The sequence below is a fragment of the Oncorhynchus kisutch genome, linkage group LG15 (assembly GCF_002021735.2).
Source record: "Oncorhynchus kisutch isolate 150728-3 linkage group LG15, Okis_V2, whole genome shotgun sequence".
NCBI classification, from domain to species: Eukaryota; Metazoa; Chordata; class Actinopteri; order Salmoniformes; family Salmonidae; genus Oncorhynchus; species Oncorhynchus kisutch.
The window spans coordinates 58,058,846-58,203,024 of NC_034188.2; the positions used below are offsets into that span (position 1 = coordinate 58,058,846).

Below are 144,179 nucleotides of genomic sequence, written 5' to 3' on the forward strand. Positions count from 1 at the left end.
AGACTGGTGTTAATCTGCAGGGGAAGGGTAGACTGCAGGTGGGAATTGTGAAGTCTCACCCTATGTGGTCGACATCGAAGTAACACATCAAAGCAATGTGCGATGACAGGGACAAAACAAATGCAGAAAACAGCCAACATATGTTCTGACTTAGTCAATCAGTTACAACTTTGTTGTGTAAAGAGAACAGCCTTTGTCTTCACACAGATGAATGTATTAAGATGTACTTTTTGGTCACGGAAGTTATCAAAAGTGACAGTCCAATATGTGCCTTCAGCAGAATGCAGCTGGTGCTTGAAAAGTGTACCAGGGCTAAAGAGTAACTTATGTTGTTGTGCACATGGGCAGTCTTTGGTTAGGACAGGGGAGGCGGGCTATCACACTATTCCTCGTCTTTCCCTCTTTATCTACAGCAGGGCCATCCAAAGTGGGGCCTGCGGGCCAAACATGGCCCCCAACAAAATTAGATTGGGCTTGCCAGTCTTCCAGAATGATCTTATATATTGATAAACCATGTTTAAGGGGTTTCCAAGTCCAAAAGTTTGGGAACCCCTGATCTACATTACAGCATATCTACAGTACTTCCAAAAGCTAGAGAACATCTGGGGGAAGAGACTTAAATCCAAACATGCCACAGACGTTCTTCAAGTCATTCTTATTGAGACGAGTCCACTGAAGTGACAGAGGCAATTACTGGGAAGGTTTGCAGATGATTAGTTGTTCCATGTGAAGTGCTGCCAATAGTAAACCCATTTCCCAAACTGAAAACAACTTCTACATCGCAGAGTTCAGTATACACTGTTGGCTAGTTGACTGTACAGCTCTCTAATGGTCTCATGAAAAGGATAGAAGGTTAGCATTGCATCATGAATCTAGTTCTGCAGGTAGCTCTGCAGTGGTCACTAGCAGTCAGCCAAAGTCATACAATCAGATTTTAAACCTAACCTTAACCACACTGCTAATCCTAACCTAAAACTCTGACCAATAAGCTCATTTATTTTTACAATAGACAATTCTGACTACGCAGCCAGCCCATCTAGCAGAAATCGCTCAGTTCTGCCTCCAGAACAAAACTCATCTCAATAAAACAGCAACCTGCTACATAATATTGCCCCTTCTTGTGTTCTCCCCCCAATGTCTTTATAGCTTGGTTCCATATCTGTTTGTGCCAACTCCAATGACCATAGAAGATGGCAAAGTGTTACAAACAGATCTGGGTCCAGGCTAATGTTTCTACTCTACTCCGCCTCCCCTAGAGCTGACATTTAATAAAGACCACACACGAAGTGAAAGGGTTGGCAACATGTTTATTGTAAATTATTTCAAATGAACAAATAAAAAAAACAGGAGATATGATTTGACTTTCTGGTTGTGGAAAATAAAATAAAAAGTTTAAATAACAAAAATAGGTACTCCAGTCCTGTATGCAATGGTAGGTTTACAGGGGTGAAATATGAAAATAACCGATTCTCTTTGCAATGATTGAATTTAACATTCAAAAGACTGCTGATTATGTCATGGCGATGAATTCACAGATACTGTTCACATGAAGGCCTGTCGAGGGATCGACTGTTAACCATCACTCGACTTCCCATGTTTTGTTAAATGGGCTACACACACAGAGATAATGTAAGACATGTTTCTGATAATCCTTGTTCCCTTGGGGGGGGGGGGGGAGGGGTTAGTCAAGGCCTGTTTCTCATGGCTTGAAAAAAAGAAAAAAAAGGTTCTCAACGTTAAAGATACATCATGATAAAACACCTGACTGTCAAAGTTAAGGTGAGGAGATGAGGCGGTGATTGAAAATTCCCTTATGATTGAAAACCGTTTGAGATTGGTGAAAGACAACCAATGAACCAACAAGCTCACTCATGATGACATCTTTACCTACACATTAGAATAGGCTGACAAAGGACAAGAACCATGAGGCCAAGAGCCTTCAGCAACACCGCTGACAAACAAAGTCAGGTGGGACCTAACCTAGGTTGTGTTCATTTAGGCACCAAACGCAAGAAAACAGACAAAACAGGTAGATGCTCATTTTCTTTATCCATTGCAAAAAGTTTTCCACTGTGTGCTGTGATGAACACGACCCTGGTGTTCCAGACAACGTTACATTCTGTAACGTTGCATAAGCTATAGATGTAGACTCCGCAGCAAGCTACCAAACATTAGACTCTGACATGAAAAGCAGCCAGCTTCCTAGTACCACTGAAGACAAAGAACAAGGTGCCGTAACACACCAACACAGATTTTTTTGCAGTGTTAAAAAAACAACATACATACAAAATGTACTCATAAAAAAATACAGTTAAATATACAGGACATGCATGTCGGGAATATATGACGGACCAAAGACAAAACTTCTGACAGCAAATAGTTCCACAAGCCAAACGAAAATATATCTGAAACATGGTTAACCCTGTACTAACGGTGATACACGTTCCCTTCTTGTTGTTGATCCAAGATCAAGTTTCTAGGCAACTGTTTACACACTGTCGTTCCTACGGGTTGACTGATAAAATGATAAAAGAACGGTGCGACTATGTGGACTAATGTTGTGTTCATAACAAAGTGGGAAGGTGGTAGAATTAGGTAGTATTATTTCCTACAACCAAAAACAACTTTGGGACATTAAATCGGTGGTCCCTCACCAGAAATTAGACTTATCTGACCTGCATCCTTTATAAGCATTTCACTGGACCTGCTTTAACATCTGCGAATCTGTCTGTGCGACAAATAAAAACTTTGATTTGACATTTACCACATACGACTGGGGGGGGGGGGGGGGGGGGACACCCACTTGAACGCCCCTCCAACTCGTAATTACACTGAACAAAAATATAAACGCAACATGTAAAGTATTGGTCCCATGTTTCATGAGCTGAAATAAAAGATCCCAGATATTTCCCATATGCACAAAAAGCTTGTCTCTAAAATGTTGTTTATACTTTTCTTTACATCCCTGTTAGTGAGTGTTTCTCCTTTGCCAAGATAATCCATTCACCTGACAGGTGTGGCATTTCAAGAAGCGGATTAAACAGCATGATGATTACACAATGCCACAGAGCGTGCAATCTGCATGCTGACTGCAGGAATGACCCCTAGAGCTGTTGCCAGATAATTTAATGTTAATTTCTCTACCAAAATGTTGTTGCGAGAATTTGGCAGTACATCCAATCGGCCTCACAACCGCAGACCACGTGTAACGTCGCAAGCTCAGGACCTCCACACCCGGCTTCTTCACCTGCGGGATGGTCTGAGACAAGACACCCAGACAGTTGATGAAACAGTGGGTTTGCACAACTAAGACTTTCTGCACAAACTGTCAGAAATCATCTCATGGAAGCTCATCTGCGTGCTCTTCATTCTCACCAGGGTCTTGACTTGACTGCAGTTTGACATCAAATGCTCATCTTCCAATGCCACTGGCACACTGGAGAAGTGTGCTTTTCATGGATTGAATCCTGGTTTTCAACTGTACCGGGAAGATGGTAGACCATGTGTATGGTGTCGTGTGAGTGGTTTGCTGATATAAATGTGTGCCACATGTGGGGGTGGGGTTTTGGTATGGGCAGGCATAAGCTACGGACAACGAACACAATTGCATTTTATCGATGGGAATTTTAATGCAGAGGTACTGTGACGAGATCCTGAGGCCAATTGTCGTGCCATTCATCCACTGCCATCACCTTATGTTTCAGCATCATAATGCACGGCCCCATGTCGCAAGGATCTGTACACACTTCCTGGAAGCTGAAAATGTCCCAGTTCTTCCATGGCCTGCATACTCACCAGACATGTCACCCATTGAGCATGTTTGCAAAGCTCTGGAACGACATGTACAACAGCGTGTTCCAGTTCCCGCCAATATCCAGAAACTTTGCACAGCCATTGAAGAGAAGTGGGACAACATTCACAGGCCACAATCAACAGCCTGATAAACTATATGTGAAGTAGAATTGTCGCACTGCATGAGGCAAATGGTGGTCCCACCAGATACTGACTGGTTTTCTGATCCACGCAACTACCTTTTTTTTTTTTTAAAGGTATCTGTGATCAACAGATGCATATCTGTATTCCCAGTCATGTGAAATCCATAGATTAGGGCCTAATGAATTCATTTCAATTGACTGATTTCCTTATATGACCTGTAACCCAGGAAAATCTTTGAAATTGTTGCATCTTGCATTTATGTTTTTGTTCAGTGTACTAGTGGGAAACTCGTCTATCATCCCTGAGCTTTGACTACCAGTTAATGTGGGCCAGTGATGCAGTGATGACTATCTAAGGGGCTAGATTGGCAAGTGAAGGGGATTGTCTATCTTGTTGTGATTTATGGTGATTGATATGCAGTGACATCACTACATGGTGAAGCGGTTGTCACAGACTACCGACCACGGTCCCTCTGCATTTCCAAAGAACATTAGAACGTTACTCAATCAAATCGTCTACATCGTTAAAAGGAGGAACAATGCATTTACCAAAATGTACATGAACTAAATATATCCTGCATTTCTCTCCATTTTCAAAAAGTCTGTATTCAAAATACATTTATACCCTTTTTTCCCAAGTCGATCCTACGAAATTTTCATCTTTGGTGTAAGAAAAATAGCTATTAAAATCTACAGGCTATAAACGTCATCGTACAGGAATGGAAACGAGAACGTAAACGAGATCATTTAACTGATCAATGTGGGGGGGGGGGGGGGTTTACTGATACCACGTATCTAAAATGATGCCATCTGGAATATTCCAAATGTGTAAAGTGCTTGGGCATTATTCCCTAACCCGAGGATGGATGTGAGAGAGACTTTTACACATACATCCATTAAGAAAAATAAGGCAGATCGGTTTCATCCACTTCACTGTACTCTGAAACACCTGCATTTGTTCAAAGCACAAAATATAGAGGTGGGTAGAGGAGGAGGAAGGAGAGAAAAATTCCCTTTTATAGAAAATGAGATAAACAAAATCAGCTTGCTGTTTAGTTGTAAACAGACGTCAAACAGTGAAGCCCCAAGAGATTGAGAGCTTCATCTTGATGGTTGATGATCGAAAACATTGAGTGTATAAAAGGGATTATTTTAGCAGCCTATTCACACACACGCACACACCAACTAATGGTGTTGTCTGGTCTTCACCGAACTGTAGAAAAAGGAGAGATTTCAATGAAATGATTGAGTTTTGTTGTGCAAATCAAGTAGAAGACGAGAGCAAGCACATTCTCCTCTGATCAGGGGAGTGGTGTGTGAGAACGAGAGAGGGATGGAGACAGGCGGGGAAAGATAATTAAAAAAAAACAACTAAGGGTCTCCTCTTCTGAACCAATGAGAGCTTCTGGTCAGGGTCAGGTGACAATTCTAACTTCCTCTATTGGACGGTCCGTCCAGTCACACGGTGGTGGACGGGGAAGGGGGTGCAGAGCACGACCTTGGGGGAATGCGTTCTTGGTATTCGTGGAGGCAGGCAGCGTTCTCAGTACCAATCCCGACGGTGCCACCCTGGGGCTCCAGTGTTGAACTCGGGCCAGACAGACCCACCTAGACTGGTTAGGATGTCTTCCCAACTATCGGATTCTCTCTAGAAAGACACAGAAAAGCAAAGAGGATAAATATTTACGTGGCTGTCTACGCATGTGTGTATCCATGTGTGCATGTGAAAAAGTGTCCGTGTATACACATATGTATGTGTGTATTTGAGAGTGCGTGCGTGTACTTACTGGCTGCCGTACTGCGCGGTGCCGCTGCGAGTGTCGTGCTCTCTCTGCAGCTCCTCCAGGATGTGTGTGATCTGCTGCACTGTGTGGAATGTCTCCTTGGGGTCCTGGATGGTGAACAGGGAGTAGTCGTCCTGCTCCCTCGGAGGTCCCTGGTACACAGCGATGCTGGCACACGCATCTGATCACAGGAGACAGATACATGAGGTCATCATCACAGGCTATCACACCAAGCTACTGTTGCCAGATTCCCACTAAAGGGCCAAACTGAGCCAAGCCAATCCAAGCTGTACTAGCCTGGTTAGTCATACACAATAGTTGCAGGAACCGAGCTGGAAAGGACAATGTGAAAATAAAATATCTGAACCAGCAGGGTACATACGGTTCAAGAGAAAATGACTCATGCAATAAGCCACTATAGAAATAATCTATTGTGATAAGAATATTTTTTATATTCATTTGTGTGAGAGTTGGGCGATTGACTGGTAGAATCCCACTTGCCTTCCATCTTCTGCAGCTTGGAGTAGCTGGAGGTGAGGAGGGAGAAGATTCTCTCTGTCTCACGGTCACAGTCGATGTCCAGCTGCAGGTTAGCCAGCAAGGTACTGGGAGAGAAGACAGGGTCATGTTCATTAGGCACCAAATGTAAGAAAACAGAAAACCTGGAATTATCCAATAACGCGTGCTGGAATTGTCCGGGTGTCTGATACGAGTAGGCAGTGATTCTGATACGGTCAATTTCTTTGAGGAAGCAGCCTCTACCTTCAAGGAACTTGTGTTGATCTGAGAGGGAAGGATAGCATCAGTACACAAAATATGGCAAATTCCAAGATATAAAAATGTTCTATGGTTCATAATTCTATGCTCAACTCTTTTTTAAGTTCTATAAACTAATATTTGGATGCTGTAGCCCAGGAGTAATCAGACTTACAAGATGTATTTTTAGCCATCACAATGAATTGACTGAAAATAAATCAAATGAACCATACAGCCATCTATACAAACCTACCCGATCTACACAAGCACCTAGGGTAGAGGTCACCAACATAGTTATAAAATCATTTGTATTACGTGTCCCAAGAATCATTTCAAACATTGATTAAATTCAGAAACGTTCACATACAGTGAGCTCCAAAAGTATTGGGACAGTGACAATTGTGTTGTTGTTTTTGTTCTCCAACACTTTGGAATTATTTACAGACTGTCAGCTTTCATTTGAGGGTATTTTCATCAATATTGGGTGAACCGTTTAGAAATTACAACACTTTCTGTACATAGTTTCCCCCCCCCCCCCATTTCAGGGGACCAAACGTACTGGGACAAATTCACTTATACATTTATTAAAGAAGCCAAAAGTTTAGTATTTGGTCCCAAATTCCTAGCACACAATGGCCACATCAAGCTTGTGACTCTACAAACTTGTTGGATGCATTTGCTGCTTGTTTTGGTTGTGTTTCAGATTATTTTGTGCCCAATAGAAATAAATAATTGCTGTCATTTTAGAGTCACTATTATTGTAAATAAGAATGCAATATGTTTCTAAACACATATACATTAATGTGGATGCTAGCATTACTACGGATACCCCTGAATGAATTGTGCATATTGAGGAGTGAGAAAGTTACACAAATATCATACCCCCAAAACATGCTAACCTCTCACCATTACAATAACTTGGGAGGTTAGCATTTTATATCATAGTCCCAAAACATGCTAACCTCTCACCATTACAATAACTTGGGAGGTTAGCATTTTATATCATAGTCCCAAAACATGCTAACCTCTCACCATTACAATAACTTGGGAGGTTAGCATTTTATATCATAGTCCCAAAACATGCTAAACTCTCACCATTACAATAACTTGGGAGGTTAGCATTTTATATCATAGTCCCAAAATATGCTAACCTCTCACCATTACAATAACAGGGGAGGTTACAATAACAGGGGGGTATGATATTTATGCCTCCAACTTTCTCACTCATCATTATTCACAATTCATACAGGATTATCCATAATCATGGTAGCATCCACATTAATGCATGATGTTCTTATTTACAATAAAACAGCAAATGCATCCAACAAAATGTTTACAGTCACAAGCTTGATGTAGTCATTGTGTGCTATGACTATGGGACCAAAGACTTACATTTTTACTACTTTAATACACATAAGGGAATTTGGCCCAATACTTTTTGTTTCCCTAAAAATGGGGAGAATATATACACAAAGTGCTGTAATTTCTAAACTGTTCACCAACTATGGATGAAAATACACTCAAATGAAAGCCGACAGTCTAACCTCATATAGCCATTGTATCATTTCAAATCCAAAGCGCTGGAGTACGGAGACAAAACAACAAAAATGTGTCACTGTCTCAGTACGTTTGGAGCTCACTGTATGTCCCTCTATTTATGTGTGGTGATACTTGGCGATACATTAAAAATCACGAGGTCATTTCCTGGTGATTTTTATAAAATGCTATTGGGGAACACTGATCTAGGGACTAGTAGAGGTTGGTTTGAGATTCAGGGGTGAGTACTCACGGTGTGCAGGGTTTGCAGCCCGGCTGGCTGTCGCTCAGGCTCCTGCAGCAGAGCCAGGCCCCCGCCACGTAGGCCGAGGGGTGGAAGGTGCCCAGGCGGTCCGGGTTACAGCGGCTCACTTGGCTCAGCACCTCCACCCACTCACTGGCCTCCACGCAGTTCCCCGCCTGCACGTACAGTGGCTTCTCACTGTGGAGCACCTGGAACATCTAAAAAGGGGAGAGGAGAGAGGGGTTGTCAATAACACACACAATAAACAAAATATCTGACAGACTGTCAATATGGTGCAAATTAATTGCCCTTTGCGGACAATTACGATTTTCTTTTGAGTAACAGACACTCATAGTCCTCATGTTTCTGTTCAAATTCAATGCGGAAACTCAAAGGACTTCCCTCACAACTTACACAGAACCAAAGGAGTTTTTCCTGATATTTTGACCTGACCAGGAAATACTATAGGCTAATGCAAGGAGCCAGAGGTTAACTGTGCTTGAACGTTTACTGGTCAGGTAGGTGGCCAGGGTAAACTCCTGGCTCTAAACAGACCACATCAGACAAAGACAGTCCTGCTTACATTTTTGCGGTTAAAGGCACTTTCGTACAGTTTCTCCACAGCCCGGATATTCTTCACTGGGATAATGCAGAGTGCTTCTTTCCCTTGGAAAACAGAAAGAAAAAGAAATGTTCAATATACTCACACACACAAAATGTCTACATTGGACTCTTACCCTTATGTGCACCCTTAGCACTCATGTCTTGGTCAAGCTGCATCACTAGGAGGGTACATTGAGGTCTTACACCATCTGACCCTTGACTACGAGAAGACGTGCAGCATTACATTTCACACCAACTCTTCCAACAAAAATAGAGAACAGTCTTTAAACTCGATAGACAACCATTTCCGTCACTGTGTCTGACAATAGCCGGGCCAAAACACACAAACCATATACAGTTATAAAAGCAGTCTCAGTATCAGCTCCTGCCATTGGTCTCTCTTCAGTCTCCACCTATCAGCTCACACTCCTTCCCTTTATCTAGCTGATAGAGTGAAGTGTCTGATCCACTGATGATACTTCACTGCACACACACACATTCCCTCCCCCGTCCTTCTCTCTCCCTTGCATACGTGAATCCAGGTGCATTAGGTATGTGATGAATGTTGCCATCCCAATCTCTCATTTAAGAGGGAGCTCCTTTCTCTGCCTGCCACCTTCCTCCTCTGCATTTCCAGGCCGAGGCACCCCCTGGCCCCACCTCTCATACCTCCAGCGCCATCTGATTCTGTGCATATCTTCTGCCTTCCAGTTCAGTCTCACACACACACACACTTAGCACAGTTAAATAAAAAATATATGTCTAGCCAACCAGATGCAGATCTTAACATTCTGATCGATGGTTCTCATCACAATTTTACTGAAACCTCCTGCCAATATTATGAGAAAAATATGGGAGAATAATCAGACGCACTACTAGTCTGAAAGTGAACCCAGACACACACTTTAGCCTAGGGGGACACACAGATAGGGTGCGCCCCAAATGGCACCCTCATCCCTACATAGTGCACACTACTTTTGACCAGAGCCCTCTGGAATTGGTTGCCATTTGAGAAGTAGTCCTAGTGGTTAGTTCCATCTGCAGGGATCATAATGATAAATGTGCATACTAAACCATCATAATCCCTTGACACCGACCCCCGTCCTTCTCCATTCCATTAGAAATTGAAACCCATACTCAAGTTATGAGTCACATTAAACACTTACAGCAACAGGAGACTTCGTTCACAACCTCCAAAAAGCCTTTCAAACCTTTTTGGCACCGACTATTACAAAGCCCTGAAAACAGCACCACCAGAGCCCAAGTGCATCCTGATGTCATGGTGGTTCAGCTGCACCTCCCAAACCCTGTTTTTGTCACTGTCTAACATTCTTGGTAGCCGACGTGAGCAAGATCTTTATACAACATTCACAAAGCCGCGGGGCCAGCTGGATTACCAGGACGTGTACTCAACACATGCACGGACCAACTGGTAAGTGCCTTCACTGACATTTTCAACCTATCCCAGACGGAGTCTGTAATATCCACATTTCAAGCAGACCACCATAGTCCCTGTGCCCAAGGAAGCAAAGGTAACCTGCCTAAATGATTACCGCCCCGTAGCACTCACGTAGCCATGAAGTGCTTTGAAAAGCTGGTCATGTCTGACATCATCAGCATCCTCCTGGATACCCTAGACCCACTCCAATTCGCATACCGCCCCAACAGGTCCACAAAACGTCTGTCACGCTGGTCCTCAACACTGGGCCCCTCAGGGGTGTGCATTTCGGCCCTCCCTGTTCACTCACGACTGCGTGGCCAAACACGACTCCAACAACATCATTAAGTATGCTGACGACACAACAGTGGTAGGCCTGATTACCGACAACGATGAGACAGCCTATAGGGAGGAGGTCAGAGACCTGGCAGTGTGGTGCCAGGACAACAACCTCTCCCTTAATGTGAGCAAGACAAAGGAGCTGAGCATGGACTACAGAACTGACCCCCATTAACAGCTTCAAGTTCATTGGCGTCCACATCACCAACAAACTAACATGGTCCAAGCACACCAAGATCGTTGTGAAGAAGGCACGACAAAACCTATTCCCCCTCAGGAGATTGAAAAGATTTGGCATGGGTCCCCAGATCCTCAAGAATTTCTACAGCTGCACCATCGAGAGCATCCTGATCAGTTGCATTACCGCCAGGTATGGCAACTGCTGGGCATCTGACCGTAAGGCCCTTCAGAGGGTAGTGCGTACAGCCCAGTACATCACTGGGGCCAAGCTTCCTGCAATCCAGGACCTATATAATAGGCAGTGTCAGAGGAAAGCCCATAAAATTGTCAGACTCTAGTCACCCAAGTCATAGACTGTTCGCTCTGCCTCCGCACGGAAAGTGGTACCGGAGCGTCTAGGACCAATAGGCTCCTTAACAGCTTCTACCCCCAAGCCATAAGACTGCTGAACAATTAATAAAATGGACATTGGACTATTTCCATTGACACCCACCCCTACATTTGTTCTGTACACTGCTGCTACTCACTGTTTATGATCTATGCATAGTCACTTCACCTCTACCTACATGAACAAATTACCTCTAACCTGTACCCCTTCTATATAGCCTCGTTATTGTAATTGTCTTACTTTATTTTGAAAACTCTTCTTGAACTGCACTGTTGTATTTGTTGTATTCATCGCATGTGACTAATAAAGTTTGATTCAATTTAGAGTGAACAACAGATTTTTACCTTGTCAGCTTGCTGGATCGAATCCCCAAGCTGAAAAGGTACAAATCTGTCGTTCTGCCCCTGAACAAGGCAGTTGGCCTACCGGGGAACAGTAGGTTGTCATTGTAAATAAGAATTTGTTCTTAACTGACTTTCCTAGTTAAATAAAAGGTTTAAAAAAGTGTGACACCAACCAAGAGGCCCCATCTGTCTGCCTGTTCTGCTGTAGGAGAGCCAGCACTTTAGTGGCAGAGCATAGCTCCAGAGACCACTCAAAACACAAAAAAATACCCAAATGTAATGTGCATGCATGTTCATGTTTAACATCTAAGTCATGTGATTGTGGAGGAATGAGTGAGAAGTATGTTGTGGGAGTATAGAATACAAATCTACAATCTCCCAAACCTACACACCCAATGCTAAATATGATAAATTAACATCAGGAAGTTGGCTCCTTCACCAAATATGTACTTTGATATGATTAAATACATGTTTAAATTGCAGTTGTTCGCATGCCCTGTGTTTCTTATCAAACCATGGGTTTCAAGTGCATCCCGGTTCAATGAAAAACAGCTACCTCCCTATGGAATTCAAGATGGATGCACACGCTGACAGCGGGTTTTCCCACTTTCCAATAAAAACAAAATAAATTGATAATTAAATGTGTCCAGACTGACTGTTGACATGGCGGTGAAGGAGTTGGTAGCTTGTAAGCAGTTGGGAGCACACTCAGGAGACCAGGACCCGACTAAAAAGATTGGATCTAGAGCGGTTTCTTTCTTCAAAGAATTCATGTGAGTTTACATAGCTCCAATACTTGAGAAAGAGTGAGACAAGGAGTAGAAGGAGTGGCTGGAGCTTTAGGGCCCATTGCCCTGAGTTCGAGGCCGGGATTTACATAAACAATGTTTCAAAGAACACCGACAGAAACACAAACAAGCAAGCAAACAGTACCGTTCACAAACATACAGTTGCAAGCACAGATACACACATCAAACCACCTCTGCTTAGTCTAATACAGTGACAACTAAAAGATACCAAAAACAATTTAGCGGTCAACGGTTTTGATTTCTGTGTGCGTTCATGCAAGTAGAAAAACATGTTAACTCATTACCTGTAGAGACACGCCAAATGTTATCCTCCTCCGTTTCAAGTTGACGAAACGGTCTACTATCACTCTGTGATCCAGTACAAGATTTTATTTTTTTTGTCCTAGGTTACCTGGCTAAAATGCTTGCTCGCTAGCCTAAATTCCATGCATGGTCAATGTTAGCTAGTTAACATTAGCTAGGATCTAGCTACATATTGAACTTCCATCCTCTTAGGCCAGGGGCACAACAATGTATGAATTAATGGTTGGATCAGAATCCCTGTTATACAGAGAATTAAGTATGGTACAAGTCCAAATCCCCATCTCCATCCAAGGCTAATTTAGGAAAGGGTACAATTTTAGCTAGCTAGCCACTATTTTTAATCATGTGAGGCCAAATGCTTGCTGGCTCCCCTTGGATTCAATGATACGGACAGCAACAATGCCATACTCATTTGGACCAGACAGCATCAGATAGATGGCCTACACGTAGAGAGGGGCATGGTTTCGCTCGCTTGGATGCGTTCTCTTGTGAGATACATTCAGTCTCTTGCGAATTGATGGGAAATTATGAAACCGAGACCAAGGGTACATTATTATTAATTTAAAAAAATATATTGGTAAATTTCTCTTGGTCAAAAGCCTGGCTTTGCAACCATTAATACATGCCACTGCTTTTATCAACATGAAACAGGCAGGGAGCAGGTCTCTAACCCTCAACCTTCTAGCCCGAAATCGACTGTGCCGCATGCTCATGTAACAGAGTCAATATCCGCACTTATAAACCCAGGGTTGTTACACTACTCCCTCCTTTGAAAGAGCGCGTTGTTGCGCTAGCTTGCAACTCTACGTCTTATAGGAACGTGCTCATTGACCAAGCACACGCACTGTCGTGGATGCAAGGTCTGATCACTTCTGACACCAATGTAATGAAACAGCAGGGAGTAGGTCTCAAACCTTCGACCTTCTAGCCCGAATTCACTATGTAAAAGGTTGTCTTCTCACGAATCTCCAGCCTCCTTGTACTTTTTGGAGAAATGTCCTCTGGTCTGATGAAACAAAAATTTTACTGTTTGGCCATAATGACCATCGTTATGTTTGGAGGAAAAAGGAGGCGGCTTGTAAGCCGAAGAACATCATCCCAACCGTGAAGCATGGGGGTGGAAGCATCATGTTGTGGGGGTGCTTTGCTGCAGGAGGGACTGGTGCACTTCACAAAATAGATGGGAGAAAATGATGTGAATATGTTGAAGCAACAGCTCAAGACATCAGTCAGGAAGATAAAGCTTGGTCGATCAGTCTTCCAAAATGGACAATGACCCCAAGCATACTTCCAAAGTTGTGGCAAAATGGCTTACGGCCAACAAAGTCAAGGTTTTGGAGTGGCCATCACAAAGCCCTGACCTCAATCCTATAGAAAATTTGTGGGCAAAACTGAAAAACCGTGCGTGAGCAAGGAGGCCTACAAACCTGACTCAGTTACACCAGCTCTATCTCTCTACTATTATTCTGACATTTCACATTCTTAAAATAAAGTGGTGATCCTAACTGACCTAAGACACGGAATTTTTATTAGGATTAAATGTCAGGAATTGTGAAAAACTGAGTTGAAATGTATTTGGCTCAGTTGTCTGTAAACTTCCGACTTCAACTGTAGTCATTTATGGTGAGGTAGAAGGGGCGTTGTACAAAACAAAGTAATCAGGGATTGGATCTAACCAATTTGAGTATCAAAGCCAATGACGAATTTTGAAACTGTCGCTTTACCCACGTGTTCTGGCTCAACACATCGGTTTCTGGACCAATCAGACGGCCCAAATGTGACTCTGTAGGTGCTGTTGTGGTGACGTCATGTAGTACGATGATGTGATTGGAAGTTAACGCAACAGTCAGATTCTGTTATATAGATATCTATATGGGAGTTTATAAAATGGTGGGTTTGAGAGCCAGGTATGTCCTTGGTGGACTCTCAATAGCAAGGCTATGCTCACTGAGTCTATACATAGTCAAGCTTTTCTTCATTTTGGGTTTGTCACAGTGGTCAGGTAAGGACAAATCGCATTCTAGTTCCTAGCATTCTACTTGACACGTTGGAAATAATTATCTTTTAATTTTTTCATGATTTGGTTGAGTCTAATTGTGTTGCTGTCCTGAAGCTCTGTGCGGTCTGTTTGTGTTTGTGAAAAGAGCACCAGGACCATCTTGCTTAGGGGACTCTTCTTCAGGTTCATCGCTCTGTAGGTGATGGCTTTGTTAGTGCAGGTGATAACTTGTAACCTAAGCTTTAGCCTTGTATCTGAATCAATCATTTTCCAATATCATTCAAACTTGCATTTATTACTCAACTTTGTTATTGAATCATTTCAACCACAACAGTGCTAATTTGCCAAGACCAACTAACTAGATGTTGCTAAATGTCCATGAGTGTTGTCTATTTCGACCTACATCAGTGTGTTTTGAGTCACCTCTTCACTGTTGAGACTGGTGTTTTGCAGGTACTATTTAATGAAGCTGCCAGTTGAGGACTTGTGAGGCGTTCGTTTCTCAAACTAGACACTAATGTACTTGTCCTCTTGCTCAGTTGTGCACCGGGGCCTCCCACTCCTATTTCTATTCTGGCTAGAGCCAGTTTGCGCTGTTATGTGAGTAGTACACAGCGTTGTACGAGATCTTCAGTTTCTTGGCAATTTCTCCCATGGAATAGCCTTCATTTCTCAGAACAAGAATAGACTGACAAGTTTCAGAAGAAAGTGCTTTGTTCCTGGCCATTTTGAGCCTGTAATCAAAGTCAAATGCTGATGCTCCAGAACCTCAACTAGTCTAAAGGAGGCCAGTTTTATTGCTTCTTTAAATCAGCACAACAGTTTTTAGCTGTGTTAACATAATTGCAAAAGGGTTTTCTAATGACCTATTAGCCTTTTAAAATTATAAACTTGGATTAGCTAACACAACGTGCCATTGGAACACAGGAGTGATGGTTGCTGATAATAGGCCTCTGTACACCAATGTAGATATTCCATTAAAAAAAATCTGCCATTTCCAGCTACAATAGTCATTTACAACATTAACAATGTCTACACTGTATTTTTGATCAATTTGATGTTATTTTAAAATGGTAAAAAAAAATGTTTCTTTCAAAAAAGGACATTTCTAAGTGACTCCAAAATATGTATGTATGTATGTATGTATGTATGTATGTATGTATGTATGTATGTATGTATGTATGTATGTATGTATGTATGTATGTATGTATGTATGTATGTATGTATGTATGTATGTATGTATGTATGTATGTATGTATGTATGTAGTGGGGCAAAAAAGTATTTAGTCAGCCACCAATTGTGCAAGTTCTCCCACTTAAAAAGATGAGAGGCCTGTAATTTATCATCATAGGTACACTTCAACTATGACAGACAAAATGACAAAAATAAATCCAGAAAATCACATTGTAGGATTTTTTATGAATGTATTTGTAAATTATGGTGGAAAATAAGTATTTGGTCAATAACAAAAGTTTCTCAATACTTTGTTATATACACTTTGTTGGCAATGACAGAGGTCAAACGTTTTCTGTAAGTCTTCACAAGGTTTTCACACACTGTTGCTGGTATTTTGGCCCATTCCTCCATGCAGATCTCCTCTAGAGCAGTGATGTTTTGGGGCTGTTGCTGGACAACACGGACTTTCAACTCCCTCCAAAGATTTTCTATGGGGTTGACATCTGGAGACTGGCTAGGCCACTCCAGGACCTTGAAATGCTTCTTACGAAGCCACTCCTTCGTTGCCCGGGTGGTGTGTTTGGGATCATTGTCATGCTGAAAGACCCAGCCACGTTTCATCTTCAATGCCCTTGCTGATGGAAGGAGGTTTTCACTCAAAATACATGGCCCCATTCATTCTTTCCTTTACACGGATCAGTCGTCCTGGTCCCTTTGCAGAAAAACAGCCCCAAAGCATGATGTTTCCACCCCCATGCTTCACAGTAGGTATGGTGTTCTTTGGATGCAACTCAGCATTCTTTGTCCTCCAAACACGACGAGTTGAGTTTTTACCAAAAAGTTATATTTTGGTTTCATCTGACCATATGACCTTCTTCTGGATCATCCAAATGCTCTCTAGCAAACTTCAGACGGGCCTGGACGTACTGGCTTAAGCAGGGGGACATGTCTGGCACTGCAGGATTTGAGTCCCTGGCGGCGTAGTGTGTTACTGATGGTAGGCTGTTATTTTGGTCCCAGCTCTCTGCAGGTCATTCACTAGGTCCCCCCGTGTGGTTCTGGGATTTTTGCTCACCGTTCTTGTGATCATTTTGACCCCACGGGGTGAGATCTTGCGTGGAGCCCCAGATCGAGGGAGATTATCAGTGGTCTTGTATGTCTTCCATTTCCTAATAATTGCTCCCACAGTTGATTTCTTCAAACCAAGCTGCTTATCTATTGCAGATTCAGTCTTCCCAGCCTGGTGCAGGTCTACAATTTTGTTTCTGGTGTCCTTTGACAGCTCTTTGGTCTTGGCCATAGTAGAGTTTGGAGTGTGAGTGTTTGAGGTTGTGGACAGGTGTCTTTTATACTGATAACAAGTTCAAACAGGTGCCATTAATACAGGTAACGAGTGGAGGACAGAGGAGCCTCTTAAAGAAGAAGTTACAGGTCTGTGAGAGCCAGAAATCTTGCTTGTTTGTAGGTGACCAAATACTTATTTTCCACCCTAATTTGCAAATAAATTCATTAAAAATCCTACAATGTCATTTTCTGGATATTTTTTTTCTCATTTTGTCTGTCATAGTTGAAGTGTACCTATGATGAAAATTACAGGCCTCTCTCATCTTTTTAAGTGGGAGAACTTGCACAATTTGTGGCTGACTAAATACTTATTTTCCCCACTGTAGCTGGATCTACACAACCTGAAAATATCTGAGAAACTTTGAATTTGAAGTGTAATTTCCCTAAAATGTCCCTATAATGAATAACAAAGTATACCCTTGATTCAATCCGTAGAGCTGAAGACCAAATACTTATTTTCCACCATAATTTGCTAATAAATTCATAAAAAATCCTACAATGTGATTTTCTGGATTTCTTTTCTCATTTCTTCTGTCATAGTTAAATACAAGTAAAAGTAAATGCATGCTCTTCAACCGATCGCTACCTGCCCACCTGTCCAACATCACTACTCTGGACGGCTCTGACTTAGAATACGTGGACAACTACAAATACTTAGGTGTCTGGTTAGACTGTAAACTCTCCTTCCAGACCCATATCAAACATCTCCAATCCAAAGTTAAATCTAGAATTGGCTTCCTATTTCACAACAAAGCATCCTTCACTCATGCTGCCAAACATACCCTTGTAAAACTGACCATCCTACCAATCCTCGACTTTGGCGATGTCATTTACAAAATAGCCTCCAATACCCTACTCAACAAATTGGATGCAGTCTATCATAGTGCAATCCATTTTGTCACCAAAGCCCCATATACTACCCACCATTGCGACCTGTACGCTCTCGTTGGCTGGCCCTCGCTTCATACTCGTCGCCAAACCCACTGGCTCCATGTCACACACGTAAAAATGTCTAAACCTGTTTTTGCTTTGCCATTATGGGGTATGGTGTGTAGATTCATGAGGAAATATTTTTTGTATACATTTTAGAATAAGGCTGTAACGTAACAAAATGTGGAAGAAGTCAAGGGGTCTAAATACTTTCCGAATGCACTGTATATAAAATCCATTCTGAATATTACCTCACCACACACACCTCCTCAGCCCTCTGACACACACACCCAAATCGACAGAGCAGAGTGGATGAGGGAACAGTTTTGGTAGAGTGTGCCGGGGAACTGGGAGCAGCAGTAACTGAACGAAAAGGTTGGATTTGGCTGGGGCCCGTTCCAAGCAATTTACGTAACGGATTGAAAAATCATTTGACATCTACACAATAATTAGAGGGGGGAAAAACAGTGTTACACAAGACCTTCGGCTCATTGCATTATGCAACGTCCAGGCTATCATACCATGTAAAGTATGGCCTGAACCATTTGGCTGCTATTCGCTTTCAGAGATCAGAAATGTATGACAAAGTCCAAGCAGATCACAAGACTCGACTTGAACATGGTTTGGCTTTGCAGTCCCAACTTGATAGATCCAAAGGAGGCAAGCTGTACTTGACTTGGACTGGAGGTATACTACTCAAATCATAGGCAAATGCTAATTATTTAGCCTAATAATGATATTGGCAGAAGAATCTCTCAGAAGGAACGCAAAATAATGTCGAATTCAAAACTTTGAATGTTATATATATGGGGGTACAATCTTCCCAGCTCTGCAGATTTTGCTGTGAGGAGGCAGTCATTAGATCATTTATTTTGGTATTCTCCATATGTAGCTCGTTTTTGGTCACAGGTCCAGGGATGGCTGAAGAATTGCAACATTTCCCTAGAACTAAATGCTGCAGATAGCAATACAGGGTGATTTGAAAAGCCATAGTCAATCAATCAATAATATATTAATTTGAGCAAAACATTTTATTTTTTAAATTACAATCTGTAAAAGCTATGAGAATAGAAAGGTTCAGTACTTTTGTGAAGCATCACAGCACAGTTAAAAAATATATGGCAAATAGAATTCCAAAATGGTTGGTGTTAAGAGATGGATAGGAGGGGTTAAATGGAGCTGAAGGGTGGGACTAATTACACGATAACCAATGTAAAACATATGGGGTCTGTAAAATGTATATAGGTTTGGAAATCTTGTGAAATAGCACAGTTACAAATCAAACTGGATGGACATCAGAAATAGAGGAAGGACTAAAAACAAACTAAATATAACTATTGTAAAATAGATTGTGTCTGTAAAATGTGTATAAGATGTATAAACTGAAGGTAGAAGCCTAAGTGTTTATTGGTTTACTCCAATTGGGGTAAGGGTGGTAGGGTCTGTGGGGAATAATAAGGTATATTCTTAATGAAGTATGTATATCTACATAGGTATGTATACATGTATGCATACGTGTATGTATATAGATATATATTTACCCCCAAAAATATATGGGGAACTGGAAATGATGCAGACATTTACATTGATGGAAGCAACAATCTTTCAGCAAAATTAAGCTGATCCACCGCTTAAATACGTACTTTTATTTTTAAATGAATTAAATCAAAATTGAGGTGGTCTCAATGACTCGCCTTTTTATGGTTACATTAGGGGTAATGATTATTCTAATAAATAGATATATTTATGTGGATAGTCTAGTGAAAATGTAAACTGGCTTATTCATTTTGTTTAGGGATTTACTGGATACAATGTTGTAGTGTAGCTGATTGTAGACTATTTGGAATATGAAACTAGACTAGGCCTATTACATTTATTGCAGATCTCCATCCCTGACCTAATCCATCAAGTTAGGTCTGATTACTAGGCTTTATTGCAACATTGCTTTGTCACCAATGACAACAAGACGAGACCTAGATATTTGTTTCATCCTCACTCAAGTCCTCTGATTGGCTCAGCTCCAACTTCAGACGGTCGGGTCAAAAACCACAATGTGCCAACTAGAAGACTATTTTTGGATAGTTTTTCAAACCAGTATACTTTGACCTCAAATTGTGTTCATGGTACTCAAAATGCGTGCAGGTTGTTAGGTCTGGTGTGTGTGTGTGATACTGCTATGGCAGCAGCCCCCAGCGTCTCATAGCCCCCCTCTCTTCAAGAACTACAGGAGCCTGGCAGAGGAACCAGGAGCCTAGCCTATATATATTGCTGTGCTCCACTGAGGCAAGGAGTAGAATACTGGACGCTGCCAAGTGGGCCTCACTATAATGACCAGGGTTCTCCCCTCTCCCTCCTCTTCTGCCCCTCTCTGGCTCTCTCCCTCATTATAATGAACAGGGCTCCTTCTACATTCCTCCCCCTCTCTGTGGGAGGCCAGTGGCCCGTGGATAGACACCTGTGGATAGCTCCATATATTCACCATCTCCCCTGGGAGATTAAAGCTAAGAGCCTTGTCCCACACGCCCACAGTGTTACATGTCTGGAAAATCCACTGTTTTACAACACCTGGCTAACCTGGCCCATAGAGAGATCTGGTCCAACACTGCCCCCTATGGGGGGGCTCAGTAGTTGTGGTGTATGTGTGGGAGTGTGTGTGCGCATGTCTCACCTCTGTGCTTGTGGTAGGAGAGCTCCCTGTTGGTCACTCTGAGCCACCTCTTCTTGAAGTTCCTCTTGCCGATGCGTTTCCTTCCCTGGGCCCGCTTCTGTATCTCCCTGTAGCAAAATAAATAGTGACTTGATATTGGTACAGTAAGTATAACTTCACAGCTATCAACCAATATTTATGTGTAGCTTTCTTTATGAACCAGAAAAATCAACCAATCAATATACAGGACTGTTTATTAGAGTTAGTTAGCTAGCTAAGTTAATGATCCCGCTTAACGACAAACCCCTCTGGTCAGGACAAAGTCCTGGTCCTAGTTATGACACCAAACTTTTAAAATTAAGTTTCAAGATTTAGTCCTGGACTAAAAATTACTTTCAGTCCAGGAAAAGGACACATTATCTTTACTCCACTAGCTATAATCAATAACTGGATGTGAGCCACTCACCCCTCTTTGAGAACCACAGAGTCTTCCACCCCGCTGGACTCCTTACTGACGTTGGAGGAGATCTCATCTAGGAACTACACACACATCAGATGGAAACACCATGCTAAATCAGCAATACATACAAAATTAACATGGAAAAGAGATTTACCTACATGAGGTTGGTAAAAGCTTGAGTTTGACACATGGCCTACAAAATCAAAATGTAATAGGAAGGTCGCTTCACAACCAAAAACTCACCTTTTTTACTTTTTCAATACATTTGTCTTCTTGGAATGATTTGAAGAAATCATACATGTAGGATTCTTTAAAACTAGACTAAAGACAAAACAGTCACAAAGTGTTAGTTTTGCTCAGAGCGGACCAGACAGACACAACCCACTGGGCAAAAACATGTAAAATCAACGTTGTGTCCACGTTACTTCAACCCCCAAAAATCTGATGATGATGTTGAATCAACATGGAAAACTAATTGGATTTGCAAAGTCATCAACGTAAAAGGCAATGTCTTTTTTTCACCCAACTTTTAAACCTAAATCCAATCACTTAGTGAAATGTTTTGTTGATTTCATGTTGAATTCATGTTAGTTGACAACTCAACCAAATGTAAATCAAATTTAGACGTTGAACTGACGTCTGTGCCCAGTGGGAATTAAATGATTGATCGACATGTTGACTGACTGATATACACAAGGGAAGATTGATAAGCATGTTGGAGGCTGATAAGAGACATTCATACATACATACCAGTTTGTTTTTGGACAGGCTCCCCCAGCTCCCCAGAGTCTGGATGGTCTTGGAGATGAGAGTGAGTGTTCGGGAGACCTCAAGGTCCTGACAGAGGAGTGTACAAAGCACAGTCAAATACCAGGGTCATGTTCATTAGGAACCAAACTGAATAAAATTAAACTGAAACAGGGAGGGATTACTTATTGTCAATTAAACACAAATTTTCATGTTCCATTGCAAAAAATAAATAAAATAGATGTTCTGTTGCATACCCTAATGAATACAACCCAGTTAATATCACAACAGCACAGCAGCAGGGCACCCCTGCTAAATTATTATAGGGGAAACACTTGACACAATAGAGTCTCAAGTGTACAGTCGTGGCCAAAAAGTTGAGAATGACACAAATATGAATTTTCACAAAGTCTGCTGCCTCAGTGTCTTTAGATATTTTTGTCAGATGTTACTATGGAATACTGAAGTATAATTACAAGCATTTCATAAGTGTCAAAGGTTTTTATTGACAATTACATGAAGTTGATGCAAAGAGTTAATATTTGCATTGTTGACCCTTCTTTTTCAAGACCTCCGCAATCTGCCCTGGCATGCTGTCCATTAACTTCTGGGCCACATCCTGACTGATGGCAGCCCATTCTTGCATAATCAATGCTTGGAGTTTGACAGAATTTGTGGGTTTTTGTTTGTCCCACCCACCTCTTGAGGATTGACCACAAGTTCTCAATGGGATTAAGGTCTGGGGAGTTTCTGGCCATGGACCCAAAATATCAATGTTTTGTTCTCCGAGCCACTTAGTTAACACTTTTGCCTTATGGCAAGGTGTTCCATCATGCTGGAAAAGGCATTGTTCGTCACCAAACTGTTCCTGGATGGTTAGGAGAAGTTGCTCTCGGAGGATGTGTTCGTACCATTCTTTATTCATGGCTGTGTTCTTAGGCAAAATTGTGAGTGAGCCCACTCCCTTGGCTGAGAAGCAACCCCACACATGAATGGTCTCAGGATGCTTTACTGTTGGCATGACACAGGACTGATTGGTAGTGCTCACCTTGTCTTCTCCTGCTGCCATTCCTGAGCAAGTGCTGTACTGGTGGTGCCCCGATCCCGCAGCTGAATCAACTTTAGGAGCCGGTCCTGGCGCTTGCTGGACTTTCTTGGGCACCCTGAAGCCTTCACAACAATTGAACCGCTCTCCTTGAAGTTCTTAATGATCCGATAAATGGTTGATTTAGGTGCAATCTTACTAGCAGTAATATCCTTGCCTGTGAAGCCCTTTTTGTGCAAAGCAACGATGATGGCACGTGTTTCCTTGCAGGTAACCATGTTTGACAGAGGAAGAACAATGATTCCAAGCACCACCCTCCGTTTAAAGCTTGCAGTCTGTTATTGGAACTGAATCAGCATGGCAGAGTGATTTCCAGCCTTGTCAACACTCACACATGTGTTAACGAGAGAATCACTGACATGATGTCAGCCAGTCCTTTTGTGGCAGGGCTGAAATGCAGTTGAAATGCTTTTTGGGGGTTTCAGTTCATTTGCATGACAAAGAGGGACTTTGCAATTAATCTGATCACTCTTCATAACATTCTGGAGTATATGCAAATTGCCATCATTCAAACTGAGGCAGCAGACTTTGAATATTAATATTTGTGTCATTCTCAAAACTTTTGGCCACGACTGTACACATTCTCTAGAAAACTATATAAACAGTCAGCTCATGTGAATATGCGTCAAAACATTATTGGAATCTAATCCAGTTTATTAAATCAAATCATGGGGGACCCTCATTTTTGTTCTAACCCAGTAAGAACACTCCTAACTCAATAAATCAAGGGTTTGATGATATCACAGTGTGCTCTCCCTGAGGGTCCCCGGGAATCCATTCAGAACAACATATCTAATCTACACTTCCAAATATGTAATTTGAGGTTCAAGAACTATTAAGCATTTTTTATCTTGTTTAGCTTTTGACGGCATCTTATTTTTGGAACATTTATTTTACTAAACATAAAAATGGTTTGACAAACATAGGAAGTTTGGAGTAGCCTACACACCATTCCATCATTGGAACATCCTCAAATTTGGGAAATGTACATGCAACAGGTATGGCATGATGTAGGCCTATAGTGAATGTACATTCACGTTTAAAGCCACTGCTACTGTGTTCTGCTGTGCTAAATGGGTTCTTTGCATGCTTTTTAGTCAGCCCTGGTTTCCATAGAGTTTCAGCCTGCCACAGAATTCTACCCGTTACGAAAGGGTCCAACCGCTCCCTTCAGCTCCATCTGTAGAGGAGCTTCTGGGAATGATAGAAGGCAAATCTCCATCTCCTCAGGGGTCTAATAGTCTCCAGCATCAACAACGCATCATAAGCAACCACTGGCTGGCAGATCAGAGGAGTACCACACACACACACACACACAACTCTAGTTCTCATACCAGTATACTTTGACCTCAAATTGTGTGCATGGTACTCAAAATGCATGCAGGTTGTTAGGTCTTGTGTGTGTGTGATACTGCTATGGCAGCAGCCCCCAGTGTCTCATAGCCACCCTCTCTTCAAGAACTACAGGAGCCTAGCAGAGAAACCAGGAGCCTAGCCTGTGTGTGTATATGGCTGTGCTCCACTGAGGCAAGGAGTAGAGTACTGGACGCTGCCAAGTGGGCCTCACTATAATGACCAGGGTTCTCCCCTCTCCCTCCTTCTGCCCCTCTGGCTCATTATAATGAACAGGGCTCCTTCTGCATTCCTCCCCCTCTCTGTGGGAGGCCAGTGGCCCGTGGATAGACACCTGTGGATAGCTCCATATATTCACTATCTCCCCTGGGAGATTAAAGCTAAGAGCCTTGTCCCACACGCCCACACAGTGTTACATGTAAAACAGTGGATTTTCCAGACAACACCTGGCTAACCTGGAACATAGAGAGATCTGGTCCAATACTGCCCCCTATGGGGGGGCTCAGTGGTTGTTGTATGTGTGCAACCACTGGCTGGCAGATTAGAGGAGAGTAGTAACACACCTCTGGCCCCTCACCGCACCTTCCTAAATCCATGATAGATGCTCTAGGCCTCCTTTTCAAGGACCAATGAACATGTACTTCCGCAGTAATATTCAGACTCTTACCATTTAAAATGGTATGAAATGCTTTGAGCGATGCTCATGTTTAACCACATATCCCTCCAGAAAGCTAGGGGATGGGTTTACTGCAGTAATCTAAGTGAAATGATTGTCCTGTGGTTTTGAACAAAGAAATAGGCCTATGACCTGTAGGACCCAATTCTAACATTTAGGCTAAAGTACAGGTACATTTACTAATAAATGACACGGTAAAATGCTAATTAGGCCAACACAGTAATATCATGGGCTACATGCGATTCATTAGAACAACTTGGCTAACAATTCAGTTTGATAGTAGGCTAGGCCTAGCGCAACTTTATAATCAAACAGTTGACTAGTGTTTTGTGCTTGGTTTAGTCATTGTCGGTAGCCTAGCCTACTTCACTTGGGAGCTACTTGGTAGTTCAAAAGTGTTCCTGGATGTCAATGCTTGTTTTTTCATTGTAGCCTCTGGTAACTGCTGGTGCGATTTGTTCATGGAAGAGTTTAAGTGGTCCCGTGTGGCTCAGTTGGTAGAGCATGGCACTTGCAATGCCAGGGTTATGGGTTCAATTCCCACAGGGGACCAGTATGAACTAAATATGAAAATGTATGCATTAACTAGCATGTGTGTGTGTACTCACTACATGAAGTCGCGCTGGATAAGAGTGTCTGCTAAATGAGTCAAATGTTAAGTATTTGGGATGTTCAACTGATAAAAAAAAAAAAAGGACATCTTAAACCAAAATGCAATTATGTTGACACCATCTTAAAATATAACTGATGCGCGCCACTGCACTAAAGGGAGATGAAGAGCAAGCAGTGGCCGTGCACTCATGACTCTCATTCGAGGGCACCGCTCGCTTGGTTTGCTACAAATATATGTTATAACTTGTCACTGATTTTAAACAGATTTTGGCAATAAAGTTCTTTTTTAACTTACCTAGTCAGACAAACTAATGGATACCATTTTTATGTCTCTGTGTGCAGTTTGAAGTATTTTTGTGAGTAAATGCTTACTAGCATTAGCACAATAACCAAATCTAGCTCTTCCAAAGACTTCCAGTCATTGTGCTAATGCTAGTTAGCAATTGCGCTAAGGCTAGTTAGCAACTTCTGCATGTTGAGACAAAATTGGTATCCATGAGATTAGACTCTGGGTAAGTAGAAAAAGCACTTTGTGCAAGATTGTCAATTATCTGAAAAGCAGGTCTCAGAATAAATATTTAGTCAAAAATATATAATTTCTAATCATATTTCTGGGAGTGGTGTTAATAATTTAGCAGCAGTGAGGTCCCGCTTCTAAATTAATATTTTTTTCTTACACCTTAATTTAACTAGGCAAGTCAGTTAAGAACAAATTCTTATTTACAATGACGGCCTACACCGGCCAAACCGGGACGATGCTGGGCCAATTGTGCACCGCCCTATGGGACTCCCAATCACGTCCGGTTGTGATACAGCCTGGATTCGAACCAGGGTGTCTGCAGATGCAGTGCCTTAGACCACTGCGCCACTCGGGAGCCCAAATATAGGAGGAACACTTTCACTTCTAAGTGAACACTAAAGTGCAAACACTTGGGATACCTCCTATGTGACACAAATGTAAAAAACATAGGCATATGGGCGTACTCACAGGATGGTGTGGGCGGAGCTGGAAGGTGTGTGGCGAGAGAACGGCGACGGCGAAGAAGCGCAGGAACACGAAGCTGCTGACTGCCGAATACTGGACGTGAGGATCATCTGCAGGGGAGAGGAGGAAGGGAGAGAAGGAGGAGGGGGGGGGGGGGGTGTAGAAGACAGAGGGGACAGGAGAAGCACAAATAAAAATAAAGCTTTGCTACCTGTCCTTATCCATTGACTAGGATGTCATTTCTTTTATTTGGTGAACTATCCCATTAATCAAATGTATTCATAAAGCCCTTTTTACATGAGCCGATGTCACAAAGTGCTGTACAGAAACTCAGCCTAAAACCCCAAACAGCAAGCAATGCAGATACACACAATGCAGATACACCCAGACAGGCTAACAACTGGGACAGGCCCAGTTCCAGACTGATCTCATCTGTTCCCTGGACCTTATTGACTCACCTAGTGGATTTGAAAGGACTGGATCGGGATTGGCGTAAGCAAAGACCCTATGTCAGGGTTGATACCCATCCACTACTTTCAGATCAACAAAGGGTACAATAATTGATTTGGGACTGTGCAGTGCTGTCCACAGTACACACACAGGTCATGCTCCTCCTACCATTAAAAGGTGCCAATTCATATGAGCATAGCGGTTTATGAGAACATGGCTCATACAAAGTTCCAACACTACACATTAACAGGACCTTCTCACAGATTCAGTAGCTTCTACTTGAAGGGCCTCTGTCATACAGTGCCTTGCGAAAGTATTCGGCCCCCTTGAACTTTGCGACCTTTTGCCACATTTCAGGCTTCAAACATAAAGATATAAAACTGTATTTTTCTGTGAAGAATCAACAACAAGTGGGACACAATCATGAAGTGGAATGACATTTATTGGATATTTCTAACTTTTTTAACAAATTGGGCGTGCAAAATTATTCAGCCCCCTTAAGTTAATACTTTGTAGCGCCACCTTTTGCTGCGATTACAGCTGTAAGTCGCTTGGGGTATGTCTCTATCAGTTTTGCACATCGAGAGACTGAACATTTTTCCCATTCCTCCTTGCAAAACAACTCGAGCTCAGTGAGGTTGGATGGAGAGCATTTGTGAACAGCAGTTTTCAGTTCTTTCCACAGATTCTCGATTGGATTCAGGTCTGGACTTTGACTTGGCCATTCTAACACCTGGATATGTTTATTTTTGAACCATTCCATTGTAGATTTTGCTTTATGTTTTGGATCATTGTCTTGTTGGAAGACAAATCTCCGTCCCAGTCTCAGGTCTTTTGCAGACTCCATCAGGTTTTCTTCCAGAATGGTCCTGTATTTGGCTCCATCCATCTTCCCATCAATTTTAACCATCTTCCCTGTCCCTGATGAAGAAAAGCAGGCCCAAACCATGATGCTGCCACCATGTTTGACAGTGGGGGATGGTGTGTTCAGGGTGATGAGCTGTGTTGCTTTTACGCCAAACATAAAGTTTTGCATTGTTACCAAAAAGTTCAATTTTGGTTTCATCTGACCAGAGCACCTTCTTCCACATGTTTGGTGTGTCTCCCAGGTGGCTTGTGGCAGACTTTAAACGACACTTTTTATGGATACCTTTAAGAAATGGCTTTCTTCTTGCCACTCTTCCATAAAGGCCAGATTTGTGCAATATTCGACTGTTTGTTGTCCTATGGACAGAGTCTCCCACCTCAGCTGTAGATCTCTGCAGTTCATCCAGAGTGATCATGGGCCTCTTGGCTGCATCTCTGATCAGTCTTCTCCTTGTATGAGCTGCAAGTTTAGAGGGACGGCCAGGTCTTGGTAGATTTGCAGTGGTCTGATACTCCTTCCATTTCAATATTATCGCTTGCACAGTGGTCCTTGGGATGTTTAAAGCTTGGGAAATCTTTTTGTATCCAAATCCGGCTTTAAACTTCTTCACAACAGTATCTCGGACCTGCCTGGTGTGTTCCTTGTTCTTCATGATGCTCGCTGCGCTTTTAACAGACCTCTGAGACTATCACAGTGCAGGTGCATTTATACGGAGACTTGATTACACACAGGTGGATTGTATTTATCATTAGTCATTTAGGTCAACATTGGATCATTCAGAGATCCTCACTGAACTTCTGGAGAGAGTTTGCTGCACTGAAAGTAAAGGGGCTGAATAATTTTGCACGCCCAATTTTTCAGTTTTTGATTTGTTAAAAAAGTTTGAAATATCCAATAAATGTCGTTCCACTTCATGATTGTGTCCCACTTGTTGTTGATTCTTCACAAAAAAATACAGCTTTATATCTTTATGTTTGAAGCCTGAAATGTGGCAAAAGGTCGCAAAGTTCAAGGGGGCCGAATACTTTCGCAAGGCACTGTACATACTATGAGACAATCTCCTGCACTTTAGTCAGGCTTCTGGCTCCACCTCATGGTGGACATGGTCTCTACAACATGCTGCTTACTGATGGAAGATACTTTAGAAAAACCATCTGTAAAAGTAACTAGATAATACTTGGGAAAGATTGGCATAATATTTCTGTATCTGGTCTCTACAACATGCTGCTTACTGATGGAAGATACTTTAGAAAAACCATCTGTAAAAGTAACTAGATAATACTTGGGAAAGATTGGCATAATTTTTATTTTATTTTATTTTATTTTACCTTTATTTTACTAGGCAAGTCAGTTAAGAACAAATTCTTATTTTCAATGACGGCCTAGGAACAGTGGGTTAACTGCCTGTTCAGGGGCAGAACGACAGATTTGTACCTTGTCAGCTCGGGGATTCGAACTTGCAACCTTCCGGTTACTAGTCCAACGCTCTAACCACTAGGCTACCCTGCAGATATTTCTGTAGATATTTCAGATCTACCATCTTTTCCTTTGGATAGAGACCTGGACCTTTCTACACTAATGCTTATAAAAAGGGACTTACACAAAATCAACTCTATATTTGTGGTATGAAAACATCTCAGAAACTTGATTTGTGGTTAGTGGACGTTCTCTCTAATGTGATGAGGCACAGTGAGTATTGATGAGAGAGCTGTGACTGAGGAACAGGGTTGCAAAACTCCAGAAACTTTCCCTGAAAGTTTAGCAATTCCCCAAACAGGATTTTTTTTTAAACCCAGGAACTTTGGAAAGGTTTCCAGAAATGTGCAATCCTGCTGAGGATGAGGTAGGATGAAGGTGAGGAGAGAGGACGAAGATGCGTGTGATGCCCCGCTCACCTGGGAACCGCTTGGAGGCCATGTGACGCAGCGAGCGGAACACGTCACACATGAGCGGGGGACAGCTGGAGCTGGACTGGGTGATGGACGAGAACACCTTCTGAACGTACCCCTGCAGGTTCTCCTGGAGAGGACGGACATGCACATCGTGAACACGCACACACTTATTATAACAGTTCTTTCTGTATACCACACCACTACTAGACAATACACTGATAAGACAGCTTGCGATGCACCGGACAAATGTATACTGTACCTTGTTGACCTCAACGTTGTCTCCCTCTTTCAGTTTGATCGGGTCAATCTCACAGGTTTTGTTGGAGTCACAAATCTACGAAAAAAAGAACTTTGTATTTAGCTGTTATGCTGAGTTTTGAATTCATTTTCAAACATGTTGTTCCTAGATTATGAAATGAGCTTCTACGATGTGGTTCATAGCAGGGCTTGCTTCTTAGGATCGGTGTTGATCTATGACATAATCCATTTCCTCACATTATTCCCCAGGTAACATATGGATGTACATTACCTCATCCAATACAGGCTTCAGGGTGACGGTCAGGTAGCTCCGCCCTACAATCTTCATCATGTCGTCGATGCAGCGCGTTGCCAGGGAGTTGCCACGGAAAATGGTGTTGGCCTCCCTAGACAGACAAGACGGGGTTCAGAGGACAGGGTGCCTATTCACTATATAGAGCACTACTTTTGTCCAGAGCCGATAGGGCCCAGGAGAAGTGTGTACTACTCACTGAGTGTTCTCCAGTTCCAGGACAGTGATGGCGGAGACGAAGGGCACCAGGCGGCTGTGGTGGAGCAGCAGGCGGACCACGGGCAGCACCGCCTCATACCTCTCCCTGCAGATGTCCCCCAGAATGTGGGCCGCTGACGCCGAGATGGGCTGAGAGGGGGAAGAGAGATAAATGGAGAGAGGCAGGGGGGACAGAGAGAGGTTCTGAAAAAATCCCCTTATTCTCAAAAGGCACGATACTGTGAGCGATGATTGGTCAGCCACTAATGGTTATTAGTTGACCGCAATTCAACGTGTAGACGGCCACCACTCATTACAAACTACTGGAAGCGGTGTGGAATACACAGTGGGGTCTGTGGGCGATGGTTGGCCACTGATAGTTTTTGACAAATTGTTGGTCCTTGCGTCCTCTATTGTACACTATTGTACACTTTCTTCCTTAAAGGGAAACTTGGGGATTTGGGCAATGAGGCCCCGTATCTACTTCCCCTGAGTCAGATGAACTTGTGGATGCCATTGTTATGTCTGTGTCCAGTATGAAGGACATTTGAGATAGTTTCCCGAGCCAATGCTAGCTAGCGTTAGCACAATGACTGGAAGCATATGGGTATCAGCTAGCATCCCTTTAAGTTCCTTAATGAGCATAATGTACCATTCAGGCAGACCAGGTGTGTGAACAAGACCGGTCTGAGGTTATCACCTTAATGTCTGGGGACTTGAGCAGCAGCGTGCGGAGCGGTGTGTAGCAGGCGGATGGCAGCACATTGTCCTCGGTGTAGGTTACGTTGAGCCTCAGAGAGCCCAGGTCGTCCGTCTTGGACTTCCCGTTCCCTTTAGGCTGGAGGAGATACCTGTGGACCAGAGAAAGACACCCAACAAAACACACCCAGTCAGCGTTAAGAGTGATGGCCAGCCGACACATTTGTATTTGACAGTGGTGAGTCGGGTTGCACATTTCCGATAACTTATGTCCAGGATTAAATATAGAAATACCGGTTGAAAGCTTCATGGAATCAGGACATCTGGAGTCTTCCGACCAGAATGTCTAGAAAAACTGGGAGTTTTGGCAAAGTTGCCAGAATTTCGCAACCCTAGTGGTGAGACGCAAATGATGCTGTCAATGCTGTCCTCGACATGGGTCATGAAATGTGACGTTTTCAGCCATATAGTGCTTCTTCACTTTGAAATCCATTTCCTGTCCACATCGATTAAACAAACATAATAAAATAGCATTTATATCAAAAAAATCTTTGGAGTTAGAGTTTTACACCTCTGGTAGTGTAGTAGCTTTAAAATAAAATTTTAAAAACTATGCAAAGATTTCAAACAGAACGCGAAAAACAATGCATAGTTGAGCAATTAAGCTGTGTGTTTAAGCAGTGTGTGAATGAGCTGGGTGAGCCTGTATAGCTGCCTAGCCACCAACAGATGGAGCAGTTTTCACAGATTTACATCAGGCTGGAACTCTTCATCGCTTCGAAAGCTGCAGCTATGTTTGTCTCTAATCTGCTTGAACTGTATTCGTACTGCAGTACTCAGACACCCAGAAACTTCAGTTGAGCCCATGTATTCTGGGACAGTCAATAGATCAATATACATTTTGTTCAGCAGAGTTGTGGGTCTGTATGTTAGAGTATGTATAGATCATCCCTGGCTTTCTCTCCCTCCCTCCCTCCCTCTACAGGAGATGGGGTTCTGCTGTCTCCATGCAAACTGACACCCACACACTAGTCTCACGGCCCTCATGCAAAACACATAGATCAGTATCTGCATAATCCCTTATCACCTAGAGGCGCACACACACACACACACAAAGTTTACACAACACCACCATCGCAGTGTTCAAAGCAGTCTGAAGACGACGGAAGTAACCAGTACAAAAAAGTACCACAGATATAGAGCTGCTAGACCGGGGGACAGGATCTGGCACAGGTTCATCTCCAATTATATATTGTTAAAGGTGCTATACGTAGGATTTTGTATAATTTCAGAAACCGCTGTTTGAAGCTGGTAGACCAAAACCGACAACAGCTGCAAAAATAATACAATGATTCCCTACAATATTCAGTGCTTATTTTCTCAGGTAAACTGAGATTGAGAGGTGTCAAATTTTAGCTACCAGGAAATGATACTGATTTCCAGTAGATAACACAGCCAAAGTCAGAACAGTTTTCCCAGTTTGACAACAGACGCTGTTCTGGCGGGAGAAATCAATAGGCGAATATCATAGCCAATAATAACACTGGCAGGTAAGTAATACTGTGAAACACTATAATTCCACTATTAGCGCCAGATATAAATGGAAATTCTGAAATTAAAATACACTTTTTTTTTTTTTTTTAAATCTGATGTGTAGCACCTTTAAAATACAAGAGAAAAACTCACTATTAAGTAGAAAAAATATCAAGGAACTGGATGTACCCTTATTCCTCTATTCACAAAGAGTATTGCAGCAGGACTGCTATATTGTAGGATCCGTTGTGCCTTTTAAATCATAATGAATAAGATTACATGGACAGGGGGAACATGATCCTAGATCAACAGTACCCCTCAGATTATTTGTGAGTATGGGCCTTTTTAACATCCACCTCACAATGTGCAGATCTGATCTAGCATCCACGGATCTATGCAGAAAAGAAGGTCAGCACTGAGGGGTGAGACGTCAGAGTCGCCGGATTGTTGTGGCTGATAAAACAAGGCGAGTAGCAGCGGAGTACGTAAGACCCTCTGTGTCATGTCCCCTTATCTGTCATCTGCTAATCAGTCTATTCATTTCAGCTAGCTAGCGCGGCAGTCAGATTACATTCTTCAGGTTGAGCGCAGCAGCAGCAGGCATGTGGCTGCGTGCAGTGAGTGCACGACATGTCCATGTGAGAGAAAGAAAGTGTGTCACGGTCACCCGATTTCCCTAGTAGACTATGTGGCTCTGGTACAAAGTAGTGCAGTGTAGAAGGAATAGCATGCCACTTTCGAATGCAACCAGTGTGTCTGTAGTTAGAGCTGTGGGCTCCTGTGGGCATGCGGACGCTACGTGCACCTTTGCATATTGTTGCGTCAGTATGCGAAATCTCTCGAGTTAGTGTGAGTGACCTGGCGCGGAAGCATCAGGAAGACAATGTGCGAGGTGAAGCTGTGGTGTGGTGATGTGTCACCGTTCTTACCAGGCCCTGTGAATGTGGTCATTTCGCAGGATCTTGACAGATACCCGCGTCTCCCCAAGGAAGACATCCTGCGCCAAATTCCCATTGTTCCACAAGTCAACTCTGCAGACACACACACACACACACACCCACACACACACACACACACACAAAGAGAGAAACACTCAATCACACATACTAAATGAATGTGATATTTGCAAATACACTATAAAAATCTACGAAAAAGGGACCAATGCTCCTTCCCCTTCCAAACACACCACTTACCATTGGCTGGCTGGCACTCTCATGGAAAACACAACCACATCAATCTCAACACATAAACACAAAATACACTGATGAGTTACTCCTTACCGGTGTGAAGTATACAAATTGCAGTACACTTTAAAAAAATAAAAAATACACATGCAATTAAAATCACCTCAAATCCAAGCCTGAAAGTCATGCATGTGTGTTTACCTCTCTCGGCCCAGCCTAGTCTTACCCGACTGTAAACCCAGTGAGCTATGTAGCTATGAGTCAGTCGGCTGTAGGTGACGCAAACAGAGACACAAACCCCACAGGTCCTTAACCACCAACTTTGCATTACACACTACACCGGTTGTGACTAACACAATCCAATCAAATCTGGTTGAGTTGAAACACACTTGAAAAATCCTCTTCTGATTACATCCCAGAAGTCGCTCCAGAGAGATGGAGGTATGGTGGTCTGTTTGTCAGTGTGTAGAAAAAATCCAACCCACAGATGTTCTGTTAAAGGTCAGAAGGAAAATATAGGAAAAAAAAGAGAAGTAAAAAAAAAAAAGGAGAGAAAAGCAGAAGGAGAATAGAGAATAAAAAGAGAAAAATAGAAGAGAAAGGAGGAGAGGAAAAAAGAGGAAAAGAAGAGGGGAAAGGGTACACTCACTTGATCTCCAGCTTTTCAATGTCCTCCTCCTCTACTTGGAAATTAGACTTTTTTGTGTAACTGTTGGGCCTTGTGACCTGAGGACAACAAGACGGAATTTACATCAGTCTTCTCCAGCAAATACCATCTCAGACGAGTTAACGTGATGGCGCCGGAGGGGATGGCTGCAGTCTTAACGGCTCTTAACCAACCATGCTATTTTTATTTTTTTTGCGTTGTTTTGTACATAATGTTGCTGCTACCGTCTCTTATGACCGAAAAGAGCTTCTGGACATCAGAACTGCGATTACTCACCTCAGATTAGACAGTTTTTCTTCAATGAGTCGGACAGGAGGGATATACTACTACAGACACCCGACCAGGCCCAGATCCCAATCATTAGCTGGAGAAGGAAACTGAGATTTTGCGGGAAAAGATCAGGGTGTCTTGTGAGGATCAAGTGACGGGTGGCTAATCTGCCTTTCGTCCTGCTAGCTAACGTTCAATCGCTGGGAAATAAAATGGGATGAACTGAAAGCATGTATATCCTACCAACGGGACATTAAAAACTGTAATATCTTATGTTTCACCGAGTCGTGGCTGAAAGACGACATTAAGAACACACAGCTGGTGGGTTATACATTATCGGCAGGACAGAACAGCAGCCTCTGGTAAGACACAGGGCGGGGGCCTATGCATATATGTAAACAACAACTGGCACACGATATCTAAGTAAGTCTCGAGGCTTTGCTCGCCTGAGGTAGAGTATCTCATGATAAGCTGTAGACCACACTATTTACCTAGAAAGTTTATCTGTATTTTTCATAGCTGTCTACATACCACAACAGACCAATGCTGGCACTAAAAACACACTCAATGAGCTGTATACGGCCATAAGCAAACAGGAAAACGCTCATCCAGAGGCGGCGGTCCTAGTGGCGGGGGACTTTAATGCAGGGAAACTTAAATCAGTTTTACCTCATTTCTATAAGCATGTTAAAAACATGCAACTAGAGGGGGAAAAAAATGTGACCACCTTTACTCCACACACAGAGACGCGTACAAAACTCTCCCTCACCCTCCATTTGGCAAATCTGACCATAATTCTATCCTCCTGATTCCAGTCTACAATTAAAAATTAAAGCAGGACGCACCATTGACTCAGTCTATTAAAAAAAAAGTGGTCAGATGAAGCAGATGCTAAACTACAGGACTGTTTTGCTAGCACAGATTGGAATATATTCCGGGATTCTTCCGATGGCATTGAGGAGTACACCACATCAGTCACTGACTTTATCAATAAGTGCATCGAGGACATCGTCCCCACAGTGACTGTATGTACTTACTCCAACCAGAAGCAATGGATTACAGGCAACATTCGCACTGAGCTAAAGGTTAGAGCTGCCGCTTTCAAGGAGCAGGACTCTAACCCGGAAGCTTATAAGAAATCCCGCTGTGCCCTCTGACAAACCATCAAACAGGTAAAGCGTCAATACAGAACTAAGATCGAATCGTACTAGACCGGCTCCAATGCTCGTTTGATGTGGCAGGGCTTGCCAACTATTACAGACTACAAAGGGAAGCACAGCCGAGAGCTGCCCAGTGACACAAGCCTACCAGACGAGCTAAATAACTTCCATGCTCACTTCAAGGGCAAGTAACAGTGAAACATGCATGAGAGAATCAGCTGTTCCGGACGACTGTGTGATCACACTCTCCGCAGCCGATGTGAGTAAAACCTTTATACAGGTCAACATTCACAAGGCCACTTGGCCAGACGGATTACCAGGATGGGTACTCCGAGCATGTGCTGACCAACTGGCAAGTGTCTTCACTGACATTTTCAAACTCTTCCTGTCTAAGTCTGTAATACCAACATGCTTCAAGCAGACCACCATAGTCCCTGTGCCCAAGAACACTAAGGTAACCTGCCTAAATGACTACCGACCCGTAGCACTCACATCTGTAGCCATGAAATGCTTTGAAAGGTTGGTCATGGCTCACATGTACACCATTATCCCAGAAACCCTAGACCCACTCCAATTTGCATACCGCACCACAGATGATGCAATCTCTATTCCACTCCACACTGCCCTTTCACACCTGGACAAAAGAAACACCGATGTGAGAATGCTATTCATTGACTACAGCTCAGCGTTCAACACCATAGTGCTCTCAAAGCTCATCACTGAGCTAAGGACCCTGGGACTATACTCCTCCCTCTGCAACTGGATCCTGGACTTCCTGACAGGCTGCCCCCTGGTGGTAAGGGTAGGTAACAACACATCCGCCACGCTGATCCTCAACACGTGGGCACCTCAGGGGTGTGTGCTCAGTCCCCCAGGCACGACTCCAACACCATCATTAAGTACACCATCATTAAGTTTGCTGATGACACCAGTGGTAGGCCTGATCACCTACAATGATGATACAGCCTATAGAGAGGAGGTCAGAGACCCAACCGAGTGGTGCAAGGACAACAACCTCTCCCATAGACAAAGGAGTTGATTGTGGACTACAGGAAAAGGAGGACTGAGCACACATTCCTTAACATTGATGGGGCTGTAGTGGAGCAGGTTGAGATCTTCAAGTTCCTTGGCTTCCACGTCACAATCAAACTAACATGGTCCAAGTACACCAAGATAGTCATGAAGAGGGCACGACAAAACCTATTCCCCCTCAGGGGACTGAAAAGACTTGGCATGGGTTCTCCGATTCTCAAAAGGTTTTACAGCTGCACCATTGAGAGCATCCTGACGGGTTGCATCACTGGTATGGCAACTGCTTGGCCTCTGACCGCAAGGCACTAGAGGGTAGTACGTACGGCCCAGTACATCACTGGGGCCAAGCTTCCTGCCATCCAGGACCTCTATACCAGGCGGTGTCAGAGGAAGGCCCTAAAAATTGACAAAGACTCCAGCCACCCTATTCATGGACTGTTCTCTCTGCTACCGCACAGCAAGCGGTACCAGAGCACCAAGTCTAAGTCCAAGAGGCTTCTAAACAGCTTCTACCCCAAGTCATAAGACTCCTGAACAGCTAATCAAATGGCAACTCTTGACTATTTGCATTGCCCCCCCCCCCACACCTTCTACTCTGCTGCTACTCTCTTATTATCTATGCAGTCACTTTAACTCTACCTACATGTACATATTACCAACACTGGTGCCCCCGCACATGACACCAGTACCCCCTGTATATACTGTAGCCCAGCTATTGTTATTTACTGCTGTTCTTTAAATATTTGTTATTCTTCTTACTTTTTTTGTTGATATTTTCTTAAAACTGCATTGTTGGTTAAGGGCTTGTAATAAGCATTTCACTGTAAGGTCAACACCCGCTGTACTTGGTGCATGTGAAAAAAAAAAAAAAAAACAGCCGGACATCTAGGTTGCGTTCATTAGGGCACGCGTTCATTAGGGCACGCAATGGAAAACTGTTTAAAACATCTTCTAGGGAGTTTTTCCTAGCCACCGTGCTTCTACACCTGCATTGCTTGCTGTTTGGGGTTTTAGGCTGGGTTTCTGTACAGCACTTTGAGATATCAGCTGATGTACGAAGGGCTATATAAATAAATTTGATTTGATTTGATTTGATGATTGCTTGCTGTTTGGGGTTTTAGGCTGGGTTTCTGTACAGCACTTTGAGATATCAGCTGATGTACGAAGGGCTATATAAATACATTTGATTTGATTTGATTTTGGAATGGAAAACAAAATGTGAGCATTCCTGTTAGTCCGTCCCCATTTGAGTCTGTTTTCCTCTGTTGGGAAGAAAACAGATGACATGAGCGCCCAGATGTAAATTAAGTTTACCTCAAAGTTAAAGGTTTCCTCAAACTGAGGGTCGCTGGTCTTCTTTTTCACCTTTGTTTTCTTCTGGTCAGACCTAAGGAGACAGAAGAGTCAGAAATATACTCAAACCCTTCTCATGGGGGGGGGGGGGGGGGGGGGGGGGGGGGGGTCTATGTTAAAGAATAATGGATATAATGCCTAAGATGTTGACACATTGCATTAGCTATGTGGGTTCAATTGAAGTGAGCTAATAATCATGTGCCACTGCAGAGGATTGTAGTCTAGTCTTACCTGGCAGGCCCAACGAGCGAGACAGTGGCATACGGGTCACAGTTCTGTCCACTGATCAGAGGCAAGCCCTGGCATTCTATTATCCTGGGGGAGACAAAAGCAACAGGAGAAAACACTAATAAAACCATAGAATACACTCAACTTTGACAGGATTGACCTTAGTGTTTCTCATGTCAATATTACAGTGTTCTGACAATCTGACCTACCACTCACAATATGCTACATAGATTAAATATGCTACAAAAACTGTAAACATGCACATTATTTAGTCTTTGTAGGGAAAGGTTTCAACCTCATCTCCAGCACCCCAACATGAGACAATTGCACATTTCTATGTTTTGTAGTAATAAAAAAAAAAAATCTAAGTTTCCAATGCATCATGCGATTTTTAACCAATTATGGGCTGGCATTGCCTACTAAATGGTCTAATAATGGTTGATGTCATTGGAAACACTTAGCTTCCTCTATTTTTAACTATGAAACGTGCCATTTTCACATATAATGATGTTGGGGATGATGAATATGAAAATATCTTTAATGTAAGGCTATTACACTTTTATAAAATGTATGACTGACAAAACAAATCTTCATTGGAGGGTAGCAGCACAATCTAAGTGCTATTAAATGTTTGATTTAGGATAATGTTTTATAGGTTTGTCATTCAAACATTTTTTCCCCCCATTTTTTAAAATATCTTAATTATTTAATATAATTTTACATGTGATAATGCCACAGAGGGCCAGAGATTACACACACCTGTGACAATCTGAAGTACCCAAAAAAGCCACTAAATGTAATTTTATAAAATTCCCCACCAAAACGTGAAAAAGTTACCAAATTCTGTTTACTGGTAAACTTAGAAAGTTTACAGTAAGTCTTCCCTTTGTAACTCTAGGGAGGACACACACACAGGTACACTGTCGTTGTCTGTGTCACACACACGGCTTTGGTGACATTCTTACAGCATACATCACAGACATCTGTAGCTGTTCATTAGTCCCATGGCTGAGTGAGTGGTTAGGGAAAATCGTCATGACAGCCTATGGCTTTAGACAAACCATGCCTACACTTCCTACCTTCTCAGTCAGTTGGCAGATTTTGATCATTTAACTAGGCAAGTCAGTTAAGAACAAATTCTTATTTACAATGGACGGCCTACCCCGGCCAAACCCTAACGACGGTGGGCCAATTGTGCGCCGACCTATGGGACTCCCAATCATGGCTGGTTGTGATACAGCCTGGAATCGAAACTTGGTCTGTAGGGACACCTCAAGCACAGATGCAGTGCCTTAGACCACTGCGCCACTCGGGAGCCCCACGTTGACAGAGAGATATGGTATGTCTTTCTACGACATAGGGAGCCAAAAGTAGTCCAGAATGTGGGAAATATTCCCATGGACACAGTCACGGGTGTATTTGGTACATACTACAGTAGTTGCTATTCATTATAGTACAGAGACAGTTCATCTACCATAGATTTTCAAAGAGGACACAAGATATAACTTGTTACATCTTTTTTTTAAAGCAAACTGAAGCTACTACAGTACAACAGTGATGCTAAATATAAACATATATTTCACAATTATAAACTGGGTGGTTCGAGCCCTGAATGCTGATTGGCTGACAGCTGTGGTATACCAGACCGTATACCAAGGGTATGACAAAACATTTATTTTTACTGCTCTAATAACCAGTTTAAGGCAAATCAGGGATTGGTGGTATATGGCCAATATAGCACAGCCAAGCGCTCCGCATTGCATCGCGCATAAGAACAGCCCTCAGCTGTGGTGTTGGCCATACACCATACCACCTCAGGCCATATTGCTTAAATAAACTCACAGACACATATATTTAAGTCTGAGGGGTGGGGCTTATTGGGCATTACTAACAGCCAGCCAGAGGGTTGAGGGGGGAGTTCAACCCGTAGTCTGGCCAAAACTTGAACCAAACCACAGCAAAGTAATTATTTGACCATAAAGGAGTCAGAGAAGAAACCCCCCCACACACACAATTTCACTAAACATGTAATTTCCCCCCTTTTTTACAGCAACAAACATGAATACATTTCCAATGCCTTTTCAGATTGTAACATCATTTTCAAGTTGCATTTTTCCTGCATCTAACAAGATGACCAAAGTTGATCTGTCATGATTAGTTGATGTTCTGCCCTTCAACTGAAAACAGTACATAGGCACCTTTGTTTGAGGAAGAAGGTGTCAATAATAACGTAATGGTTAGGATTAAACAGAGTTTTACCATTGTTTATGCAAAGGGGGGGGGGTGTATGTGAATGTGTGGTTATATACAAATAAGGTGGCAGGAAGAGTGTTCCTGTATGCCTGGAGGGTAATGTTCCATGTCACTGTATGTTCACAGTGTACAGGCGCTCAACAGCAGCAGACCTGCTCACTGTATGTTCACACTGTACAGGCGCTCAACAGCAGCAGACCTGCTCACTTTATGCAGGGACCCAGAGGGTAACCACCTCCCTCTGCAGTGTGCTTGACTGTGTGCTCCTGGACAGCCCCCAGGTTCACTAAATGATTGTTATTAATTTGTTCATTCATTCACACTTTTGGTTGCACCCTGTACTGCTAATTTGCATTGCATCCTGTCTGGTGTTTGATCATGGCACGTTTCTATGTTTTGTAGTTAAAAATATAGAGGAAGAAAATTGTTTCCAATGACATCATCAACCATTATTAGACCACTTAGTAGGCAATGCCTGCTCATAATTGTTTAAAAAAAAAAAATTCTCATGATGCATTGGAAACATATCTTCATCCTCTCTTTTTTACTATGAAACATATGTGCAATTTTCACTTATGTTGGGGTGGTGCTGGAGATGAAACACCAGACAGGATGCACATTTTGAAATATCCCGTCAAGTTCTCCCTATCGTTTCCTATTTTTAAAGTAAGGCTAGTATACCTTTACAACATGTATCCAACAAGTATACAAAAAAAATATTGATTGAGGGTAATAGCACATCCTGAGTGGGTAGGTCAGATTGCCAGAACAGCGCCTACGTAAACACCAGACAGGATGCAATGCAAATTAGCAGTACAGGATGCAACCAAAAGTGTGAATGAATTGGCTGATTTTGTTATTCATTTGTTAACTCTCAGAGAAGAGATAGGCAGGAAGTGTAGGCATGGTGTGTCTAGGCACAGGGCATCATTAAAAAAAGAAAAACAAACCTGTAAAACAATCCTAAATAAACCATAACCTTTAATAGCATTGGTGTTTAATGGGGGTTTCAGCATGAAATATCCTTTATAAATATATATATATATTTTTTTAAACACACATTTTTCACCATATCAATATGTATTTGTTTAGTCAATATTTTGCTGTCAAACTAGTGGCAGTATTGAAAAAAGTGAACAGCTGAAAGAGTTGCAGAGTTAATTGAAAATAGTCCCATTGTTGGTTAGATGCATCCTTCATTAATTTGGCCATTTTCTCTTGAAACATATGGTCTATCCACTAGAAACTCATGGGACACGTACACATAGTGAACAAAACATTTTTTTTTTTTAAACTTCCTAATATTGATGCCATTCGTGCCGTTCCAACCATTATTAGGAGCCCCTCAGCAGCCTCAACTGATTCAAAGGACCTTAAATATTTTGTCTTGCCCATTCAACCCCTGGATGGAACACATACACAAGCCATGTCTCAATTGTCTCAAGGCTTAAGAAACCTTCTTTAACCTGTCTCCTCCCCCTTCATCTACACTGATTGAAGTAGATTTTAAAAACTAATTTACCTGGTCAGTCTGTCATAGAAAGAGCAGGTATCCTTAATATTTTGCACCCTTAGTATATATTATGAATACGATAAATAGTTTTTAAAAAGTTATTCAAGTATAAATTACCTCCTCCCCCAAAAAAGTATATATATATATAAAAATAACCAAAAGTTACTATAGATTGCCATATATTTTTTATTAATTACCAAAACTACCAAAGCTTCTGGTAACTTTGGTAAATTACCAGTAGCTTTACTACCCTAATCCTCCCACAGGACAAGTCAGGGTGGAGGAGACAGTAACAGTGAGCAGGTAGTGGTGACACACCAACGACGGCAGCGCGGCGGTTCTGAGACGCCAGCTGCAGCGACCATAGCGGTGGGAGCAGTGCTACAGCAGTTTCCTGTCAAGATGCCATCACTTCCTCCTCATTAACCTGTTTGCCGCGGTTTGAATGAGTGAAGCCAAGCAACAACAACATCCACTGACTAACGCACACACAATGCAAGCACACAAAACCCTTGAGATGACAATCTCTTGGAAATACACAAACACACATGCAATGCCAAAGGGAGTGCTCAGGGACAGTGCACAGTATGGATACACAGTCAAACACCAACAGAGGACACAAGTTGTTTGTGAGAGCTGTGTGTGTATGTTGAAAATGAACACAGCAGAGGTGAATTCGCGAGTAGGAGAAAACAGCTGCGGTAAGAGGAACTGAAGAGAGGGTAAACCATGGTTGGGTCTCTGGGCTCTGGCTCCTTAGAGCCTATTGATGCCTGACTGGGAGGCTTAATGGTGTTGGCCGATCTAGCCCAGCCACAAACAAAGGCTTAACGACAGCAAATAAGACTGCATAGAGAAAATCCACATGTTAATGTACTTGTGTTAAAGTCTTTCTATGCTTCTTAGGGTAACAGGTGCCCCTAACCACAGATCTAGGATCAGATTATACTACACACCCCACCCTAACCTTACCCATCAAGGGGAAGAAAACATTCTGACCCTGGATCAGTACTCACCGAACCAGTAGCTGCTGGCACATGGAGCCATTCTCTATGATCAGTTCATTCAGACGCATCTCCAGGTGGACCTTTCCCTGGGGGGAGAGAGAGAATAGACGTGACATGACATCAGAGCATTCTGAAAGTCAAAAGGAATTACTTCAGTATTTCTCCTATCAACATTGGTGCTATGCGCCAGATCCTGTACTCTCTGAACATACGTTTAGAATTTACTTTCAGAGGTTAGGTTACATTCATAGTGCAGCCTACTCTATGAATGAGTTAAACGTTCATTCTAAAGTGGTGGATATGAGTAAGGCTGACTCCTCTAACCTCCCCAGTCTTTCTCTATGGTGGCTTCAGGTTTGTAGTGGCTGTGTGTGCATTAGGGAGTGTGATAAGCCACAGCTAGCTGTCATGTGAACCAACGCTCAAAGTCTTTATCAGGTCGGATGTGGTGAAGGCTGCTGCATTGCCTTCAGAAGTGTCAGAGGGAGGCAGAAAAAAAACAAATGCACGAACTCCCTCTCCCCTCCGCAATACAGCATGAGTTGAGCTCAGACAGTGATTGTTGTCACTTACGCTGTTGCTAATGGAAGATAAGCCTTGGTCGACATGGTGAGAACTACCCTGGCATGCCTGCTGGGCTGAGTTAATGTCCCTCGGTACGTGTTCATTAGACACCGAACAAAGGAAAATGGACTGAAACAGGGACAAACTACCTGGACTAAGAAGCACTCTAATGTACTGCTGCAAAGCATTTTCTATTGCGTGGCCTAATGTAAGCGACCCAGCTCACTGCCACTCACCTTCAAAACATGGCCTGTATTGTACTATCAGGTCCATGTACAAGTATCCACTTGGCACAGATATAGGAACAGATTATCATCCCCAAGCTCTAACCTTAAGCACTTCTGAAAGGGCAACTTCAACATACTCCAATCTGTACCATCAAACTGCACAGAAGCAACCACTTCTAACTCACTCTGTTCTTCTCAGCCTATTGCCAACTGCACTCGCAGTTTCTGCATCAATTTCAACCCCTTTTCCAGAGAGAACACAAGCACACACACTGCAGTCCATCACTGATGTAACAAGACTTGGAACACCTACTTCGGGGTGAGTCACTGTAGAAAACACTCCTCAGAATAGCCTAGACTAGGGCAATTCCACTACAATTGTTTTCACATATGACAACTTTGTGCAACATGACAGCGACAGGAGGCAACAACCTTGGGATTCTGCAGAGAGATAGAAAAATATCTTAAAGTCTTAAAGCCATATGAAAGGCCATGCATCTGCAGAGAGAGAGGGAGAGAGGCAGAGGGAGAAAGAGAGAGAGCGTGGGAGGATACACTTCCTCAGACACTAAAAGGAGCCCTTTGAAAGGCGGGTTTGCGACAGTGGAGAGAAAAAAGGAAAAAACTGCTGTGTGTTGTGAAATACCTAGAGAAGACGAGCACCGTGTTTACAGTGAGATGAGCAAGACTGGAACCAGAAACATTAGGTTCTACCCGTGTCCATCTCCCCCAGACAGCTCTGAATGGGGAGCTTGGAAGCAAAATAGATTGTTTCTAATCTAATATGGCCGCTCTCTTCGTAGAGGATTTAGCCTGGCTATCACTGTCCTCGTCTGGTGTTGCCCAACTGACACTATGCCCACAAACACACATCCAACTCAGCTCTGTGTCCTTCTGTTCTTCCTGGACTCAAGCTGTGCCTCTAGTTGGGGAGGCAGCCCTGGTCAGAGTGAGTCACTGTAGCAAATCACTCCTCAGAATAGTCCAGACTAGGGCACCACTAAACATGAAATGCTACAACTGTGGCGTGAAATAGGGTTAAATGGAACTGACCTACACAGCCTACTGTGATTGGATAACATGTCTGCGGGCTTAGGTCAGTTCAGGATACTGTGGTAGCAGGACACAGGGTTATTTCAGCCCATTCTCCGCCAGATTTCAATATCCTAAACTCTGCTCATCACTCAAGAACAAAAAACACTCACCACCAGGTTAATGACACCATTATGTAACCGAGAGGTAAGAAGAACAACAATTGAATACACCTTGGGGAGCGGAAGTCCTCTTTTTTCCCAGTCTTTCTCCTTCCTTTGAGCCAGAAGTCCTGCCATCAGAACCAGGAGCTCTGAGTTTCTTTCAAAATTTTCAAAAAAGCACATCCTCTCATTGCCTCATCACTGATCTGAAAGAATTGACCAGGTGAAAGCCAACCAATGAGCTTCCACCATATTGTTTTCACCTGTCAAGTCTTTTCCAATCAGTGTAGATTAAAGGGGAGAAGAGATTTTTTTATCAATTGAGCTAGAGCCCCTGTGGATCAGCCCAGTTGCCAAGCCTCTCAGCTTAGAGAGAATACAACAACAGGATGTGAGGAGGTGTCTGCTGCAGTTACACAGTTGGACCAAGCCAAATGTCTGACTGGTGACCAACTAGAATCAATACCATTAGACAGCCTTATGTTGGCTAAATGACCACATATAGGAACTAGCACTATGACTAGAAGGTGAACTTTACCCCCCCAGACCAACTGGGTACACATAAAGAGGTCTGAACACTGTCTGACTGACACCCACCTGGACTTCAGAGTTAGGGTCCACGGGCTGCAGGCCGAACCAGTGCTCCTTCCCACTGAATTTACACAGTTCCTCCTTCCGGATGGACACCTTCCCTGAAACCACATATGGACCGACAGACGTCAACATACTTGGAAATCCTCCAGCTGAAAGCATAGTGTACCTGTGTGTCAGTTCCTACTCACCGACAGGCAGGTCCCTCTGAAAAACACCCTTGGCGAATACGTAGAAGGACAAACACTGAAATGGTCGTGGGATCTCAAAGTAGAAGTCCTCACCGTAGAAAGGGCTGGAAAACAACCACACAGGAAGTCGTTGAAGTGAAGAGTAAAACACCATCTTTAGGCTATGTTCAGAGAACAGGCTGACCTCTGTGGAAAGGGAACATTTACTGAAAACTTGGTTGGCTTTTCATTGGGAAGGGTTTATGACTGATTAGCCTGATTCCAGAACAGTTTTTTGAGCCAAACAAACTTATATGACAAGGAGTTGGCAAGACAAACAGATTTGGGACCAGGATATTATATCAAGGGCCAGAAGACAACACACCGACGACAACACAAACCAAGGCCTTATCCACAGACCGCCCTCCATCAGCAATCATTAAACAGCAGGTGCTAAATATAGCCTAGCTCTGTGGTGGCCAGGCCTCCTAGGACTGACTGACCAGCATACAAGTGGTTTGGAAGAGCAGGCAGAGAGGGTGCCAAGCAGACGTACCATCCAGCTATGACCAGGGTCATTTGTGTTCATTACTATGCATGGGCCGACAGGCGAGAATGTTTTGAAAAGGAGCTGGTGCAACTTAAACCTTGTACATTTTCCCCCCCTTCCATTGGGTTAAGTGTCTCGCTCGCAGTCCTGAGCCCAATCTCAATTGCTTAAAAATCTATTATATTTTCGTCTCCTCTCCATCACTTAGAAATAGTTGCTAGGTGAAAGCAATATGGGGAAAGCGCATCAGGCTTCACCTGGTCAGTTCTTTCAGATCAGTGCAATGAAGGAGGTGGCGAGGACAGATGTTTTTAGACAATTGAGTAAGAGCCCTTCTGAGCCTAACAGTCACTGTTATTAATATTTTTCAAGAAAATACAATTATGGTAATGTACCCTAACTGCATAGTTACTAGCCTGTTACATGGTTATTATGCTAAATTGTTACTTTGGTAGTTACTCTGGTATGAGGCATAATTTATGTAAAGAGAAGCCAGAGTGGCTGTTTGCTACACCATTCTGCAGCCTTCTCAAAACAGTAGAAACTAAGCAGGTTTAAGCGTTGCTAGCAGGTGTATGACAAACCAGTACGAAAACAGGACAACTGACAGACATTTGTTCCATTATCTTAATAAAGTCAAACAGTGCTAATAACGTTATGATCTGTTCAAGTAAGGCTAGCTTCTATGTAATACTGCATGCACGGTTGGTGAAATGCCTTGCCTGTCACTTCCGCAGTGAGGGTTTGGCAACAGGCTGCAGACGCCCACGCATCCTTCAGTGCACATAATCACATGGATTTACGCACTTGTAGCCTCCACACACACACACACACTCACTCTCTCTCTCTTTCGTTGTACCGTTCCTTCCCTCTCAGACAAAAAACGGGTGTAAGCATTAGTCCAAACAAGAGTTTGTATTGGACAAATTCAGGTAGGTCCCTCCCCGTTTCGCCCAGTTCGCTTCCGTTTAAGAAACATTTTGCAACAGAATCGGCGTAATGAGTCAACAAAACACATCCTAACGTTAAAGAAAAATTCCACTCAAAATCTTCTGGCATTTGCCAGCAATCAAAATGCTAAAATTGTCACAGTTCTCACAGATTGTCACAAAATGCATTATACTGTGCTTTCTGTATTTTGAAGGTTCTATATAGTTTGAGTGGCATTGTCCTTTGAATCCACATAAGTAGAGAGTAATATGGTACCGGTATAGCTGCTCCACTGCAATTTTTGTCACATATGACAACTTTGTGCAACGTGACAGTGGCGGGAGGCAACAACCTTGGGAATCTACAGAGAGAGATTCTTCAAGTCTTACAGCCATATGAAAGACCATGCATATACAGAGAGAGGTAGAGAGAGGTAGAGAGAGGTAGAGAGAGAGAGAGAGAGGTAGAGAGAGAGAGAGAGGTAGAGAGAGGTAGAGAGAGAGAGAGAGAGAGAGAGAGAGAGAGAGAGAGGAAGGTGGAGAGAGGAAGGTAGAAAGAGAGAGAAAGTGGGAGGATACACTTCCTCAGACACTAAAAGGAGCCCTTTGAACAGCGGGTTTGCGACAGTGGAGAGAAAAAAATAAAATAAAAAAACTGCTGTGTGTTGTGAAATACCTAGAGAAGACGAGCACCGTGTTTACAGCGAGATGAGCGAGACTGGAACCAGAAACATTAGGTTCTACCCGTGTCCATCTCCCCCAGACAGCTCTGAATGGGGAGCTTGTAAGCAGCATAGTTAGTTTGAAATCAAATATGTTTGCTCTCATCGTAGAGGATTTAGCCTAGCTAACACTGTCCTCGTCTGGTGTTGCCCAACTGACACTATCCCACAAACATTCAACTCGGCAGGGTGTCCTTCTGTTCTTCCTGGACTCGAGAAGCATATCTAGTTGGGGAGGCAGTCCTAGTCGTCTCCAGGTTACAATAAACATTAAGGCTAAAGGGTTTTACATGGTGTTACATGACACCTCCACATCGATCGTGAAGAACACATTTCAACATTAGGAAAGATGTTAAGGAAATTATACTGTTATTACCCTGCCTGATGACACTGACACAAAATTATCAATGAAAAAAGATCTGGGCCCTGCAGGAAGAGGATGTTACACATCATATGATATCACCATGGCAATAGTGCAATATAGACTAGGCTAACATGACAAGAGCAATGTCTTCACTGCGCTATTCTTGCAGGCAGTGCTGTGAGGTACTTTGAACATACGAAGGTAGCCTACATGTGCCCTTTTGTAAGGTGATCACTAGATGCCCATGCTACAAAGAACATAATTGGCTAGATTATTGTGACTGATGAGCAAGTATATGAATGGTGTATTCTTTATAACGTTAAAGGTCTGAATTCAATCCATAAGATCTGTATTGTAGCTTCATTTAAAAGGGAGTTTATGATTGAGGTGACATATGCAGCGGTTAACCATGAAGGCCGTCTCCCGAGAACATGGGAACGGTGCATTTAATTCTCTATAGGCCTATCGTTAGTGGTTAAAATCATATTTTATGAGAGAAAGTCATACTTCCGAGTTCAGACCTTTGTAGCATGGCCAGAGAGTGACTACCTTTAGTCTGAGGATGAGGATGGAGGGAGATTGTGGCTTAGTTGATAAAGCATTGTGCTAGCAACGCCAGAGTTGTGGATTTAAACCCAGGGCCACCCATCCGTAAAATGTATGCACAGGGCTGTGTCGCTTTGGATAAAAGCATCTGCTAAATGGCATAGATTATATAATATCATTATAATAATACTACTATTACCTGAGGCTTTTGTCAAACACCTTGGTTCGGAATACCTCCTCCTGGTCCAGGCTGATGGTGCAGAAGGTGCAGAGGTCCCGCTGTCGGTTGGGCCCCGAACACGGACCCAGGTTCTTGCCTTCACCTGCAGGATATGGAGGGGAGGGTCAGAGAGGCAGGTGGTGCTAACGTGGAAAATAGACTTCAGTCAAATAATTGTCAAGGTCTCTTTTCCATCGACCTGCTGTTACTATGGTTGATAATACCAATGTGAACATTTAAATCAGCGCTGTTCAATTCCAGTCCTGGAGGGCCTAAACACTTCTGGATTTTGTTTCTACCTGGTTAGAAGGAGAGGAGGAAAAACATAATTGTTTTTGTCCCTCCAGGATTGACATTGAACAGCCCTGATTTAAATAATAAAAAACACCCTAAAGATAATTTGTTTCAACTGAAGTTAGGCCTTCTCTGAAGATTTATTATTTATTATTATTACTTCATGATGTGGCATGTAGTGGGCCTAGTCATTTCATTGATGCATTTAGCCAGAATACTGAGGACAGCGCATGAACTTCCTCTCATCATGCTCCTGGCTCTGACAGTGGAGCGCTGATTCACAAATGTGAAACACCTCGGAAATCTCCAGCCAGGTAAACTGTTTGCACCTGGATCAACAGCACAGCAACGAATACCCACTAAAATGTATATACTACTGCACCATAAGAAGGACTGCACACCACTACCTGTAATAGAGCTCTGTCTGTCTACATCTGGCGCGTCACCAGGTTCATGTTTTAATAGTTTCACACATCAATGTGTGTGTGAACCACAAGATTATTCACTGTGTAGTGGTTGACAGTGATCTAAATTGGTCTGGGATACATAAGGGTGAACAAACTTGAATGGAGAAAAGCCAGAGTCAGGATCAGGCTCTTTAAAAGGGCTATTAATATAGGTCTAATCCCAGAAAAGGGCTGTGAAAACCTACAGCAGAGCCCTGAGCTGCCACTAAGCCCCGGTGAGCCTGACCTGCAGGAGAGTTCAAGCCCTCGCTAACTCCATCCTCCTCCATGCCATCCTCACAAGAAAAAGTACTGGTTGCCATGGAAACACAGAGGCAAGAGGTCAAAGAGCAAACGTTACACTTATACAAACTTCTCTGTTTGTACTGAATAGACTACGACTTCCATTGACACTTTTTCATTTAAGACAAAGAGAAACCCCAAGAGGAAAAAAGGTTTCGCAAGATGGCAAACTGATTTTCTTGCCATGGGTAGTTCCTCAATTTCTCTCATTTCCTGGGTGCTAATCAATGCATGTTAGTGAAACTGCCATTTGTTTTGCAGACGATTTGTGTGCGCGCAAGTGCATAATGCATTCATTTATTATGTTTAAATGCACACCTATGATGACAGTACTTTGTGCATGTCAACTTCTGTGCTTGTTTGTACACGCATGACAGCATCTGCAGAAGTAAGCATCAGAGCCAGAGCGAAGGGGAGGAAGGGGGGCGAATACTGGTAGAGTAGTGGTACAGTAGTCTATAACCAAGGGCAGGTACTTTGATTAGTCCTTTTTAGTGAAAACACTGATCAAAGGAAGAGTCCCATCTTTTAGACCATTGAGATAAATTCATACTTTACTAGACTTCCTGCAATCAAAACAGGTTTATGTATGTGATGCTTAGCATGTTGTTTTCTCATTTTTGCAGTAGATAGGGTAACTGTGTGAGAGAACAACACCATTCACACTAACACAGCTGACAGTATTGTTTGTGTGCCCGTAACATTCCATCAAAAGATCCTGTGTGGTACTGTGCTCATTCAAAACTAACAAACTGGCTGCATAAAAGCCAGGTGCATGTTTATGAAGTCAAACCAATTCTTTATCAAATGGACTTTGACAAAGTTACTTAAATATCTGCTATAGGCTAGCTGTTATTCATAGATGCAAGTCATGAAATGACATGCTTTACAGAGGATAATAACAATGATGGATGTGGTCTTGATGTGGAATTGTGTTTAGGACCTCAAGAAGTCTCTTAATTGCAACACACAAAAAAAGCATGCACCCGACATCCATGGGAAGGAAGCAATTTCAGTAATCCACATGTCCTTATGATTATGACCTTTAATTGATCTTATTCACGTGAGTAAACTGCATTGCAAGGGCCACACAGAGCTCATAGAATGTATTATGGAACTTTTATTAATTCAGGTTATTTTCCTGCTCAAAGAATGATGGACAAGGGTGTTTGTGACCAAATATATCCAGAAAGTGTAAAAGTTCCACTCAAAGAAGAATATATTGTATCCATTATCTTTGATTAAATTAATATCTCTCTCAAATCTGGGTAAATTCACGTTTTTTTCCTTTCTTATCAATATGACAGTAACGAAAACCAGCTATTAGCCAACCCTGCTGGATAAGGGTATAGCTTAAAATTTCAAAATCATTTCTCAAGTGATGACTAATCTGGAATAGAGTAATATCGAAACTAGTTAGTTATTTCAACACAGTTACATTTCAGAACCTAACCAACACACGGAGACAACTTCCTGCCACGAGCGTTTCGCAAGATGAGAACCAAGACAAGGTAACTAGCTAGCTACTGGTAGCGTGAACTAGCTATGAATGACAAATTATTATTAGATAGCTAGCTAAGATAAGATACATTGAAACAAATGAATTACCTGTATAGGGAGTGGCACAATTTCACGGAAAGCACTTTACGTTTGCTAGAAAAATAGACAGCTAAATTAGCAACGTAGCTAACTAGCGCGAGCCAGCTAACAGTTAAGCTAGCCAGTCCTTGCTCATGTGTTTTGATGCGTGTGTGTGTGTGTGTGGATTTCAAACCAATGACTGTACTAACTAGCCCGTCTTTGCATAGGCTTTTGTTAGATAACCTAGCCGTGATATTAAAATAAATAGCTACATTGTGACAACGTTTTCTGAAAATATAAAACAAGTTTAATCGGGCCCGGGCAACATTCATTCACAACAATGTCTCAATCTATCTTCATGAACTGGCTGTGTTGATCGTACCGCGCCCCTCTTTTTTTCACGTCGTTTACTTTTTTGTTAAACCCTTCAATTGAAGAATACCGATACAACAAATACATTGTTCGCACTTACATATCTTTCCCCGCAGGCTTTGTAAAATCCGTATTTTCGTGTCCTCTTCTTCCGCCATGGTCCGACTTGACTGTATCTGTAGCTAGTACATTCAACGCTTAGCTATAATATCCGTTTATGAATGCAAGCGAAGGGCCAACCTACTGCAGCGTCACTACGAGCGCTATTGGCCGTACGCTGACATTAGACTAGACTGGAGAGACTTGAGTGAACAGTATTCACTGCACTGACTCCCACAGTTTGTAAAACAAGTGGAAGCTCTGTGCAGGATTCACACCAAAGAAAAGTGTCAAAGATGAGAGGATGCGACTCCCCCCTCCTCTTTCGGTACCCGACCTACAGACACGGGATTTGCACAGACAATACTTGTAACTTCTGTGCTTGCCATAGGAGCATTTCTTGATATTTTGTTATTTGAAAGTTAAAAATGTTTAGGCCTACTACTGCTGATATAGTTTTGCAAAGTCGGATTATGTGCTTTTTTCAGTAATACAGGGAACTGGCTATGTTCACTTCTCTCATCTCTTTCTTATTTCAAGGTAGTCACAGTTTGGATGGTGGATTTCTTATCCAAGACTATTCAGGACATTCACAAGGACAGAGGGAATACAGGTATGCACCTGCCTGCTCAAGGCAAGCAGAAATGATAGTGCCTTCAAATCAAATCAAATTTATTTGTCACATACACATGGTTAGCAGATGTTAATGCGAGTGTAGCGAAATGCTTGTGCTTCTAGTTCCGACAATGCAGTAATAACGAACAAGTAATCTAACTAACAATTCCAAAAAAAACTACTGTCTTATACACAGTGTAAGGGGATAAAGAATATGTACATAAGGATATATGAATGAGTGATGGTACAGAGCAGCATAGGCAAGATACAGTAGATGATATCGAGTACAGTATATACATATGAGATGAGTATGTAAACCAAGTGGCATAGTTAAAGTGGCTAGTGATACATGTATTACATAAGGATGCAGTCGATGATATAGAGTACAGTATCTACGTATGCATATGAGATGAATAATGTAGGGTAAGTAACATTATATAAGGTAGCATTGTTTAAAGTGGCTAGTGATATATTTACATCATTTCCCATCAATTCCCATGATTAAAGTGGCTGGAGTAGAGTCAGTGGCATTGACAGTGTGTTGGCAGTAGCCACTCAATGTTAGTGGTGGCTGTTTAACAGTCTGATGGCCTTGAGATAGAAGCTGTTTTTCAGTCTCTCGGTCCCAGCTTTGATGCACCTGTACTGACCTCGCCTTCTGGATGACAGCGGGGTGAACAGGCAGTGGCTCGGGTGGTTGATGTCCTTGATGATCTTTATGGCCTTCCTGTAGCATCGGGTGGTGTAGGTGTCCTGGAGGGCAGGTAGTTTGCCCCCGGTGATGCGTTGTGCAGACCTCACTACCCTCTGGAGAGCCTTACGGTTGAGGGCGGTGCAGTTGCCATACCAGGCGGTGATACAGCCCGCCAGGATGCTCTCGATTGTGCATCTGTAGAAGTTTGTGAGTGCTTTTGGTGACAAGCCGAATTTCTTCAGCCTCCTGAGGTTGAAGAGGCGCTGCTGCGCCTTCTTCACGATGCTGTCTGTGTGAGTGGACCAATTCAGTTTGTCTGTGATGTGTATGCCGAGGAACTTAAAACTTGCTACCCTCTCCACTACTGTTCCATCGATGTGGATGGGGGGGTGTTCCCTCTGCTGTTTCCTGAAGTCCACAATCATCTCCTTAGTTTTGTTGACGTTGAGTGTGAGGTTATTTTCCTGACACCACACTCCGAGGGCCCTCACCTCCTCCCTGTAGGCCGTCTCGTCGTTGTTGGTAATCAAGCCTACCACTGTTGTGTCGTCCGCAAACTTGATGATTGAGTTGGAGGCGTGGTTCGCGCCTTCAGTTCCACACGAATGCTGCCATCAATCCACGGTTTCTGGTTGGGGAATGTTTTAATCGTTGCTATGGGAACGACATCTTCAACGCACGTTCTAATGAACTCGCACACCGAATCAGCGTATTCGTCAATGTTGTTGGCTGACGCAATACGAAACATCTCCCAGTCCACGTGATGGAAGCAGTCTTGGAGTGTGGAGTCAGCTTGGTCGGACCAGCGTTGGACAGACCTCAGCGTGGGAGCTTCTTGTTTTAGTTTCTGTCTGTAGGCAGGGATCAACAAAATGGAGTCGTGGTCAGCTTTTCCGAAAGGGGGGCGGGGCAGGGCCTTATATGCGTCGCGGAAGTTAGAGTAACAATGATCCAGGGTCTTTCCACCCCTGGTTGCGCAATCGATATGCCTGTCAATTCGGGTGCCAATCTTCTTTACACCACTGGAACAGCACCCTAGACCCAACCTTATATTAACTTTAGAAAACCCTAGCCCCAGTCTTATCTTCACTCATTTTTCAAAACTGTAACCCATGTCCTAATAACCCTTAACCTTAGCACCAGTCCATCTTGACCTCAAAACCCTAACCAAACCCTTGCGCCCACTTTATTGGAGCCCTTTTGAAAACCTTAATCCTAAACCTGATCTTATTTCCATATGGGGGATTCCTCATGAAACTAGAAAATAAATATCATGATTTGGGGGATTTTCACAAAATGTAATCAATAGAAGGGTCCTTTGGAGGAAGGATTGTTAACATATATTTGACATTTGTATCCCTCTTAGATGTAAAGTCCCCTGTTTAGGGGACCTGCATGGTTCTGGTACCGTTCCGACTGACATTTTCACTTAGAAATTGGATCTGTGGACACTAGCTCAAAATGGCATGCATTGAGCGATAACCTTGGTTCCCACGGACACAGTAGTATATTGTCTGCCTGTGTGACGTAGGACATTAAATATGAAACCACTTGAAGCTCCTACCATTTAATTCGCTCTTCTGACTGTCCATCAACTCCTGGCTGAACCCTACATCACATCCACTGAAAAAGTGCATGCCTAAAATCTTTACATTATAGGTGAGAGTGGTTTCATCACTATAGCATATTCAGATATTGATTTATAGCCATTAATCTGAAATATTTTATAGATTTTAAACAAAAAAAACATTTCTGTTTGTCATAGATGGACAAATTTAATATGAAATGAATATAGCTCTATTTGATGTTCACAGCGGTGGGGGCAGGTGTTTGATCAAGAGAGACCTTTAAAAAATATGCAAATTTTCTCTAACACTAGACAAACAAATATTTATTTGGGAAGGTGAAATCTTATAGTAAAAGGTTTTATAATTTGATTATACTACATTTAGAAAGCATGTCATTTCAAGCCATATTCATACAGTTTTGTTGAATAGGAAATACGTCATATAAAATATTTCATATTTTCCTAATTTGTACTTGAGCTTGTGTCTTCAAACGTGACTACACCTGAGCAATTTCTAAAAACAATTACCAGAAAGGTGAGATTTGAACCTTTCTTGGGAGTATGATACATTACTAGTTACTGTTTATTGTCCTCTCATGATTAATAATGACTTTTGGAGATTATGTAAATTACATTTTAGATTACATGTAGTTACTTTACTACTGATGACACTGCCTTGATCAGCCTGTTGCATGCTGACGAGGAACACCATGGCCCAGTCCTAAATGACTTTGTAGAGTGGTGTAACAAATCACACTTGGTCCTCAATACCAACAAGACCAAAGAGGTGTGCGTAGACTTAAGGAAGCGTACAACACCTACCTCTGCAACATCTATCAGAGGTCAGATCATAGAGATTGTAGAGAAATACAAATATCTGGGTGTCCTCTTGGACAATAAGCTTCAGTAGAGTAAATGTGCAGACCTGATCTACAACAAGAGTCAGCAGAGACTGTACTTTCTCAAAAAGCTGGGATCTTTTAATGTTGACTGTGCTATACTGAATCTTTCATTGAGATTATTTAAACTTTTTGTATTGTTTGTGGGTTTTGCAATGCCACTGTCAGCCAGAGAAATATGCTGAGAAAGATTATCACCACAGCAAGCAAGGTACTTGGAGTCAAACAGACAGGTCTGGATGAGATCTTTAAGTTCAGGGCCCTCTGCACAAAATCATTTTAGAACAAGCCACCCCCTGTACCCGAACTTTCAACTAATCCTCTCTGGGTGTAGGTATAGGCCACCCCTCGGCAGGAAAACAGAACTAGACAATAATTTGTGCCAGGTGTGATATCCCTCCTAAATAAGGCTAATGTTCCTATCGACCCAGTAAGTCCAGCAGGCTAGTCTCTTTTTATTTTTATGTAACTGTTATGAAAGTTATATTGTAATTTTTTTTTCTATTTAAACAACACTTTAAACGTGTACATGGCTGACTTTATCAAAATGATCCTGTTTACACTTTGTCGTCAATTTTAACACTAGAATAAATGTTTGACTAATATCGATGCCACATGGGCTGTTTTCTATCAGAGAAGTAGTTTGCCTTCAGTTGCGCTTTAAGTCATACTTGAGAAAAAATGAGTTGGAACATTTTGGCCTTGCCCAGGCCTCGTTTAAGGCTCCATAATGTTTCATCTGTAGGTGCTACAATGCAAAAATGTGTGTCATTTGAAGCTTTACCGCTTGCTCTTTAATATGTGTAGTAGTTTGATTTTAATACAAATGATCTTATAATGAAAATATAAAAAATGTGATTAGTCAAATGTTTTTATATAGTGATGAACATAATATACAATACGGACATATCAAAGTTCCAGAGTGGGATGTCTCCTAGATTTAAAGTTATGGCCCATTTTATTCAGATAAATTGGCATAGCATGCTCCTTTATTTGTATCATTGCACATCCTGAAAATCGGCAGCAGAGGGCAACTGTTTTCACATTCACTCTGTTGATAATGCTTACATATTGGATTATAACTCCAAAGTAGCAGAGATCCCATTCTGGGAATTTTGTGCTCGTAGAGTATGTTATGATCAACAATATATTGAAACATTAGCCAAATCAAAAATTGTATATTTTAAATATTCATAAATGAATGAAAGAAAATTGGTTTTGTAATCAAAATACTACTCATATTGCAGAGCAAGTGGTGTCATATGACAGTTTCTGCTTTGTAGCACCTACAGATGAACCATTAAGGAGGCCTGGGTAAATGTCACATTCCAGCTTCAATGAATGATTTCTCAATTATGCTTTAAGATGCAAATGTCTAATATGTCAACAAACCTTCCACCAAAGGAACCTTATATAGACTACATTTCATGAAAATCCCCAAAATCATAATCTTCTTTTTGTTCTAATTTTGTGAGGAATCACCCATATGGATGTTTTTATCTATGTGACCACTTACCTCATCATGAAGGAAGTAGATTAGATGACCAGATGCTTGTGTTAGAAGAGGAGACCAGTGTGATTCAATTTGCCATTTCTATAAACCAGAGGAAGTTTCAATGTATAAATCTAACCTGCTTTGCATTTGGTTATGTGGTCCTTATGGGTATCAGCCATGATGACTACTCCATGACTATGCTTTGATTTGTCAAGTGTGTATTATTCATCAATAACTTTATTTAGACTGTGTAGCCAATTGTAAATAGTTAAACTCTCATGGCCTGTGACTCACAGCCACCTCAATGGTTTATCTTCATTAACACAGTCAACTTAATAATTGAAGGAGCAGAGAGTAGTAGCTAAGGTTTATCCAGAAACTGGTAGCATTAGGTAACAAGGGGGTTGCAGAGGAGAAGGTAAGTACTGTACTACCTAATAAACCTGTTACCAGATTGGGGCCAGTCCCGACTCCAGGGTGATGGGGAGAGGGGAACATCTGGATTTTGCTTTGTGTGGGCCAGACTCTAAAATGTTGCTGGGTTTTGTTGAGGGATGATGGGAAAGGAATTAACTTCTCAGATGGGCTGACCCTCGAGGCCACCAAGTGACTGTAGAACTGAATTCAACAGAGCACCAGACAGTCAGATTTACTAAGCATTTGCACTTTTGCAAACTCTGCACACTTTTATTTACCGAAGGTAATACAACTGAGAAGTTAGGTAAAACATTTAACACAAAGGTAGAGGAGCATTCAGTAGAGTAAAGAGTAAAAATATTAGATGGCTTAGATTTGTTTTTATTTATATTTGTCTTATGAAAGTAACAGCTGCAAACTGCATCAGTGCAAGGATTTACAAATTGTGTCCTCCTGTGTGCTTATTTAATCTAAACAATAGGAGGGTGTGTGTGTGCCATGCATTAATTTGTCCTCTTAATTTGAGAATGTAGCTTAACAGCTCTTCTCGGCAATTCCAGACAGGTTTGTTTGTTTATTTATCTAAATAGCCCAAGACACAGGAATATAAAAACAAGCATGTATGTTTTCTTCCTGTCATTATCTACTGGTTGATTGATTAATTATTTATTCCCTCTGACAAACTGCAGTTCACAAACTGCAGGACTCATTCATTTTGATGGTGCATGTGGTAATGACACTACCAAAGTGGTGGACAGACTAATATGAATGGTAGCCTATACAGTGTAAATATAAATTATTATAAAGTGCAAATAACTATGCATAGGTATAGAATATGGACAGCACAATAATTATGAACTAGTCTCAAAGCTAAATAAAGTACAAAAATAAATCACTTTTTTTTAAACATGAAAAATTACCTATTGTGTTATAAGTGAAGAAAATTATATTTACATAATGTCAGTTAGGTCCTCATATTCAATATCTGCTTTCCATTGGCAACTTATTTCAGATCTGTTTTCCAGGCCCAGGTCAAAAACACAATATCAAATAATGTTTTCAAAGTACTTGAGGTGAACTTGATTTAGTTTGGGTCAATTCCTTTGTGTCCATTATTTTGGGAAAACTAACCTAAATCAAACTAACCTACATCAAGCACAGCTTTGAAATCTATTGACATACAGTACCAGTCAAAAGTTTGGACACCTACTCATTCCAGTTTTTTATTTATTTGTACTATTTTCTATAAATATAGTAAAAATAAAGAACAACTCTGGAATGAGTAGCTGTGTCCAAATGTTTGACTGGTACTGTATGTATTTGACTGTAGGTCTGCAACTTACTACATAGGCATATAATCACCTAAAAGTATTTCCCTCCTGAATGATAAGTATTATGTTTGTAAAGAGGTCTCTTCTTTGCACTGTATGTACTCTTCTCTGACTTGGGCGAGGAGGGAGTTGTTGCCCTAGTGACAGAGTCTCTTTTCAGATGTGTAGAAGAAGACTGCCCATAGCTAAAATGACTGTCTGCTCCTGGTGTGGTCATAGGGGCCTTATGGCTGGGTGTCTCTCTACCGATATAGTCTACTTGATTCTGCCTTTTGGACGTGAGGCTTGTCTGATGTTGCTGTTTGTGTTCAATGCGCTTTTTAGGCTTTCTATACTGCATCTCTGAAGTGGAAGGCTTTCTGTACTGCATCTCTGAAGGGGAAGGCTTTCTGTACCGCATCTCTGAAGGGGAAGGCTTTCTGTACCGCATCTCTGAAGGGAAAGGCTTTCTGTACCGCATCTCTGAAGGGGAAGGAGAAAAGGTGTCGGTGCAGGGGGGTGACATTGGAGTTTTCTGATAGTGTCCATCACTAATTCTAAATGGAATCTCTTTCTCGGGCGCCACTGACATGTAGTCACCTGTGTCCTCCCATTCCTCGTGCTTAGGCTCTATCTTCTCTGTTGAGAACCTGTCTAGTGATGCCGCTGGCACTTTGCTCTCCTTGTCGATGCTATATTGATCCTCCCCTTCCTCTGTTTTGATGACATGTTTTTTCAGATTTAAGCCTAAGTCCAAAATTGCTTGGCGTTTTGGGACTGTGGAGTAGTTGTCGCTGCTGTACCCCTTTCCTGCTGTCTCTTGGTGTTTTTTTTCATGGCTCTTCTTGGTTGCGAGGTAGAGGAAGCGCTGGGGGCAGAAGGAGCAACGATACCGCTTCTCTGTGCTGGGGCTGCGTGCACAATTGTCAAAGCAGGAGCCATTTTCCATACAGCTCTTGCATACGTAATCCCTGCTGTCCTCAGCGGTCTCAAAGCTGGCACTGGGGGCTTCGCCGGGGGGACACTGCTTTGCACAGGTCCGACAGAAAGTTGGGTGACAGCCAATGACATGCGCTCTCAGACCAGATGCCGTTATGAAGGTACTTGCACAGATGTCACAGGTGTATGCCGTCTTTGGGCTGGTGTTTCTGAGACGTTGTTTCAGCTCTGTACCCTCGCTGGAGATGCTCTCTTCAGCACTTCTGCATCCTTTATCCAGGTAGTCTTTGCTGGCCCTGGGCACTAATGAGGGTGGCATGGAATAGCATAGACGACGTCTCTCTTTTCTGTGTTTGGATCTCAGTTTCTTACTCTTCTTCTTGGGTTTGTAAGAGTAATAGGGACGCCAGAGCTTGTCAGCTGTGTCACGGTCAGTGAGGTCATCACATGGCTCTGGCTCTATGACAGAAGTGACCTCTGTCCTGAAGCGGAGACTGGAGATCTCCATGCTGCCCTCTGTAGGCCTGCCCTGGTCCCAACACCTCTCCTCTACCTGGTTCCCGCTGCTTCTTTTCCTCTTCCTGGGGAACAGCTTGGAGCCCTTGATCCTTCGGCGAATGATTGCCTCGTTGCCAATTTTCACTGTGATCTGGCAGAGGGGTAGAACGTGACCATCCACAGAGGGACCTGGACATGCAGGCTTGGCAATGTACGTTTCAGTTTCCCCCCCTGCAGTCTTGCTAGTGACCAGGCTCTCAGCCCCTGGCAGAAAAAGCTGACTGGTCATGGCTTCAATTCTCTGGGCTGCAGCTGAGAGCTCACATAGCCTGTTCAGAGAGCTGGGTGGGTTAATTTTTAGGATTGGTAGATTGTGACTGTTGCCCTCCTGGTTCTTAAACCTTTGGAATGCGGCACCATCTCCATAGTCCATTGCAGGGGACTCCCCACCTGCCTGCATTATGGCCAAGGGGGTTGAATAGCTATATGGAGGCCCATTATGCTCAGAGTGAGAGGCCTGTTTTCCTGTGCCTGCATCTTGGTCTACATCTTGGTCACAGGACTGATCAAAACTGATGCGTGGCATTACTGATGCCACCACTTTTGGAGTGGCCATGAATGTCACAGGCATTGAGAATATAGCAGCGTCTTGGTTACTCATAGCACCACCATCATCAAATGAAGGGATGGGAGAGCTGCAGCCCAGCGGGGCCTGCTCACTGCCCTCCAGCTCCTCTGAATAGGTCTGACTGTAAGTCTTGTACCGTCTCTTTCTAAATTTCATAGGCAGAAGCCTGTAGAGTTTGATGGGGTAAACGCTGCTCTTAAATCCTCCATTTGCTGACTTCTTACTCACAGACAATCTGGGATCGATTCCGTGGAAGGCCTTCTGGTGGTTCTTTAGGATGTAGTAGGTCATGAAGGTCTCTAAGCAGAAGATGCACTGGTAGCGGCGCTCTCCTGTGTGCCAGATCTCGTGTTTGGTGCGATACTCGGCTAGGGCAAACACTTTATTGCAGTAGTGACAGGGGTATGCCCTCTGCCAGGAGTGAACATTCTCGTGGCGCTTCAGACTGGAGATGGTCACATATGCCCGTTTACACACACTGCAGTTATAGACCCTCTGGCCTCCACTAGGTTTCACTAACTTATCTACAGCCTGCAGTGTTTTTGACTTGGGGTTCATTTGGAGGCTGTTTGGAGGGAAAGGGTCAGGAAGTTCAGTAGGAGATAACTGGACATTAGTTACTGTATTGTTCGTGCTTGGCATGCTGTCTGAATAATGGTCTGTCCCGGCCTCTTTGCCTTGGGGCTCGTGTTCAGGCGAGCCCCTCTGTGATTTCGTGCACACCGTCTCGTGGTTCCGCAACCGCTTCAAATGCATGAACTTCCTGCGACAAAACTTGCAAAACAAATGACTGACAAACCTTTTTTTGTGCATTTCTGTGTGTACGGTGAGAAGTGCTTTATTGGTGAATATCTCTGGACAGTGCTCACAGCTGTAGATTGATATGCTATCATCTGTGTAGGGTGAAAGTGGAGGTGGGTCCAGGTCCCTGTAGCCATTATCAATGGCTAGAGGCAGCTCATTGGTCCTGCTTGTGCTTGTCTGCGGGTATAATGACGGGGGTGACGTTCCCACAGGTTGTACAATGGGCTTAATTAATGTCGGGCTGCTTCCAGTTGGATGCACAGGTTCATGTGCTACAGCCAGTGTTTGAGGTGTGCTTTTACTCAAGGCGGCTCGCAGTCTGTGACGCTTTTTGAGTGGGCCACTGTTTCTGCTGGCCAGTTGTCTTGGTTGGGACTGTGTGGGCTTGGTGCCCTTCTTGTTGTCTTCCTGGTTGCCATCCCTGTGCTCAGGGTCCCTGGGTCCCTGGCTAATGACTGCGTAGGAGTGCTCTGACAGTGCCTGCATGGGCTCATTGTCCACTGCGAGGGGGCAGGGGACAGGGCAGCCCGCTGGGTTCTGTCCAAGATCAGGTGATGGCCTCTCCCCCCTGTGCAGGTCTAGTGGGGTGAAGAGGTTGTTCCCGGGACCCACCTCAGTGATAGAGAAAGCATTGGTGATCCTCGGGCCTCTTGCACTGTCTGGTTCCTCTGGCCTGGAGGACTCTTTCTTTGCTTTACGAGGCCCTTGGGCCTTACTACGGCCTGTGGTCTTAACAGGGTTGGTTGAGGTCTGGATCTGTGGCCCACCTGAGTCCTGCTTGTCTTGTTCCACTAGTTTCTCTAAGAAGGGAATCCCCAGTCTTTTTCCAGCTGCCATCAGGCATCTAGTGTCCTCTGTGCTAGGTGATGATGTAACCTTAGAACAGTAGAGGAGGTTGAGGATGCTGGCGAACACCTCAGACCTCAGGTCCATGAGCTCCAGCACCTGGCTGGAAGTCCACACCTCAGTGGAGGTGAAGGCGCTGCGGAAGTATCCACTGCAGGCAGCCAGGATGTTCCGGTGGGCCCGGAACTTTACATCCTCCACCACGATGGTGACATCACAGAAGAGGCCCTGGGAGCGCTGCTCATTGAGCCTGCTGAGGAGCGCCTGGGGATGGGAGCTGTCCATCAAGCCCTGGGTGCAGGGAGACGTCACGGTCATCTGCATAGAGGACATTAAGGACATTTTAAATTGGTTTCGAAACATTGTTAACCCATTGCTTATAGTCACAATGACAAATATGAACACGTCATTACATTTGTACCAACTGAGTCCCATGTGGCTCAGTTGGTAGAGCATGGCGCTTGCGACGTCATGATTGTGGGCTCGATTCCCACGGGGGACAAGTATGAAAATATATGCACTCACTACTGTAAATTGCTTTGGATGAGAGTGTCGGCTAAATTACTCAAATGTAAAAATGACTAAATTGTCATTCTGGAATTTAAGAAAAACATATGAAAGGGGTACATACTTTTTCTGATGTGGAATTAGAAATTGTGTTATTTATTCTGTGTTAGATTCTTTAGTATTCAAAATATTAGTTGGCTATAATTGTGCAAACAATACAATTTCCTTTCATACAGAGATAATCTAAGATATATGGTTTATGTTACTTTGATTAAGCATGGGCATGGGCTGGATTTGGCAGTAATGCCCTTATAGAAATCAAGTGGAATGTGTGAGTTTTATAAGAAAGCCATCCAGCTCTTCTTACTTTGTCACACTAGATGGCAGCAACGTTTAAGGAGATGATGCTGGCACACCATATCTTGAAGAACTGTAGGCCCTACCTTCTTTTCCACACGCCTATTTAAATAGATTAACCAGAACAATGCTTAGGTCTCATGAGAATACACTAATGTAATATTTACTCAGTGAAAAATAACAGTACAAAAATGTCCTATTGACATTACCCTTACAAAATGTTTACAATGCGGTACATGAAGAATTTCTGATGATTCTCTGTTGGAAAAACAGCATTGACCATACATTGGAAAAATGTGTACACCTGGAAATGAGCACTCACCATTGTTTGAAAACCAATTCAATTAAACTCCTTGCTTTCAGACATTTCTATTTTACATTTCTGAATAATTGCCTCGCATGTAATAGAACTACACTGAACAAAAATATAAGCGCAACATGTAAAGTGTTGGTCTCATGTTTCATGAGCTGAAAAGATCCCAGAAATGTTCCATACGCACGAAAAGCATATTGCTCTCATTTTGTGGACACATTTGTTTACATCCCTATTAGTGAGCGTTTCTCCTTTGCCAAGGTAATCATCCACCTGACAGGTGTTGCATATCAAGAAGCTGATTAAACAGCATGATCATTACACAGGTGCACCCTGTGCTGGGGACAATAAAAATAAAGTTTTGTCACACAACACAATGCCACAGATGTCTCAAGTTGAGTGAGCGTGCAATTGGCATGCTGACTGCAGGAATGTCCATCAGAGCTGTTGCCAGAGAATTTAATGTTAATTTCTCTACCATAACATTGTTTTAGAGAATTTGGCTGTATTTCCCACAGCCTCACAACCACAGACCACATGTAACCACGACAGCCACCCGGACAGCTGATGAAACTGTGGGTTTGCACAACCAAATAATTTCTGCACAAACTGTCTCATCACCAGGTTCATAACTGACTTCAGTGGGCAAATGATCACTGGCATGCTGGAGAAGTGTGCTCTTCTCGGATGAATCCCGTTTTCAACTGTACCGGGCAGATGGCGCGTAAGGCTGTGTGGGCGAGCGGTTTGCTGATGTCAACGTTGTGAACAGAGTGCCTCATGGTGGGGTTATGGTATGGGCAGGCATAAGCTACCGACAACAAACACAATTGCATTTTATCGATGGCAATTTGAATGCACAGAGATACCGTGACAAGATCCTGAAGCCCATTGTCGTGCCGTTCATCCGCCGCCATCACCTTAAGTTTCAGCATGATAATGCACAGCCCCATGGCACAAGGATCTGTATACAATTCCTGGAAGCTGAAACTGTCCCAGTTCTTACATGGCTTGCATACTCACCAGACATGGCACCCATGGAGCATGTTTGGGATGCTCTGGATCGACATGTACGACATTGTGTTCCAGTTCCCAACCAATATCCAGCAACTTCGCACAGCCATTGAAGAGGTGTGGGACAACATTCCACAGTCCTCAATCAACAGCCTGGTGCAGGGCAAAGGAGATGTGCCGCGCTGCATGAGGTAAATGGTGGTCCCACTAGATACTGACTGGTTTTCTGATCCACGCCCCAACTTTTTTAACTTTAAGGTATCTGGGACCAACAGATGCATGTCTGTATTCCCAGTCATGTGAAAACCTTAGATTAGGGCCTAATCATTTTTTACATTTTTTATTTTAATTAGACTGATTTCCTTATATGAACTGTAACTCAGTAAAAACGTTGAAATTGTTGCATGTTGCGTTTTATATTTTTGTTCAGTATATATTTGTGAACCTATTCCTGAAGACGTATGGCTTCCTGGAGACTCTTCTCTGTTTTGTTGTTTCCTAATCTGGTGAGGCACATTAGGCTACTTAACGCAGAAAGACTACAGTCTGGAGGCTGCCACACTATGTTCTTAATAAACACTGACTAAACATGCGCTAGTCAAGTGCCTGAAGAAAAATGACTTGTACCTGGCAAGTGATACATCTGGTGGAGTGGAAACTAGAATGAGGACAAACGTGATTCACCCAGGATGTGGAGTCGCTCTATCTGCTTCAGTCAAATGTTCAATGCCACTCCAGGTCACCAGCCATGCTAGAGTCATTGCCCTTACTGGCTGGTAGGTACATCAGCATAATTCATACTGAGGGCTCGGGTTAATGGCAGTAAATGAGATGGTAAGATTGCCTCACCTGACTCATTCGCCCTTTCTGCCCCTAGCGTTAGTTTATTATTCATAAGCACTGTAGGATTGTTTTGACTGCTCTCACCCACACACAGCTGAGACAGAGCTAATACAATTACAGGAATAGTTAACCAACGCCCTATAATTGAAACGGGTCCGCTGCACTGGGCTACAGAGCCACTGTAGTGGAACGATCACAATGTTGACCATTTAGCTCTTTTCAGTGTAGAATTCAGTTGCTAATCCAGTCCCTAATCGCACATTCATGGCGCTCACATACGGCTTACACAAACACACCATCTGCTTCACTATATCTATAGACATCTGTAGAGCATTCCCACTGGGCACACACTGGTTGATCAACGTTGTTTCCACGTCATTTCAATGAAATTACATGGAACTAATGTGGAATAGATGTTGAATTGGAGTCTGTGCCCAGTGGGTTGTTGTATGTTTGTGTGTAATGTCTTCCGATGCTTTTGCATGTGGTTCAGGGCGATTTTAATATCTCTTGTCTTTCTGTCTAACCTAAGAGGAAATTAAAGAGCACAGCACTTCCTGTGTGTTCCTCCCAGGGGAGTGGGCCTATGTCACTGTGTGGACTGGTCTGAGGCAACACCTCTGTCAACCTAAGCATCATCTTGTGTAAAAGCCTATCTGCAAAGGCAAGTAGCTTCTGAAGTTAGAGGTAGGCTATATTTAGGCTATCAGCATTTCTTTTTGACTTTCTGTTTGCATGACTATTAATATGATTATGCCCATATGTTTCTGAAGCCTAGGCAACATAGTTCTATTTTTATTAGCATCTCGTGATTTTTGTCCCCGACTTCTATTCAAAGAGGTCTCTGGAAACATGTTTATTTTAAGATCAGCATCACAACATACTTCCTAATGCAAAATGTCTTCTTTCCCTGTCTGACATTAAAAATGCAATCCCTGATGTCCGGCAGAGGTGCTTTGGAGCGCACCACAGCTTTGCTTACAGAGAGAACAAGGCTATCTGATGGTATAGGTCTGCTCTGCAATTGTGGCATTGTTGTTATGCATATAGTAGGGCAGGTTATAAATGTGTACTACCAAATGCTGATACTGTAATTTTCCATGGCATAGCGGCCATTTTCTATAGTCTACTTTATCCTTGTTGAAGGTGAGCTTTTGGGGTAGGTTAAAATGGCTGCCCGTTTATGGGGTACCATTTGTCCCTGCTCCAGATTGCCATTAGACCATGATGTTGAGATGAGACCACCTCTTCGTAAAAAAAATCATTTTCCATATTCCCTTAGTTGAATACTGCCCTAGAGGCATCCCTATTGCACCCAATTGCTTGTTCAACTACATTACATCTACATGTTTTAATATTGAAACTGTACTCATTTTCAGTCTCTATATTTCAACTGACTGTCCTAAGCATCACATTCTACATATTACTCAGAAAAGGCAGGGAAGAACGAATAACCTAATGACAGAGGTTAGATTTACATAATTGCACAGCAATAAACCATACATTCCGCCCCAGGCCATAAACACTAATTTGACTTAACATGTCCGTATTGAAACATAAAAATGCGTATTCACTTAACTTATTATTAAAGTGATCAAGCGCACTTGTTTGAAGAAAAATAAATCTTAATAAAATACATATTTTTGCTCATGTTTTCTCTAGGTGCCACGATTACAATATGGCTGGCAGCAGACAGAGAAGAGAAGCCTTGCGTATCGCTGGGAAACACAGCCTCCTGCCTCCCCGTCTGACAGGCCTATGTTGTCATGGCAACATGCTGTGGCGCAGCACTTATTGGGATTCAGATTCAGACGGATGGCGGGGCTGGTGGGCGACTGCATTAGCCGTCCGGGGATTTGGTTTGGTCCTTCCTCGCAGCGAGCCCTGCCTGTCTGAGAGCCACAGCACCGCAGAGCTCCCAGGCTCCAACACCACCGCAATGGAGGCTCGCCGCCCTTTGTTTCCACTCTGGATATGTGTCAGTGTGTATGTGAGTCTGCAGCAGAAATGCAGCAGCCGATGGACTTTTCTCTCTTCTGCTTATGGCAGGCGATGTGCTTCAGCCTTGATGCTGATTTCCCCTGGTTTGTGCCGCTTTCCTTGTATTTTCATCTGGAAATTGCCCGCATATCTGCGGTTTCAGTTGATTCTTTTCAATAAGGGCTGATATTACCAATTTTCTCTCATCTTGATGTGCTTTACTCTGTTCACACATTGAGCGGAAATTTTTAATTTGTCATGAACGGTTGTCTCTTTGCCACACCCTAGTTCACTGTGCCTTAGAATATCATGCGATATGCATTTCAAAACCTTAAAAATTCAAATTCCCTAATTTCTGTGATCCACAAGGCGAGAACAAAACTGTCTTGAATACAAGCTGTCTAGTCAAACAAAGAGCGAAAATGGCATAGCAGAACCCAGTCAAGCCACCCCATGCAATATGTGTATTTCCGTTAAAGATAGATTGTAGATTGGTTGGAAACGTGCAGAACATACCTTTGCGAATCAGATAAAATGACACAGAAGGCGAACAGCTGACACAGAAGGCGAACAGCCAAAAACATTACGCAGTGTCCTTCCACTATAGTTCATATTCTCTACCGTTCAGGAAAAAACTTTTGTGAAAGGAAGGCGAAAGTAGGCACTTTTTTTTCTAGACTCGTCGCTGCTCAGTGGTGCCGTTGGAGGCAGAGCTTTCGCTGTTGTCTTTCTTTCCTCCTCTCCCTCTCATTCCCTCCCTCTCTCGTTCTACGCTGCTCACTCTGCTTCAACGTCCTTCGTCTCTCCCTAGGTCCTGGTCGAGTACTCCCGCACTCTCCTCTTCCACCCAGTCCTGTCCTGGCTTGCCCCAGCTCTCAGACCATTGACCACAGGATTCCCACATTGAAGTTTAAAAATAGCTAGACTGGACTATGGGTCTGTCTGCTGCCCGGGCAACTGAATCCCAGCGGCATCTACTTTGCAGTCGCCAAGCAGGAAACGGCAACTTTATTAATCATGGCTGAGGACGGTAAGAGAGGGTGGCTCAGTGCTACATCACACAGCACTACGCCGTGCTGCACAGATCACAGAGAAAACACCTAGGTTGCACGCCTGCTACCGGGGTTACGGCGATACAACGTCAACCATACCACAAAGTGCACCCACAATCACATTTATGCTCAACTTCTACACCGACACCATTCATACTGTATCTCACAGTCCAAAAGGGAAGCTGGATCTGTAGCTCACTTTCAAACACAGTCACATCACGCTCTCCATCTGTCTCATGCCTATGCACACATGCACTTTCTCTTTGTGTGCTACTGTGTACACTCAACCCTCTCTCGCTCTTTGTCAGCACATCTGTGTGCATTGCCTCATGAACATGATAAGCCTACAAAGATTGTTCGTATATAGCAGCATAATCAATGAGATATGTGACTATATATGGTTTATTTCTCTCATCTACTTCTGCAGTTTCAAAGTAAGAGAAAGTGAGAGAAAAAAAAGGATGTAGAAGAGAGCAGGGGGAGAGGAGGACCGTCATCTTTGTGGAGGCTGCTGATGGATGGGAACACAGAGGGATGCCTCAGCACTGCAGAGTGCAGGAGGGAGGGGCTAAACCAGGCAGGCAGGGCAATGCTAGCCCCACCAGCTGCTGTAGATGCACACAGATGCTTTATGCGTATGATAGCGGAGGGGTTTTATTACAAGTGTTTTTGAATTTGCAAACGTGTCTTTGCTTTCTTTCCGGGGTCAGGGATGAGGCTTCTGCACCCGGGTGTGAAATCCATGCACATTTTACATTTACTTGGTCTCACAGAACAGATTTGCCTCATGAAATGCATGGAAGACATTTGTTGTGCACTTTCTACCAGTGTTCGTTCAGCTTATCATGAAAATCCCCATGCCTCTGTCCCCTCCTGCTTTCTGTGCTTTCTCTCTCCTCTGCTCATTACTAGTCACATGGCCTTGTGTTGTGATCGAGACGCACACAATTAACCACAAGCTCAGCCGTCTGCCAGCTATTTCTGGTGCAGGCCTACCCGGCTTGATTGTTGACATTACCTGAGTGCGATCAAGGCCCCTGTCTGCTTGCATTGGCCTGGGTAAGCAGTACACCAGCCTGGAGCACGCCAGCCCTCACACTTCTGTAAGCCGCTGCACTTTGGCATGACCTTGTTGCTGTGGCAACCTTTGAAGAAAACAGTGCTACCTTAACAGCATGGTGGTATGAAACAGTAAAGGTTGCGAACCTTACACGTTCTGGGAGGGAGCCTCTTAAAGCCAAAGGAATTTTGATTTGACATGTTTGCGTGGCCACTATCATGCATTTATCTCAGTTTTTCCTCTGGTGTCTTTCCGTTCTCTTCCTTCAGTGTTAAGACATTCCTGCTATGTATGGTTAATGGTCTTGCCTGCTTCCTCCCCACTTTTCCTGTATTTGTAGTCTTGCCTGCACAATCGATTTCCACTGGTGCACTGCAGGGGAACTCAACATCCCAAAACAAATAATAAGTCTAGCCCTCCTTTACCATCCATGCTGTTTTTTTGTGTGCTTTTTTTTTTTACAGTTTTGAGAATTGCAAATTAAGTGCCTGCAGTGCCTACTGTTTGTCTCAATTACCACAACACCTCTCCCACAGTAGTTTGTTAGTACTTTGAATGTCTTGCAAACAAAGAATACATAAAGAGCGGTTGAAATTTGAACAAATCATTTGGACAAATTTATATTGCTATGAAAACATGATTATTTGTGGACATTGGAGAAATTAAAATGATCCAACCTGCTGATTCATTGTTGCCATTCTCTGGGATGAATTCTTCTTTCACTCTTGAATAATTGCTTGGAGATTCATCCCTGTCAGACAGATCACATATCAACAATGTTTGATGTGACTTTACCATTTACTTTTAACATTTCATTTAGTTTTAATAGAAATTGTCTAGATATATTCCTTCTGACATCCTCTATTTTTTTTGGCACACACAACTGTTTTACAGTTGGGATATTTTCAAAACCACAACAAAAGAAGACATGCCTTTACTGCCTCAGTCTGTCCGGAGCCACTTACAGAGCCCAGCTAGAGAGTAGACTAGAGGAACATTGATCGGCAGGGAAACAGAGCCCATAGCGCAAGCCTGACTAGGCCTTGTTCTCTCAAAACACACACACACTTGCGTATATAAACACTGATCCTCATTACTGTTGCGCTGGCACATCCAACTCACACATGCTCAGTAGCCGACTAACATTTTTTCTTCCCGGATGGTCCTACAGGCCCTTTTGCTATCGCTATTGGAAGTGAGCAGTCCCTCTGGAGAGAGAGAGAGTGTAGGAAGGAGAGTTGTTGCTAGCCAGCTCCAGGCCTGCTCTCTCTCTGCCTAGCCATATAATTTACCTTCCGCCTTCTCCTCTGTTTACTGGTGGCCTGTGTGTGTGTCTGTGCCCAGCCTGGGCACACAAATGCTCCCTCCAGTCCGTCCACTCCTGAGACGCTGCCCGTCTGGAGGCCGATGAGGCGCTGACACTGCTGCGTCACTCCTGGTGCATCACTGACCCACAAAGAGGAGATGAGGACATGAGGAGGGGTGGTGGGAATGTGTTGCAAGGGATAAACGAAAGAGAGTGAGCTCTGCCCACACATATAAATAGAGAGAAAGTGAGGCTTCCGGGCTGGTCGGCTGTCGCAGGCTTAGCCACTGTGCTATTCAGGAAGTGGAGCCAGAGACAGATATTTTGTTACGTAATGAATATTTTTCCTCCCAGACCCAGCTGAGGAGGCAGTGTTTAGCGACTCTGACTCAGGCTAATAATAGAGCTCAGTACCAGTGAGGGCCGTGTGTGTGCGGGAATCTGATCCATTTCACCCACCGAAGTGAGGTATTTGGACAAGATTGAATGATTAGTCGATTTTTACAACTTAAAGACACGTTTCTAAACAACAATACATGCATTAAAAACTATCTCCATCGTGTCTGTTGTAATGTTGCAATGAAAAGACAGATAAAAAAAACAATTATAAACATGTTCTGTTTACATGACTCTCCTCTTCTAATGTAAAGGGTGAGTATGAGTTAGTTTATTTAAACAAATGAAGTGGGGTTATGTGGCCTATCTTTCTGATTATACTACTAAAATGTTTGCTCTTAAAAAAAATCCCCTTTCACCAAACTTCCCTTGCACTTGGAGGGTTCACACATTTTTCTCTGATACATGCGCTAAATAAACCTATCTTCGATTACCTTCAAACTCATGCCAGTGTGGTTACAGTTCAACAGCAGGATTAAGTTTGTTTGACTGATAGCACTTGTTTTGCACACGTCACCTTTGTTTTACTTGATCCACATCCTGAAGTAAGGATGTGTATTTCTCTGCCACTTTGCTCCCTCTGCTGGCTAGTGTTTGTATCAGGTCCCCCTCCTCACACAGCTCCTTCAGTACAGCTAGTTTTCAGCAGAGGGCGTAGGAACGCTAAATCGGTCATCAAACAGGAAACATCTCCAGCATTACGTCTGACCCATGAGCTCATTATAAGTAGCTGAATCTGTTTTAGGCCTACTCTTTATTATAACAGGCATGCACGTAACAATATTTTTAATACAATTTAAAACACCATACTAATGTGTTCTTACTGTTATTGAGTGGAATAAAGATTGGACACTTTACCAAGTATCTCATTTTAACCGAAGAGCACGACCCAGTCACACCCAGAGAGTATAATAAACACCTCAACAATTCCATTGCAACATTCATTCAGTAATAGTATGGCTTTACTTGTAAACAGTGCATATAACATACTGGATTAGAACTCAAATGCAATAACAAAAACCAAGACTAAATCATTTAATGTTATTTGTTCGAAGGAAGCCTACAGCATTTGGCACTTTTTATTTTTGCAGAGAGAATAAACAAGCTCTGAAATACACATTCACAACATAAATGAATCAATAGTGCATTTTAAACACAGAGACACAACACACCATTCAAATGCATAAATAACTCCTTGTGCTAATGGCAAAGAAAGTTATATTTCCTCAAATCTTTATTATGAGATGAGTAACACTGTCTTGTTTAAGTGTCTAGCTACCTCCATGTACATACTGCTGGTTCTCTTTGGTGTTGAAGGCAAAGAATATCTTCCTCCAGCCCGTGGCGTTGGCTAGAGCCTCCATGTCAGGCGTGAGTTTATCACAGTGACCCCTCACAGTCTGTTCCCAGAACTCTGGAGAGTTGCAGAGCTGGGATATCCCATTCTGTATTGAAATACAACACACACACACACAGACAGACAGACAGGCAGACAAACACTAGCTCACTAACTAAACCCAGATCATATTTTCCTGGCCATGTTATAGCCTAACTAGAGCCCTGAGGTTTTCCTTGTCCGTTCACATGGTCAGTAAAAACTCAGGGCCCTTAATGAAAGAATGTGCATATGAAAGTAAAATGTGCTTTTGTAAACTATTTGGGTGCACAATATGGACTGGTTTCCTGGACACATTAAGACTAGTCCTGGATTTAAAAGCAAGCCATGTCAATGGGTGGCAGGTAGCATAGTGGTTAGAGCGTTGAACTTGTAACCAAAAGGTTGCAAGAACGAATCCTGAGCTGACAAGGTAAAAATCTGTTGTTCTGCCACTGTTCCTAGGTCATCATTGAAAATAAGAATTTGTTCTTAAATGACTTGCCTAGTTAAATAAAGGGTAAAAAAATATATTTAAAAAATGGAAATTCTCTTAATATGAATCTTTTCCCAGGAGTAGATTTCATTTTCATCTTAGAAACCTGTCCTTTGGGTTTGTAAAGCCCAGGCTCACCTTGTGGAAACTCTTTGTGGTCTGTGCCAGCAGTGCAACGTCCTTCAGTTCCAAGAAGGCCAGGATTTTGAGCAGTAAGTCATTGGGCAGGCACTCCAGGTAATCAAAGTTCCCATGGCACAGTGCTTGGGTGCACTGTCAAATCTGCTGGCCAAACACCACACCTACCTGTTCTAGAGAAGGAGTAGTACATACCTACTCAGGGCAGTGCACTTTTCAAGACACCAACAGAACCACGTGTATCTACACAAAAACAAATACAGTAGCTGATGTAGGCTTAAAAAGATTCATGGCAGAGACTTGTAATGGAAACCTTACGCTGTATGCGGAAATTATGCAAATGGTCATCGTGGGTCATCTTATTTTCTCCAGGTGCAGCACCCTTGAATTCAATCCGCAAAGAAATCTTCCACGATCTCCATATCACCTGAAGAGAAATTCAAAAATAAATAGGCCCGTTATACAACTCAGTTCTCTCCAATCATCAGAGCCTTGTAGTTAATCTATGTTCAAAGCATGTTGAAGCAGAAAAGTTACTTGCAGAAAGAAATGTCAGATACATAAGGTTGATATGTAGCATTTAAATGTACAATCATGTCAATGGAGAGCAACACTACCAAATAGTGTTGTGTACCATGGCTGCTGTCTTGATGTGTAGCCTTTCTCCACAGGCACAGTCCAGCATTGTGCTGATAAAGTTGACTATCTGTTTTTAACTTTCAGCAATCCCAAGATACATATCAAATGGGTGATACAATATAATAATTTACCTCAGTTTAAGTGACAGTAAGCTGAAAAATATATCTTGTAGGAGGGAAGTAAAGACGCCATTTTTAGACGCTAAAGAGTTTCTATGACAACGGAGAGAAAACAACAGCGAAATATTTTGTGTGACAATGGAAGCGAATTCTGTTCGCAACTGTTTATTGAGTGATTGATAATTTAAGTATATAAATAAAATAATGATCAACCCACAATGTCATGTATATTTTAGAGAAAACAGTTGGATTAGGGGGTCACGACCCAGCGGATTAATATTTCGTCGCTATCCTATTGTGAAATATAATTGTACATTTTCTGAACACAACTGTAGACAATAGTAAATACATTCAGTAAAGTGTTATTGAATACATGTATTTATTTGGCGCAGGTTTGTTTCATTGTCGACTTTAACATCTAAATTGAAAGTAGTTCCGAGCGGAAGAAAGGGGCACATTAGAGCGGAGGTATATTGCAGTTGCAGGTACCTCAGCTGATGTGAAGGCTGAGAGAGTGGAGTTGGTGCACTGTCTGTTACAACTACAACACTGGAACAAATAGGTAATAACATAATATATTTAACGTTCAGTGGCGTCTTAGTCAGTAGTTTGGTGGGGGCCTCATTGATAATATAAGACTGAAATACTTGTGAGGAATGGAGTATCCGTCTCGCGAAAAAAATATGGTTTCCAATTGTCATCTCTCGAGTCCTGTTCCTGCTTTCTCTGTGATGCAAGCAGCAAAGAAGGTTCAGAGGCCATTTCGTGTAGCAATTTCTCTTCCATAAACATAGGTAGCTAGTAAAACAAAATAAGCTCGCTAACCAAACAATAACTCTTGAATTGGAAATGGCATACGGTTAGCCAGTCGGCGAAACAAGCATTTTAGCTAGTTGGTTGGCTACCAGCTAGATACCTCGCTATATAGCTAACGACGTTAGCAATTGTCGAAGTTAGCGACATTTGTTAGCCAGGTTAACACTAACTTTTTAGCTAACTTACCTAACCCGATATTGTTCGGGTTAAGGTCAACATGTAACGTTAGTATCTAACATAATATTAAAAAGCGGCTAACGTTAGCTGGCTACCACCTTGCAACTTGTGAGTAAAAGTTAAGTTATCGTGTTATTGAATATGGCATTCCCCATTTAATAGAGCCAACGTTAGCTAGCTACAGTAATTTATAACGTCAGGCTAGAAAGTAAGCAGGTAACTCATTTAACATTGCTAACTAGCGGCAAGAAACGTTAGCTTCCCATTTGACTAGTCATTACTAATCAAGTAAACGCTTGTTCAGCTAGCTACATAGCTAACGTTACTTTTAAACCTTGCGTTTCTTACACGTCGACAGCTGGCAAATTACTGAGGCGATACAATAATTATCAAAACTAGCCAGCGAACTACCGTTAGCTATGTAACTAGATTCTGTTAGCTAGCTAACGTCAGCTAAATACAAAACTTAAATGACCAGATTAACGTTATTTAATGCCGTGTGAATATCATTGGATGTAGTTTGTCTGACATCCCATTTCAACAACTATTAAATTAACGTAGCTAGCCTGTCCCAACAAGAAAGCTAGTTAACGTTAGCAAGCTTGCTCTGGTGCGAAGTTAATATTAGTCCTACCGATGTTGCCATTTTCGATGGAAAGATTAGACAATTGTTATTTAGATTTGCTAGCCATTCCCTTTGAGGTGGTTTCCATGCTAAAGTAATTTTTTTTAACTACATGTTTTTGTGCGGTTGTCTTTAACGTTAGCTGAATGTTTAGGACAACAATCCACCAACTACGCATTTTCATGTCACATAGCTCATCTTACATTCATACATAGCTAGCTAACATGTTATTTGCGGACTTAAATGTATTTTAACATTAATAACCAGACATTTTAGCTAAGTCATACTTTATCGCTTTACAATCTAGGCTCTTTGTCTATTGGTAGCTAATTTTACTGTCAAATTGAAATTACGGTACTGGGTTTGCTAACCACCTAGCTGGTGCTAACTACGTCAGCATGAAGGCCGCTTTGTAAAACGAGCTTGAAATTAGTGTAGGCTAATAAAAGCTATTTATAATGACAGCTATTATAGTAATCGAAGTAATGAACTGCCTATTGTATATGACTACAGTGGAACATGGTAAAACGCTAATTGTCAGTTGGGACGAATAAATAAAGACTAGGATGGAGTCAGAAGGCCTGGCAAAGATGGCCTTGCGAGCTTGCCAATTGTATTATTTTTATGATCAATATCGCAGTTAAATTGGGTCTTAACATGAGTGACGGCATACATCGGGCGTGAAGAACATGTAGCTAGTTTATCAGATTTCAAATGTTTTAAGACGTGCATCATAGTCAACTCACGAAATAAGTCTGTTAAAATTCCATCTTTGAGTCCCCTCGACTCTTAACATGAGCATTTACTTAAACTCGCGTGTTTATTGTAGGTGAGCCACAGGAACGTTACATGGTGAAGGCCCTTTACTGTGATGTAGCCTATGATTATTTTTTTACTTAGAATGCAAGGCCTGAAATATTCATTTGTCATAGTACCATATTTCATTGGATATTGCTCATTTGGATTTGCGTAGGATCTTTAGTGAATCATTGATGGTGATACTTTGCATAAAGAAATGCATAGCTAATTAATGGAAGCAGAAATGTTGTTTACAAATCAGCATGTTTGTCTACCTACCATCTTACTGTGTTGACTCTAGGGCTGGGAATTGCCACAGACCTCTATGATATTATCAGGATACTTAGCTGCTGATACTATATGTAATGTGATTCAATATGTATTGTGATTCCATACTGAAATTTTATTGTGGTTTGATGTTCCAAAATATTGCTCACCATATGTCTGTCTGCTGCATAGTGATGAGATGCATGAGAGAACAAGTTTTGATCAGTCATGGAAATCAGTGCTGAAAACAAATTGGCTCCCTAATTAAAAAATATATAAAAGGGTAGTTGCGTGAATGAGAACAAGTCTGTATCTGGTGGGACTAACATTTGCCTCATGCAGTGGAATGTTGTCCCACTCTTCATTGGCTGTGCAAAGTTGTTGGATATATTGGCAGGACCTGAAACACGCTGTCATACACATCATTCCAGAGTATCCCAAATATTTTTTATTTCACCTTTATTTAACCAGGTAGGCAAGTTGAGAACAAGTTCTCATTTACAATTGCGACCTGGCCAAGAGAAAGGAAAGCAGTTTGACACATTTAACAACAGCAGAGTTACACATGGAATAAACAAACATACAGTCAATAATACAGTAGAAACAAGTCTATATACGATGTGAGCAAATGAGGTGAGTGAGATAAGGGAGGTAAAGGCAAAAAAAGGCCATGGTGGCAAAGTAAATACAATAATAGCAAGTAAAACACTGAAGTGGAAGATTTGCAGTTGAACAATGTGCACAGTAGAAATAAAAATAATGGGTTGCAAAGGAGCAAAATAAATAGACATGCCCAATGGGTGCCATGTCTGGTGAGTATGCAGGCCATTGAAGAACGGGGACATTTTCAGCTTCCAGGAATTGGGGCCTTGCATTATGCTGAAACATGGGGTGATGGCGGCAGATGAAGGGCACGGTTATGGGCCTCAGGATCTCATCACGGTATCTCTGCATTAAAATTGCCATCAATAAAATGCAACTGTGTTAGTTGTCCGTAGCTTATGCCTGCCCATACCATAACCCCACTGCCTCTCTGGGGCACTCCGTTCACAATGTTGACATCAGCAAACCGGTTGCCCACACAACACCACCTGCCCGGTACAGTTGAAACCAGTAATAATCCATGAGCACACTTCTCTAGTGTGCCAGTGGCCATCGATGGTGAGCATTTGCCCATGGAAGTTGGTTACAACGCCAAACTGCTGTCAGGTCAAGACCCCGGTGAGGACGACGAGCACACAGATGAGCTTCCCTGAATGTTTGTGCAGAATTTATTTAGTTCAAAAGCACAGTTTCATCACCTGTCCGAGTGGCTGGTCTCAGACTGTCCCGCAGGTTAAGAAGATGAGTGTGGAGGTCCTGGGCCGGTGTTGTTACACGTGGTTGTGAGGCCAGTTGGACTTAACACCAAATTCTCTAAAACGACGTTGGAGGCTGTTTACGATGGAGGGATGAAAACTGCTCTGGTGGACATTCCTGCAGTCAATAAGCCAATTTAACGCTCCTTCAAAATTTGAGATATCAGTGGCATTGTCTTGTGATAAAACTGCACATTTTAGCATTACATTTTTGTCCCAGTACAAGGTGCACCTGTGTAATGATCATGCTGTTTAATCAGCTTCTTGATATGCCACATCTGTCAGGTGGATGGATTATCTTGGTAATCCATCCACCTTAATACATTAACATACATTAACGGGGATGTAAACAAATTGGTGCACAATTTGAGAACTAAGCTTTTTGTGCATATGGAACATTTCTGGGATCTCATTTTTCAGCTTGTGAAAAATCCATTTTTATATTTTTGTTCAGTGTATATAATATGGAATCTCAAAGTTGCCTGTTGCAGAATCAAATTATATTTTATTTTTGTGTATAATACAATATGACCTAAATTTGGAAGTGCATTAATGAATGTCAGCCATAATTTAAGAGTGACTAGTATCTGATTCTTGCATGAAGTTGACCCCCTTTTTTGCAATGTGATTCTCCCTTTCCTTCCAGTTGGGGTTTTTACTCACAGCTGATAAGTTCCTCTGTAATGCGTTTTGGTGGCAGTAGGCCTAGGTCAAATTGTATTTGTCACATGCGCCGAATACAACAGGTGTAGACATTACAGTGAAATGCCTACTTACAAGCCCTTATCCAATGATGCCGTTTTTAAGAAAATTGATTAAGAAAAATACAAATAAATATAACAAATAATTAAAGAGCAGCAGTAAAATAATAGTGAGGCTTTATACCAGGGGTGCTAGTACAATGTTAGTCGAGGTAATATGTGCATGTAGGTAGGGGTGAAGTGACTATGTATAGATAATAAACAGAATAGTGTGGGGGGGGTGCCATTTTAGCTGTTCGGGAGTCTTATGGCTTGGAGGTAGAAGCTGTTTAGAAGCCTCTTGGACCTAGACTTAGCGCTATGGTTCCGCTTGCCGTGCAGTAGCAGAGAGAACAGTCTCTGACTAGGGTCAGAGGGCTTTCCTCTGACACCGCCTGGTATAGCTTGGTCCCAGTGATGTACTGGGCCGTACACGCTACCCTCTGTAGTGCCTTGCAGTCGGGTGCCGAGCAGTTGTATACCAGGCAGTGATGCAACCAGTGACGCAACCATGCTCTCGGTGGTGCAGCTGTAGAACTTTTTGAGGATCTGAGGATGCGTTGTGTGAATCAAAAAAGGTGAAATAAAATTGGAACCCCCGCTAAGCTGTTAATTTCAGCCTCCCTGGCATTCTCACCTCCACTCTATTAGAAGACAAATGTAAATATCTAGATTTGCTTAATTTCAAACTGCAGCGTTTATCTTGTGAAATTGGGCATTTGCTTTTTAAATTTAGCAATTCAATTCAGGGTTGAATCAAGTCTTGTGCAACAGAACAGCACGCCATTGGTATCTCAATATCAAGGTTGGAGGGAATTGTCAATTATCTTACTCATGATTTGTAATTCGTGGCCTGTACGATATCACCATTCTCCATCAATATGGCTTGGATATAGACATGTGGGTTGTTTAGCAACAACCGATTCATGCACAACTTTGGGGTAAAAGATTATTGACATGAGTTATATTTAGTCTCAACGTGAGAGTAAATTTTAGACATATTTCACGTCTATGCTAATAAGTTAACACGTCAAAACAAGACACTCTATCAAGATTAGTTATGCACCGATGTAACATTTTTGGCCGATTCTGATATATTCCTTGGCAAAAGAAACAATACACCGATTTAAATTTTATTTTTTGAATCCAAAAAAAAAGTTTAAAAAAATTGGGGCCTTTTTAAGCGTTCTAGTACAGTTGCATAGTTGAAACACACACATGGATGCAGTGGTCTAAGGCACTGCATCTCAATGCTAGAGCTGTCACTACAGTCCCTGGTTCGAATCCAGACGGTATCACATTTGGCTGTGATTGGAGTCCCATAGGGCGGCGCACAAGTGGTCTGGGGTAGGCTGTCATTGTAAATAACAATTTGTTCTTAACTGACTTGCTTAGTTAAATAAAGGTTACACATCAAGTTATTTTGTTGGTATTTACATATGTCCCCATTACCAGTAAAACAATCAACCTATTTCTTTCTCTTGCTTGCTGTGCTGTTTCGTTGTTCAGTCGTTTCATTCTCACCCAGGATTTCTATAGGATGCCGTTTAGGTCTTTGTTTGTCAAAGATACACTTTTGATGTGTCAAATAAGCCGGTTGACCCATCAGGACCTGAATTGACTGCACGTCACAATTTAACACAGACGTTAAAAAAAAGTAGTTATTACACTATCACTCATATTTCATATGTCACAACGTTTCATCAATACATATGCTATGATGCTGGTTGTCTCGGGCACCTAAAGTGCTGGTCATAAAAATTAAAAGGCTAGCTAGTTACTGTTTCAGTAACTGTAATTAGCTAACTATATAGCTAGGTGTAATAATCTAAAAATAACTAGGAATGCACGATATCGGAATAGGCCGATACTAGCTAAAAATGCCAACATTGGTATCGGCCCGATGTCTAGTTTAACGCCAATGTTAAAAACCAATGTCTATGCAACAGTGCATACCTATGTAACGTAGGTACATGGCGTAATAACGCCATGTGCAACACATTATTCATGACCTAGCCCACAATGTCTGCTGTGTGGCTTGAGCAGTCAAAAATTCGAGCAGCCGTTAAAGAGTCTCACTGAAAATGTCTTACAACTCAGGCGAAATCCATTAACGCCAGGATAATGCAATTCATTGCCCTTGGCAATCATCCATTATCTGTCTTGTGTGAAGTTGGCTTTCGCCGACTGGTTGAGCACCAGTACACATGTTGCCCTACCGGAGTTACACAGTAATAGCGTCACTGCTATTAGCCTCACTCCATACTGTGGAATGTCGTTTGGGTCTTTGCGTGTCAAAAAATATGCATGTCAAATTAGTTGTGTGTTCTGAATTTGCACGTGCAATCCAAGTGCCACCACTATCAGTAGTACTGTCAAAGCTGTACAACAGAAGTCTGCAAACAAGCACACACTGGCGCGAACGATGTGTTTACAATACCGCGTTGGTAATAAGGCATTACTTGTTCGACCGCAACTTCTGAGGTAGCTAGCTTTAGCTTGTTAACTAGCTAGCACCAGCCTGAAAACAATGACCAGTAGAAACTGCAGTCATTTTCATTATTCTTGGCAATGATTTAGGAATCTTGTGCGTTGCCACTTGTTCGCCTATTGAAATTGAACTTTAATTCATGAAAATAAATAGCTAGCCAGCTACTTAACCCTGTTGCCCAAAGCTAATGTTATAAGCAGCCAGCTAGCTTCAAGTGGCTAGTGAGGCTCGAAGGTTGTTGTGAAGCTAGCCACAATAAGGATTAGGCAGAGTAGTGGAATTTGCGGTTTCCCTTCAAAATAAAAGTATGACATTGACAATGATGTAAATTAATACAAATAGTAGAATTATGCTACTTATTTTGAAGGCTAACCGCAAAGTCCGCTATTGTGGCTAATCCTTAATGTGGCTTCACAGATGCGTCCGACCACCATTAATTAAATAAGAACTGTTATAAATTTGGGTTATTAGTTATTTTCGCTATATAGCTACTGAAACAGATTGTCATTTTGCTATGTTTTTGGGGAAGAACATAGATGTTTTTTTTAGTGACCAGAACTGTAGGTGCGCGAGAACTTTACCGGCATCATAGCATACGTATCGCTGAATCGTTGTGACGTGAAATACGAGTGATTGTTATTACACTATGTACCAAATTGATGAACGTGTTAAATTGTGACGTGCAGTCATATTCAGGTCCTGATTGGTCAACAAGCTTATTTGACACTCAAAGACCCAAATGGCATTACATACCATGAGAAATCCTGGTTGAGAATGAAACGACTGAACAACAAAACGGCACAGCAAGTAAGTGAAAGAAATGTTTGTTTTACTGGTAATGGGGGTATATGTAAATACCAACAAAATTACTTTTGCGCGTGTGTGTTAGAGGTCGACCAATTTAATCAGAATGGCTGATCAATTATGGCCGATTTCATGTTTTCATAACAAACGGAAATTGGTATTTTTGGACGCCAAATAAATTTAAAAAACATTTTTTTACACCTTTTTATTTAATCTTAATTTAACTAGGCAAGTCAGTTAAGAACACATTTTTATTTTCGATGAAGGCCTAGGAACGGTGGGTTAACTGCCTCGTTCAGGGGCAGAACAACAGATTTTCACATTGTCAGCTTGGGGGATCCAAGCTTGCAATCTTACAGTTAATAAGTCCAACGCAATAACGACCGTTGCACTCCACAAGGAGACTGACTGCCTGTTACGCGAATGCAGTAACCCAAGGTAAGTTGCTAGCTAGCATTAAACTTATCTTATAAAAAAACAATCAATCAAATTCACTAGTTAACCACACATGGTTGATGATATTACGAGATATTATCTAGCGTGTCCTGCATTGCGTATAATCTGACTGAGCATACAAGTATCTGACTGAGCGACGGTAGGGACAAGCAGGCGCGTAAGCGTTCATTCAAACAGCACTTTCGTGTGTTTTGCCAGCAGCTCTTCACAATGCTTCAAGCATTGCGCTGTTTATGACTCCAAACCAATCAACTCCCAAGATTAGGCTGGTGTAACCAATGTGAAATGGCTAGCTAGTTAGCAGGGTGTGCGCTAATAGCATTTCAAACGTCACTCACTCTGAGACTTGGTGTAGTTGTTCCCCTTGCTCTGCATGGTTAACGCTGCTTCGAGGGTGTCTGTTATCGATGTGTTCCTGGTTCGAGCCCAGGTAGGAGCAAGGAGAGGGATGGAGGCTATACTGTTACACTGGCAATACTAAAGTGCCTATAAGACCATCCAATAGTCAAAGGGATATGAAATACAAATCGTATAGAGAATTAGTCCTATAATTCCGATAACTACAACCTAAAACTTCTTACCTGGGAATATTGAAGACTCATGTTAAAAGGAACCACAAGCTTTCATATGTTATGTTCTGAGCAAAGAACTTAAACATTCGCTTTCTTACTTGGCATATATTGCACTTTTACTTTCTTCTCCAACACTTTGTTTTTGCATTATTTAAACCAAATTGAACATGTTTCATGATTTATTGAAGGATAAATTGATTTTATTGATGTATTATATTAAGTTAAAATAAGTGTATATTCAGTATTGTTGTAATTGTCATTATTACAAGTAAATGTTTTTTTTTTAAATCGTCCGATTAATCGTTATTGGCTTTTTGGTCCTCCAATAATCGGTATCGGTGCTGAAAAATCATAATCGGTCGACCTCTAGTGTGTGTAACCTTTTATTTAACTAGGCAAATCAGTTAAGAACACATTCTTATTTACAAGGATGGCGTACTCCGGCCTAACCCGGAAGACGCTGGGCCAATTGTGCACCGCCCTATGGGGCTCCCAATCACGGCCTGATGTGATACAGCCTGGATTCGAACCAGGGACTGTAGCGACGCCTCTTGCACTGAGATGCAGTGCCTTAGACCGCTGCGTCTGTGTGTGTTAACTATTTAACCGTAATAGAATGCTTAAAAGGCCCCAAAAACTTTTAATATCGGTATCAGGTTTTTTGGTAAGTATAATATCGGTATTGGCCAAAAATGTCATGGGTCCATCACTGCTTTTAAATCTATATGCTTCTTTGTTTTAAGTTAGTGTACAGTTATTTTGGGCCTGTCGTCATTGTCTCATTGGATCAATCAGCCATCTATCTTTGGTCTGATCAGATTTTAGAGGTGTATGTCTCCGTGTGATGTTGGGCCGAGGCTCATTGATCTTGCATACTGCCCTTTACTGCCTTCAAACAAATGGTAATACGATTGTTTTGTTAGGCAGGGGCTTGTATCAGGTGTACATTTTTGTGATTCATTTACTAGGGCTGTGTTTACACAGGCAGCCCAATTCATGTGATCATTTAGTGGGGTTTATGGAATACTTTGAGTAAAACGGCAGCATTGACATCAATAGCCAACACATCTGTCCATTGGCTTTTTACTTGGTTTGGGATCATGGTAATCGCAAGGGCACCCTGATGTCTCACCCGTGATCTGATCTTTATTCTCTTCTCCTCGGCCTAGTGAATGGTAGTGTCTAGAAAGGGTATGTCCCTTCAGGAGAGAGGTGCCAATGTCCAACCGGCCTAATTCCAATCCAGGGGGGTCACTGCGCCGTTCACAGAGGAACACTGCTGCGGCCCAGCCACAAGACCATACAGTCGCAGGAAGGTAAGTCATCGTTGTCGCGAGCCTTTCCAATGTGTTGAGTTAAAGGAAAAAGCATTATTTGGTGTCTTGTGTATTAATCTTCAAGTATATTTCGATTGTTTTTGCATGGTGTTCTCCAGAGGAATTCCTTGGAGCAGTACAGGATGGGTGAACAATGATGTGGGAATGACTTAATCAAGTCTTCTAATAATGATATGGAGTGATTTACACAATCCACACTCACTTGCTCTTTAATTCCCCACCTTACAGGTTGCAGTCAGAGCAGGTAAAACATAAAGCAAATTCCCCTCCTGAAAGTAGAAGATCTAAATCTAAGGCTTCCAGAGCCGCACCCAGCTCAGCCTCTGGCCAGTCCAGAGGGCACAGCTCAAGAAGGTACCCCTCTCTCCTTCGCACTCACTGTGTGTTTGTGGGTATTGCGCTTAGATAAAAATGTAACTAACTATTGTTTTTCAATCTATAGCGCCATTGGCTATTTACTGTAGGCCTAAATTAACTGAATGGAAGCGTTGTACTTAATCACTTTCCAGTTTGGACACTGTGCTAAAAGGTTCTCTTTTTCTCCTGTCCTCCACCGCCCTGGGAGTAGCAGTCTGTCACTGTCTGTGGCTTCATTTGTGCTGCAAGGCGACCCAGAGGCCGCAGGTACATCAGAGCGAGAGCCAATAGGACACCAATCCAAGACTGAAGGCACCACCCGAGGGTTGAAGAGAAATTCTGCACCTGACCTTAACACCTACACCCCAGCCAAGAAGTCAAAATCCAACCCCCCACCCAGAGACCATACCACTGAGGCCAAGAAAGGCCCCGCCAAATCCTCCAAGAAGAGACCCGTGGCTCCAGAGCTGCCTACAGGCCGCGGCCAGAGCAAGAAGAGCGGGGCCTCTGGGGCTTCACCGACTCTTAAACGGAATAAGGCTGACTCCCTCCCCTGTCTGAGCAGCACTGCTGGGTCGCTCCCCAACCGTACCGACGGCAGATTTGCAAAACCCACCAAGCTGGCGTCGAAGTCGGCCGCCTCAGCCAAAGCTGGGTGTAGCACTGTGACTGACTCCTCCTCTTCTGCCTCCACCTCTTCTTCCTCCTCCACAGGCACCAACAGTGCTACCGCCACACAGGGTGCCAGGCTCAAGCAGGGCAAAGACCAGAACAAGGCACGTCGTTCCCGCTCCGCCTCGAGCCCCTCTCCACGCCGAAGCACCCGCGACAAGGAGCAGGCCAAAGCCGCCGTCTCGTCCAAGTTTGAGTGGGCGGCCCGCTTCAGTCCCAAGGTCAACCTGCCAAAGCCCAAACTGTCCCTACCCAGCTCCTCCAAGACAGAGACCGCCTCTAAACCTGGACCCTCAGGACTACAAGCCAAACTAGCAAGTGAGTTTGTCCTGCCCTCTCCTCGTACCTGTGTGTACCGTGTCACATTTCCCTTCAACCAAGGGGGAGTTGGGTTTGGGGTGCTCATATTTTCGATGGTGGTGAGCCAACCAGGGTCAAGGGTTTGCTTCCTTCAGGTTCAAAGGTTGTAGGGCAGTGTGAGCAGCAGTCTTTGGAGGGTCGTTGTGGTGCTCTGGTAGAGGTTACACTCCGGGATTAAATGTCACAGGACCCTTGTTGCGGCTTCAGTTACAGAAACTCACTCTGCACTGGGACCTGCTACACACACCAGGCGGGGATTAACCCTGCGCAGACAGTCGGTGCTGATGAGCATGCATGGACACACAGAGCGAACCTTGCATATAAACTCCCACAGATGCACATGTAACTGATATAGGTGGTCCAAATTTGCTTCTTCGTTCCCTTTGGCCCTAACCCTTTAAAGTTTACAGATCTGGAGTGTATGGCTTAGTATAAGTGTAGTGGTTAACCACATTGCTTAGACTGCTGCGCCACTCAGGAGGCCTAAGGCACTGTCACTACAGACCTGGGTTTGATTCCAGTCCGTATCACAACCGGCTGAGTTCGGGAGTTCCATAAGGCGGCACGCAATTGGCCTGGTGTCGTCCGGGTTAGGGGAGGGTTTGGCCAGGGTGGGCTTTACTTGGCTCATCTCGCTCTAGCAACTCTTTGTGGCAGGCTGACCTCGGTCGACAGTTGAACGGTGTTTCCTCCGACACATTGGTGCGGCTGGCTACCGGGTTAGGTAGGTGGGTGTTAAGAAGTGTGGTTTGGCGGGTTGTATTTCGGATGACTCATGACTTGACCTTCACCTCCCGAGCCCGTTGGGCAGTTGCAGCGATGAAAGGAGATCGAATTTGGGGAGAAAATGTGCCTTAAAGATCTGCAAATACCTGGCTTGACTGTTTCAGGTGTCAGTACCAGGCCAGCCTCAAACTGGAAGATGTAAATAATCTGTCTGGTGGCTGTACTGTAGCCAGTTGGACTGCGGCGCAAATGGATATTTGTGAAGGACAGACTGATTTACTACGGCCTCTCAGGTGTTAGGTAGGTGGTAAGGGCTCGCTAACGTGCTTGGAGGCATTACATTTTTGCTGTCAGATCAGACACAATCAGCCCTGAGGTTACGGAGTTCACAACACAGCGATGCATTATGGTAATTGTAGTGTAAGGTGAAGGTCAGACTGGCTGTAGTTTGTTTTGAAGAAGAGTGACTGCATGGCTCAATGTTCAGACTCGTACAGTCTTGAGTTTAAAGCTCCTAGGTGGGTTAGGGGGGAGCTGTCACAAATGTAGTGCATGCGGGTGAGTGGAAGATGATCAGTGTGTTCTGGTTTGGGGTAGGGGATTCCAAGATGGTAACTGAGGCTGGGCACGCTGCCACAGGGCCCAGCTCCAAACATGTTACCTAGACCAGCCCACCCTGCCTGACGGCCGGCCAACTAGCAGGCATCATGTTTTCACTGGGGGGGGGGGGGGGGGGGTGCGCGAGTGATTCACCCACTTTTATTAAGGGGGGAGGGGCACATTTTGTAACTTGTAGTGCACACTGTCTCACACACATATTCTCAGTCTGTCCTCTCTGCTGCTATAATGGTGAGTAAAGCCAGATTGCATGGTGGGTGCGCGGTGTGGCTGCAACAGGATTCCTGCTGTAGAAACAACACATTGTCATTTTGATTATTCTTTTGGGTAACTGGTGTTACTGGGGGACATGACTGAGGTGTGTGGTTGCGTTTGTGGCTACTTGAAAAGGTCAGTCGGTGTCATATTTTTGCATTCTGTTGGGACCCTCAGGTTTAGCATGAAGGTTGTTCTGTACTAATGAGAGATGGGCTATTTATACTTTCACCCAGTGTCGGTGGTACTGGGCTCTCGACTGAGAACAACACCAGAGCTGTCAGTGTGTGACTGTCCCTTACTGTTATGAGTGACTGGTGCCGACCCCCTCTGAACCAGTCCTTGCTATGCTCTTGACCGTTATGCCACTTGTCAACCACCACTCCTGTACTTGTCAGTTAAAATCAGGGTTGGGGCAAAAATATAAACTTTAGGGAGTAAACTGAAATTCCAGTTTTTCTACTGGAAAAACACCCCTTATCACTGCTGAAACGGATTGGGTGAAATATCTTAAGCCACCATTGTAGACTAAACCAACATTGTATAAAGTGGCATCTCTGCATAGCTCAATCATTTGCGTTACATATACAGTGGGGCTAAAAAGTATTTAGTCAGCCACCAATTGTGCAAGTTCTCCCACTTAAAGACGAGAGGCCTGTAATTTTCATCATAGGTACACTTCAACTATTACAGACAAAATGAGAGAGAAAAAATCCAGAAAATTACAGATTTTTTTTATGAATATATTTGCACATTATGGTGTAAAATAAGTATTTGGTCAAAAACAAAAGTTTATCTCAATGCTTTGTTATATACCCTTTGTTGGCAATGACAGAGGTCAAATGTTTTCTGTAAGTCTTCACAAGGTTTTCACACACTGTTGCTGGTATTTTGGCCCATTCCTCCATGCAGATCTCCTCTAGAGCAGTGATGTTTTGGGGCTGTTGCTGGGTAACACGGACTTTCAACTCCCTCCAAAGATTTTCTATGGGGTTGAGATCTGGAGACTGGCTAGGCCACTACAGGACCTTGAAATGCTTCTTACGAAGCCACTCCTTCGTTGCCCGGGCGGTGTGTTTGGGATCATTGTCATGCTGAAAGACCTAGCCACGTTTCATCTTCAATGCCCTTGCTGATGGAAGGAGGTTTTCACTCAAAATCTCACGATACATGGCCCCATTCATTCTTTCCTTTACACGGATCAGTCGTCCTGGTCCCTTTGCAGAAAAACAGCCCCAAAGCATGATTTTTCCACGCCCATGCTTCACAGTAGGTATGGTGTTCTTTGGATGCAACTCAGCATTCTTTGTCCTCCAAATGCGACGAGTTGAAGTTTTACCAAAAAGTTATATTTTGGTTTCATCTGACCATATGACATTCTCCCAGTCTTCTTCTGGATCATCCAAATGCTCTCTAGCAAACTTCAGACGGGCCTGGACATGTACTGGCTTAAGCAGGGGGACACGTCTGGCACTGCAGGATTTGAGTCCCTAGCGGCGTAGTGTTACTGATGGTAGGCTTTGTTACTTTGGTCCCAGCTCTCTGCAGGTCATTCACTAGGTCCCCCCGTGTGGTTCTGGCATTTTTGCTCACTGTTCTTGTGATCATTTTGACCCCATGGGGTGAGATCTTGCGTGGAGCCCCAGATCGAGGGAGATTATCAGTGGTATTGTATGTCTTCCATTTCCTAATAATTGCTCCCACAGTTGATTTCTTCAAACCAAGCTGCTTACCTATTGCAGATTCAGTCTTCCCAGCCTGGTGCAGGTCTACAATTTTGTTTCTGGTGTCCTTTGACAGCTCTTTGGTCTTGGCCATAGTAGTTTGGAGTGTGAGTGTTTGAGGTTGTGGACAGGTGTCTTTTATACTGATAACAAGTTCAAACAGGTGCCATTAATACAGGTAACGAGTGGAGGACAGAGGAGCCTCTTAAAGAAGTTGTTACAGGTCTGTGAGAGCCAGAAATCTTGTTTGTAGGTGACCGAATACTTATTTTCCACCATAATTTGCAAATAAATTCATTAAAAACCCTACAATGTGATTTTCTGGATTTTTTTCTCTCTCATTTTGTCTGTCATAGTTGAAGTGTACCTATGATGAAAATTACAGGCTTCTCTCATCTTTTTAAGTGGGAGAACTTTCACAATTGGTGGCTGACTAAATACTTTTTGCCCCACTGTAATTAAGTGATGGAAATGGATAAACTGGTTATCATGATAGAACAATATAACACATTTCTAGTGGTTTACTATCACTGTGGTTTTTCCTGTCTTTTGCCTTGACTGTTTACTCATTGACTCCTCGTGTCTCATTAGGTTTGAGGAAGTCCACTAAGAAGCGCAGCGAGTCTCCTCCAGCAGAGCTCCCCAGCTTTCGGCGGAGCACACGCCAGAAGACCACGGGCTCCTGCGCCAGCACCAGGTACTACAGCCTCTCACTGCTCGGTCGTCTCTCAACTTCTCCAGTCTAATGCCCCAAGTCAATTGTAGTCTGCTGTATTTCGGTGTGTACAAAAAGTATTAAACTATACATCCAATATTTTATGAAAGTGGGTGGCTTCCTTGGCAATACCTAATATGTTTAAAGGGGAAAATCCACTCTAGACATGACATATCCTGTCAATTTGGTTATGTTCTATGAGTTGGTAAAATAACTATTTTCACCATGATTTAACTTCTAAGTTGACAGTGTGGAATCAGGAAATCGTCTTGTAAAGCATCATAAAGTTCTTGTCACTGGAGATGGGGAATAACTCTATCACATTTCATAAGCCTTTTCAAATAATTACCTGCACTCCAGATTACCAAATCAGTCAATAGATGGTATAGGCATCAATCTGTCTGTCGTCGTGACGACGTATATATTTAGCTTAGATGTGTTCAAACAAAACAGTTGACCAAATGATTAAACTCAGTTTCCCAATGCCGCAGGACAGGGTTTGGGGACATTGCCCTGTATAGGGTGCTGTCTTTCGGATGGAATGTTAAATGGGTTTCTTAACTCTCTGGTCACTAAAGATCCCATGGTACTTATCGTAAGGGTGTTAACCCCTGTGTCCTGGCTAAATTCCATGGCCACTTAATCATCCCCAGCTTCCAATTGGCTCATTCCTCTCCCTTGTTACTATTCCCCAGGTCATTGCTGTAAATGAGAATGTGTTCTCAGTCAACTTACCTGATAAAAATAAGGGTTGAAAAAAATCTGCAATGAACCTTTCTCCTCCCTTCTTGCCCTTGGCTATGTCTGTGGGAAAGCAGAGATTCTGTAAATAGATCTATGGAACTCGACCAAAACAATGGGAACTCCCCCATGGGGAAAGATTCAGAATCCCTTATTGTGCCTACTTTTAGGTTATTTGTGTATTTCACACAATGTTGCGGTAAACATCCGAGTATAATACTTGAGTGGATGTCAACCCCAATACATGTTAACGTCATCACCAATCAACTGCATCACACTTAAAACTAATCTCTAAGGCTAGCTATGCTACCAGCTTATACAAATAGGAGTTAGCATTTAGCAGACATTTTTCCAAACCCGAAAAGGACTAAATATATCCATATCGGATTATAGTAACCACATTAGTGAGGTCGTGAGAACTCCTAAATCATCAATATCCACTGTTGGATCAGATTTTTTTGAATGGCTGCCAATGATGCATCCTTGCTCTTGCCCCGGTGTTCCATGAACCTCTTTACCGCATGTATGGGCTGTTGCCATAGCAAGGTCAGCACCCCCCTCCTTGAGGCAGATGATCTGCAGGTTGAACATGGTTGTAGACTCCTGCAGTTTGTCAATTTTACAGCTGGCTAGCTACTTCACATGCTAATATTGTTTTTGTCATTATTATGTGTAGCTGTATTTGCTAGCCAGCTACCTAGCCCCCCATGTGAGAGCGCCTTGCATTGTGTGTTATGGTCGACTTGAGCTGCAACAGATTTCGACATGTTGCTAACAACCTTATTATGACAAAATTAAACTTTTTTTATTTATTTAACACTGAATTAGTGGTTTTAGTTGAATTATTCCTTTCAATTAACTGTCCAGTGTTTCCTGGTTTCTAAAATATGACACAGTGTTCACCCATTTTATGAACACGCTTCTTGTCGGTACCTGCACGTGTGTGTGTGTGTGTGTGTGTGTGTGTATGAACAGATGTTCACATTGCGAAACACAAGTGTAAGTTAGTGATGCCTTATGACCAGGAATGTCAGTTGTGTACTGCCATGTTTGATTGTGGGCTTTGTGGTCTAGTTTGTGTAGTCACTCAGTCCCACTATGCCCCCCCCCCCCCCCAGTCGGCGAGGCTCAGGCCTGGGCAAGCGCGGGGCAGCCGAAGCTCGCCGACAAGAGAAGATGGCTGACTCGGACAACAACCAGGATGGGGCCAACTCCTCGGCTGCCCGCACTGATGAGGCCCCGCAGGGGGCTTCGGGTACAGGTACCTTCTGCGACTAGGGCACAGAGTTTTTCCTTCTCAGCTCACATGGTCAGGGACATGTGTACCATTTATAGGTGTAGCACTACCTGCTTGTGGTAGCAGAGATTCTCTCCCCTTGACCCTTAGTGGATAAAAACCTTTGCACTATCCCACAAATATCTGGTATGTGTTTGTTCTAAATGCATAGGAGCCAGCTAAAGCTTGATATAGCCTCTGCTTGGTGTGTGTGTGTACACTAAAAGATCGTTGACTGTTTTCCTAGGCCTGCCTAGGTGTGTATGATCCTTGAACTCTTTGTTCAAGGACTTGAACTCTTTGTTTGGTACATTTGTTGTAATTTTGATGAGGACAATGGTGATTTAATTGCCCCTTAATTTTCTCCAGCTTCTAGCTCAGTGGCCGGAGCTGTAGGGATGACCACATCCGGTGAGAGTGAGTCCGATGACTCTGAAATGGGCAGACTCCAAGGTATGACGATCACAGCTTTCCTTAGATACAGGTGCCAATGTTCCTGTCTAAGAGTTCCCTGTCAGCCCTTGTTGGTGTTGCGGGATCTTTGGTTGTTGTCTAACCTAGCTGTTTTCTCCCCACAGCCCTGCTGGAGGCCAGGGGTCTACCCCCACACCTCTTTGGGCCCCTGGGACCCCGCATGTCCCAGCTGTTTCACAGAACTATAGGCAGTGGAGCCAGTGAGTGCTACACCATCTTGTCTGTGTCCAGAATCCATTTAATTACCACTTAACATCTTTTTTATTTCTTTAAAAAAAACTTTTATTTAACTAGGCAAGTCAGTTTAGAACATTCTTATATACAATTACGGCCTACCCCGGCCAAACCCTCCCATGACCCGGACAACACTGAGCCAATTGTGCACCGCCCTATGGGACTCCCGATCATGCTGGTTGTGATACAGCCCGGGATCGAACCAGGGTCTGTAGTGAAGCTTCTAGCACTGAGATGCAGTGCCTTAAACCGCAGCGCCACTCTGGAGCCCCAAGTGAGCAGGATGTTTCCATTCTCCCTCAGGGGAGGCATGTTGAGTTCACTTATATCTGTCTTTATTCTTCTAACCTGCTATTCACTCAACTCTAATCCAAGTGTGTGCTGACTGCACTCCTGGCAGGGCCCATATTTTAAAAAATTCTCAGAGGAGTGCTGATCTAGGGTCTGATTTCCCCCTCGCCATATAATCTCATTATATGGCGAGGGGTTTAGCTTTTATCTTAAGGGCTAAACTGATCCTATATCAGCACTCCTACTCCTGTGAATACTGGCCCTGCTATTTAGTCTCTACTCTGACCTGCTTTATCCCTCCTCTCCTCCCAGGCTCCAAGGCTCAGCAGCTGCTGCAGGGCCTGCAGGCCACCGGCGACGAGTCCCAGCAGCTCCAGGCCGCTATCGAGATGTGCCAGCTGCTAGTGATGGGCAACGAGGAGACACTAGGAGGCTTCCCCGTGAAGAGCGTGGTGCCTGCTCTGGTGAGTCACAAAATGCTGTCTGCCTTTAGTCTTAAGTCGTTTTACACAGTGACTTGATTTGCTAAGTCCCTTAATCCCCTCTTCTTTACAGATGACATTGTTACAGATGGAGCATAACTTTGACATTGTGAGTATCCTGAGCTTATATCTTTGGGGGGGACCCAGTGATATTTGTTTTTCACCATGACATTAGGCCTACATTGCGAGGTGCCACACTCTCTCCTGGTTATATTTTGTTGCAAATAAAATAACTGTATCTCAGTACAGTGTTTTAACTGTGGTTTCAGCCAACAAGGATTCCTTTGGAGTTATGTTTGTGAAATCTGTATCTTACCCCGTGCCTCTGCTCAGATGAACCACGCCTCCCGTGCTCTCACTTACATGATGGAGGCGCTGCCTCGGTCCTCTGCTGTGGTCGTGGATGCCATCCCCGTCTTCCTGGAGAAGGTAGGATAACCCCCTCTGCTTAGGTTCAGTAGGCACCAAACACACACATTCAAATTTCAGTACTGCCTAGTATGTTTGAAAACATGTCCTAACAATTAATACCTACTGAATGCAACCCAGGTTTTCCTAGCCCACACCTTGTTCTCTTGTCTTTCATGTTCTTGTTCCCTCTTCATTCCTATGCAGTCATAAAACGGTGGTGGATATGATAATAGCTCTCTCTGTCTGCAGCTTCAGGTGATTCAGTTCATTGACGTGGCGGAGCAGGCCCTGACTGCCTTGGAGATGTTGTCAAGGCGACACAGCAAAGCCATCCTGCAGGCTGTAAGTGTTGCTCCCTCTGGCTCAGCTCTGCCTCTCTCTCTCATCTCTGCTCCCTACCCGGCTCTCATGGACTCACCTTAAAATAAGTGATGGTGGTGGCTGTATGTTAGATATGTCTCAGGTTTTCCATTAGCCGGAAATAATAGTTGATAAATAAAACTGTTGCCGGCTAAAATGAACGGGAGAAAAAAATTAAATCGCTTACCTTTGATGAGCTTCGGATGTTTTCACTCACGAGACTCCCAGTTAGATAGCAAATGTTCCTTTTTTCCAGAAAAATAATTTTTGTAGCCAAAAATAGCTCCGTTATTTCTTCACGTTTGGCTGAGAAAACAACCGGAAATTGCGTTCACGACAACGCCGAAAAATATTCAAAATTGGCTCCATAATATCGACAGAAACATGGCAAACGTTGTTTATAATCAATCCTCAAGTTTTTCAAATATCTATTCGATAATATATCAACCGGGACAGAGTTTTTTTCAGTAAGACCGGGTGGAAAAATGGCTACCTCTGACTTTTGCGCGAGAAATACACAGAGCCATCAGGTGGACACTGACGCAATGTTGTCGCTCAGGCTCATTTTTCAAAATAAAAGCCTGAAACTGTCTTGTGATACTAGACACATTAAGGAAGCCATAGAAAAAGGAATCTCGTTGATATCCCATTCACTGCTCAATAGGGAAGCATAGGAAGCGACTCTTATTTAGAAACTGCTGTGTTGCTGATTGGATTTTTCTCATTCTTTTGCCTGCCATATCAGTTCTGTTATAGTCTGAGTATCTTTACAGTTTTGGAAACTTTAGTGCTTTCTATCCTAAGCTATATGCATATTCTATTTTCTGGTCCTGAAAAATAGCCCGTTTACTTTGGGAATGTTATTATTATATATATTTTTTTAAAGACCCCTAGATTCAACAAGTTAACTAGGCAAGATAGTTAACCTCTAGGGTATGTGGGAAGCTCCACCTGGCCAACATCCAGTGAGATTGCAGAGCGCCAAATACAGAAATGCACATTGTAAAAATTCAGAAAACAAAACATATTTTACAAAGGTATAAAGATGAACTTCTTGTGAATCCAACCACGGTGTCAGATTTTTAAAAATGCTTTACGGCGAAAACATACCTTACGATTATTTGAGAACATAGCCCAGTAGACAAATCATTACAAACAGTAACCAGCCAAGCAGAAGAGTTACAAAACTCAGAAATAGTGAAAATTAATCCCTTACCTTTGATCTTCATATGGTTGCACTCAGAAGATATTCATTTACTCGATAAAGTCTCATTATATCCAAAACCCCCCGTTTTGTTCGTGGTTTCTTCAGTAATCCATAGGCTCAAACACAGTCAAAACAGGCAGACAAAAAAATCCAAATTGTATCCGTGAAGTTCATAGAAACATGTCAAACGATGTTTATATTCAATCCTCAGGTTTTTAGCCTAAATGATCTGTAATATTTCAACCGGACAATAATGTTGTCAATATAAAAGGTAAACAAGAAATGCACTCTCTCAGGATTGCGTATGAAAAAGCTCTGACACGTCAGGGTCCACTCATTCAGACTGGTCTTACTCCCTCATTTATCAGAATACAAGTCTGAAACAATTTCTAAAGACTGTTGACATCTAGTGGAAGGCATAGGAACTGCAAATGGAGTCCTAAGTCAATGGATACTGTAATGGCATTGATTAAACTACAAAACCAACAAAAAAAACTACTCCCTGAATGGATTTTTCTCAGGTTTTCGCCTGCTAAGTCAGTTCTGTTATACTCAGACACTTAACAGTTTTGGAAACTTTAGTTTTCTATCCAGTTCTACCAGTTATATGCATATCATATCTTCTGGGCACGAGTAGCAGGCCGTATAATTTGGGCATGCTTTTCATCCAAAATTCCGAATGCTGCCCTCTACCCTAGAAAAGTTAAGAACAAATTATTTACAATGACGGCCCCCCCCTGGCCAAACCATGCCTTAACACTGACGTCGCCAATTGTACGCCACCTTATGGGAGTAAAAAAAATCCCATTGCAAAATAATAGGGATGCACGATATAGCATTAAGCATATTGGAATCGGACGATATTAAAAATGCCGTCATCGGCCTGATGTCTATAACACCTGTGCAAAACCGATGAGCTGAACGGAAGCTGTATTTTAATTCAACAATTTCAGGGTCAGAGATCCCTCAGTGTTAATAAATGGTTGCTATATGATAGTTGTGCAATACAGAATAACAGTATCACTTTAATAAATGAAATGGGGTTGAAAAGCCATTTTGAATTCACACATTTAATGGTCATAGGGGTGGAAACATCATGCTTTGGGGCTGTTTTTCTGCAAAGGGACCAGGACGACTGATCCGTGTAAAGGAAAAAATGAATGGGGCCATGTATCGTGAGATTGAGTGAACCTCCTTCCATCAGCAAGGGCATTGAAGATGAAACGTGGCTAGGTCTTTCAGCATGACTATGATCCCAAACACACCCAAACACAATCTTTTGGAGGGAGTTGAAAGTCCGTGTTGCCCAGCAACAGCCGCAAAACATCACTGCTCTAGAGGAGATCTGCATGGAGGAATGGGCCAAAATACCAGCAACAGTGTGTGAAAACCTTGTGAAGACTTACAGAAAACATTTGACCTCTGTCATTGCCAACAAAGGGTATATAACAAAGCATTGAGATAAACTTTTGTTATTGACCAAATACTTATTTTCCACCATAATTTGCAAATATATTCATTAAAAATCCTACAATGTGATTTTCTGGATTTTTTCTTCTCATTTTGTCTGTCATAGTTGAAGTGTACCTATGATGAAAATTACAGGCCTCTCGTCTTTAAGTGGGAGAACTTGTACAATTGGTGGCTGACTAAATACTTTTTAGCCCCACTGTATGTGCCAGTTATCCCTAATTCTTGTTTAACTGTTTCATTTTGAATGTGTTTCCTGTGTCGTGCAGGGTGGCCTAGCTGACTGTCTGCTGTACCTGGAGTTCTTCAGCATCAACGCCCAGAGGAATGCCCTGGCCATTGCAGCCAACTGCTGCCAGAGCATCACCCCTGATGAGTTCCACTTTGTGTCTGACTCTCTGCCACTGCTGACCCAGAGACTCACACACCAGGTACACATACATTCACCTTTTACATGCTGGCTATCCGTTAATTAAAGAAACAAGCAAATTATGCTGTCTGGTTTGCATAATATAAGGAAATAGATTTTTTAAATGTTTGATACTTAACTATATTTCAAACCTTTCCCTCAAGTAGTATTTTACTTTGACTTCCACCTTTACTTGAGTGAAGCTATCTTTTACTCAAGCATGTACATTTGGGACTTTTCCACCATTGGTGTGTGTGTGTGTGTGTGTGTGTGTGTGTGTTCCCTGTGAAGACTTGTCTAATGTGGTTATTCCCCCCCCCCCCCCCCCTGTACAGGATAAGAAATCCGTTGAAAGCACTTGTCTCTGTTTTGCCAGGCTGGTGGACAACTTTCAACACGAGGAGGTGAGTGAGGCGGTTCTACTCAACATGTTTCTATGGCTCTAACATCTCTCACCCTCCTGAACAGACCCATTATGACTGACCTCTGTGTGACCGCTGTCCACAGAACCTGCTACAGCAGGTGGCCTCGCGGGACCTGCTGACCAACATCCAGCAGTTGCTGGTGGTCACCCCGCCCGTGCTCAGCTCAGGCATGTTCATCATGGTGGTGCGTATGTTCTCCCTCATGTGCTCCAACTGCCCCTGTCTGGCCGTGCAGCTCATGAAGCAGAGTAAGTGGCTCATGCAGACAAACACACTTTCTATTGGTACGCATTTACACTGCTCACATGAATGAAGCCTAAAAATGCAGCTTACAAAATCTTGGGCAAGTTAACTATATAATGACAGTCTAAATGCCTCCAAGGCCAAAGTCCCTGACTGTATCAAGCCAATAGCCTGTGGAAAGAGGACAAACTAAGCACGCTGTCTTTGTTCAGATATTGCAGAGACTCTGCGTTTCCTTCTGTGCGGAGCGGCCAACGGTAGCTGCCAGGAGCAGATTGACCTGGTGCCCCGGAGCCCCCAGGAGCTCTATGAACTCACCTCGCTCATCTGGTAAGGAACCCCCTCTGCTGCTCTCAACGTTACAACAACCTTTTCTACCCTAATGGTGGATGTGCATAAAAATGGCGGCCTCCATGCACCCGTCACAGATGGCTTGTTTGCGAATTTCCTTGATGCACTTTGCTAACTGTTTGTTGTTCCCCTTCCACCAGCGAGCTGATGCCCTGCCTGCCCAGAGAGGGCATCTTTGCTGTGGATCTCATGCTGAAGAAGGGCAGTGCACAGGCCACAGAGGGGGCCATCTGGCAGTGGAGGGACGACCGGGGCCTGTGGCACCCCTACAACCGCATCGACAGCCGCATCATTGAGGTAAAGAACAGACATGCTGCTCCGCTCCATTTTAAGGAATTTCCTTCCAGAGTTTGTCCTCTTCAGGTCAGGTAGTCAGAAAACTATGCCCTACCTATACTACAAGGAAGTAGACTGTTTCCGTCTTGATATGTTGTGAGCTGTGTGAATCCCCTGTGCAGCCCAGTGTTACACTAACGTCTGGGGGTGTCTGGTTCTCTCTTCCTCTCCAGACGGCCCACCAGAACGGAGAGGACGAGATCAGCCTGTCCACCCTGGGCCGCGTCTACACTATCGACTTCAACTCTATGCAGCAGATCAACGAGGACACTGGCACAGCACGGGGTATCCAGAGGAAACCCAACCCCTTAGCCAACCCCACTACTGGTGAGAGAGAGACCATCATTACCTCTAGTCATAGACTATCCCCAAACTGGTGTCAGTTGTATGCGTTTCATGTCAGTTGCTGTTGTATGATGCCCTGATTGGGTTCTGAGACTAGCTCTATTCACTGGAAAATATACATTTTATAGATCGCTATAGACCGACCCAGTGGAGAAAGGGGTCAACGCCCCAAGTTATTGGTATTTTTATTGAGCCTTTGAACCAGTTATTCCCATTGAGGGCAGATTACCTTTCCCAATGCAGACGTGCTCTTAACGCATCTTTTTGTAAACTCGTGAAATTGAACAGGCTGCTTCTTTGTGTCTTCTGCACTAGCTGATGGAATCCAATTTCTCCTTTTGAGTCAAAAGAACTATCAAATCTTACGTGAGTTTTCCCCTGTCTGTCCCCCAGGGGGTCACCAGGAGGTGAGGCGGGAGGATGCACGGGCCCAGCTGATGAAGGAAGACCCTGAGCTGGCCAAGTGCTTCATTAAGACCCTTTTTGGGGTGCTGTACGAGGTGTACAGCTCGTCGGCAGGCCCTGCAGTCAGACATAAGTGCCTCCGAGCCATCCTCAGGATCATCTTCTTCGCCGATGCCGAGCTCCTCAAGGACGTGCTGAGGAACCACGCGGTGTCCAGGTGAACTTTTGACTCACGATTGCTGCCTCCATTGACAAAAATAAATAGTCAGTACGACATGAGTCTTCACATCACACCTGAACCTCAGTGTTTGTCTGTTTCCTTCTCCCAGTCACATTGCCTCCATGCTGTCCAGCCAGGACCTGAAAATTGTAGTGGGCTCTCTGCAGATGGCTGAGATCCTCATGCAGAAGCTGCCTGACGTATTCAGTGTCTTCTTCAGAAGAGAAGGTGATAAATCCTGCCTGAGCTGGTGTCTCCTCCCTAGAGGAGCTGACCCGTAACGATCCTTAACACACAGCTATTTTCTAGCACCAGGAGCTGCTGTTCAGAGGACCTGTTATGATTGGTCCTCCACTGCTATTTGAGCTTCAATGTATTTTTAGCGAAGTCAACACTGAGGTCACAAAATTGGGATGTCACACCACAGTGCACTTATGTCGTGGACCACAGAACGCTGTTTATCTAGTGAAAATGCCTGATTTATTGAATCACAATTTCTCACACCAACCTCTTTAATATCAGAGAATTGGGAAAAGAGGAATTTCGCTGTATTCCATCAGCCCTCACCTCTGCCCTCTTTCCCCTGCCAGGTGTGATGCACCAGGTGAAGAACCTGGCTGAGTCGGAGGCCTTCCTCACTAGTCCCCCGAAGGCGTGCACCAGCGGCACGGCTAGCCTGTGTACCACCACCATCAGCACTGCAAACACTACGGCGGCCACCACCGCCACCCCAGACCTGGGCTCACCTAGCTTCCAGCACAGCATGGACGACTCACTGGACCTCAGCCCACAGGGGTGAGAGAACACGAATACTAAATACATGTGACTGTGCATGTATGATAGGTCAGATACCACACGCAAGGACACTCACACACTCCTCCATAGAACAACATTAATCTCTCCCTCTCTCCTAGGCGGTTAAGTGATGTGCTGAAGAGAAAACGTCTGCCTAAGAGAGGGCCCAGAAGGCCCAAGTACTCTCCTCCCAGAGACGACGACAAAGTAGACAATCAGGGTAATAGTTCCAATAACAATCAGTCTCTAAACCTGGATGCACATGGTTCTCACAGGTGATACAAATAGTGCTAAATGTCAATGATACATTTGTAGTAGTAAAGGTGAAATTCCTGTGTGTGTGTGTACATGCATGTATGCATACATACAGTACAAGTCAAAAGTTTGGGGACATCTACTCATTCAAGGATTTCTTTATTTTGGCTATTCTACATTGTATAAAAGTAGTCGACATCAAAACTATGAAATAACACATGGAATCATGTAGTAACCAAAAAAGTGTTAAATAAAAATATATTTGCGATTCTTCAAAGTTTGCCACCCTTTGCCTTGATGACAGCTTTGCACACTCTTGGCATTGTCTCAACCAGCTTAACCTGGAATTTCACCTTAACCTAGCTTTTCCAACAGTCTTGGAGTTCCCACATATGCTGAGCACTTGTTGGCTGCTTTTCCATCAATCTGTGGTCCAACTCAACCCAATTGAGATGGTTTGGTCAGATGAGGTCGGGTCATCTGCTGCAGCACTCATCACTCTTCTTGGTCAAATAGCCCTTACACAGCCTGGAAGTGTGTTGGGTCATTGTCCTGTTGAAAAACAAATGATAGTCCCACTAAGCTCAAACCAGATCGGATGGCGTGTCGCTGCAGAAGGCTGTGGTAGCCATGCTGGTTAAGTGTGCCTTGAATTCAAAATAAATCAGACGGCGTACCAGCAAAGCACCATCACACCACTTCCATGCTTCACGGTGGGAACCACAAATGCAGATATCGTCTGTTCACCCACACCGCGTCACAAAGACACAGTAGTTGGAACCAAAAATCTCCAATTTGGACTCATCAGACCAAAGACCAGATTTCCACCGGTCTAATGTCCATTGCTCGTGTTTGTTGGCCCAGCACGTCTTCTTATTGGTGTCCTTTAGTAGTGGTTTGTTTGCAGCACTTTGACCATGAAGGCCTGGTTCACACAGTCTCCTCTGAACAGTTGATGTTGAGATGTGTCTGTTAATTGAGCTCTGTGATGCATTTATTTGAGCTGTGATTTCTGAGGCTGGTAACTGTAATGAACTTATCCTCTGCAGCAGAGGTAATTCTGGGTCTTCCTTTCCTGTGGTGGTTCTCTTGAGAGCCGGTTTCATCATAGTGCCTGATGGTTTTTGCGACTTCACTTGAAGAAACGTTCAAAGTTCTTGATATTTTCCGCATTTACTGACCTTCATGTCTTAAAGTAATGATGGACTATCGTTTCTCTTTGCTTATTTGAGCTGCTGTTGTCATAATATGGACTTGGTCTTTTACCAAATAGGGCTATCCTCTATACCCAACCCTACCTTATCACAACACAACTGATTGGCTCAAATGCATTAAGAAGGAAATAAATTCCACACATTAACTCAACAAGGTATTCCTGTTAATTTAAATGTATTCCAGGCGACTACCTCATGAAGCTGGTTGAGATAATGCCCGGGAGTGTGCAAAGCTGTCAAGGCGAAGGGTGTCTACTTTGAAGAATCTCAAATATATTTTGATTTGTTCAACGCTTTTTTCCCCCTTTTTGGTTATTACATGATTCCATATGTGTTAATTCATAGTTTTAATATCATCACTATTGTACAATGTAGAATAAAAAAACATTTTTTTTTAAAAGAAACTCTGGAATGAGTAGGTGTCACAACCTTTTGACTGTTTGTGTCTGTAAAACCATGACGAGTCGACGCTTCAAAATTGGTTCTCATTTGTGGCATCATTGGTCTCCAAGCCTCTTTGTGCCTGGAGTCCTGGTATATTTGGGACATTTATGCAGAATGCAAACTGATCCTTATGATTTCTTGACCAAAATAAATAAATACATACAGCATGACTTCATTCTTTAATATCTGCCAGAGAATCTGGTGTCTGTTTCAAACAACTATAACAGAGTTTCCCAAGGGGTGCATGTTTAGGTGTTTGCCTTAGCACTACACAGCTGACTCAAATAATCTACCAATCATCAAGCTTTGATTATTTTAATCAGCTGTCTAGTGCTTGGGCAAAAACCAAAATGTGCACCCCTTTGGGGTCCCTAGACAGAGTTTGGGAAACACTGAAGTATAGGGTATCATTTGAGACCCACTTTGTCATGTTTCATCCTGTGACTAACCATTCTACTGTTCCTACAGCCAAGAGTCCTACCACTACTCAGTCCCCCAAATCCTCCTTCTTGGCCAGTCTGAACCCCAAGACCTGGGGCAAGCTGGGCGCCCAGACCAACAGCACAAACTCTGAGCCCTCTCGCACGGCCAGTGTGAGTGGCCTGGCACGCGCCCTTCCCAAGGACTCGGTCTCCAACAACAGGTACGACGGAAACCGTGGTGATGATGATTTTATCGCTGTGTTGGTAGTAGTGGTGGAGATCACCATTGGCTCGCTCAGAAAATGTAGCTAGGGCTGTGTTCAGTATGAAAATTGGTGTGCAACGGTGCTGTTCCTGAAAATCAGTTGAAAAACATGGAGAGGTTTGGTTGTGTAAATATGAGCATTCAAAATGCACCGTTACCCTTTAAATATGTCACTCATTGCTTCATGCCACACCCCACCACACGGTGCAAACATACCTCAGTCTGTTCAAGAACATTGAATGCTTTGTGGGAAGGTGTCATCCAGTACAGACTGTCACGCGACACGAGTTTAATCCCAAAAAATGTGCCCCTTGTTTGGCGGTCCTGAGGGCAGCACTTAAAATTGAATGGGCTCACGGATTTGGCGTTTGGGCTCTGTTTGACACCCCTGGTTTAGTCAAACCGATTGCACCCAAGCTGTCAAGTCTTAGATTCCTCCTGGTTCTAAGGTCTCTCCCCTTGTACAACCTCGAATGGGCTTTGTGAGAGTTGGGATTTGAGAAAACAAGACAGCCAATAGTAGTAGTAGTGGTGATGAAGATGGTCATCCCCTTACAGGGACAAGATCAAGGCTTGGATCAAAGAGCAGGCCTGTAAGTTTGTGGCACGCTACTTCAACAATGAAAACATTGATGGCAGCAACCCTGCACTAAATGTACTCCAGAGACTCTGCACCGCCACGCAACAGCTCAGCCTACAGGTACTGTACTTCCCAACACTCACCCATGTTGTAGTATTGCACTCGATGAAAGTAAATAGTCATTAGTTGACATCTTGGAGACTGCTTTGGAAACCCTGTTTGCTAATACTAACTTGAGAACAGCTGTTTTGCTTTGCTGTTTTGACGGTACAGGGTACTATCTACATTGCTAGCTAAAAACAAGGTCATTAAGGTATGATGGTGAGTGACTTGGGCTGTCACACCCTCAATCCCCCACCAGATGGACGGTGGCGTGGAGTGCCTCGTGGAGATCTGCAGCATCGTGTCGGAGTCGGACGTGTCGTCGTTCGAGATCCAGCACAGCGGCCTGGTCAAGCAGCTGCTGCTCTACCTGACCTCCAGCAGTGACCGTGACCTGGTCAGCCGTGACGTCCGCCTCAAGAGGTTCCTGCACGTCTTCTACGGCTGCCCGGTAAGGCTGTTCGACTGGTCTGAAGCACAGAACTAGAATGAGATTCTGTTTCTATTATCAGAAGTTTGTATTTTGCCCGATGAAGACGTTCATCCTTTCTCAGTATCCAGTGACTGAATGTAGCCAACTCCAGTCTAATAGGCCATTTTGGCAGAGACTGGAGCTGAGGGCATTTTAAAAATAAAAAAAATCTGTCTAGGAAGGCTGTCACACAAACAAATGGGCCATGTTGCGCTAGTAGGGCAGCCAAGTTTTTCCCTGACCACTTCAGATTGACCTGACCAGGATAAACTCATGGCCCTAATTATTGGCTATACATCTCATGGCTCTAAATACAGTATAAAGCCAGTATGAGGGTTTGCACTCAGGCTAGAATGAATGGCAGCTGGTCTGTATATGTATATTTTTCTCCTAGAGTTCAAAAGGTACTTACTCAACTGAGCCCCACCCTCAAGTTTTGTGGCCTACTAGAGTATTGCATCTATATCTATTGCTTATATAATGTAGTATTTTTTTAAATTAAATGTAAACCTTTTATTTAACTAGTCAAGTCAGTTGACAGCCAAACCCGGTTGATGCTGGGTCAATTGTGCGCCGCCCTATGGGACACCCAATCACGGCCGGTTGTTATTCAGCCTGGAATCAAACCAGGGTCTGTAGTGACGCCTCTAGCACCAAGATGCAGTGCCTTAGACTGCTGCGCCACTCGGGAGCCCTACATTATGAAGTTCAGACCAGTGTTTCCCAACTCCGGTCCTCGAGTATCCGCAACAGCACACATTTTTGTTGTAGCCCTGGGCAAAAACACCTGATTCAGCTCATTGAGGCCTTGGTGATTAGTTGACAAGTTGAATCGGGTGTTTTTGTCCTGGGCTACAACACAATGGAAGTTGGGAAACACTGGCCAGGACTGTTGTGTTTTTTTTTTCAATTATATGTGACATTTGAATTGTCAGTTTAATGTTCTTCTACATATTCCCTGTTAATATACATTTAACTCCCAATTTGCCAGTATCTGATGAACTATAGCTGCTTGCTCCTGTTACACACAGCAGGTGTTTTAAATAAGTCTCATTTGTTTGTACAGCTCTGAAGGCATAATGCTGAAATGTATGCTCCTTTTTTATTTATACTGAGCAAAAATATAAATGCAACATGCCACAATTTCAAAGATTTTACTTCGTTACAGTTCATTTAAGGAAATCATTCAATTGAGAAAAAAAAATGCATTAGGCCCTAATCTATGAATTTCACATGACTGGGAATCGAGTTGGTACTTTAAAAATAAGAAAAATATTAATAAAATTAGAGGCGTGTATCCTCATGCACCGTGACACATTCTTCGCATGAAGTTGATCAGGCTGTTGATTGTGGGCTGTCTAATGTTGTCCCTCTGGATATTGGCGTGAACTGTAACACGTTGTACACATCGATCGATAGCATCCCAAACATGCTCAATGGGTGACATGTCTAGTGAGTATGCAGGTCATTTTAAAGAACCGGGACATTTTCAGCTTCCACTAATTGTGTACAGATCCTTGCGACATGGGGCTGTGTGTTATGTGGAAACATGAGTTGTCGGTGGATGAATGGCACGACAGTGGGCCTCAGGATCTCGTCAGGATATCTCTGTGCATTGAAATTGCCACCCATAAAATGCAATTGTTTGTTGTCTGTAGCTTATGCCTGCCCATACCATAACCCCACAGCGCTCTGTTCTCAACGTTGACGTCAGCAAACAGCTCACCCACACAACACCATACACGTCGTCTGTGGGTGTGAGGCTGGTTGGATATGCTGTTAAATTCTTTAAAACCACGGAGGCGGCTTATGGTAGAGAAATTATCGTTCAAACTTCTAGTAACAGCTCTGGTGGATATCCCTGCAGTCAGCATGCCAATTGCACACTCCCTCAACTTGAGACATCTGTGGCATGGTGTTGTGACAACTGCATATTTGAATGGACTTCTACTGTCCCCAGTTCAAGGTGCACCTGTGTAATGATCATGCTGTTAAATCAGCTCCTTGAAAGATTCATGCCATAGCTGTCAGGTGGATGGATTATCTTGGCGAAGGAAAAATGCTCAGTAACAGGAATGTAAACACATTTGTGCACAACATTTTAGGGAATTGCAGACATTTTCCATACGGACAAAAAGCTTCATCTTTTTCAGCTCAACTTTTTTATAGCTCCTTGCACTCATTATTTTATAGCTCCTTGCACTGTGTGACACAATTGCTTGATAAACCATGCTTTGTCATTTATTTTTATTTTTACAACGGCATTATTCAACCCTGGTTGTACTCAGTAGGAAACAAATGGAATAAAACTGACAAAGGGAGGAACTACCTTATCCCAGAAATAAATGCTTTTTTAAAAACATTTTTCGGTTTGAAAAATGTTTCTACGGTGTGCCCTGTTTAATATGACAAGTCTTTGCAGTTTGTTTTGAAGTGTGTCCCTCCTGTGTTATGCCTGTCCAGACCCCGGGGATGGAGCCGGCAGGCCGTCTGGAGCCGTTTGAGAACGGGCCCCTGCTGTCACTGGTGCGCAAGATGAACAACTGCCTAAGCCAGATGGAGCAGTTCCCTGTCAAGGTGCACGACTTCCCCAGTGGCAACGGCAACGGGAGCAGGTTAGTTCAGTTACCAAGTTCCATCCCTTCCTTTTGTTCCACAAACCATATTTTTGTCAGCCATTCACTAATGTGTGTTTACTTAATGTGTGATAGCCTATTGAAGTCTATATGGGTGTAGGTCAAGGAAGGGGACTTGCCCGTATTTACCTCTTGTATCATTGTGATCTTGTCTGTTGACATGCGTGTTCTTCAGAGGTTCTCAGGCTCTGAAGTTCTTTAACACGCACCAACTCAAGTGTCAGCTGCAGAGGCACCCGGACTGCACCAATGTGAAGCAGTGGAAGGGGGGCCCGGTGAAAATTGACCCCCTGGCTTTGGTACAGGCCATTGAACGCTACCTGGTGGTCCGAGGTGAGCACTGGGAACTGTCTCTTTGCATTGAGTTACTGACTTGACTTAAGCCCTTTCACTCTGAGGAACATAGGTCACCCACAAATGATCTTCATCCAACGGGGCTGCTTTCTAAAGTTCCTTCCCAGAGTATTTCTGTCCTTTACTTCTGGCAGAATAGAATGTCTCCTTGTATTACTGACATTTATGGTTAACATGCTGACGTGCTCAATGGGACTTTTGTCTCTACAGGTTACGGACGAATAAGAGAGGAGGATGAGGACAGTGACGATGATGGTTCAGACGATGAAATTGATGAATCTCTGGTACGTAGCTACATTGTCCTTGCAAAATACTCTCCATATTGGATAATACCTCTTTCCCCCACCAATAATGATGTTACCTTCCACCCTAACTTGACCGTCTATCTCTGTCCAGGCGGCCCAGTTCCTGAACTCAGGCAGTGTGCGCCACCGGCTGCAGTTCTACATCGGCGACCACCTGCTGCCCTACAACATGACGGTTTACCAGGCGGTGCGGCAGTTCAGCCTGCAGGCAGAGGAGGAGAGGGAGTCAACAGATGACGAGGCCAACCCGCTCGGACGGGCCGGCATCTGGACCAAAACCCACACCATATGGTATCCCCTTTACGCTGGCTGTCCATACACACCAGTCTATAGGCTGGACTGATTAACGAACCCAACCATAGCCTAAAATGGTGTTTTTGGTTCACCAGTCACTGTGGCAAGTAGATGTGAAAATCTACCAGCCCCTCAGATTTGTTTTATCAGCCAAAATATTTTTTTGCTGTAATTACATAAAACAGATGACCATGTTTCGAAAACAAGAAATGTATTAGTAAGAAGTATTGTAGTGTGTTGCTCAATTTTTTTTTTTTTACCTGTCTTTTAATTCAAATGATCAGACACAAAATGTTCTGCTGCCCCTTTAAGGGCACATGGTTATCATAGTAACGGGGCCACCCGAGTCCAGTCACATGTCTAAGATTTGGCATCTAAGGCTTCTCTTCGCTCTCAGTTGACGCAGCAGACACAAACTAACGTTGAAAAACAACTGAACTTGTGAAAAAAACATTGTCTAATATACTCTATTTACAATCTTTTATGCCTGTGCCCAGTGCCTCCAAAAATGTATCTATCATCACTTCACTCAGTGAGCTTAGCTCCCCTGCCAGGCAGTGTTGCTGCTTGAGGTGGGATATAGGATCTGTTTTTATTTGTGCAATAAACAGCTATGAAACAACAGCAGAAATACTTTGTAAATGGCTACTACAGCATTTTTCTAAGTATAAGCACATGTGCAATTGTCTTTTTAGTCGCAAATGTAATGCTCACACTAGAGCCCTGCAAATTGACCACCCACCATTGTGGCGGGTGAAATAGACGTTCTTGCCCGCCAATACCTAAATCTACCTGCATTTGGCCCTGAACATATCTGACTGATGCTTGTAGTGGGTGGCTGTTAGGGTTGAGATGTCTCACACACAAACACACATGTCTAATAGGTGGCTGAGTTAGTATCAAATGCAACTGACATGGCAGTGTAGTCATGTTCCACGATATGCTTTATGTAGAGACTCTATCCCATTAGGTATAAGCCAGTGAGGGAGGATGAGGATGGCACGAAGGATGTGGTGGGAGGGAAGAGGGGCCGGGCACAGACTGCCCCCACCAAGACCTCGCCCCGCAATGCCAAGAAACAGGACGAGCTGTGGCACGGTAGGAACCACTACCACCACCTCTGGGCCTAGGTGGGTGTCTGTGTTGTCTACTGTCCTGGAGACTGAGAAACCAGTTCTGCTGGTTTATTTTATAGTGCAACTCTAATGTACTCCTTACAGTGGGGAGGGAGTGAGCTGACCTGCTTCTGTTTGAGACAAGTTAACAGACTCTTCGCTAAGCCTTGCCTCGGTCAACATTTTCTTGAAACCCAATTAATCTTTCAAACCTCTGGAGAAAACCCCTCAAACTGTTTTTAATCCTTAAGTCTATTTCCGAACCCGTGCGTCAATCTAAGTTTAAAAAAAATTTAGAATCCCCATCGACATATCAGTTTAAGCTAGAGATGTTTTTTTGTTTGTTGCATGGGCTGCGTCTAAATCCACCTTATCTGCCCATGTCGTCCTTCCGCATCTGCGATGGAAGTTGGCTGAGTTATAGCGGTGCTTTTCCAACCATGAGACATTCCTGAAAATTGGTCTTCTCACGAAAACGTCTGTAGTGGAAAGATGACTCACGAGGATGTTCTCTGTTTTGCTCTACGACCCCCACGAGTATCATGGGACTCATCTGAAGGTAACCCATGGAAATATGGAGGTCGTTTTGTGGCAACAAAAATAAGAGGATAAATGTGTCAATGTTTTTCCTGAGCTTTCTTACTCTGCCAAGCGCTCTCTTAATTGTTGGCTAATGCCAACAGCAGATGAGCATTATTTTCTTTGAATATAGCCAACTTAGCTAGCTAACATGCATTTGGAGAACCAGTTATATTAACCCTATATGTAACATTGTCTTTAAACCACTGGTGAAGGGTCTGTATGCGATCAAAACATAAGGAAACCACTATCTTCAAGAAGAGATCCCAATAAACACTTTTGGCCCCATATGGTAGCCGATCAGTGTCGTTACACTATCGGAGATTGGTGCAAAAAATATATATTTCCCTTCTGCTCCTCCGAATGGTCTAGTACGTTGCTAGCGAGCAAACAATGTAACCTCAATATCATTTTGCTTTCGAAAAATATTACAACACGCTCTATATTTCATGTATCATAGTTTTAAAAAATAAATAAAAATTCGTAGCCCTCCATGGCTTCCAAGGGTTTTAAACATGAGGTTGTCCGAGGTGTTGGAATACAGTTGCTATCCATCGGTGTGCCTAAAATTCTGGGCCGGTGCTTAGTAACTGTTGAATTTACTTCTTTTTTTTACCATCTGAATTAGTGACCTGATGACCTCTTCACACAAACCCACAGATATGGTCTGTCTAATCAATTAATCAAATGTATTTCCAAAACTTTGCTTTTGCACTAAACCCCTGGCCAAAGGGCTTTTACAGTCTCAAATGACACCCTATTACTTTGAAAGTAGTGCACTACATAGGATATTTGACCATTCTTTAACCTACACTAAATCTGTCCACTCAAATCCTTATCTCATACTATACATTGTATCATGTTAGTTTAGCTACCACATCTGTGTCGTATTCATTGGCCACAAAACGGAAGAAAAGGACGAGCAAGTGACTACCTGCCCTTGTCCAATAAGAAACGCTTGTTTTTGTTTCCCATTGCAAAACGTTTATCTACAGTGTGCACAAATTATGACCCTGACTTGCTCTCTCCTCTCCCAGACGGCGTGTGTCCCAGCGTGGCCAGCCCGTTGGAGATGTACCTCATGTCAGAACCCCCAGAGAGCATCACCTTCGACGACCCGTCTCTGGATGTCAACCTGTTGCTGAGGGTGCTGCACTCCATTAGTAGTTACTGGTTCTACCTGTACGACGTGAGTAGCCTGTCCTATCCCCTCTCCAGCCCGCAGATACTGGCACTAACTGAACATACTGGTTGAGTCCCAGAAGGCACCCTGTAACCTTTTTTATAATGCACTACTTTTGACCAGGACCAATAGGGATCTGGTCAGAAGTAGTCCCCCATGTAGGGAATACGTTGCCATTTGTGACACAAGCCTGTATGTCTGCCCGTGTCTGCCCACTGTCTGTCATGTTCAACATAATGCTAAAGATATCTTTATAGTCTTTGTGCGCTTGTAGAAGGTAAACCACAATGTACCATATGACTATAACTGTCTGCTAGCTAGACAGCTGTCTTAGTGCACACAGTTGCCCAAAATAATGGTACTTTTTGCATTCAAACAACCTAGCTCCCTGTTTCTTTGCATCAGAGAAGTGGCACTGTGTTGTAGTTCCAGTAGACTGAGGTTGTTTTTTTCAGAATGCTGTTTCTAAGGAGATCATCCCCACCAGTGAGTTCATCAACAGTAAGCTGACAGCCAAGGCCAACCGACAGCTGCAGGACCCTCTGGTCATCATGACCGGCAACATCCCCTCCTGGCTCACAGAGCTCGGCAAGACCTGGTAACTACTTTTCAGCTCATAAACACCAACAAAAACTTGCCTAGCTTTTCTTGAATATTTGACCGAGTATTCACTAATGCAATGTCCTCAAACCACATGTCTAGACCAAGGTTGGAGACAATTCCATTTCAATTCAGGAAGTAAACTGAGACTTCAATTTTCTCTTCCAGTCCCAAGGTTAACCCCACATAAGCACCTGTGTATGTATATATATATATATATATATATATATTGAACGTTAGGTCACTATTTTTGCCCATTCTAAGTGAGTGTGGTATGATTGTCTGTGCCAGGTGCACCGGATCCAATATCTCAAACCCCAAACTCCTCGGCTTTTCACGCAAGACAGTGTCTAGGGTTTACCAAGAATGGTGCGACGAACAAAAAAACATCAAGTTAATGGCTTTCCTTTCGCCGAAAACCGGACGAGAGGTCGAAGGCGAATGGCAAGAATCAACAAGTGGACCAGTAGTGGTGCACACCTTGTTAATCCTTGTCACGGATTGGCTATTGTAGCAGACACCGGGTTTCATTCCAATCTGCTAAAAACAAGAATTGGCTCCAGTGGGCATACGATCACCAACACTGGACAATTGAGTGGAAAAGCAGCCTGGAACATGAGAGCAAGTTCACTTTACTTGAGTGGCCTCAACCCAATAGAGCGTCTTTAAGATGAGATGGATCGGGCTGTTCGCATGAATGCACCGCCTTCCATTCTGCAGCAACTGCGGGATGCCATGGCACCAGGAACGTTTCCTGACACCTTGTAGAATGGCCCACAGAAGTTCTGGAGGCAAAGAAGGGTCAGACCTGGTACTACACTGACTAAAAATATAAATGCAACGTGCAACAATTTCAACGTTTTTACTTAGTTACAGTTCATATAAGGAAATCGGTCAATTTAAAAAATATCATTAGGCCATAATCTATTGATTTCACATGATTGCTATTACAGATCTGTTGGTCACAGATACCTTTTTAAAGAAAAAAGGTAGTTGTGTGGATCAGAGAACCAGTCGGGATCTGGTGTGACCATTTGCCTCATGCAGTGCGACATCTCCTTCACAGAATTTCAGTCTGATTGTGAAATGTTGTCCCACTCCTCTTCAATGGCTGTGTGAAGTTGCTGGATATATTGTCAGGATTTGGAGCACGCCGTCATACACATCATTCCAGAGCATACCAAACATGCCCAATGGGTGACATGTCTGGTGAGTATGCAGGCCATTGAAGAACTGGGCCATTTTCATCTTCAAGGAAGTGTGTACAGATCCTTGCGACATGTGCATTAACTTCTCTAGGATAGGGGGCAGCATTTGGAATTTTGGATGAAAAGCATGCCCAATTTCAACTGCCTGCTACTCATCCCTAGAAGATAAGATATGCATATTATTAGTAGATATGGATATAAAACACTCTGAAGTTTCTAAATGTTTGAATCATGTCTGTGAGCATAACAGAACTTATGTAGCAGGCGAAACCCCGAGGACAAACATTCAGGTTTTGTTTTTGAGTTCACCCTCTTCATTGAGGTGCAGTTCCTACCGCTTCCACTGGATGTCACCAGTCTTTAGAAATTGGTTGAGGCTATTCCTTTGTGTAATGAAGAAGTATGGCCATCTTGAACAAGTGTCACTTCATGTGTACTGTTTGATAGAGGTGCAAGACCAGAAAGCATGTTTGTGTTTGTCTTCCTGTATTGAACACAGATCATCCCGTCTTCAATTTTATCAATTATTTACTTTAAAAAATACCTAAAGTTGTATTACAAAAGTAGTTTGAAATGTTTTGGCAACGTTTACAGGTAACTTGAGATATTGTCGTCACGTTGCGCTAGTTGGAACCGGTGATTTTTCTGGATCAAACGCGCCATATAAATGGACATTTTGGATATATATGGAAGGAATTAATCAAACAAAAGGACCGTTTGTGATGTTTATGGGACATATTGGAGTGCCGACAGAAGAAGCTCGTCAAAGGTAAGGCATGATTTATATATTTATTTCTGCGTTTTGTGTCGCGCCTGCAGGGTTGAAATGTTTTCTCTTTTGTTTACTATGGTGCTATGCTCAGATAATACCATTGTTTGCTTTTGCCAAAAAGCCTTTCTGAAATCTGACATGTTGTGAATCCAGCCAACGTGTAGCTTTAATTTGGTATCTTACATGTGTGATTTCATGAAAGTTTGATTTTTATAGGAATTTATTCGAATTTGGCACTCTGCATTTGCTAGCGTCCCACATATCCCAGAGAGGTTAACATGCTGAAACATGAGGTGATGGTGGCGGGTAAATGGCACCACACTGGGCCTTGGGATCTCATCACAGTACCTCTGCATTAAAATTCCCATCAATCAAATTGTGTTCGTTGTCCGTAGCTTATACCTGTCAGTATTAAAACCCTACTGCCACCATGGGGCACTGTTCCTAACGTTGACATCGGCAAACTGCTTGCCCACACGACACCATACACGCTATCTGCCTGGTACAGTTGAAACCGGGATTCATGCATGAAGCGCACTTCTCTAGCGTGCCAGGGGCCATCGAAGGTGAGCATATGCCCACTGAAGTTTGTTAAGACGCCGAACTGCAGTCAGGTCAAGATCCTGGTGAGCACGCAGATGAGTTTCTCTGAAACTGTTTCTGACAGTTTGTGCAAATAATTTGGTTATATAAACCCACAGTTTCATCAGCTGTCCGGATGGCTGGTCTCAGACGATCCTGCAGGTAAAGAATCCAAATTTGGAGGTCCTGGGCTGGTGTGGTTACAGTCTGCCATTGTGAGGCCAGTTGGACGTACTGCCAAATTCTCTAAAAGGATGGAGGTTTACGGTAAAGAAATTATCTGGCAAGAGCTCTGGTGGACAGTCCTCCAGTCAGCATGTCAAAGCTCCTTCAAAACTTGACATCTGGTGTTGTGACAACTGCACATTTTAGTGGCCTTGTATTGTCCCCAGCACAAGGTGCACCTGTGTGCTGATCATGCTGTCTAATCAGCTTCTTGATATGTCACACCTGTCGGATGGATTATGTCACTAACAGGGATGTGAACAAATGTGTTAACAAAATTTTTCTTAACATGGGACCGGCACTTAACATGATGCGTTTTATATTTTTGTTCAGTGTAGATGGGTGTACCTAATAAACTGTCCGGTGAGTACATAGATGCTTTGCATCTTGACCAACTATCACTGTTACTCCCTTCTCCCCAGTCCCTTCTTCTTCCCATTCGACACACGGCAGATGCTCTTCTATGTGACTGCTTTTGACCGCGACCGGGCCATGCAGCGCCTCCTCGACACCAATCCTGAGATCAACCAGTCAGATTCCCAGGACAGCCGTGTGGCGCCCCGCCTCGACAGAAAAAAGGTGTTGAATATTTTGGTGTAATGTCACCTAATCGACTCGATGTATGCCTTTCTGGAATCTGTTTTAATAAGTGTAGCCAAGAGGAGTGGACATCACCAATTAAAAATATCCAGCCTGCTTTTTGTACTCTACTGACTCCTGTTTGTCTTTTCACTAACTCCTCATTTCTGCTCTTCCCCCTGTCTCTAGCGAACAATAAACCGTGAGGAGCTGCTGAAGCAGGCGGAGTCAGTGATGCAGGACCTCGGCAGCTCCAGAGCCATGCTGGAGATTCAGTATGAGAACGAGGTACAGTACATGCGTTCACACCCTAATTACAGAGCACTGTTCAATCACCTCCATTTTGAGTTTGTCCCTCTCATAAGGTACCACAGAACATGGAGTCATTTGTGGGGGTAGATTTTGAACATGACCCTAGACTTATCTAGATAGACGCTCCATCGCTCTCCTGCCTCTTTCTTTCTCTCTCTCCCTTACTCCCCCGGTCTCTGTCCTTCTGTCAGGTGGGCACAGGGCTGGGTCCCACCCTGGAGTTCTACGCCCTGGTCTCCCAGGAGCTGCAGAGGGCCGACCTCGGGCTGTGGAGGGGTGAGGAGGTCGCCCTGTCCAACCCAAAAGGTAACTTTCTACTCCAACCCTCTGGGGAATATATTTGTCTCTAAATAGGAGCTCCTAAAATAATTTTAGAAGTGATTTCTGCAACAAACAACAAAATGTAATTTGGACAGAAATATGATTTATTTTAGATATAAAGGCTCTCCTACAGTTTTCCAAGATGTTCCTGGGTGGCAGCTGTTAAGTCACATGCGGAGATATGGGCTCCTAAAAAGGACGGATCATTGCTGAGTAGCTTGTCTTAGAGACCTACATTGGAACAACTCTTCCTCTCCCTAAATTTCCTCTTCTCCCAGGAAGCCAAGAAGGGACCAAGTACATGTTCAGCTCAAGAGGGCTGTTTGCCGTTCCCTTTGGCAGGACAACCAAACCGGCACACATCGCCAAAATCAAGATGAAGTTCCGCTTCCTGGGCAAGCTGATGGCGAAGGCTATAATGGACTTCAGACTGGTGAACAGTAACACTTTGTACCTCTGACCAGTGGACCAGTCTCTGTGTAGTCTACACTGCTAATGCTTCTAGACCTTCACTTTTAGTTGTTTTGGAGTGGTTTTTACACTTACATTACTTGCCTTAAGCCCTGTTTGCCAGAATAAGGATGATTTGTATTTGGGTGATTTATATATACATTTTTTCTGCGTTCCTACTTTAACTCCCCTCTACTAAAGCCCTCCTACATGCTCTCACCTTTCAAGCAGAATTGTACACTTACCTGAACCTCTCAGTAGGGAGCCCTCTGCTGATCTAACACCTGTCTCCCTCCCAGCTGGACCTGCCCCTAGGGCTGCCCTTCTACAAGTGGATGCTGCGGCACGAGACGTCCATCAGCTCCCACGACCTGATCAACATTGACCCGGGTGTGGCCAAATCCATCCAGCACCTGGAGGACATCATCCGCCAGAAGAGAAGGCTGGAGCAGGACCGCTCCCAAGTCAGTCCCCGATACACAACCTCCCCAGATGCAGCTAACCTCAGTCATTACATTTTGTCTTTGGTGATGAGAACTTGGATACTCTTATGGAGGTCTTTCTCAGAGATGGGGTTCATAGTGGTAGCTTTAAGGCTTGATTTACACTCCAATAGACATCCGCTTAGTGGCTCTCCCCACGCACTGCGCAAAGGGCTCTGCAGTCCACACGTAAATTTTATGTGTGTCAGAATTTGAGGCTGTACTCAAGTGTCAGTGATGTTTTGCTAAGGAGAGTGCTTGGTGGGGTGTGAAACTGTTATGGCCCCTCCCTATCAGATTGATGATGCTTTTCATGTTACGTTCCCCATATTAATAAAAGGCCTTTTTCCTCCTAGACGAGGGAGACCCTGCAGCAGGCGCTCGAGAGTCTCAACATGAACGGCTGCTCTGTGGAGGATCTGGGCCTGGACTTTACCCTCCCCGGTTTCCCCAACATCGAGCTGAAGAAGGGAGGCAAGGACATCCCTGTCACCATCTACAATCTGGAGGAGTACCTCAGGGTGGGTAGCTCGTGCACACACACTTACTTAGACACACACATACATCACTCCTACATAGACTCTCCACAAACCAGTGTCTACCTCCTTATGGAGCTGACCGTTGGTCCCATTCTCTCCACAGCTGGTGGTCTACTGGACGATGAACGAAGGTGTGTCCCGGCAGTTTGAATCTTTCAGGGAAGGGTTTGAGTCAGTCTTCCCCCTGCATCACTTGCAGTATTTCTACCCTGAAGAGGTGAGTCCTCCTATCAATAATCCCAAAAAGCATTTATTTAAGTGTTTGGTTATCTTCAGGATGTCACGTTGCCAACCCCCTCTGTGCTCTTCCTTCTGCCTGTAGTTGGATCAGCTGCTTTGTGGCAGCAAGTCCGAGACCTGGGACGTCAAGACCCTGATGGAGTGCTGTCGTCCCGACCACGGCTACACGCATGACAGGTGAGTTACTCCACCGACCAGAGCTCTGACCAGACCTACACTTAGTGTCATGTTTAGGGCTTGTCAGAGTGCAGTGGTTTGACATTTTGTCTGTTTTTCTCCAGTCGTGCTGTGAGGTTCCTGTTTGACGTGCTCAGCAGTTTCGATGCAGAGCAGCAGAGACTTTTCCTGCAATTTGTAACAGGAAGCCCAAGGCTGCCTGTTGGAGGTGAGTGGTCATGGATGCATACTCACCATACACACTTGAAGATTTGTTGTGCTCCGAAGTTGAGTGGTCCCATTCTCCGATTTGAGAATTGAACAATCCCACACTTTGGGTGACATGTTTTCAGTGTGCAATGCACTTTAACTGATGCTGTAGTTATGTCGTACCCTCATGCACTTAGTCAAGAAATGAATGTGACACTGCTCACTCTACTGGAAACACACAAATGCACATGAAAATATCAGACCTCAAGTACAGAGAATAGGACAAGACAACAAAGTATGTCGACAGACAAATCCAGCCATGGCAGTTTTGAGCTGATTCTGATCATGCCACCCCTTTCTCTCCAGGTTTCCGTAGTCTGAACCCGCCGCTGACCATCGTGCGGAAGACATTTGAGTCGACGGAGAACCCGGATGACTTCCTGCCGTCGGTTATGACCTGTGTCAACTACCTGAAGCTGCCTGACTACTCCAGCATCGAGATAATGCGCAAGAAACTGTTGATTGCGGCCCGTGAGGGCCAGCAGTCCTTCCACCTGTCCTGATCTCGCAGTCTCTCCCATTCAAAATGCCTTCTACAGCAAACTGACGAAATCATGACTTCCTTTTTAGTTTTTCTTTTTGTAATCACCTACATCAAGGCCAAGTGTGTACAGCCTTCTTGTTAGAGAACACAGCTTGCAGAAATTAAAGAAGGACTTGAGTTATATATTTGCTGCCCCTGTCTCCTACAAAAAAGGCGTTAAATGACTCACAGAACAAAACAAAAATTATCATTTGAGTAATGTAAAAAAAAAACAAGAAGGAAAAAAAAAACTTGAGTTACATTTTAAAATGCGTTGCTGTGTGATATTTAAAGGGATGTTTCCTCAGTGGTGAATGTCTGTGGTGGAGGTCCATAGAGCAAGCTAGGTTCACTTTAGCTCCAAAGATAATTTGTACAGAAAAAAATTCCAGACTGCTCATTCTACACATTTGATAGAATAGCTCTTTGTTCTCATGTCTCCTTTCCCCTTCAGTTTGTCTGTTTTCCATTCTGTTCTCCTGTATTATACGGCCCGGCCCCAGTTTGTGTGTTGCATTTTGGTTCTGCTTCCCCTCCTTTTGTGTGTGTTTGCGTATACATTTTTTGGAAATGAGAGTTGGAGTTGGTTGACTGCGGGTAGTGATGACAGCTTTTTTTTATATATATATATTTTTTTCCCAAGTTGAAATTGTGTTCTGGTCTATAATTACAAAGAGCTTCAGCTCAAACATGATAAGAGTTATCCAGTGTGTTGAATAAGTTAACTTACTTTTTGCTCTCACTTTGATAAGAGTGGTAGTGTGTCTCAGATGGATGCTGAGGGAGTGCGCTCTGACAGACTGACTGGCTTAGGCCAAGCTCTGAGCCCCCCCCAATCCCTATTGTAGCTGAGCGCACCCATTTGGCTGGACTCATTTTATCGTTTCACGGCCAGATGGCATTTCAAGTTCATTTATGGAATAAGAGTTTATATGCAGTTTCATGCCCGGTTTGAGGTGGGGATGACTGCTTCACCTTTTTTTAAATTTTCAATTTCTTCTTGCTGTCTTTTTTTTTGGCTGCTGGCTTGGAACAAACCTTGTTGTGCACCTGCAGTCTGTGGCCAGGGGAGGGCCCCACTCAATTCTCTCCTGGCCCAATCGTTCATGTGCTGGTTTCTAAGATCTGCAATAATTTACTGCATCAGGTTAATGTTTTTACCTGAACATAAAATAAAGTAACTGTTTGACTCATCTGTGTTCTCTTTATTTAATCCATCCTCATGTTCTTCCTTTCATCCTTCATTCTGTGGATCTGACTGACTGAGAGCCTTGGAGGTGATCAATGGGGGTAGGAGTTGCCTGACTTTAAAACATACCAAATTTATATTAACAGTTGATTACCACTGACCCTACCAATTCTATGTCATGGTTTATTAAGAGGAGCACTTGAAGGGTTGATGTTTCAGTGACTGGTGGACAAAGGTCTTGCGTATGAACTGAGTGTGTGTATATATTAACTTGCACTGTAAAATGTACGTTTTTGAATTGTCCTCATTATAGGTAACTTCACTTATTTTGTATTTTTTTTTAGAACCATTAATGTTCTGAGGGACATGGAATTGGATATAACATAACTGAGATGTACAGTATAATTTGGTGCTTATTTGCCCTTTTTGTTTAATTTTTTTACACACATGTACAAGTGTGTATTTATACATGTGTGAATTGGAAATGTTTTTTTTGTTTTTTTTGCATATCCCTACTCTTCCTGAGACCCTCATAGAGTAGGGTCACGGCTAGGGGACAGGCGGAGAGGTGTCTTGAATGTCACCTCCAGAGGAATTTGTTTTCCTTTCCTACCCCAGCAGGGTGAGTCTAACCTCTTCCCTTACGAAACAAAGATTGCATTCAGAGTGCTGTGGAACTGCAGTACACTATTGTATAAATAGTTCAAGTGCAGTATAACTGCACTATGCTGCAAATACTGTAGAAAATTTACTGCAGTAATTTAACAGTTCTAGGTGCAGTATAACTAGTTATTCTGCAATTACTGTGTCCAGAATACCACAGACTGCAGTTACTACACTTTTACTGCAGTTTCAAAACAGCAATCTTTTTATTGTAAGGTTTGGGGAAGTGGGTAGTGAGGCTTTGGAGATACAGTTTCACCTGTAGCACACACTCAATGCTGCCTTAAGTTCTGCATCATTTGTTGCATAATGGAATGAGTTAGAAATGTCTTTGCCAAGTGATATCACTAAATGGCCAATAAATGGATCCCACTGAATAAATGGTTTTTTTTTCTTCTCTACGGTCCAAGTGTCCTTTGCAGTCAACTACAAAGGGAATTATTCACGACTTAAATCAGACTTACATTTAGTCTGTCCTGGGGCACCATTGAAAGTCTAATGTGCCAATAAGTCCTCATTAGATCGCTTATTGATAGGGCCTTGTCAGTGAAGGGATTGCACCACCATGACAGGTCAGAATCCCAGTTATATTGAGTCATGTATGGTTACATACAATACTGCCAGAACCAGTAACTCCATAACCTTCTCTACCTTTTTATTTTTTAAAGCATGCAAGCAGATAAGTTGGCTACAGTACCTGGCTCTGTGAGATGAGTAAAGTGGTTGAGCTGACAGATTTACTGGCCTGTGCGAAGACTCATTATGGAAATAGAGAGTTGGGACTCAGCGGAGGGCTGACGTGCTTTTCACGACCACCATGCGTTATATCGACCACACCGCATGGTCACAGTGAAGAGGCGATTCCGGGATGCTGCGGAGTGATGGTTGCTGATAATGGGCCTATGTAGATATTCCATTTAAAAAATCTGCCGTTTCCAGCTACAATGGTCATTTACAACATTAACAATGTCTACAGTGTATTTCTGATCAATTTGATGTTATTTTAATGGACAAAAAAAAAAATATTTCTAAAACAAGGACATTTCTAACTGACCCCAAACTTTTGAAAGGTAGTGTAGGTAGTAGTAGGGTACCATTTGGGACAAAATCTAAAACTCCTGAGCTTTTACAGTTATGACGTTATAAGATCCTGATTGAGAGAATGGTATTTCATCAAGGTATTTGAAGATCATTAAGAGACTCATAACCGTTCTTTTATATTTATCATGCAAAGTTGTTTAATTAGATTCTTGCAACTTGCTAAGGTTTTATTTCACCTTGAAGGTGTTTAGAACCATTCATAGGCAGAGTTTGGTGTAAGAGCAGGGTGAGAGGTAATTCACATCAGAGGCAGTTCATGGTTGGGTGGAGAATGAACTGACCTCTGGGCTCACCTCTGAAGGTGATGGAGAGAAACAATAAGAGTCGCTGACATTACAGCTATAATGCCTGTCAAGTGTACAGGTCCCCTTGGGATCGCCATGGAAACTGGTTGCTTAGTAATTGAGAGTATTTGAAGAGAGGGTGTATAGTTTTGATTATTGCTCTGATTCCTTTTTTTGTACGATTTAAAATTTATTTTTCAAACAATACAGTCGTGGCCAAATGTTTTGAGAATGACACAAATATTAATTTCCACAAAGTTTGCTGTGTCAGTGTCTTTAGATATTTTTGTCAGATGCTACTATGGAATACTGAAGTATAATTACAAGCACTTCATAAGTGTCAAAGGCTTTTATTGACAATTACATGAAGTTGATGCAAAGAGTCAATATTTGCAGTGTTGACCCTTCTTTTTCAATACCTCTGCAATCCACCCTGGCATGCTGTCAATTAAATTCTGGGCCACATCCTGACTGATGGCAGCCCATTCTTGCATAATCAATGCTTGGAGTTTGACAGAATTTGTGGGTTTTTAGTTTGTCCACCCGCCTCTTGAGGATTGACCACACGTTTTCAATGGGTTTAAGGTCTGGGGAGTTTCCTGGCCATGGACCCAAAATATCGATGTTTTGTTCCCCGAGCCACTTAGTTATCACTTTTGTCTTATGGCAAGGTGCTCCATCATGCTGGAAAAGGCACTGTTCGTCACCAAACTGTTCCTGGATGGTTGGGAGAAGTTGCTCTCTGAGGATGTGTTGGTACCATTCTTTATTCATGGCTGTGTTCTTAGGCAAAATTGTGAGTTTTGCTTGCCACTCCCTTGGCTGAGAAGCAACCCCACACATGAATGGTCTCAGGATGCTTTACTGTTGGCATGACACAGGACTGATGGTAGCGCTCACCTTGTCTTCTCCGGACAAGCTTTTTTCCGGATGTTCCAAACAATCGGAAAGGGGATTCATCAGAGAAAATGACTTTACCCCAGTCCTCAGCAGTCCAATCCCTGTACCTTTTGCAGAATATCAGTCTGTCCCTAATGTATTTCCTGGAGAGAAGTGGCTTCTTTGCTGCCGTTCTTGACACCAGGCCATCCTCCAAAAGCCTTCGCCTCACTGTGCATGCAGATGCGCTCACACCTGCCTGCTATCATTCCTGAGCAAGCTCTGTACTGGTGGTGCCCCTATCCCGCAGCTGAATTAACTTTAGGAGACGGTCCTGGCGCTTGCTGGACTTTCTTGGGCGCCCTGAACCCTTCTTTACAACAATTGAACCGCTCTCCTTGAAGTTCTCCGATAAATGGTTGATTTAGGTGCAACCTTCCTGGCAGGTATATCCTTACCTGTGAAGCCCTTTTTGTGCAACGCAATGATGACGGCACGTGTTTCCTTGCAGGTAACCATGGGTGACAGAGGAAGAACAATGATTCCAAGCACCACCCTCCTTTTGAAGCTTCCAGTCTGTTATTGGAACTCAATCAACATGACAGAGTGGTCTCCAGCCTTGTCCTCGTCAATACTCACACCTGTGTTAACAAGAGAATCATTGACATGATGTCAGCTGGTCCTTTTGTGGCAGTGCTGACATGCAGTGGAAATGTTTTTTGGGGATTCAGTTCATTTGCATGGCAATTAATTGCAATTCATTTGATCACTCTTCGTAACATTCTGGAGTATATGTAAATCATACAAACTGAGGCAGCAGACTTTGTGAAAATTTATATTTGTGTCATTCTCAAAACTTTTGGCCATGATTGTACAAAACATACACGTACAAAAGACAACATACAGAAGAACACAAACATCAACAGCGTCACACCTGCCCAGACCCACCTACTCTCACCCCTATCTCCAGTGCCTGCACTACTCTCCACCACGTCCTCAATTACGTTCATCTCCATCGCCCACGGTCTTTCAATATTTAGATATTGAAGCATATGATTTTTCCATTGTCTTAACGAGGATTGGTTGATTTCAAGTTTAAGTATACGTTTCTTTCAAGGTAATTGACAGGAAGAGAATCGTCCAAACCATCGGGTATCTCACTGCACCCTCATATGACATGTCTTGAATAATGCAAACAGACGGATTAGAAGTACATTTTCGTTGTAATACTCCTGACAGCCAAGTTTCTATCTCCGCCCATAAGTTTTGGACTTAATAGCATTTCCAGAATGCATGGATTATTGAGTCATTGTACCAAGATCTGTTCTTCTTAAGTTTTGGTTTTCAAAGAGCTTGTCAGTTGGATTATTGCTCTGATTCCAGTGTAGCAGATGGAGATCTGTTCCCAGTTCCACTGTGGAATGTCTCTTATGTGGTGCAGCAAATACTCTGCATCATTCCAAATGTGAATTGTGACCAGCTTTATTTAGCTGAAACTCTGTGGTAAAACTAGCAGAAATGGCCATCTGTTTTCTATGAATATGATGTGGAATAGCCCCCCCCCCCCCCCCCCCCCCCCCCCCCCCCCCCCCCACCCAGCTCCAAGGAGGTCATGAATGATGAGTTTCCAACTAAGGTGTGTTTGTGTGCGTGCGTCCATGTCAAAATAAAATCAAACTTTATTTGCCACATGCGCCGAATACAACAAGTGTAGACTTTATGTGCTTCTGGATATATGTGCGCTGCTCTGTGTGTTTGTATGTGTGCGTGTGTGAGATAGGGAGGGAGAGAGAGAGAGAGACATAGTGTGTCATCACCTGTCGTCACTATGAATCAGAGCTGGGGCGGTAGCTAGCCCCCTTCCTCAGTCTCCTCATCAGCCAGTCAGCTCTCTCGCTCAGTAGCAGTGCACACAGCCAATCTACAGCATCCCTACCAGCCTGCGTCTTACATTCACACACTCTCCATTCAGCTCCCTCATCAACACACCGAGATAGCAGAGCGACCAGCAGCTTACTCACTAAGCCAGAGCTAAGAGGAACAGAGAGCAAGAGACAAATAAGTGATAAACATACATAAGAGAAGATGAGGATGCCTGTGCCCATGCAGCGCCCCCTGTACCTCCTCCTGCTTCTGCTGAGTGCCGGGGTTGGGGGTCTCTCCTCCCCCCTTGATCTGGAGCCCCCTGCTCCGGAGGCTGCTGCCCCGGTTGAGGCTGACCCCACCCAGGCCACTTCCCTGCCTGACCCCTGCGAGGGACGGCCCTGCCTCAACGGAGGCGCCTGCTCGGGCCAGCCCTCCGACCCGGAGACAGAGGACACTCTGCCCAACACCTGGGCTTACAGCTGCACCTGCACCTCTGGCTCCACCGGACGCAACTGTGAGGTGAGCCCGACCCACCTGCCTGTGTCTGTCTGTCTGTCTGTCTCTGTCTGTCTGTCTGATATTATCCTGCTTGGTTCTATTACATTTAGAATGTGTTGATACCGGTATAACATAATGTGCACCTCTCTTTCTCTCTTCTCCCTTGGAGATGGTTTTTAATGGGAGCATGTGATGTGAGCGAGACATGAAGAGGAGTGCTGTGTTGCTGTGGCAACAGGAGTAGAGAGGAGTGGGGAAGTAGGAGACGGGAGTGCGTATGATAGGAAAAAGAGATGGATCAGTACAGCAATACTGTGAGGCACAGATGTTTATGGCGGTTCAAGTGGTTCATCAGCCTGAGAACTGACGGTGTCAATGAAATACATTGAAATACAATCTTCAGTGTATTTGTATATGTGTGTGTGTGTGTTATCATAAGGATAGTAAAACAAGGACAATTTGGACAAGTGGGGACATTTCACAGTTACACACAAGGAGAAAGGCTATTTTAGATTTAGGGGTTAAGTTTAGGGTTAAGGTTATTTTAAGGGTTAGGAAAATAGGATTTTGAATGGGAATCAATCGTTTGGTCCTCACAAGGATAGTAAAACAAACATGTGTGTCTTAGCGTTGTGTGTGGCTACCGTGAATAAGCACTGTTGTGAGCGGAGTAGAACTTACCTACAATCGGGCCATTGATTCTATTATAGAGAACTGATATTTTTATTTATCCATTATTTTACCAGGTAAGTTGACTGAGAACACGTTCTCATTTGCAGCAACGAACTGGGGAATAGATACAGGGGAATGGAGGGGGATGAATGAGCCAATTGTAAACTGGGGATTATTAGGTGACCGTGATGGTTTGAGGGCCAGATTGGGAATTTAGCCAGGACACCGGGGTTAACACTCCTACTCATACAATAAGTGCCATGGGATTTTTAATGACCTCAGAGAGTCAGGACACCTGTTTAACATCCCATCCGAAAGACAGCACCCTACACAGGGCAGTGTCACACATTTGGATATATATATATTTTTTTAGACCAGATGAAAGAGTGCCTCCTACTGGCCCTCCAACACCACTTCCAGCAGCATCTGGTCTCATATCCAGGAACTGACCAGGACCAACCCTGCTTAGCTTCAGAAGCAAGCCAGCAGTGGTATGCAGGGTGGTATGCTGCTGTTATCAATGAATGTGCTCTCCTACGATTGATAGGGCTGTTATTCATTAATCATGACCTATTTCTATGAACCCATGGCGTTTTGACCCTCATTGAATTTTGTGACAATTTCTAACGATTCCTTACATCAGCAAGAAAATAACTTGACCAGTTATTCAAACAACTTTACCATCTTTACCAGTGATAGAGGTGATGCGCTTGAATAACTGACGCATGTGATGAAACATTTCTAACTGTATGACCTGAATGGGTGGGATTGTTTCCTAAGGAAAAGGCCAATGTCCTGGCTTCACATACCACTGGTCATAATGACCTCAATAGCAGAATGTGTTTTGCATTTCAATCTTACCTAACCCACTTTGTAGGATACCTCAAGGGGATTCAGAGTTGACTCAACTATTCACTGCATGTAGCGAATACTGCTTGTTGTTATGAGGTAGATAGCAATAGGATTCAGTCTGTAAGGCCCCTGTCTGATTTATTCAGGTGTAAGAGAGTGCATCCACAAACAGCAGCCAGCGTCATTGTATCTCATAACCAAACTTCCAAGGTGACTCTTTGCTGAGAACGTTGACAGCTACAAACCCACAGGTGGCAGGTAGGCCTCCCACAATCACAGCCTGGTCACAGGCCAATCTACCTGAAGAAAAGGGGCAGTGTGTGGAGGTGAGTGTGCTGTCTGAATGGCTGTGTAAATTGAACCAATGGGGATGGAACCCAGGTTTCCCATTTTCCAAACCAATGTCTTAACTATTACGCCGAGAGGAGGTCTTCAAGGTCCAAGGATGACATTTGGGGTCTCAGGCCTGATTCCAAATGACTTCTACTACATTCAGGATAGACTTTGCACCACCACCAGCAGAGACAGAACAGCAGCGGCCTTCTTAATTGGACATTCAGCCAGGGACCTTATCACGGTCTCCTTGGCTGGCCTTGTTTCCTTCTCCTGGAATAGAAATGGTGAGGGCAGCAGCGGTAGTTTGGTACTGTCGTAACCACTCCGCTCCTCAGCACCACAGGTCCGCCACTGCCAGCCTATGAGAGAAACACTTTGGGGAGTAACTGATTCTTCTCTCCCCATCCCACTCACCCCCTCTTTCTCCATGGCAACTGGAGCAGCAGTCAATAGGGATTTGGTAAATGACCTGTTTTGTCGGACGGACAGCGGGACACACTGGCTGTTTGCATCCTTCCTCCGTGCATCACACTCGCACCACAGATAGAGAGAGAGAGAGAGAGAGAGAGAGAGAGAGAGAGAGAGAATTGAAAATGTGAGATGGAAAGAGAGAGATCGATTGAGAGAGAGAAAAAGAGAGAGGGGGAGGTGGAGAAAGACGGATGGGAGATGGAGAGAGAGAGAGAACGAGAAAGCAACTGACAGTAAGAACTGTGAGGGAATCAGTCAAACATCCTATCCTAAAGGAATCATTTGTCAAATGAGCTCAAGAGTTTAGGAGACTAAATGTTTCTGTGCTGGAGAGTAGGAGGAGAAGAAAGTGAGATTTGACCTCCGAGGGTGTGCCATTGTTCGATAGTGTTAGAGTCAGTTAACCATCATGTCTCATCCTGAGCTGGTTCAGATGGGAGCTGTGAAAAGAAGATATCCAAGTCATTATAGTACTGTTCAGGACTGCCATATAGTGTGAATCAAGCTTGTTTGTTTACCTGAACATCTACCCATTCTAGTCTGATAGATGTGCTCTGCAATAAGTATGTTTGTCAGTGTCAGGGAGTCTGTAGAGTGTATCACCCCTTAAAGACAAGCCCACAATGAGCTCTTATTGGATTGTTCAGCCTTTCAGCATTATGAGATGGTGAATAGTGGATTGTTGAGCTGGGTTCACTTAATCTCATTTCTCTAGCATTTTGTGTTTACTATTACAAAGTATACCTCTCTATGAGGTCACTCACTTCCAATTATTCCTAGCGAGGATTTCGTTTGAGCTCTGCACTTTTCTGGAGATTGTGTGGTTTATCATAATGGGTTTTCATTGTGGTGGAATGGAATGGAAACTGTTTGAACTGTTTCAAGTGGCAGGTGGCTCTATGTATTCAGAACCACTAGTTAAGGGAGCTGCGCATCACAGCTTTAAAGGATATAGCTTTAAATATTTTTCTGAATCTCGAGGTTGAGAGCAGTTTGTACACCCCTACACTCTTAGAGTACACTCCTTTTTTGGTTCCTTTCCTCTGTGGAAAGGGTTTTGCATGAAAACAAAAAAGGGTTCTACCTGGAACCAAAAGGGTTCTACATGGAACCCAAAAGGTTTCTTCAAAGGGTTTTCCTATGGGGACAGCCGAAGAACCCTTTTAGGTTCTAGATGGCACTTTTTTTTTAGCACTCCCTCAACCCCTCCCAGCACCCATGTCTCCTCAGCCCCCCTCACCACCAGGGGAGCTTGTGTGTGTGGGTGGGGGGGTACCCTCTGCTATGCACAGGCCAGGGCCCTGCAGAATACTAACATGTGGTATGCTAGGAGAAGGGACTGGCCCGTGGTGAGTGGTGGTGGGGATCTGCTTGTGTCTCTCAGAGTCTCTGGGTTGCTACAGAGCTACAGCTTTTGTTCCAGCATTTCAGTGCCATGCAGTTAAGGCTAGCTCAAGGCACAACGCCACACAGCCCTTTAGTCTCAGTCTGAGCTGCTTTCATATCCCCTGCTTGTTAGGGGAGCAGAAAGATAGAGGCCACAAGGAATATGGTAATACCCACACAGCTTTTTATCCGAACACTGCAGATTGAGTACTCATTACAGTATTTACATGATCATTACAATACCATAGAGAGACTGTGGCACAGGGAGTTTACGGTGGTCTTTACCATCAGATCATAATGTTTGGATTAGAATTAATGTTGTTTTATTCCATTGCTGATAAGGCAGATAAGACTGCTTCCAGTCTGAGAGAGAATCAGCAGGTTGAACAGGAGATGGTCATGCTCACTCTCTCCCCCTGCTGGTCAACTGTGGTTTGTATGTGTGTGTGTGTTTCTGTGTGAGTGCATGTGTGTGTGTTTATTTGTGATTGTCTGGTCTGTGTGTGTGTCTGTGTGAGTGCATGTGTGTGTGTTTATTTGATGTCTGGTGCGTGTATGTGTGCTTGTGTGTGCTTGTGTGTGTGTTTATTTGTGGTTGTGTGTGTGTGTGTGTGTGTGTGTGTGTGTGTGTGTGTGTGTGTGTGTGTGTGTGTGTGTGTGTGTGTGTGTGTGTGTGTGTGTGCTTGTGCTTGTGCTTGTGCTTGTGTGTAAAGTTTGGATGTGTGGAGAGTGCAAACTGTCTCTAAAGGTGTCAGTTCGGCTGGCACCTAGCCGAAGTCGGTTAAGCGAACCGAACAAGTCTGCTTGCAGAAAAAGCGGCAATAGTACTCTTTGTCCATTCTGAGACGCCATAGCCAGTATACACTTCCTCACAATAGTCAGAATGAATCTAAGATAATTCAAGAAATGTGTCATTCATTTTGACGTTTTTGCCAAGGAGAACTTAGTCACACAATTTTAGATCTAACTAAGGTGTTTGGTGCAGTATTTCTCAATAAAAAAATGTGCATCATCTCTCATTGAATCACAACAAGGACTTTATTGAATAATCTCTACTATTGATCAATCACTGACGAAAGGGCATAGACTTTGGCTGCTGACTTCAGCTATTGACTTCAGCTGGCCTGTAGAAAACAATATGTATGCCCGAAACCCTTACCGAAGTCCAAAACAGGTGGGAAGCATGCATACACTTTAGGGGGCTGAGCATGCATCTGTGGGGGGCCCCTCACCACTTGGGGTCTACCCGTCAGGAAGTCCAGTATCTTGTTGTTGAGGGAGGGGTTCAGACCCAGAGCACTGAGCATAATGATGGTATTCCTCTTGTCTAGGATGGGGCAGAGTGCAGCGAAATTGCGATTGTGTTGTCCGTGGAACTTTTTAGGCGGTATGAAAATTGCAGTGGGTTCAGTGTGTTAGGTAAGGTTGATGTATATAGTCGTAGTATCCCACCTTAACATTAGCAGCAGGGAGCATAAGTCCTACTGTCTGTAAGGCAGACGGACAGTTCTGGACTGAAACATCTCATTCTGCAGCCCTGCAGCACTGCAAACCATCTCACCCTGTCACTCACCCATTTGTCTTACAAGAAATAGAACAGCAACATGGAACATTCTAGACTACAGCACCCCTTGGGTATTCTACTCTCGTTGTCTCGTTCTTTAAGTTTTCTTCCTTGCATTTCTCCCTCTTGCCTTCTTTATCTGAGTTGTATCTCACTCTGAAGTATTGTATCCCCTCTTTTTTTCACTCAACCGGGTTTGTTTAGTTTGGCATATAGAAGCTCATATTTTAGTGAGTCATTTTCTATATACATCCTGGTAGCCTAGCGTATGGGCAGAACAGAATCAAATCAAATGTATTTATATACAGAGCCTTTCCGTTCACCTTCACACTCCTGGGCCAGACTACACTCAATCATATGACCCACTGAAGAGATGAGTCTTCAGTAAAGACTTAAAGGTTGAGACCGAGTCTACGTCTCTCACATGGGTAGGCAGACCATTCCATCAAAATTGAGCTCTATAGGAGAAAGCCCTGCCTCCAGCTGTTTGCTTAGAAATTCCAGGGACAATTAGGAGGCCTGCGTCTTGAGACCATAGCGTACGTGTAGGTATGTACGGCAGGACAAAATCAGAGAGATAGGTAGGAGCAAGCCCATGTAATGCTTTGTAGGTTAGCAGTAAAACCTTGAAATCAGCCCTTGCCTTGACATGAAGCCAGTGTAGGGAGGCTACCACTGGAGTAATATGATCAAACCAGAGTAACACAGAGGTCCTTCACAGTTTTATTTGAGACGACTGTACAACCATTAAGATTAATTTTCTGATTCAACAGAAGATCTCTTTGTTTCTTGGGACCTAGAACAAGCCTCTCTGTTTTGTCCGAGTTTAAGGGTAGAAAGTTTGCAGCCTTATGTCTGAAACACAGGCTTCTAGCGAGGGCAATTTTGGGGCTTCACCATGTTTAATTGAAATGTACAGCTGTGTGTCATCCACATAGCAGTGAAAGTTAACATTATGTTTTCGAATGACATCCCCAAGAGGTAAAAGATATAGTGAAAACAATAGTGGTCCTAAAACGGAACCTTGAGGAACACCGAAATTTACAGTTGATTTGTCAGAGGACAAACCATTCACAGAGACAAACTGATATCTTTCCGACAGATAAGATCTAAACCAGGCCAGAACATGTCCATGTAGACCAATTTGGGTTTCCAATCTCTCCAAAAGAATGTGGTGATCGATGGTATCAAAAGCAGCACTAAGGTCTAGGAGCACGAGGACAGATGAAGAGCCTCGGTCTGATGCAATTAAAAGGTCATTTACCACCTTCACAAGTGCAGTCTCAGTGCTATGATGGGGTCTAAAACCAGACTGAAGCATTTCGTGTACATTGTTTGTCTTCAGGAAGGCAGTGAGTTGCTGCGCAATAGCTTTTTCGAATGGAAGATTGGAATGGAAGATTCAATATAGTTTTTTATATATTCTGGGTCAAGGTTTGGCTTTTTCAAGAGAGGCTTTATTACTGCCACTTTTAGTGAGTTTGGTACACATCCGGTGGATAGAGAGCTGTTTATTATGTTCAACATAGGAGGACCAAGCACAGGAAGCAGCTCTTTCAGTAGTTTAGCTGGAATAGAGTCCAATATGCACCTTGAATAATAAACATAAAATGCCTATATCTACTAGTGGAAGGATAGTCAAGAAGATATTTCAAGGATTTTTCACACTTGAGTACAAGTTCATAGATCAAGGAAAGCATAAACATTCAGATTTAGAAGAATTGTTATGTTATTAATGCTGGTTTCGAAGAGCCTGAAAATATACAATATCATCAATGCAGTATCTGTCAGCGATCTGTCAGCGAATACGATGGATTCATTTGTTTAACCATCACCAATCATCAATAATCTCATATTCAGGGTGGTGTCCTCTTGATGTGATGTTTCCCATATTTCTCTGAAGAGAAGAGCACTCACTTGGCCAAATGCTCATTTCCACATCACACATCACCTTCCCTTTTGATCTTGATCTTTGATCTTGTGGCTGAGAGAGGTCTATGCATATGGATGGGGTGATTATGGCCAACATGGCCTTCATTGCCAACCTTAATAGGCTCTGTGGTGTTGAGCTACAATAAGCCGAATCCAACCTGGCAACCTCACAACCCATCCCAATATGACCTGGTTGCCAGACTATTATTCAATGACAAACGTTCGGAGAGTTGGCTAAAAGCACCAGCTGATCTGGAACTCAAACACCAGCCTATCCTTTCTGATCTCATCCTCTATTGGTGCTGTTGTCAGGTCAATGTCAGTTCGGGTGAGGGATGGAGGAGGACTGAAGAGAAGATTACTCTTTTGTCTGTTGTCATAGGACACAGACATTTGTCTTTTTGCTCTGTCCTAGATTGAGAAAGGCTCTTTTGCCAGTGTGTTTATGTTTCTGCTGTTTGTCTGTCCTAAGTTCTATTTATATCCTCTATGGCCCTAGGCTTTGCGTCACAAGGCTGGGGGTAAAACACATACTGCTCTTACTTCTCAAGTATCCACCCTCCATCCACCATGGTCATTAGTATACATGCCTCCTAATAATTAGCAGTCATATTGTGGTTACCTATGTGTGTGTGTGTGTGTGTGTGTGTGTGTGTGTGTGTGTGTGTGTGTGTGTGCGTGTGTGCGTGTGTGCGTGTGCGTGTGCATTTGCGTGTGCGTGTGTATATGTATGTTTGGAGGATAAGGATGGAAATGTGGAAAGACTGATACCACCAGCGAGTGTGTGTCTTCATCATCTGTACTTTTACCCTTCGTTCTTCCAGGGGAGGGTGTCTCTTAGCAACAGTGCAGCCAAATCCGCCTGCCGTCTCCACTGAGTTATAGTTTACACACACAGACACATAGACGGGCATCCAGACACACATACTGATCTAAGCCACAGACACAGTTTATCAGCGTAACAGCATTTAATGAGGCGGTGTGGGATGATACCCAGTATGTTCTGTGTATTGGAGTAGTCTTGAACAGCTTGCTGGGTCCCTGAGACACTAAACGGGGGCTTAATCTAAAGGAGGCCTGTTGTTTTACCTCAGAAAGCATGACTCCATCTGCAATGTCGATGGCAACCGATGACAGAGGCCCCCTGAGGAGACAGACAGACAGAAAGGCAGGCACGCAGACACACACTATATATATGCCATTTAGCAGACGCTTTAATCCAAAGTGACTTACAGTTGTGTGTGCATAAATTTTACATATGGGTGGCCCGGGGAATTGAACCCACAATCCTGACATTGCTAATGCCATGCCATATCAACTGAACCATACAGGACCACAAGGGCAAGCGGGCAGACAGATACCTTATAACAAGTGGAACGGCATTGTTGTTCAGTTGAAGTTATTTTTCTGATTGGTATGATCTAAAACTACACTTTGGTTCGTTTAACATATTTTCGATAAAATTAGTCTAGAATCAAATAAGGAATTTGACAGATGAACGTAATCTCTCTCAGAATAGTTGGAGGGGTGGCCAATTGTTTGTTAGTTTTGGCCACCAGTGACAGTGAATGTCATTCCAGGCAATTTGTTCTGTATTTTTTTATTTTGTATGATTATATGTTCCCTGCCAGCACTGAATCTTAAATGATATCCGCGTAAGTACTGTGATACTAAAGAACCTGGGAAGCTTTCCATTGTTGGGATAGTCACCATTTGTAACCAGTTAATATGAAAGTCTTATGTAAAGAAAGTGCAGTCATTACTTCATGTTATGGAACAAACTTAATATCTTGATTTACAGGAAATGTGTTTAATTGCTTGTAACCCAACTAAAGATATGTGGATAGATCACTTCCAAAGTGACACATTACTTAGGTTGTGTGTATATACACTGTTACAGATACAGTTATCCTGTGTGTGTGTGTATCCTGTGTGTGTGTTTCTTTTCTCTCCTTCTCCCCTCACAGGTGAAAATCATCACTCCCCAATCAGTCAACAATCAATCATCAATCAGAAGACACACCTCCTCCTATTTCCTACCCTATCACAGTTCCTCCCCCATGGTTTAAAAACCCCATCATTTGTTTGCTCTATAGCTCAATCTCTCTGTAAATGCCATGTCTGTAGGTCTCTGTGTTGCACTCTCGCGTTGTGTCTTTACCTCTCTTTTGTTTGAGCACCTCCATAGCACTTTGTCATCACCTGTGAGTATTGTTTTTGGTTATGGTGTTTGTTTGTTGCTGGTGGGAAAAGGGGGAAACCAAGACAAGTCACCCATGGGCATACACTACCCGTAGGTGAACTTTGTTAAATACACTAGTTAGAACTGGGCGGACCACCCACTGTATTTTTGGTTAGTTAGCTGTTAAAGTAGGCTAGTCTAGTTTAGGGGTGTTTTTGTATATTTATTGTTTCTTTCCTTGGGTCCAGCTCAGCCCCTTTTCTTGCTCCCCCCCCATTACCGTGTGTTTATAAATAAACCTGGAGTTTGACGGTAGATTTCTGTTGTCGTGGTTATTTTGTTCACACTTTTACTTTGTCACAATAATAATTTGCATGAGTTATGTTCCGGGTCTCATTACCATCCCCCCCCCTAGACTGTCGGGCCAAAAGAGATTCGTAACATACACTCTGGACAAAACATTAGGAACACCTGCTCTTTTCATGACAGACTGACCAGGTGAATCCAGGTGAAAGCTATGATCCCTTTTTGATGTCACTTGTTAAATCCACTTCAATCAGTGTAGATGAAGGGGAGGAGACAGGTTAAAGAATCATTTTTAAGCCTGAGACAATTGAGACATGGATTGTTTATGCGTGCCATTCAGAGGGTGAATGGGCAAGACAAAAGATTTAAGTGCCTTTGCACAGGGTATGGTAGGAGGTGCCAGAGAACTGCAATGCTGCTGGGTTTTTCAAGCTCAACAGTGTCCTATGTGTATCAAGAATGGTCCACCACCCAAAGGACATCCAGCCAACTTCACACTGTGGGAAACATTGGAGTCAACGTGGGGTGGGGTGGGGGGGTGCAATGTTTTGTACACTCAGTTATGTCCCAAATGGCAGTCTATTCCCTTTATAGTGTGCACTGCTTTTGGCCAGAGCCCTATGGTCCTTAGTGCACTATATAGGGACTAGGGTGCCATTTGAGATGTATCCCGTCTCTAACTCAGCAACCTTGCACAGGCCACAAACTCCACTTCCACAGTCCTCTGTAAAGTAAATTAAGCATAGAAATGGCTTGAGGATGTTGGAAACCAAGCTTAGATAATATAATCAGAGCCGCCTGCAGATCAATGTGATCTCCCACCTGGTTTTAGCTTTTTACCAGCTTTTTACCAGGACTGGGAGAAGTAGTTGGCATTGAATCATACAGTATATTTGGTTTTAACATTTAAAAAAAATGCAGACCGAGAGACAGACAGAGCCCCTAAGACAAGAATACAGACAGGCAGGCCCCCTAAGACTGACAGGAATAGGAAGAGAAGTGTCTGTGTTCCCCTCCCAGTGGGTGTGTTGTTAGCCCAGGGTGCTAACCAGAGTGATTAGATAGCATTAGCAGCTGGGTCTCTGTGCTGACTGGGGAGGGGGGCTAAGGAGCCCTGGGGAGGGTAGGGAATCTCTGTCTGAGTCCAGCGTCCCCTGCTGTATAGGAAGCCATCACTTTACACAAATGATGTATATAAACCATATATAATACTGTATATACATTGCTCTACATACAGTGCCTTGCAAAATTATTCATCCCCATTTCATATTTTGTTGCATTACAAACTGTCATTTAAATGGATTTGGATTTCATGTAATGGACATACACAAAATAGTCCAAGTTGGTGAAGTGAAATGAAAAAAATAAAAACCAGAAAAGTGGTGTGTGCATATGTATTCCCCCCCTTTTCTATGAAGCCCCTAAATGAGATCTGGTGCAACCAATTACCTTCAGAAGTCACATTATTAGTTCAATAAAGTCCACTTGTGTGCAATCTAAGTGTCACATGATCTGTCACATGATCACAGTATATATACACCCATTCTGCCCCAGAGTCTGCAACACCACTAAGCAAGGGGCACCACCAAGCAAGCGGCACCATGAAGACCAAGGAGCTCTCCAAACAGGTCAGGGACAAAGTTGTGGAGAAGTACAGATCAGGGTTGGGTTATAAAAAAAAATATCCGAAACTTTGAACATCCCACGGAGCACCATTAAATCCATTATTAAAAATGGAAAGAATATGGCATCACAACAAACCTGCCAAGAGAGGTCCGCCCACCAAAACTCACGGACCAGGCAAGGAGGGCATTAATCAGAGAGGCAACAAAGAGACCCAAGATAACCCTGAAGGAGCTGCAAAGCTCCACAGCGGAGATTGGAGTATCTTTCCATAGGACCACATTAAGCCGTACGCTCCACAGAGCTGGGCTTTACGGAAGAGTGGCCAGAAAAAAGCCATTGCTTAAAGAAAAAAATAAGCAGTTTGGTGTTGGCCAAAAGGCATGTGGGAGACTTCCCAAACACATGGAAAAAGGTACTCTGGTCAGATGAGACTAAAATTGAGGTTTCTGGCCATCAAGGAAAACGCCATGTCTGGGGCAAACCCAATATCTCTCATCACCCCGAGAACACCATCGCCACAGTGAAGCATGGTGGTGCCATGCTGTGGGGATGTTTTTCATCGGCAGGGACTGGGAAACTGGTCAGAATTGAAGGAATGATGGATGGAGCTGAATACAGGGGAATTCTTGAGGGAAACCTGTTTCAGTCTTCCAGAGATTTGAGACTGGGACGGAGGTTCACCTTCCAGCAGGACAATGATCTTAAGCATACTGCTAAAGCAACACTTGAGTGGTTTAAAGGGAAACGTTTAAATGTCTTGGAATGGCCTAGTCAAAGCCCAGACCTCAATCCAATTGAGAATCTGTGGTATGACTTAAAGATTGCTGTACACCAGTGGAACCCATCCAACTTGAAGGAGCTGGAGCAGTTTTGCCTTGATGAATGGGCAAATATCCCATTGGCTAGATGTGCCAAGCTTATAGAGACATACCCCAAGAGACTGCAGCTGTAATTGCTGTGAAAGGTGGATCTACAAAGTATTGACTTTGGGGGGGTGAATAGTTATGCACGCTCAAGTTTCCTTTTTTTTCTTTCTTTTTTTTCTTAAAAATGTTTCTTATTTATTGTTTGTTTCACAGTAAAACATATTTTGCATCTTCAAAGTGGAAGGCATGTTGTGTAAATTAAATGATACAACCCCCCCCCCCCCCCAAAAAAAAAATATATTTTAATTCCAGGTTGTAAGGCAACAAAATTTGAAAAATACCAAGGGGGTGATTACTTTCGCAAGCCACTGTACAGTACAGGGATATCACAACATTCCTCACCAGGTGACATGAACAAGTAAAAACTCCAAGCCTTAAGTTTTAGATGTGTAGAGCATTCTTCCTTCCTTCCTGCATATCTCCACAGGATGGACAAAGCAATCATGATACTTTCCTTTTTTTTTCTTATGAAGGAACTCATCAAAACTCACCTAATGAATCTAAATATAGTGTGTCTAGTTTTTTTTGTTTACATCTTACATCACCAGTCACTTCCAGCCAGAAGGGGTATTTCCATAGTCATCATCATTTCTAGAACCTACTCTTTCCTTTTATTGTTGCCTGACAACATGGTCATGACTTATAGTTGATGATTATTGTTAACAAAAACAGCTGCAAAGCTATTGGATGTCATTTGAAGCTTTCATTGTCTAAAACCATCAAATACAGTGGTACATGAGACACCCTTTCTCCCTTAGGAGACTGAAAAGATTTGGCAGGGGTCCCCAGATCCTCAAAAAGATCCTCAAAAAGTTCTACAGCTGCACCATAGAGAGCATCCTGACCGGTTGCATCACCTCCTGATATGGAAACTGCCCTGCATCTGATCATAAGGCACTACAGAGGGTAGTGCGTATGGCTCATCACTGGGGCAAGCTTCCTGACATCCAGGACATACAGTTGAAGTCAGAAGTTTACATATACCTTAGCCAAATACATTTCAACTCAGTTTTTCACAATTCCTGACATTTAATCCTAGTAAAAATTCCCTGTTTTTATTTCTTTCATCACATTCCCAGTGGGTCAGAAGTTTACATACACTGTCATGACTCCAACCTAAGTGTATGTAATCTTCCGACTTCCACAGTATATACTAGGCATTGTCAGAGGAAAGCCCAAAATATTTTCAAAACTCATAGACTGTTGTCTCTGCTATCGCACGGCAAGTGGTACCGGAGCGCCAAGTCTAGGACCAAAAGTCTCCTTAACAGCTTCTACCCCCCCCCCCCCCTTTGTTTTTACACTGCTGCTCGCTGTTTATTATCTATGCATAGTCACTTTACAAATGACCTTGACTATCCTGTACCCCAGCACATTGACTCGGTACCGGTACCCCCTGTATAGAGCCTCCACATTGACTCGGTACCGGTACCCCCTGTATAGAGCCTCCACACTAACTCGGTACCGGTACCCCCTGTGTATAGAGCCTCCACATTGACTCGGTACCGGTACCCCCTGTATAGAGCCTCCACATTGACTCGGTACCGGTACCCCCTGTATAGAGCCTCCACATTGACTCGGTACCGGTACCCCCTGTATAGAGCCTCCACATTGACTCGGTACCGGTACCCCCTGTATAGAGCCTCCACATTGACTCAGTACCGGTACCCCCTGTATAGAGCCTCCACATTGACTCGGTACCGGTACCCCCTGTATAGAGCCTCCACACTGACTCGGTACCGGTACCCCCTGTATAGAGCCTCCACATTGACTCGGTACCGGTACCCCCTGTATAGAGCCTCCACACTAACTTGGTACCGGTACCCCCTGTGTATAGAGCCTCCACACTGACTCGGTACCGGTACCCCCTGTATAGAGCCTCCACATTGACTCGGTACCGGTACCCCCTGTATAGAGCCTCCACATTGACTCGGTACCGGTACCCCCTGTATAGAGCCTCCACATTGACTCGGTACCGGTACCCCCTGTATAGAGCCTCCACATTGACTCGGTACCGGTACCCCCTGTATAGAGCCTCCACATTGACTCGGTACCGGTACCCCCTGTATAGAGCCTCCACATTGACTCGGTACCGGTACCCCCTGTATAGAGCCTCCACATTGACTCGGTACCGGTACCCCCTGTATAGAGCCTCCACATTGACTCAGTACCGGTACCCCCTGTATAGAGCCTCCACATTGACTCAGTACCGGTACCCCCTGTATAGAGCCTCCACATTGACTCAGTACCGGTACCCCCTGTATAGAGCCTCCACATTGACTCAGTACCGGTACCCCCTGTATAGAGCCTCCACATTGACTCAGTACCGGTACCCCCTGTATAGAGCCTCCACATTGACTCAGTACCGGTACCCCCTGTATAGAGCCTCCACATTGACTCAGTACCGGTACCCCCTGTATAGAGCCTCCACATTGACTCAGTACCGGTACCCCCTGTATAGAGCCTTGTTATTGTTATGTACATTTGTTTTGTTACTTTTTGATTGATTAGATTTTTTAAACTTTAGTTTATTTAGTGAATATCTTATTAACTCTATTTCTTGAACTGCATTGTTGGTTAAGTGCTTATAAGTAGGGTAAGGTCTACTACACCTGTTGTATTCGGCTCATGTGACAAACAATTTAATTTGATTTGAAAACTTGGGTAGCCTTCATGGGGTGAAGGCATGCAAATGGCCATGGGAGAGGAAATATGCCCCACTACTATCTCTATTGACTGATCTTTCATCCTTTCACATTGCCCTAGCTCCCTCAATATCTAACCGCTGCGTTCTTCTTACTGTAAGGGCTGCAAAGAAAAGAGAAACAATCATAATTGGCAGTACAAATTTGGTTTGACACAGGGAACAGAATGTTCCGGTTCTATGTTTCCATGACATCAAGCTGAGGCTTAACAGGGCTCTTTAGGGGGTCTTTTTACTGGCTGTCAGGCAGCAGGGAGGTGTAGGTATGTAGGTCAGAGTGAACAGGCACCTCATATATCAAGCACCATGGTGCATGAAATAGATCTTCACTCAGGAGAGCCAGCTGTGTTTGGCTCTCCTCCATGTGGCAGAGGAGCTCTGGGAGGGAGTGACTGGGCATGAATGTGTGTTGACTGTGTGTGGATGCTACATACTGATTAACTGTAATGAACAGGATACTGTTCCCATTCTCCCTCTCTCTCTCTCTCTCTCTCTCTCTCTCTCTCTCTCTCTCTCTTACACACACACACTCAGTCGTGTACAGCTAACCTTGTGGCGACACACAATTCAGTCCCATTCAAAATCCTATTTTCCCTAACTCATACGCTTACCCTAACCTTAACCCAAAAACCTAACCTTTACCCTAACTCTAAACCTAACCCTAGCTCCTAACACTAACTCTAAAACTAACCCAGCTACTAACCGTAATTCTAACACTAAAACAGCCAGGGAGATACCCGTGACGTCACGGCGCTATGCAATCCCCTGAGAAACACATCAGCCTCCTCCGCCTGGTATAAATAGAGCACTGCTGACAGCCCACCCCTAAACTCCTCCTCTCATATCTCTCTTCCTCTGCTCTCTCCCTAACTCCTCGCTTTCCCTTTGTCTCTCTCTTACACTGTTACCTCTCTCTACCTTCTCTCTCTACCTCTTTCAGGTCTCTCTTTCTCCTCTTTCATCCTCTTCCGTCTCTCCTTCTCTCTTTCATCCTCTCCCGTCTCTCCTTCTCTCTCATGCTCTCCCGTCTCTCCTTCTCTCTTTCATCCTCTCCCATCTCTCCCGTTTCTCTTTCATCCTCTCCCATCTCTCCCGTCTCTCTTTTATCCTCTCCCATCTCTCTTTCTCCTCTCCCGTCTCTCTTTCATCCTCTCCCATCTCTCTTTCTCCTCTCCCATCTCTCTTTCATCCTCTCCCATCTCTCTTTCATCCTCTCCCATCTCTCCCGTCTCTCTTTCATCCTCTCCCATCTCTCTTTCATCCTCTCCCGTCTCTCTTTCATCCTCTCCCGTCTCTCTTTCATCCTCTCCCATCTCTCCCGTCTCTCTTTCATCCTCTTTCATCCTCTCCCATCTCTCTTTCTCCCCTTTCTCCTCTCCCATCTCTCTTTCATCCTCTCCCGTCTCTCTTTCATCCTCTCCCGTCTCTCTTTCTCCCCTCCCTTCTCTCTTTCTCCTCTTTCTCTTTTCCCTTCTCTCTTTCTTCTCTTCCGTCTCTCTTTCTCCTCTTTCTCATCTCCCTTCTCTCTTTCTCCTCTTTCTTCTCTTCCGTCTCTCTTTCTCCTCTTTCTCCTCTACTGTCTCTCTTTCTCCTCTTTCTCCACTCCCTTCTCTCTTTCTCCTCTACTGTCTCTCTTTCTCCTCTTTCTCCTCTCCCTTCTCTCTTTCTCCTCTTTCTCCCCTCCCGTCTCTCTTTCTCCTCTTTCTCTTTTCCCTTCTCTCTTTCTCCTCTTTCTCCTCTCCCTTCTCTCTTTCTCCTCTTTCTCCTCTCCCTTCTCTCTTTCTCCTCTTTCTTCTCTTCCGTCTCTCTTTCTCCTCTTTCTCCTTTCCCTTCTCTTTTTCTCCTCTTTCTCCTCTCCTGTCTCTCTTTCTCCTCTTTCATCCTCTCCCGTCTCTCTTTCTCCTCTCCCTTCTCTCTTTCTCCTCTTTCTCCTCTCCCTTCTCTCTTTCTCCTCTTTCTTCTCTTCCGTCTCTCTTTCTCCTCTTTCTCCTTTCCTTCCTCTTTTTCTCCTCTTTCTCCTCTCCTGTCTCTCTTTCTCCTCTTTCTCCTCTCCCTTCTCTCTTTCTCCTCTATCTTCTCTTCCGTCTCTCTTTCTTCTCTTTCTCCTTTCCCTTCTCTTTTTCTCCTCTTTCATCCTCTCCCGTCTCTCTTTCTCCTCTTTCTCCTCTCCTGTCTCTCTTTCTCCTCTTTCTTCTCTCCCGTCTCTCTTTCTCCTCTTTCTCCTTTCCCTTCTCTTTTTCTCCTCTTTCTTCTCTCCCGTCTCTCTTTCTCCTCTTTCATCCTCTCCCGTCTCTCTTTCTCCTCTTTCTCCTCTCCTGTCTCTCTTTCTCCTCTTTCATCCTCTCCTGTCTCTCTTTCTCCTCTTTCTCCTTTCCCTTCTCTCTTTCTCCTCTTTCTCTTTTCCCTTCTCTCTTTCTCCTCTCCCGTCTCTCTTTCTCCTCTTTCTCTTTTGCCTTCTCTCTTTCTCCTCTTTCTTCTCTCCCGTCTCTCTTTCTCCTCTTTCTCCTTTCCCTTCTCTTTTTCTCCTCTTTCTCCTCTCCCATCTCTCTTTCTCCTCTTTCTCCTTTCCCTTCTCTATTTCTCCTCTTTCTTCTCTCCTGTCTCTCTTTCTCCTCTTTCTTCTCTCCCGTCTCTCTTTCTCCTCTTTCTCCTTTCCCTTCTCTTTTTCTCCTCTTTCTCCTCTCCCGTCTCTCTTTCTCCTCTTTCTCCTTTCCCTTCTCTCTTTCTCCTCTTTCTTCTCTCTCGTCTCTCTTTCTCCTCTTTCTTCTCTCCTGTCTCTGAACCATATTTAGGCAGCCATATTCTGTGGGTACTTTGTGGGTGATTGTTTCTGTGTCTGTTTCACCACACGGTACTGTTTCGGTTTTTCACGTTTCGTTTATTGTTTTGTACTGTTTTGGTTTATTCATTAAAATCTACTATGGACACTTACCACGCTGCATTTTGGTCCGATACCTGCTACACTGCTAAATCAGCCGTGACACTTTCTCTCTTTCATCCTCTCCTGTCTCTCTTTCTCTCTTTCTTTCTTGCACGACCTTGCTCCCTTTCGCTCTCCTTCCCCATAGTTATACCTCTTGATCCTCTCTATTGTCTGGTAATCTACATGTGTTTTTTTTGTTGGAGGGATTGTGGCCTAATTTGTGGTGATCTATTGGAGGCGTAAGGGATCCTTACATAAGAATGTTTTACAGCATATGTGTGTTATTTATAATGGGGGTTGATTTATCATGCTCATGATGTCTTTCGCGTTGTGATGATGAAACTCTAGAGCGTGACAAATTAGGAAAGAGGGGAAGAGAGAAAGTGAGGGGGGAAAAGAGGAGGGAAGAAGGGAGACAGGACACAAGGGCTGGTATTGATACAACAAGACAGGTGTGAGTTTCCCCCTGTGTTTGAAGGTGTTTGTGTGATTTCCATGGATCAGATTTTGAAGTACGTCCTTTGATGCCACAGACCAGGGGGCTCTGGAGGAAGTGAGTGTGTGAGGGTGGGCCAACGCTTTCATGTGCAGAAATTACATTGATGGAACCTACAATCTATCTGGAATATTAAAGCTGATCTACCTCCCCTGAAGTTTTTCCTAATCGAGTCATGTGGCCAAACTCCTGGCCCTATGAATATTCAATATCCCCCCACCCAGATTGGGTCTGATGCAGCAGCCTTACAGTGTGGTAATTGGTCTTTGTCATCTCTCTGGGTGGGTTCTCTTTAGGATTTGAGATTCTATTTTGGAATGTTATTTTCTACTTGATCTCACCCAAGTTCTCATAGTATATGACAGGTGTCAGTCTCGTCAATCACCCGGACAAAGACAGACTCTGATGGAGTCTGAAATTATCATGCTTTGACCGCAGACTAAAGGAAGTCGACAGGAATCTTTGCCAA

At 43.4% G+C, this 144,179-nt stretch overlaps 4 protein-coding genes, 1 long non-coding RNA gene, 1 other non-coding gene and 1 pseudogene across 9 annotated transcripts in view; 4 read left to right on the forward strand and 3 right to left on the reverse strand.

Moving 5' to 3' along the window:
- Positions 1-1,287: 1,287 nt before the first annotated feature.
- On the reverse strand, positions 1,288-52,869 carry LOC109905582 (ras GTPase-activating protein 2). 2 transcript variants are annotated; one of them, XM_020503035.2, is made up of 24 exons: positions 52,727-52,869; positions 49,610-49,733; positions 46,321-46,424; positions 46,136-46,230; positions 43,561-43,637; positions 38,782-38,865; positions 38,512-38,584; positions 34,718-34,794; positions 33,814-33,915; positions 31,353-31,503; positions 30,654-30,802; positions 30,434-30,548; positions 30,164-30,238; positions 29,908-30,031; positions 26,698-26,804; positions 21,967-22,053; positions 21,460-21,537; positions 21,223-21,296; positions 20,778-20,884; positions 8,839-8,921; positions 8,265-8,473; positions 6,221-6,324; positions 5,723-5,900; positions 1,288-5,583 (listed from the first exon to the last, which is right to left on the reverse strand). In XM_020503035.2, the coding sequence occupies exons 1-24, from the start codon at positions 52,782-52,784 to the stop codon at positions 5,553-5,555; spliced, it is 2,466 nt and encodes an 821-aa protein (XP_020358624.2). In that variant the 5' UTR covers positions 52,785-52,869; the 3' UTR covers positions 1,288-5,552. The 2 variants fall into 2 exon arrangements, with proteins under 2 accessions (XP_020358624.2, XP_031646494.1); XM_031790634.1 differs by lacking the exons at positions 46,136-46,230; positions 46,321-46,424; positions 49,610-49,733; positions 52,727-52,869 and adding an exon at positions 45,548-45,717.
- trnaa-ugc (transfer RNA alanine (anticodon UGC)) lies at positions 25,577-25,648 on the forward strand. The gene has a single exon. It is a non-coding gene; the product is annotated as a tRNA-Ala (tRNA).
- LOC109905583 (uncharacterized) lies at positions 51,997-71,251 on the forward strand. The gene is made up of 3 exons (XR_002257287.2): positions 51,997-52,184; positions 53,266-53,338; positions 68,134-71,251. It is a non-coding gene; the product is annotated as an uncharacterized LOC109905583 (long non-coding RNA).
- Positions 57,359-72,170, reverse strand: LOC109905573 (zinc finger and BTB domain-containing protein 38). 2 transcript variants are annotated; one of them, XM_031790631.1, is made up of 3 exons: positions 71,856-72,170; positions 71,241-71,314; positions 57,359-63,755 (listed from the first exon to the last, which is right to left on the reverse strand). In XM_031790631.1, exons 2-3 carry the CDS (start codon positions 71,259-71,261, stop codon positions 59,775-59,777), a joined length of 4,002 nt encoding a protein of 1,333 aa, XP_031646491.1. In that variant the 5' UTR covers positions 71,262-71,314; positions 71,856-72,170; the 3' UTR covers positions 57,359-59,774. The 2 variants fall into 2 exon arrangements, with proteins under 2 accessions (XP_031646491.1, XP_031646492.1); XM_031790632.1 differs by lacking the exons at positions 71,241-71,314; positions 71,856-72,170 and adding an exon at positions 68,968-69,210 and having other exon boundaries at positions 58,541-63,755.
- An 864-nt stretch (positions 72,171-73,034) lies between these two features.
- Positions 73,035-74,959, reverse strand: LOC109904706 (F-box only protein 36-like; annotated as a pseudogene).
- Positions 74,960-75,493: 534 nt separating this feature from the next.
- LOC109905585 (E3 ubiquitin-protein ligase TRIP12) lies at positions 75,494-120,047 on the forward strand. 2 transcript variants are annotated; one of them, XM_020503036.2, is made up of 42 exons: positions 75,494-75,594; positions 85,306-85,452; positions 85,702-85,827; positions 86,042-86,820; positions 90,777-90,882; positions 92,760-92,902; positions 93,287-93,370; positions 93,496-93,591; positions 94,229-94,380; positions 94,472-94,507; positions 94,732-94,827; positions 95,059-95,151; positions 98,116-98,277; positions 98,591-98,659; positions 98,763-98,928; positions 99,136-99,253; positions 99,415-99,571; positions 99,784-99,937; positions 100,349-100,577; positions 100,690-100,808; positions 101,171-101,375; positions 101,495-101,595; positions 103,757-103,931; positions 104,534-104,675; positions 104,917-105,108; positions 107,593-107,744; positions 107,941-108,098; positions 108,330-108,403; positions 108,516-108,715; positions 109,689-109,816; positions 111,450-111,601; positions 112,051-112,193; positions 115,405-115,561; positions 115,751-115,849; positions 116,065-116,179; positions 116,473-116,627; positions 116,944-117,108; positions 117,483-117,647; positions 117,769-117,882; positions 117,988-118,082; positions 118,187-118,290; positions 118,638-120,047. In XM_020503036.2, exons 2-42 carry the CDS (start codon positions 85,355-85,357, stop codon positions 118,832-118,834), a joined length of 6,171 nt encoding a protein of 2,056 aa, XP_020358625.2. In that variant the 5' UTR covers positions 75,494-75,594; positions 85,306-85,354; the 3' UTR covers positions 118,835-120,047. The 2 variants fall into 2 exon arrangements, with proteins under 2 accessions (XP_020358625.2, XP_031646496.1); XM_031790636.1 differs by having other exon boundaries at positions 99,796-99,937.
- Positions 120,048-124,851: 4,804 nt separating this feature from the next.
- LOC109905586 (delta and Notch-like epidermal growth factor-related receptor) overlaps positions 124,852-144,179 on the forward strand; it is a 70,741-nt gene continuing 51,413 nt past the window's right edge. Inside the window, exon 1 of the mRNA XM_020503037.2 lies at positions 124,852-125,355. Within this exon, the coding sequence (XP_020358626.1) occupies positions 125,056-125,355 (300 nt within the window). The 5' untranslated portion in view covers positions 124,852-125,055. The remainder of the gene's footprint in view (positions 125,356-144,179) is intronic.

Bases quoted from the DNA above. Each gene is read 5' to 3' on its own strand.
- LOC109905585 (XM_020503036.2), top strand. From the start codon at position 85,355: ATGTCCAACCGGCCTAATTCCAATCCAGGGGGGTCACTGCGCCGTTCA. The intron at 99,938-100,348 runs GTGAGAGAGAGA...TCTGTCCCCCAG, and splicing joins CTTAGCCAACCCCACTACTG to GGGGTCACCAGGAGGTGAGG. The intron at 111,602-112,050 runs GTGAGTAGCCTG...TGTTTTTTTCAG, and splicing joins ACTGGTTCTACCTGTACGAC to AATGCTGTTTCTAAGGAGAT.
- LOC109905573 (XM_031790631.1), bottom strand. From the start codon at position 71,261: ATGGCAACAATGAATCAGCAG. The intron at 63,756-71,240 runs GTTGGATCATTT...TCCTCTATGCAG, and splicing joins TGGCAACAATGAATCAGCAG to ATGACCGTGACGTCTCCCTG.
- LOC109905582 (XM_020503035.2), bottom strand. From the start codon at position 52,784: ATGGCGGAAGAAGAGGACACGAAAATACGGATTTTACAAAGCCTGCGG. The intron at 30,803-31,352 runs GTGATAACCTCA...TCCCCCTCTCAG, and splicing joins TCAAGTCCCCAGACATTAAG to CCCATCTCGGCGTCAGCGGC. The intron at 30,239-30,433 runs GTAATGTACATC...TTTTTTTCGTAG, and splicing joins TGAAGCCTGTATTGGATGAG to ATTTGTGACTCCAACAAAAC.